General features: G+C 34.3%; 6 protein-coding genes across 9 annotated transcripts in view; 2 read left to right on the forward strand and 4 right to left on the reverse strand.

Annotated features, from left to right (window-relative positions):
• LOC106053610 (electron transfer flavoprotein-ubiquinone oxidoreductase, mitochondrial-like) overlaps window positions 1–8043 on the reverse strand; it is an 11023-nt gene extending 2980 nt beyond the window's left edge. Inside the window, exons 1-13 of one of the 2 annotated variants that reach the window (XM_013209190.2) lie at window positions 7912–8043; window positions 7682–7791; window positions 5409–5510; window positions 4584–4736; window positions 4270–4346; window positions 4077–4158; window positions 3450–3568; window positions 2312–2389; window positions 1968–2180; window positions 1726–1803; window positions 1079–1222; window positions 524–698; window positions 1–180 (exon numbers count right to left, since the gene is read on the reverse strand). The exon at window positions 1–180 is cut by the window's left edge and continues 3 nt beyond it. In XM_013209190.2, coding sequence (XP_013064644.2) covers window positions 1–180; window positions 524–698; window positions 1079–1222; window positions 1726–1803; window positions 1968–2180; window positions 2312–2389; window positions 3450–3568; window positions 4077–4158; window positions 4270–4346; window positions 4584–4736; window positions 5409–5510; window positions 7682–7724 — 1444 coding nt within the window. In that variant the 5' untranslated portion in view covers window positions 7725–7791; window positions 7912–8043. Of the gene's footprint in view, window positions 181–523; window positions 699–1078; window positions 1223–1725; window positions 1804–1967; window positions 2181–2311; window positions 2390–3449; window positions 3569–4076; window positions 4159–4269; window positions 4347–4583; window positions 4737–5408; window positions 5511–7668; window positions 7792–7911 lie in introns of those variants that run through there. The other variant, XM_056038905.1, reaches the window with a different exon arrangement.
• Window positions 8044–24615: 16572 nt separating this feature from the next.
• On the forward strand, window positions 24616–25812 carry LOC129927714 (uncharacterized). Its single transcript, XM_056038072.1, has one exon. The coding sequence runs from the start codon at window positions 24616–24618 to the stop codon at window positions 25810–25812; it is 1197 nt and encodes a 398-aa protein (XP_055894047.1).
• Window positions 25813–31323: 5511 nt separating this feature from the next.
• On the reverse strand, window positions 31324–68504 carry LOC106051757 (sodium- and chloride-dependent taurine transporter-like). The gene is made up of 15 exons (XM_056039582.1): window positions 68250–68504; window positions 67079–67239; window positions 64122–64414; window positions 60043–60174; window positions 57489–57717; window positions 54893–55025; window positions 54070–54204; window positions 51741–51844; window positions 45615–45739; window positions 43048–43160; window positions 42234–42371; window positions 41350–41449; window positions 37603–37715; window positions 35064–35243; window positions 31324–31677 (listed from the first exon to the last, which is right to left on the reverse strand). Exons 2-15 carry the CDS (start codon window positions 67096–67098, stop codon window positions 31429–31431), a joined length of 2064 nt encoding a protein of 687 aa, XP_055895557.1. The 5' UTR covers window positions 67099–67239; window positions 68250–68504; the 3' UTR covers window positions 31324–31428.
• Window positions 68505–69522: 1018 nt separating this feature from the next.
• On the reverse strand, window positions 69523–84532 carry LOC106068482 (cysteine-rich hydrophobic domain-containing protein 2-like). The gene is made up of 6 exons (XM_013227853.2): window positions 84396–84532; window positions 79059–79113; window positions 78194–78349; window positions 77388–77444; window positions 76576–76635; window positions 69523–76235 (listed from the first exon to the last, which is right to left on the reverse strand). Exons 1-6 carry the CDS (start codon window positions 84509–84511, stop codon window positions 76185–76187), a joined length of 495 nt encoding a protein of 164 aa, XP_013083307.1. The 5' UTR covers window positions 84512–84532; the 3' UTR covers window positions 69523–76184.
• A 269-nt stretch (window positions 84533–84801) lies between these two features.
• On the forward strand, window positions 84802–91277 carry LOC106068483 (uncharacterized). The gene is made up of 4 exons (XM_013227854.2): window positions 84802–84823; window positions 86093–86206; window positions 87715–87763; window positions 88579–91277. The coding sequence occupies exons 2-4, from the start codon at window positions 86093–86095 to the stop codon at window positions 89415–89417; spliced, it is 1002 nt and encodes a 333-aa protein (XP_013083308.2). The 5' UTR covers window positions 84802–84823; the 3' UTR covers window positions 89418–91277.
• LOC106068484 (phosphopentomutase-like) lies at window positions 90111–109255 on the reverse strand. Of its 3 annotated transcripts, none has more exons than XR_008779331.1 (21): window positions 109105–109255; window positions 105047–105135; window positions 104820–104919; window positions 103954–104021; window positions 103436–103524; window positions 102489–102573; window positions 102198–102281; window positions 101755–101778; window positions 101400–101572; window positions 100665–100788; window positions 100459–100524; window positions 100253–100350; window positions 99992–100083; window positions 99812–99894; window positions 98129–98222; window positions 97311–97440; window positions 96181–96283; window positions 95677–95763; window positions 95106–95239; window positions 94061–94227; window positions 90111–93972 (listed from the first exon to the last, which is right to left on the reverse strand). XR_008779331.1 is itself a non-coding variant. In XM_013227855.2 (20 exons), exons 2-20 carry the CDS (start codon window positions 105119–105121, stop codon window positions 94119–94121), a joined length of 1818 nt encoding a protein of 605 aa, XP_013083309.2. In that variant the 5' UTR covers window positions 105122–105135; window positions 109105–109255; the 3' UTR covers window positions 90111–94118. The 3 variants fall into 3 exon arrangements, 1 of the variants encoding a protein (XP_013083309.2); XR_008779332.1 differs by having other exon boundaries at window positions 90111–94011; XM_013227855.2 differs by having other exon boundaries at window positions 90111–94227.
• Between the last annotated feature and the right edge of the window lie 14000 nt (window positions 109256–123255).

Here is a 123255-nt window from a genome sequence, read left to right on the forward strand (position 1 = left end):
TAATATGTCCGGTATATGGTTCCTTGCCTCTCAGGATGTAATACACAACACCAGTGTACAGCATTCCTCCATACAAGCCCAAAGATGTGTGGAAAGAAGAACGGACATTGCGGACGGACTTCAGCTCTGACCACGTCCAGCTAGCTTTCATTTTTTCTTCATATGAAATTGGATCAAAGCCTGACAGGAAGTAGATTATAGGAACTAATTAATGACAATACAAATGATAATAACAATAAATGAAGAGCTTAATGCTAAAAATGTAAGATATGTAATTAAGTCAAAATCAAGCTAACTTGTAATTAGCTTTTACTTCATTAAAAAACTCTTTGTAGAATAAAGATTACAACTAGCTATTGAACAAAGTCTCTTAAAAATGAATATTCCAAAATTTTTAGTTATTTTATGACTTCTTTGACTTGATTGCTTAATCTAGAGTATTCTGTGATTTACAAGTTTCAGATAGCAATATCTTAATAGTAGCTTTAAGCCCTGTAATAATATAAATAAAAATGGTTGTCACCTTTTGTTTTTGATTTAGAAGCAGCATTTTCATCAGTCAGTGTCTCATAGACAGCCTCTGCTGCCACCATTCCACTCTTCATTGCATTGTGGATTCCTTTGATCTTTGGAAGATTTAGAAAGCCAGGACTGCAGCCTATCAAACAGCCCCCAGGAAATGTCAACTTTGGTATACTCTGAGAAACAATTAACAAATCCAGTCTTATCAATGCTATAATAAATTTTTAAAAAATAATACAAAATAAAAAATGTTAAAATTCACTGTTTTACAATTGTTTTCAGATTTAGAATCCAACAAGGAAAAAAAATCTCTAAAAGATTATGGTCTAATAAATGGAAATAATGATTACTTAAAAAAACAATAAACAAACTTTACAAACTAATTATGATTAACTAGAGATATACGTATCCAATGGACAGAACTCCATGCTATCAAAAAGGCACTAAAGAAACAGTTGTGATAAACACGATGTCTGACATAACTATGTCAATATTATTAGGCATAATGAAATTCAAAATGCTACCATGTGTTAAAGTTAAAATAGAATGAACTGACCTGAAAGCCTCCTTCATTGAGTGCCCTAGCCCCATAAGCTATTCTTTTCCCGTTCTGAAACAATTTAATGTTTCCTGGATGTGTCTTGAACTTCTGGAGCTCTAAGAATGGACTCAGGTAAGGATTAGTGTAATCTAATCCAACCTAATAGACAAAACCAAACAAATATTACAATATTTTTTTTATCCATACTCCAATCATAGCACTAAAAACTCTTCTATAACAAGAACTCTCATAAAGAAAATTAAATTAATAATAACAGGAGACTATTTTTAGTCAATTTTTTTTTTTTTTTTTTAAATAAGGTTAGTCATGCGACTGACTGATGAATTAACAGGAAAGGGAACTCAAGGACAGTTTGTCTTTAAAGTTGATCCATACATTTTAGGAAATAAAAAATGTATGACTGACAAAATACAATCAAGTTCTCTGACTTTTTCTTAACTAAATATGTATAACTGTGAAATAAATAAAAGTTAACTAACAAAGATATAATTCAATTTTATGCTAATGTTTTGAAAATACAATATTTTGTTAGTGGCAAAGTCTGCAAATCATAAGAAAAAAAATCTTTCAATTATGTAAAAAAAAATATTTAAAATATATATAAATAAATAAAATGAAAAAAAAAAAAAAAGAACACTCACCACAACACCAACAGATACAAGAGGTGCTCCTTCATCATTTAAGTGATATAGAAATGATCCACCATATGTGTTTCTGTCCTGAAAGAACACACACCTTGTTAGGATCAATACATTGTTTCATAAACTTTGTAAGCACTAATATATATTAAACAAGATTAAGTCTTGTTGTGTCCTTATGAGTCTTTTTTTTATTTAGCGTAAAACATAAATAAACTACAATATAAAACCTTGGTTAAACTTACTAAAGGCCATCCTACGGTATGCTCCACCAAGCCAGGCTTATGCAAAGCAGGATCCACTTCCCACAACTCCTTCACACCAATGCCATAGAGCTGAGGGTCACAGTTCTCTCTAAGGTTAAACTTCTTAAACAAAGTTTTGGCCAAGTGACCATGGCAACCCTCTCCAAACAAGGTGACCTTGGCATGCAGTTCCATGCCTCTTTGAAATGAATCCTGTGAATATAAGGCAGCCATAAATCAATTATTAAATGTTGTGTTTTGTTTACAGTCACGTACAACATTCAAATCCATCTTTAGTGTCATATACAACATTCAAGTTGATATTTCAAAATGTAATTTCTTACTTTTGGTGAGCCATCTTTTGCTATCCCTACATCATTAGTAGCCACCCCTTTGACACTGCCATCCTCATGGTAAAGAACCTGCAAAAACAATTCAGGTCAATACATTCCCAACATAAAACAAGAAAAAATAGTTATCAAAGAACAAAGATTGCATTAAGCATAATTGTATCAATCCGTTTGGATCAGTCATGTAATTAAATTTATAATAGATCTATAGTCTCATCCTATTTTTCATGTTGTGTTCACTAAGACTCAGACTGCAGCATATAAAGGGGACTAATTCAGCTTATACCACCACTTCAGTCAAGTAAAAATTCTTTCCCTTGTTTGAGATACCAAACAAAATAATTAATTACCAATAGTTAATAAACTAATTAGTTAATTTTTTTTGTTTCTTGTGCTGTCAAGTAAAAGAAATAATTGTGCAAAATTTCAGTTTGATCTGAGATTGGGTGTGAGAGAAATAACGTGTACAAACTTTTTACCAGAGAGACAGACAGATTGAGTTGATATGCTTTATAAAAAACACAAACAAAACCATTGTTAATATAATTTTTCAAATCAATGTGTTTCTTCTGTCAAGCCCATTCTAGTGATTGTCATAAAGCTTCTCTTAGTTTTTCCTGAAAGGTAACAAAGTTTAGAGAGCCTGATAGAGACTGAAAGAAACATAATTACTGTAATATTATCATGTTCAATAAAACAAGTATTTTAATATGTTGGTATTCCGTCAATTTTGTTGTCATTGATAATAAAAATACAAACTAAAAAGAAGAGAAAACAGGTACTGCTATAAAACAGTAAAGGCTCATAGATAAGTCCCTTTCTTTAAATGTTTATTGGGTATAAAGGACAAAAAGAGTTAAAAAAAAAAAAAAAAGAAACATGGTGGCACATTACAGGTTAGTGATTAAGGAGTTTCTTTTTTCTGGTCTAGTGCTACTGAAAATGTTCTCTAGTCAACACAACACCCAAATTTCCTAAACTAGTGTCATGCTCTATTGCAGATGACAATATTCAGATATCAGTGCCAGCATGATTCAACTATGACATCCTCAGTTTTGCAACCCAGCACTTAACTGTTTAGCCACCAAAAACAAAATTGAAACCATCACAAAGCAGAAAAAAAAAATCATACCTCACTCGCTGCTGTTCCAGGATACAATTCCACTCCTAAACTTTCTGCCTGTTCAGCCAACCACTTGACTAGCTTTCCCAATCGTATGATATAATTACCATGGTTCTGCATAGGCATACCTGTCAAAATAAAAAAAAAAGTACACTCTATCTTATAAATATTACACATTACTGCAGTGCAGCAGTTCAACAAGTAAATATTAAAAGCAACTAAAACATTTGCTTATTCAGGCTATTTATATTTTCAAAAATCTTCATCATAGGACATAAAACATTTTTTACTGCGGAGAATAAGATTATTTCATTCATTTCGAAATGCGTTTTTACATACAGTAGCCATTGGTGAAATTAAAGAGATTCTAAAAAAAATGACTTGATAGATAACAAAAACGTTGATTCAACTAACGAATCCCCATAGCAGCTTGAATCTACATCAAACGTGGGGCAAAATATGAACCCCGGTAATTTGCATAAAGGTTTCACAGCAATGTTAAGTCTAGGAAACGTACATCTAAAAAAAAAAGGATAATCCAATACTCACTGCACACTAATTCATTAATCTCTCTCTTATAACTGACTGAAAACTAAAGTATCTTGGCAGTTATAACTGATCAAAACACAAAAATACCTGGTAGCAATGGAATAGGTATTCTTGATTTCTCTGTCAGGAAATAAAATTTGTCCCCTGTTACTTCTTGTGTAACTGGTGCCTAAATTAAAATATAGATTACATATTTTGGTTGATGAGATGCTTTTTCATGTTTGCTAGGTAATAGACAATTAAAAATGCATACTAAAATCAGTGTAAATGAGATGCTTACACCCAGTTCTTTCCAGTTAGGAAACAGCTCATTTAAGGCCCTTGGTTCAAGGCAAGCTCCTGATAAAGTATGACCACCTATCAAAAACAACAACAACAAAAAAAAAAATGCATTTACTTGTAATCAGCATAAAGAAACTTTGTATTGAATGACATCAAACATTTTATCATGAATCAACATTTTCTTGACTGTTTGTTCCCCTCTAACATATCACATCAACAGTACATAACACCACTTCCCTTTCAGCATAACTCTTAATATTATGACAAAATAATTATAAAAAGATAACTATCACGTCAATGCAAAAAACTTACCCATTTCAGCAGATTTTTCTACAAGGCACACTCTCAAGTCTTTTCCTGCACTGGTGGCTAGCTGTTTCAATTTTATGGCAGCTGAAAGTCCCGAGGGTCCACCACCAACGATGAGAACATCTGCTTCATCCGCAAACCTTTCCATGTTGACATCTAAGTGAGGTAGATGATTTACACACAATTATTTAACATATTGACCATGTAAAACATTACAATACGACTGAGAAGTAGATTTTATTGTGATTAGAGAAAAAAAAAGTGAATTAGTTCAACAGTTTCATTATGAATTTGGCTACCGATGACAGAACCCCTCTTTATATACAAAATATCTAATTAAGAAAACCTTTAAATCATTAAGAAAAGTATTTCATCCATATAAACTGGGTTACGTTATATGTTTAACTTCAGAGAAAAAAGCATGTGAAAAGAGTAATTATTATTTAAGTAAGTTATTTTATGCTTTGCCATACTGGCACATTTAGAATGACAAACACTAAAAAAGAATATCAACCTGTGTTATCAATTATTTCTTAATCATTAGTTTATAGTGTTTTGCAGCTTCTACCCACTGGAATTAACACATATTTTATCATTTCACAAAAATAGGTTTCAAATATATTTTAACAATTTTTTTTAGTAGTTTCTACTAATATGAATGACTTAACATGGTAGTAAAAGAAAGAAAAAGTCGGAAGGCATGTTACAAGTCTGTATAGAGTACCATTAGAAACATCTTGATTCTTTGTTCTTTTAAACACATGCTAAAAATAAAGAAAACACACTCAGATTGCTGTTCAATATAATAAATGTATTAAGATAAAATACCTTTCCACCTGGGATCTTTGTCTCTTGGATGTATTGTGTAATGAGTGGTGATTCGAGGAACATCAGTAGTAAATAATCGTTTACAACGAAGCAAATAGCAACCTTGAAATAAAAAAAATTGCAAGTTTGAAATATATTAGTTATATTATATAAACATTGCCTTTTATAATCAGTATTTTACTATTTGATAAACACAAAAATATATGACAAGGGGGTAAAAAGATTAAAGCAAGCATTACACTACAGATAAGCATTCTGTGTATAAAAGATCATAGCTAGTTTTGACCTTGAATTTGTGTATATGTGTATTAAAAGGTCTTAAAACATTTCAAAGTTATAGTGGCCAGGAGTCGCGGCTATTGCTAGAAAAAAAGTTACCAACAATCAACGTTGTTTTGTTTAATTAGTAGGACTCTAAATACATTGATAGGGCTTGGTAGGTATTTAATGAATTACAGAATACAGAGTTTAGATAGATCTGATAGAAAAGAGAGATCTAGATCTCTGTGGCATTTTATGTCTTGAGAGACAATCTTTTCCCTAGCAACTTCTTGTGTGACTAAAGAGGCAAATCCTTGATACACAGCTCCGGCCACAGGTTGGGCATCTGTGATCACCAGGCATTGTTGCACTTTCACCTTTCGTTCTACTTCAAGTGTATATGACAACTGCAATCTGGGACCCTTCCATTATTCTCACTCTCCATGTGGATCTATCAATTGCCACTTGTCCCCAACTGTTAGTATTGATTTAGAAGAGCTTCATTTCACTTTTGCACACACGTATACAGAATGTCTTGTGGAAGTCAACCTTGTGGCATTCTGTGAGCATGATCAAGTCAGCCAAGGCATCTTCTGCTGATAACAGCGCAGATGTCCTGGCACCATGCTCTTTGCAGCACTTCCTCATTGGTTATTTTATTTAGCCACCTTATTTTAAAATCCGCCTTAGGTATCAGAGGTGGAAGATATTTAGTGTTTTTCCTGCCATGAGAAGATTGGCCATGTTTCACTACCATATAGCAGAGTGCTCATCACACAGGTCTGGTAGACTATGGCTTTGGCATTGTTAGTCAGCAAGATACTCTTTTCTGCAGCCATTTGGTGCCCATCATATTGTTGATGTCTTTATCCAGTCCCAGTAAAAATTCGTTGGAGATGATGAAGTCAAGATAACAAAAATGGTCAATAATATCCAGTGGTTGGCCATTTATGTTTTTTAAGAGAGGTGCAGTATCTGTGTTCTGAACTACTATTTCAGTCTTGCGTTGGCTAATATTTAATTTAACCCAAACTTCTGGCATGCAGCTGATAGTTTGCCAACCAGGGTCTGAAGCTGAGTAGTACATTTAGCAACAACGGCTGCAACATCAGCATAGAGGAATTCCCTGATTAGTACCTTCCTTTGTTTTTGTTTTTTTGTAGTGTAGCACTTTGTAACTTCAAACTATTAAACAGTAAGTTGAGTAAGTCAATCAAAGGCAAAGTCAAAGGGACTCAGAGACTGAAAGTTACTATAGATCTAGATCTAGAAGTAGTAGTAATGTAGTTAGTAGATCATGAGACATGATAGATCTAGAATCTAGAGTAACTAGAGTAGATGAGTAGATCACCAGACTGTAGTAGACTAGAGTCACTAGATCTATGGCCAGTATCATCATAATCATGAGTATGGCCAATGGGGGATGGGTATGAATATGATTATGATAATCTATCAACTGTAACTTGTAACTATCATTTCTATTTTATGTTATAAAAATATTATAGATCTAGATCTTGACTAGATTCTAGATCAACTACTGTAAAACTGTTGTCAGTAATGTCAGCTGACGAGGTTGACAAGTCACAGACCAGTATTGACTGTTGTCCAGTGCACAGTCAGTGTACTGTAACACTAACTGTGACTAATTTAATAGACTAACAGTAAGTTCAAAGTTGGTAACTCACTGACTCAGACTCAGTTACACTGTAAGTAGTGTAAAAAGTGTAACTGTAAGTGTGACTGTAACTGTTCAGTCTGTTAACTCTGTTGTGATGTGTCGAGATCTACTCTAGTCTAGTGACTACTACACTCTAGTGCAGTAGTGGTGACTAGACTCTAGTCAGTCTTTGACTTGAGTCTAGAGTTAGTCAGTAGAGTAGACTAGACGACTCCAACTCTAGATTCTAAACTGGATATGACCCTTATAAAAAAAATAATGATAAGACTAATCTATATGATCTATCCTAGTATATAAATCTAGTAGTAAAACAACTGTCACCTTCTCAACTCACCATGTTTTGCTATCTCGGGCAAACGATTGGAAAAGTTTGCCATTTTCAATAGAGTAAAAGCCCCTTCTTTTGATGAAACTTATGATCAATATAGAAATTGAATGACTCACCTGAAACGAAACAAATCTAATTTTATTTTGCTAGCATAAAACAAGATGAACATTTGGTTTTCTTTTTGTCTCTCTTTTTATTTTAAAAAATTATGATAAATTGTATGTCATTTGTCTGACCTGTTTAATGTATTCAAAATTATATATATAGTTCTAGGAATCTAGATCTAGTGACTTCTAGTTTGGATTCTAGGTCACAAATAAACAAAAAAAAAATAGGTTACAGCTTGAATGAAAACGAACTTTGGACCTTGACTGATCAATTATTTGTGTACTTTAGACTCAGGAGTATAGGGAATCTACAAGGAAATCTAGATCTAAAAATGGACTGTAAAGATTTAACTCCTGCCTACTTTGGTAGACTCGGGGAATATCTGAATGGAGGTCAAGGGCAGAATTTGGGGAGGGCAGACGGAGCAACTACCAGAGCCGAACTTGGATAATTGGAGGCCCTAGGAGAAGTGAATTTGGTGGTGCCCAAGTAGAACAATTTAAAAAAAACAAGGTTACAAAGACAGTTTGTGTGGAAACAAACTCAAAATCAGCCCCCGAAGTGGTCCACACAGGCAAGTAAAAAGGCAGGTTTCAATATTTTCAGAAAGAACATTACAATGAAATTCTATCAAAAACAAATGACAAAGAAGAATGGACCCAGCGGTCCAGCAGACCAAAGGATAGGTGAAAGTGAATGTGAAGTTAGATGTGAACCTGATCTAACTGATGCCTTATAATGAATATATAATTGATCTAATTGTTTTGTAAAGTGTCAATCTCTTATTCAAGTCCTGAAGAAAAAAACATTGCCGTAAAAAAAAAAAAAATGTGTGCAGCACTGCAGTTCATGCGATTATAAGAAAAAATACTTATTAACTGTGTTTTTAAATTATGCCCAACTTATATGCATACTAAATAGATTTTTTGTCTTTTAAAAAAAAATGTGTGTGTGTGTGTAAATGTAGTAGTTAGTATGACAGAGCTTACATAGGCCTAACTTAGCAATACAAATGTAATAAAATATGTTGACAAAAAATCTAAAACCATTTGCATAAATATGTTAAAAATATGGTATATTATAATTTCCCCTTCTAAAGAGCATCCCGTGTTTGTTAATATTAATAGTGAATAGTTGTAAAAGTGGTGTATTTTTTATGAAAAAACTGCTTGCATAAGTGATTTAAAAAAATTAAAGATTTTTCGCTTTCAGAACAGAAAAAAGTAGCCTTTGCATCAGAACTTTGAATGGTCTAAAATATTATGGTGTCAGATTTTCCCTATCTTTTCTAATTTACGAGATCTAAATGGGACAGACGGACAGACATTCCACACAAAACTAATAGCGTCTTTTCTCCTTTCGGGGGGCCGCTTTAAAAAAAAGCGAAAATTAAATGTACGCAATTTATATAAAACCCATAAAGTTACTCCAACCATGGTGTAGTATAGTTCCATGCTCCAACAATAATACTGGGCATTAACCTTCGTACTTAAACATATTCTCGATTTAAAAAAAAATGTTCTTACGAGGTCCCATCAATCGGAGGCCATATGTGGCTGCAAATTGATGAATAGAAATGTGACACTTGGAATATAAGAACGATAATTATTGTGGAGATGGTTTATGGAGATAGAGGGCTGTCTCACTGGGTATTAATGAATTGATGGCACAATTTATTAAGAGGGTGAGTGTTTTGAAATCAACAGCTAGGCTTTTGAGTTAGTGCTAATGCTGTTCTAATATTTGTGAGTAAGTTGTGATATAAAGTTTCTGCACGTAAAGAACTGGCTAAAGAGCATCATGACCCAATAACCCTAGCAGGGTTTTATTTTGAAAACTTGGGATAAAGACGTTCACAAGAGCTTAATATGGACGCAAGCAGAAACGATTTGTAAGCGAGTAGGCCTATAGTTTGTTGATGAGGGACTTTCTTCTCCCTTGAATGTGGAGACATTGACCTGTTGCAAGGGCGTTTCATGTTACTTCCTTTTCCAATTTAGGTTTCTTTTGTTGTACATGTTTTGGTTGTTACTACAAAATAGCCCAAACTAGGGGCGGACTGGCTATATGGGCATTTGGGCAAATGCCCGGTGGGCCGGTATCCTAATGGGCCGGTAGGACCACAGTAAGCATCTTCCTTTTTGAAATCACGTCTGTATTTTATAAGATAAGGGCCGCATGGATGCCACTACTAAATTGTTAAATGTTTTTATAGTATTCCTTTTTCAGTGGAAGGGGTCTTATAGCGAAGGCCTACTAATTTAATCTAACATATTTTCCGAAATAATGTAATAGCCTACATCTGTAGAGCTTCATCCTTTTAGGGCCTATACACTTTGCGATTAAAAAGCAACATAAAGTCTTTATTATTCCTTATAAGAACATAATGTTCATTGTAAGCCAGTGTAAGCATGTGTACATCTAGATACATTATCAAATTTAACAGAATGATTTTGAGGACAGGTAGACCTAGAATTGGATGTCCATCATATAATATACAATTTATGGGCCGGATGGTATAGGAATGCCCGGGCCGATATTGATGCCCAGTCCACCCCTGGCCCAAACATCCCACAGGACGGCTGGAGGAGGAGGGGGGCGGAAGGAAGGCGCGCAAAGTTTAAACCATGGATCACCGAGACGACACTCGCTTGTAGCCATCAGGCAGCCATCAAGTGCTATGGTTTACTTTTTTTTTCTAGTTAGCCTATATCAAAATAATGTAATAAACTAAATAAGATTGTGATTGATTTTCTGCAAATCATAACTGAGAAGACGCCGGACACAGCAATGCCTGCTGGAGGTAGGACATCAAGAAGAAAAAAAATGTCCGACTTTTGTCGGATGTCTGCGGTAATCCAAATTACAGAAAAAAAAAAGCTAATAACCCTAGAGCTGTACTTTATAGTGCAATGCATATTTTTAAAAAATGTTACTATATATGAATATTAAAGAGACATTTTTTTTTCAACTTTCATTACTTGTCAAACTGTTAAAGTTTAATGTTTTCGTTAATTACAGACTTTCCTCTTATAGTTAGGCTTTTCTTGTAAAACAGACTTTTCTGCTATTGATCATGTTGATCGAGTTGTGCAATGGCATTGTATTTCCTCTTATCAACTTTCACAAAACACCAAAATGTATCCTAAACATAAACCCAAGAAAACACATTCCTACATTATTTGCGCTCACTTGCCAAATAAGAAAATAATTCAAACTTTTCATTTCATGTACCTGTCCTCCTTTCCTTCTGCAAGTCGAATCTAACCAGGGGCGTAGCTAGGAATTTCCCATCATTTGGGGGTCCAGACGGCTTAACTTCTTTGGGGACCCCTGTATTTTGCATAATATTTAATTTAAAAAACACTCATTTGCCCCCCACCCTGAAGTGGGGGCCGGGAGGATTTTCAAATTATCCCCCTTCTTCCCCCACCCTAGATACGCCACTGAAACTAACTGTAAACCCATTACACTCATTTCAACAATGCCAGAGAATAACATCCTCTCTGGGGACAATACCTCTTTTTTTTTTCTTAGTTTTTGTTCAACGCCACAAAGACTTCATCAAAATTACCTTTTCATTTTCACTGCGCTAAAAGTTAACGTCTTAATGAGTTCCTAGTTAAACTCTATATAATGATGTCAGCCAGTACGTGAAGTGCAGGTAGAAAGGAAGAATTCAAGGCGATCAGGAAATGTTTATTTAAAAGAACGACATGACCCTCGACGTGGATGAATGCATTCCAAATGTGCACCAATCTAAATTTGCATAACATCCTTTTGTAAAAAAAAAATAATAATGTGCAGAACTTAATTTTTTTTTGTATTGAACGATTCATTCCCAGATGGTTGGGGTTATAGGTGTTCATGTTTGAGACTAGCTAGTATATAGACAAATATAATGAAATTTATAAATATATGAGATTTGGTTCATTCTTTCCTTTTGCCACTTAGGTGCTTACTAAGACGCGGTTTTTGACAGATTCGCAGATTGAACACAGCAATAAAAAAAAATTTAAGCTTTCTATTAAACCGTTGTATTTTATTTTCGATATTTTTGTTATTTTATAAATTACAGACGTAACTTTAAAAGAGAAGATAATTACGTCCTACGCATTGCATGTGTCGATCTAGTCATGTATGTCAGTAATGTCACTAAGTGACTTAAACTCTGCTAAGTACAAAAAACGTAAAAAAAAAAACTCATCTTTAAATCAATGAATACAAAAGTAACCACTTTGACCCAAAGGGCTGCATTCTATATATAAAGCATTAATAGAAATATATATTTTAAAAAATCAATTTTTTTCTAAGCATATTTTTTTCTCATATAAGTAAATTTATCTTTAATTTGTCCCATTGTATTTTCATTTTCCGATTCCATTTAGGCACATTCAAAGTAAGAACAACACATGGCATCAAAAAGATAGACTTTGGAGTCTTTTTCTTTGAGAGAGAGAAAGAGAAGGGGGAATGATACTAATTTTGCGCTGCGGGCAAGGGTCGATCAATTAGAGGATGCTAATAAGAAAGGTTAGGGGTTGTCATTGTAATATTAAAAAAAAAAGGTCGAGAAGTATGAAAGCACGTGTGTTTGAGGAGTGTGGTTCTGGTCGAAAAACAACATAGAGTATATATAAAATATTTCGATATTGAATTGAGAAGCAGACGTAAAATGAAGTGACTGTACGTAAGACGATTTTTTTTTATTGGAGGCGGAGGGGCATGAAGAGGGTTTATGGAGTGTGTGTGTGTGTGCGTTTCTATAGTGACGGTGGGAAGAGGCTAGCGATTGGTTGTGAAAGATGCAACATAGGTGACATTGTCGTCACTAGGTCTTAGTTAGAGGAGACGACTTCAGAACGTGAGACTGACAGGTTGTGTTACTGTAAGGAGTTAGATTTTGTTAAGAGATATTATTACTAATTTATAGTAGGTACATGTATTTTATTTATCAACTTGATTTATGCCTATATCATAAATAAAGTTATTTTTTATTATTGTTCACAAGGAAGTTTCTCAAGTTATTTGAAGTTTTATTATTTAAGATATATTACGCCTACAGCGGTTTAGTTGTCTACTAGCAGTTTGGTGCTACAAGTCAACGACCGGTAACAACATGAGGGGAGGGGAGGGGGGGGAGAAGGGGTTATCTACATGAATGTTACAGTGATCGTTTTTTAAATGCAATTTACAAAAAAAAAAAAAAGTTGTACGACTTCAACTCAAACTCGAGCTCAAACCTGCTCAACCCAATACACTAACCACTGTGCCAGCGAATTAATTATGGAAATTTAAGTTTTTATAGTTATCAAATGTTAATTTTAAACGACGACCTATTTATCTACGCAAAAGCATAAAGGGGACTAATTCAACTTATACCACCACATCTGTCAAGTACAATTTATTTCCCTTTATTTATCTGGTACGATACCAGACAAAATAATGAATTACCAATGGATAATTAAGTAGTTTTATTTATTGATTCTTGTTTAGTCTGGCGTAAGAAATAATTGTGCCAAAACTTGATCCGAGATTGGGTGTGGGAAAAATAAAGTGTAAAACCTTTTAACCAGACAGACAGACAAAGTGAGTTGATATAAGCTTTGTAAAAAAAAAAAAAAGGTAGCAATGGGTGTATTGAGACTAGAAATAATCTAGAATAATACCCACTGTATGCATTGGTCGAAGGCCGAGAAGAAATCTTAATTCTATGTTTTTTGTACTTCCATTTCAGTAGGGGAGATAACGAGTAAAACAGATCGAACAGAATTAAGAAAAGGGAGCTACATCGTGATGTATGTAATGTAGTGAAGTAAGCCTACATACACTTTTAGTCTTACTTATGTGGGCCGCGTAAAGAATGTGAGATGTTTAATACGACATGCATGACTAGAGTTCAGCCCCACTGGTTATTACGCTGTGATATGTCACCTTCACCTAACCCTTAGTCAGTTGAACCGTTTGGGTACCACACATGATCTGTTGACCGTTTTTCTCCATTTCTCCCTGTATTTGGCCTTAGATAGAATTAATTTTCTTATAAGTTGTCTTCACGTTGCTTTCTCTGTCTGCCTCTTTTTTTTCCTGGTACTGTTCCATGAATGAGGGTCTTTGCGAGCCCTACGGACCTTGTGATATGTCCATAGAGTTTGATATTTAGATATTTGGAACTGTATGTTGTTGTTGTTGTTTTTTTTTCTATTTCCTACTTAACGTAGCATATCTCAATATTGTTCAATTATAAGGCCACGGGCTCATTAAAGGGCCATTTAATACGCATTGCAATTTTTAAAAATGTCAATTATTTGATGCTTATTTTAAATTTATCAATTTCAGGCGTTTATAATTGTTATCGTTAAAAATATACGCTATAATCGATACATTGAAGTACTAATAAAAATGATTTTTTCTAGTTTCGTTATAAAGTACAGTAGTGATAAAGTTTCTCTATGTAATTTTTATTTGTCAATAAATCGTGTAAATAAACATCATATAACATAGTGCATATTTTTAAATTTGAAGAAAAAGATTTCTAGCTCTGTAGGCATAAGGGGATCTGAGTGTTACTTTACTGAGAGACCTTTAAAAAAAAACAACTAAATATTGAATCAAAATATTAATAGCATGTCTTTAAGAGTGTAATTTAATTTAAGAATTAAGGAATAAATAAGGTAAAATAATTGATGCTTTGAACTTGTCGATAACATTTCGAAAATAGCCTTCAAATGAGTGAAAGTAGAGAGAGAGAGAGAGAGAGAGAGAGAGAGAGAGAGAGAGATTACGTAAATAGATTTATAGATTTTTTTCAGCAATGTTAATACTGCACTGTAGAGCAAGACTCGGCAGATCAAATCATTTAATCGATTAAATATATAGATGCAATTAGGCCAGTCTTTTTTTTTTTTCATGAAGTGATTGCAGCAGAGGTTCCCAATCTACAAAGTTCAACCCCGATTGTGGCCTTAGAAAGAATACCATCAAGAGGTTCATATCGTATCGAGCCAAGGGAAAAAAAAATACGACAATTACAGAGAAAAGTTTGGAATCACCGTGACAAGTATTTGAAAAAAAAAAATAAGTAGACTTCTTCCTCGTTCTAATTTTTGCGGCCCCCGAAAGGGGAAAAGACGCTATTAGTTTTGTGTGAAATGTCTGTCCGTCTGTCCCGTTTAGATCTCGTAAGCTAGAAAAGATAATGAAAATCCAATATCATAATATATTTTTGTCCGTTGAAAGTTCTGATGCAACGGCTATTTTTTTCATTTCTAAAAGCGAAAAATCTAATTTTTTAAAATCACCTATGCAAGCAGTTTTTTTTTCATAAAAATACACCACTTTTACAACTATTCACTTTTAATAGTAACAAACGCAGGAGACTCTTTAATAATGGAAACTATAGCTTACTACATTCCTAACACATTTATGCAAATGGTTTTGAACTTTTTGTAAAAAAATTTTTTTTTTTCATTTGTATTGCTAATTTATGTAAGTTCTGTCATATTTACTCCTACATTTGCACAAAAATAATGTTTACTTTTTTTTAAAGAGAAAAAAATCTTAGTATGCATATAAGTTGAACATAATTTAAAACAACAGTTAAGTAGGTTTTCATATAATCGCGTGAACTGCAGTTCTACTTAACAAACTTATTTTTTTTAGGATTTGAATAAGAGATTGACCTTTTACAAAACAGTTAGATCAATTAGATATTCATTATAAGACATCAGTTAGGCCAGTTTCGCATTTAACTTCACATTCACTTTCACCTATCCTTTGGTCTGCTGGACCGTTGGTGCACAACACAAGATCTGTCAACCTTCTTTTTCCATTCTTCTCTGTCATTGATCTTCGATAGATTTTAATTTTGATGTTCTTTCTGAAAATATTGATACATGCCTTTTTACCTGCCTGGGTGGACGACTTTGGGGGCCGATGTTGAGTTTGAGTTTCCACACAAACTATATTTGTAACCTTGTTATGTTGGAGTGTTCAGATGACAGACTTATAAACGAAATGAACTGCGCAGTGGTTTCCAAATCAGGCAGCTCTCCAAATAGTTTTCTCTAACTTGTAGGCTGTTTAGACCAATAGCTCGTTGTGACGTCACAGGTCTGTATGACGTGTCAACGAGCTATTGGTTTCCACTGCCCACGGGTTTCGACGTCGCAGATCAGTGTTGAGGCTTTCTATAATGAATGGTCTCGAATGGAGCCAGTGTCTTGTTCGGGCCTCTTGATAAAGACTGCAGTTTGAAGGACATGGTCAGCATTCTCTGGTGACACTCCACAAGGCCAGATTACGCTAGTCCCAATTTTTAGCTTCCGGAACACATGTCTCATTCTGTAGTGTCCGGTTCTGAGGCGAAAGATTAGAAGTTGAGCATGTCGGGACAGCTTATAATAGGCTTCATCTATCCTGTGATTCGCATAAATATTGAGGCTTTTTACAAAGGCCGCGGGATATATAATTGAGACTATAAGAAAATCCACTGTCAATGACAGACGTAGACGGCGACAAGAGAACTAAAATCAACCATCGCCGTTACAATGGTTACATATGCGCTGGATGAGCCCACGTGAAATACTGTACTCCTCATTAATCTTAGTTCTCGAAGAAAAGCCTTATTATTATTATAATTACATTATTACACAGATCTCTCTCTCTCTCTCTCTCTCTCTCTCGATCTCTTTCTCTTGCGCACACTACATTGACTCCCTGTGAGTACAAGCATCGATCAAAAGGTGGCCACACTTTATCATCAGTAAATCTATAATACTGAAATGCCCTCGTACCTTAGTGAACTGATTACTATTACTCCTTATGTCCCTCAGAGTTTCCTGTGCTCCATGGACTCAAGAATTATAAATGTGCCGCTTTTTTCCCCATCAAAACTTACGGTTGCGGGCCTTTTTATTACACTGATCAACGAATAAGGATTGGAACTTGCTCTTTACTGAGCTCATACTTTACCTTAGGCCGAATGCTCTAAATTGGGCCCCGCAATTTACATTAAACATATCAGTCATGGCTCTTAAAGATGTAAGACTTAAAGGGTTAACATTTTTAGTGTATCGTACAATTGACGTAACTTTAATTAACCCACTGGCGCCTATTGCGTTTGAGTTGCTTCCTATGCATGTTGTATAATAATAAATGTTAATATAATAGTTGTTATTGTAAAAAAAAATAGAAGAGGGAGCAAGCATCCATTAAATTGGGCCCCGCAATTCGTAAGGCCGGCCCTGCTCAGACAAATCAAGTTTCACAACAGTCAAGAAGAAAATGTAGACTTTTTTTTTAGATTAGTTTGTCGTTTTAACTCCTGTTTCCTTCAATCTGCTATGTTGTTATGAAGCTTAGATCTTTAACTATGTTTGAAAATAGAGCTATATATGGTCTTCTGAAAACGTTTTTCGAAACAAAGTATGTATATGGAATGCATTATACTTTTAACCACTTTAAAAACAAGATTTAGACGAATATTCGTGATAATTCACTACGATGAGGAGGAAACGAATGCATATAATATCGTTAGCGTAGTTGTGTTTATCGTATCTCCCTGATATAAATTAAAGGAGATGAAATCTAAACAATAAAAACCTTTGCCACCTTACTGATAGGCCAGGGAGGGGAGGCTGGATCAACTGCGTTGTGCGTAACTGAACTTTCCAAAGCAGGTGGGAGAAGCGGCGCATCTAGGGTGGGAGGAGGGGGAGAATTTGAAAATCCCTCACTTGAGGGGGACCCCCAAAATGAGTGTTCGAAATAGTCTTTTTACATTAAATATTACGCAAAATGTAGGGTCCCCAAAGAGTTCGAGCTCCCCCCCCCCACCCCCAAATGATGGCAAACTCCTAGCCACTCCACTGAGTGGGAGAAAAACGTGTTAAAAAATTTGTACCGCTATTTATCGATATAAGCCTTGTAAAAACAGACGTTGATGATTCCCCTGTGTCAGTAACAAGCAAATGGTCTGCTTAGAGTGTTTACGAACGTTTACAAAAAGGAGCTGCACAAATGAATCATACAATTAAAAAAAAGAACATTGAATACATTGAATTATGAAATATTTGGCGCTGTCTTGTAAGCCGCTTCCATCGAGTACCAAGTCTGCAGCTTCAAGGCTTGGCAGTTGATTGCTGAGTTCGATGTTCTTCTGAATGCTGGAGTCTGCTGTTCTTAATTTTATCTTGCACTGTGGGTCTAAAAACGTATTTTATCTTATCTTATAAATTACAGACGACACTTCAAAGGAGAAGATAATTACGTCCTACGCGTTTCATGTCAATTCAGTAATGCATATTAATCAGTGACTTAAACTCTGCTAAGTCTTTAGTTTTCCTGGCTGATTCGGGCAACCTATTTCATGATCTAATGGCACTTGGAAGAAGGAGCACTTGCTCGAATTTGTCCTAGCATATGGAATAAGAAATATGCCTTCAGTGGCATAGCTAGGGATTTGAGGATCAGATGGGCTTGATTTTTTAGGTGCCGCTGCATTTTGACATCCGACATCATAACATGAGATAAATTCTAATTGGTACACTACATAAGTAATATTAATTTAAAAAAAATATTCCTCTAGATTCTTTTATTGAATAATACCGTTGTTTATTGGCGAGATGATGCACAAGTGACAAATCTCAGTTCATATCGCCTCATGTCGTGCTTTCTGTGCAGCAAAGGCATCTATAACATCAACTAGATCAATGCTGTGTAGTATTTGTGACTCCATGTGAATAGCAAGATTACATGACTGCGGCGTAATATTTAATGTAAAATAAAAATTAGGACTTTCAGTTGGGTGCCCCCCCCCCGCTCAAGTGGGGGCCCGAGGGAATTTGGAATTTTGACCCCTGTCTCCCCTCCCCACCTTAGCTACGCCACTGAATGCCTTTATCTTTGTGTCTGAGTATTTTATTTCTTTTTGTTTTTAGTAAATAAAGGTTCGGTGTTTAATGTATTTACGCTACTTTACGCTTACATGACAGTATTAGTACAACGTATATGTAAGGCGTATTTTAAAATGATAATGGAATTTGTCATTGCAGGCTGATAACGATTCCAGATAGAATCGTATGCATAAAAAGTTGTGGTTTAAACTAATATAACAGACAATAGCTCATGCGCTAAGCTCAGCTAGGCCTCATGGGCGCCCGCAGGGGGGTGCACTTGCAACCCCAGGATTCTGGGCAGACACATTTTAGCCATCTTTTACACCATCAGATCAATCAAAATCTAATTAACAACTAAACAAGTAGTGATTCCCCTGGTGACTGAAGTTGTAGTAGACTAGCCTAGGCTTAGGAATTGATGGCTGACCATGTACGTGCACCCCTCTGAATTCTGAGTAACCAAATTTTAGCCAGTTTTTTTACACCTTCAAATCAATAAACTTCTGCTAGGACTTAACTTAACATTTAGTACTTCCACTGAAATAAAGTTAATAAGGATAATGTATTATTGTAAGAAACTAGAATAAGCTAATCTGTAGTTCATGTCCGACCTTGTGCACTTTATTATAGGCTTGCAATTCAATATTCTATAACACGTTAGTCGTGACGATTTGTTTTCACTTGCACACTATTATAGTTACTATTATATTTATTCAAGGCTTAGAATATGATATGTTTTTTGTCTTGGAGGACTAATCCTTGCCAGCTATCTTTCGATTTGATAAATGGGAAAGTTTCTTTGAACAAGATTGAGGAGTGCAGTTATCTTGGTAAATGTATTTACGTCTTGCGGAGTTGCGGCAAATGCTAGCGCTTAATAAAATAGCAGGTTAAACACGTCCACCAGTTTATGATAGAAGAGATATAAGAAAGTTCTTCCCATGCCATCTGAGTCAAAACGTTGATTTGTATAGACGGAGCACTGGCAACAGCATGAATAAACTGCGTTTTCTAGGTATTTCGGTATACAGATATCTCTGGCACTGAATTGATGTGTTAGATTTATTGATGGCGATTGTATTCAAGAAGAATTCATTGGTTTTGTCCCTGCTGTTAAGAGAGGCGCACTGTGTCTAACGTCATTGTCAGTGAATACATTAAATATAGTCTAGACATGGACAAACTACCCGGCCAAGGCTACGATGGCTGTCACGTGATGGGTAGCATTCAAAACTGTGTTCAGGCTAGGATTCGTAAAAAAAATATCCAAAAGCAGACCTTGTCCATCGCGACGAGAAGCAATTCAGTAGTAAAATTATTGACAGTTTTGGCAGCGTTTACATTTTTTGTTTGATCGACCGGTGGGACTGCAACGGCCTCACGGATAAATAGTAAATAGTTTGTTCACGTTAGTTTTTTTTTTTTATTTCATGAAACAAATATTTACAGTGAACTAAATATCACATAGGTATGGGGGGGGGGGGCGAGGGGGCACCAATACTTTTCTTTAATATTCTCTGTAATAAAAAAGTTGAAGCTATGACTTTGAGCTATAGTTGGTAGCTAGCACCCCCCCCCCCCCCGCGAAAAAATCCTGCGTGCGCCCATGCTAGCCCAATATTAATTTTCATATATTCATATGACTTATTCAATGTCTTTATCAATAGTAATCTACACACACATATATCCGTGCCTTGTATTAGATCCTCATAAATTCCTTAACTAAATGATTCAGCAATTGTTTGAAATAATTATTCAAAATAGCTCGTGACCTTGAGCCGAAGGGGAAATAAGAATGAGACCAAGTGCATTTATTGATATTTAATGTCAACACTTCTCTCCCCTGCTATTCACCACCAACACCATAAAAGCAATATTTTATAAAACACTAGTTTTATCGAATATAAATTTGTTTAACTATAGTTATAGTAAGTGTTTTCAACGATTTATTTTGACTGCTATAATTCTTAGTTAAATATTTACTCTCACATGGCAGTCTTAGTGCCAGGAAGATGATAACTGTAGATTTCATATGAGTATCGAAAGCTAACTAGTGGTATGGAACATCTTTAGTACTATAATTCTATGGTAAATATGTATCCTTAAGTGGGGAACAATTAAGTAGCAATTAAAAAACAACACTTTAAGATGCTCACAATAATCGAAATCTTACAAGGGTGTATTCGAAAAATAAATAGTTAATAAAATGAACACATTTGAGATTTATTAGTATTACAGATTTTCATACATAGCGGAAAAACTATAAATAGCTAGCATCTTGGTGTATCCGGTGTAAAAATAAAGGAAGTGTTGTTATGCTATGTTTTTTTTAAAGGTATATCTGCACTGCACAAAGTGTTCTAAGCTCTTCTGTTTATAAAACAAAATAATTTCAGTAAGCAGGTATCAGGAAGCATTAGATTTTCACTTAAAACTTATTTAAAAACAAAAAGGCAACTAATTAGCTGTAATAAAGAAGAATTAATAGGAAGATCAGCTGCTACGCATTGATATAGTGTTAAAGTTAGAGCTCTATTCTTTCTCATTTAGTTGGCAACAGGGACGTTCGATCTATCGTCCTTAAAATTACTTAGTTGAACCTGGACATCTCAAATAGATTACTACGATACCGATGGTGAAACAAAGATGCGGTCCTATGCTTCACTGGGAGTCAAAAAAGATTTAAGTCCACCTAAATCAAATGTGATATGACTTGGTATTGTGAAACGCAATCCCGACAAGTAGGATTGTTTGTGTGTGTGTGTGTGCGAGTAGAGTTGTCAAACTTTTCCCCACTAAAATAAACTTTCGCCTTAGGAAATCATTTACGCAACTTTTTAGACGTCATCTGTGCATCAGATACATTGCACACCTTTAGCACCGGTTAGCTCACCATTGAATACAACCCCTAGGCACAGGAGACACAAGTGAAAATAAAATAAAAAGAGTATGGACATGTTACGTACTTTAAAATATATACATTTACGCTTGCAAGACAGTCTTTAGTACAGCAGATATCACATTCCTAAGCTCCTACTATTTTGTACCCCAAAAGAAATGTTTATTATTTAACTGATAAAAGTGTTCTCTTTGTCTATTAATTTCAATATTTTTACCCCAATCTTCCTCTTCACATTTTCTTTCTTTTTTTCTTTAGGTTTCATTATATCTCCCCCATATTTTCCATAACGCCTGCTCTTCTTTTTTTCCCTTGCATTTTATCGCTTGACGAAGGTAAAATTTTCAAAAACCTATGTAAACAAACAACAGATTACTTTGAAAATCCCAAATATTTGATCAGAAAACTCAAGAAACAAAATAATTATATAACAGTGAATACTAATTTAGAAACTTTTTCTGAAAATTGATCTGAATAAAAATTAAAATTTTTACCCCAAAAATGTATTTGTTTTGGAGACAATTTGGCGCCACTCTGCAAGTGACTTCCGGGGCATAGCAGGCCTCTCCCCCGGCCCCTTGATACGCTACTGTAGGTCTATCTTAAGTAAAGAATGTACTAGCCATCGCCATAAAAAAAAACCTGTAACAGGAATGACTTTAGAAATATAAAGACGTCAAGACAACATTTTCTTCAACCTTCAAGTCCTAAAAGGGGTTTGACCAATGACGTTAAAGATTTACGTCACAAGTTTGACAGCCTACCATTATCTTTTTTTTTTTTTAATTTAACTGGAAAACATCGGGAGAGATGAGGAGATAAAGAGCTATCTGAAAGTGGTGGCACCACACGGTCATCTCTGATCTCGCTCGCACAGTCTCGCTGTTGGACAACGAAGCAGGGACATAATTAATCAGTTATAAATAGAATCTGAGACTTTTTTCAAATCATTGACAGCAAGCACATAGGCCAGTACGATGACCTAAAGCCTTGTGTATTAAAGTAAGTATGCTTATTTACTCTGTCCCAAACTGACCAGGCTGAGAATATTTGTATTTGAATTATTTAAACAATGAATTAGGCTAAAAGATTTAAATAAGTAGATTGGTGATTGAAACATACAGTTAAAATACACTCTAGTGAAGATTTGCATCCATTACGGATAGTTATGAGATTATACCATAGATAGCTATCTATTTTGGTGTTTATGGTGTACACAATTCAGGAAGTGTTGAAATCTATATATTTTGCAAGGTATATGATGATTTGATTTGTGTGCCCTTTTCAGCACTGTACAATCAAATCTCTAAGCGCTTTCTTCTGTAAAGTACAAAGTACATTTTGTCATCTATTGGATAAGTGATCTTTCGGTCTGGCGTCCTTGACATTGTTTTGTTTGCTGATTTATGTAACAAATTTCTCACAATCTTCTTTTTATTTTGTTATTTTATGTTGCTTTATATAGCCACCACATTTCTCCTTATCGCGTTCTCTACTTTTCCTATTTTACTGTATATCTTGGTTAAAAAAATGTTGACCGCGTCTTAATAATCATATGAAACAAAGGGTCAGAGTACCGTATTTAAAATTTATCACGATATTCCTTAGCTGCCTATTTTTTGGCGGCCCCTTTAAGGGTAATAGCCGCTATTAGTTTTGTGTGGTCTGTCTGTCCGTCCGTCACTTTTAGATCGCAAAAAAATAGAAATCATATCTTTTAATGTTCTGGTGCAACTTTTTTCTTTTCTAAAAGAAAATACCCAGACAGATTTTTCATAAAAATACACATTTTTTTACAACGATTGCTATTAGTATTTTTTTTTAAAGGGGAGAGGGTGAGGGTGGTTATTTTTCTGTATATTTTAAAAACATTTATACAATTACTTTTTTTTGTAAAATAGTGTTACAAAAAATAGTTTTCTGTTATAAGCTATTTAAACTGTAAATAAAATGTTTACCTTTGTTTCACAAGAGAAAGAATACATTTAGTACCTATATTAATAGAAGTCGAATATAATTTTAACAACATTTAATAATGGTGATAATTTTATTGCAAATAATAGCAGTTAAGGTAACGTCACAATCTGGGGTAATGTTTACAATGGCAGAGATTTAAGAATGAGCGCAGAGAGTTTCTTTCACATGACGGCGTAAACTCAGTTACGACCTGAATATTTTCAGTAGCTCTTGCTGTCCACAGCCGTCTCAGATTAATCGACATTTGGCTTAAAGGGTGGTTTTGGTCTGCGCCATCCAAATTGCTTTCTCTGTCAGACCCTCCATTTTCCTGGCACTGTTCCCCGATGGAAGGTCTTTGCAAGCCCCGAGGACCTTGTAATATGGCCATAGAAATTTAGTTTGTGTTTTTTGACAGTAGTAAGCAGGTCGTCGTGGGGTCCAATCGTTGTACTAATCTTGTTTCAAAGCTTTTCTTTAGTGATGCGGTATTTGTAGGTGATACCTAGAATCTCTATGTAGCATCTCAATTCCATTGCTAGGATCTTCCTCTGTAGTTCTGCAGTCAGCGTCCGAGATTTGCACGCATATAAGAATGTAGCCATGACCAGGGATATTTATGCTGAAAATAGCGAGTACTTCCTTTTTACCTGTCTGGACCACTTCGTGAGGCGATTGCTTTCATACAAATTATCTTTCTAACTGTTTTTTTTTTAAATATAATTAGTGTATTAGTGCTTTAATTTCTTATCTAGATCTATTCATCTAAGTCAATAATCCTTTCTTTAAAAAAAATATTTCACAGATTTTTGCTACTAAAGAGATATTCAGCAGCCAGAAATCATAAAAAAAAATTCTTTTAAATTTCACTCGCACCTTTTAGGTAAATCTTTTAACGAGAAGGACAGATCAACATCTGAAATGCAACAGCTGTTTGAGATAAAATAAGATAAACCCCAACATAGACTAATTACCGAGCTAGACATTTGTATGCTGTGAAAAAACTATATAAAGTTTTATTGCTATCAAAGAAAAAGTTAGATTTTTTAATGCTATCAAAAGAGTTGGCTGGTTAAGATATGACACTGAAAGAAGGAAACACATACGTCATGAGTACAGGCCTGGCCGAAAGTTTCATCCAGCAAATGTATAACGTTACAGATACTTTCACAGATGTCAACATTTCCAGCACAAATTTCGGTTCACTTGTTTCTGCCGTAACAACGCCTTCCGGGTTAATGAGCACTGACCTTCAGAAACTTATTAATTTCATTGACTTCATCATCATCCAGTCTGTCGTAATTCTGTCGGGAATAGCGGCTAACGGCCTCAGCATCTATAGCTTTGCCAAGATTGGTCTGGGCGACACGGTGACCATCTCTTTCTTTGCGCTGTCCTTGACCGACATGTGCTGCCTTCTGGTGGCCGTGTACAACTGGCTGTGTTATACCCTTTACCGGTCTCCGGTCTCGTGGCCGGTGGACATGTTTACGCTCATGTACCTTGGCGTCTGGTACTTCCAGGCTTTCTACGACGTCTCTATGCTGATCACAACCTACACTGCAGTTCAGAAATGCTGCTGCATCGCGCTGCCTTTTCACTTTAGAAGCGTCTTCACCAAGAGGAGGACGTTCGTCATGATAGTCTGCATCGTTCTCCTTTGCGGGGCCGCATACGCTCCCGTGTTCGCCACTCAGGGGCTTCAGAAAGTGTCGGGCATTTCAAATAATACGTCAACTTCTTACACGGTCTGGTTCTCAAGCAACAGGGAGGAAATTATCGGCATTAATGACATCATCATCCGGGTATTTCTCCAGAATGCCTGCGAGGTCATCGTTTTATCCTGCCTCTTCATCCTCACCAACACCTTGCGGCGACAGTACAACTTCCGGCGCTCAGTGTCCCTGCATAGCTTCAGCGACGTCAGCAACGATGCTTCACAGAATGACATCGTCAACAACAACCAGCAGGGTGCGAGCCACGATAAAGTCAACAAAGTTTCTGCCAAAGAGCTTCAGGTTATCAAATCCGTCACGCTGCTCTCGGCAGTGTTCGTCACCTGTAACATGCCCAGAATCGTACTGTCCCTCGCTCGGGTGATCGTTCCAGAACTGGACACGTACAGGCGGTTCCACAACATCCACCTGACGCTTCAGATGTTTCGACGAGTGGTGGAAGTCTCGGGAACCAGCGCCAACTTTATCATCTTGTACAAGTTTAACTATACATTCCGCGAAGCCATTGTAAACTTATTTCAATGCTGTAAGGCTCATTGAAGTTTGTCTACTAAACATTGTCAGGGACTATATAATAAAGTTGGCTTTTTTACCGCCGTGAGAAATGCTGCCACTTGTGCTGTTTTCATAGACCTTACACTTTACGTGCAGATTTTGTTTTAACGTTTCTTAAGAAATGTGGATAAAGATTGTTATGGACATCATTGTGGAAAGTCAAGTGAGGTCAGGAGAGAATGGCTTATGTTCTATAGGCCTGGGTTTGAGTTCCTAAGTTAGATCTTGACAGATTCCGTGTTAAAAACTTACTTTGATTTAATGTGTGAATAGAACAAGGTTTCATGTTTTATTGTTTAAAGAAAGTGTTGTTCTCTTATTTCGGTGAGATAGAGAGAAAGAGGGAGAAAGAGCGATTGCATATATTTAACACTTGAACTTCTAACTGTAACCATTACCTCTATCTAGCAAATAGATTTACAAGTAGGCCTCTATTCTAAACCAAACATAAAAAATCCTAAATTTGTCAGAGTAAATATAGAAGCCTATTAAAAGTGTGAATGTGTGTGTGTGTGTTTTTTCTGCGGATGTATAATACTGTTTTCTGAAATGAATTATTCTAAATAAAGTGCGTGTCATGATCTATAACTTACAAAAGAGAAAATAAAATGTGTACAGAGAAAAATGTAAAAAAAAAACCGAATACCCATATATTATCGAATTCCCGAGCAAAAAGTCTGGGAGCCGTGCCAATTAGACATAACGTAACAGAAATATACGTTTTCTTAGGGACTGGGGGCGGGGCTAAAACGTTTGGGGGGGGGGCAGAAAAGTGGTGTATAATTCACAGGCCAGAAGTGAGTTATTAAACGTAACATCTACTTGAATACACTGGCTAAAAGGGCGGTTGTTTGAAATGCCGGAAGTTAGGCGGCCTAAAAGTATGCGGTTGGGAATGAGCGCTTTCTAATGGAGGATGACAAATGTGTAATCGATTATATTGTAATGCTGAATGTTCCACTGAATATAAAGTCAAAAAGTATGTTGTCGGTGGGGGGGGGGTAGGCATTTCATTTAAAAATAGTGTGGGTATTGTGTGTGGGGGGGGTTATAATGTAGGCAAAAGAGAAAACTAGAACTGATGGGCCTGAGTAGTGTTTGTTCATATTCTATAGTATGAGGCTTAACCGAACCCAATCGTCGTCTGCTAGTCTAGATCTAAAAGAACGATAACTTGGTGGTAGGTACGACCAAATGCAGAAACAGAGACTGTCATAAGTACCATCGAATTGCAAAGTTTGTCAAATGTTTTCCATGTTTCGGATGTTCCTTCAGAGTTGAAGATAGTTTACTTCTTAGTCCAAACCTCCCGCAGGACGACGGTGGATGGCAGCGGGCAGAGTTTTAACCCGGGACCATCGAGAAGTCCGAACGACAGTCCAGTGCGCAATCAGCACGACCAGGAAGCCAATTAAATTTGATGGGTGCTCATCTAATTTTAATGATGGGGAGTCATTATTATCCTCATCATCAGTCCCTTAACTGCATCGTAGGGGTGCTGTGGCGGCTCACGTGAAAAAAAAGTACTCCACTCTTTCAGATCAGCAGCTGTCCTTAGATCATCAAGAGAGAAACCTGTCCATTCTTTCACGTTAGTTAGCCAGTGTTAGGGGCTTCCGCAGTGCCTAATCCAAATAAACCAAATGGAGGTAACACTCAACGTAATACATAATCCAATAACACCGGCGAAAGGCCGAACAATCAATACAAGTTAGTCGACGCTGATACTGAATGTCAAACAAGTTTAATAGCAATAAAGGGAACCGTCGATTGTCAACTAACTCTAGACGTTCATAAAATGCTGGAAGTAGTCTGTCTACATCGGCTGATATTTCGTTCTGTCTAAAACCTAGTCTTGTTTTTACTAATCACGTCATTGTCAAAACTTCCCTTATTTCCGAAACAAATAATTAATTCCTAATCGTATCATAACACCAGTTTTCTTTGAAAATTAGCCATGTCTAACAGTATGACCGAACCCGCTCAGTTGTCGTCTCTTCACACATTAAAGAGTTCCTCCTAGTTGCCAACTAAAGTAAACAGAGCGGTGAGAGGCGAGGGAAATTATTTCTATTGAAATGTAAAGAACTATTCGAACACAATGCTGCACTTTTAATTAAACGCTATATTTCGTAGTGCGGAATGTTGCCTCTTGTGTTGTTTTTTTTTGTGCTTACATTTTATATACACATGTTATAAGCACATTTAAGTTTCTCAAGAAATGTGGATAAAGGTTGAAATAACGCGAAAAAGATATATTGTCTTCAGTTGAAACAAATTGTCTGGAATAAAAAAAAAACAACCTTTATGACTGCTGTATACGTGAGGTGAGGTTAAAATATATGAGATATATTGGTGAAATAAGTTGTGATATGAGATATTAGGTGAGGTGAGGTGGGAGACGTCAAATGAAAGTAAGGCCTGATTGCACGGTGTGATGTGAGGTATAAGAAAAGGAAGGCAAAGAGAGAAAATCAGACCAAACTAAAAGTTTCAGAATAAAATCTATTCACGTCAACCACATATCTATATCTATATCTCATTTTAGAACGGATCGAAAAAAAGCTGCAATTAGTTTTATCTGTCCGTCTGTCTGTCAAGTTTACATCTCAAAAACTAGAAAAGATATTGTAAATTCTTTCTGGTGCAACGGCTACTTTTTATCTTCTGAAAGCTAATCATTTTGGTTTTAACATAAAAAAGTAAGCTTTTTTTCCCCCATAAAATACACAATTTGTAAAACTATTTTCTTTTAAAAGTAACAAAAATAAAAATAAATGAAGGGGTTATATTAAGAAAAAGGGGACGACCATATTGTATATTTTTATAATTTTTATGTATTCGGTTTTGTTACTTCGCGACATAAAATCTCAATATTTGTAAATATACAGTGCTTTTTATTTTTGTAAAAAAAAAATAGGTGCCGGCACTCAGTGACTAGGTGCCGGTACTCGGTAGTTGATTGCCTAACTTTTGACTACTAAAAATTATTAATATACTTTAAAATACAAGAAAAATAATATTAAAAAAAAAAAAAGTAACGTAACGTCACAAAAAAAGCCCTGTATATATATGTGTATATATATATATATATATATATATATATATATATATATATATATATATATATATATATATATATATATAGGGTCGGTGTAACAAATATTCTTTTTTTTTAGATGTATCATTTATAAGCTATCAAGTGCAAAAAAATGGCTCCTACAGAGGTTGGTCAGCCGTATAAAGTAGAAATTATTGATCGTAAAAAAATAACAAACATATTTCAATATCATAACATCCAATGGCAAACCTTGATACATTTACCAATAAATCTAATAGATAATTCAATTCTGTACTCTGGATTGTGGATAATATATCCCATTCTCATATTCAGTTTGTATTTTGCTATCAGAATTTATCAAAATGATGTCTATCTTTTTTTTTTTAATATCACAAGAATTATTTTTTTCGTATCATACGGCATTCAGAACTGTACAATGAAAAACAACATATTAAAAAGAGACAAAAAAGTACGAATGACATTTACATTGGTCTATGAATTTATTTCGTTGAGAAAAGAGAAATTTTTATATAACCAAGAGTAGCAGACACGACCTAATTCACCCATTTGATAATTGTATATATTTAATACTTTTAAATACTTAATTAAAATAAAAATGGCAGGTGTTCAATTATATGTCAATGTAGCTAAATACTTTTTATCTAGATATATATCTAAATATATTACATTCAACATAAACTCACATGGGGGCTATTTTAATCAGTACCAAGTACTCAGTATCAAGTTCATTAAAAAGGCATATAATAATAGTTTGGCTGTACCATTCAAGTATCCAGCTTTTCAATCATAAAGCGAATAAAAAAAGTTCGTTTTAGGCCATTACCTTGGTCTGCTTGATAATAAGGATCAATATGTTCTTTATAGCGAGGCTGGGCCGTACACATCTGTCTCAAAGCCTTTCACTTCGGACTTGCTTGTTACAACAGTGGACTCGTTTTCAAAATGAAGCCCCCCCCCCCCCCCAAAAAAAAAAAATAATAATTAAGCAGACGATACTGCATGTACAGAAGGTGTTTAAGAAATTAGTGGCTGATTTGAATTGCCCAGTGAAACTTAAAATTGCACACCAAGTTGCGTTTTATCTTTTAATTTACGATGCAGAGCCGTGCATAACTCCAGGTCTGGGTCTGTTGCACAGACGAAAGTAGCTGGCGGAAGAAGGCCTGTGAGACAGCTGACAGTTCTCACAAACGCCGCTGGACACATATAAGAAACCAAAAGAAAAGACCTTGCCGAAGACAGGCGAAGAAGACGGAAAGAAAACTTCAATAGATCGGCGGACATCGGCTTTATCTGTATAGGATGTGACGAAATGTAGAGGTCGCAACTAGGTTTGTTTACGTAGTCACGCGAATCACTGCACTCACCCTTTATCTTCGGAATCGAAGACATTGCTGTTAAGTCAGTTAAGTCCCAAGACCCAAGAATAATAGAAAAACCCAACACGCTGGATGACCGCCAGACAAAACGCGAGATTAAGAGGAAAGTTATGAAGAGGCTGGTGTGATTGGACATAAATAAATAGACAAACTAAGATGTAATTTCTACCTATCATTATTCCATAAATTATTTTTCTTTAGATTAAAAAAATAAGATTTTCTTCTTCAGTTCAGAATCAATCCTTCCTCTTCCCAGTACTATCCAATGAGATACAGAGGTTACTTTAAAAAAAAAGAAGACAATTACGCCTTACGAGTGTCCCTAGGTCAATCTAGTCATGCATGTTAATCAATGACTTATATTCTGCCAAGTCATTGGTTTTCCTGGCTGACTCAGACAACAATTTCCATGCTCTAATAGCGCAAGGGTTAATATTTAAGTCATTTATCAAAAGATGGTTTGATACTTTTAGATCTCAAAAAGTTAAAGTGATTCCCATGATTCTATAAATCGTTGTTTTTGTTTTTTTCCGAGTGTAAAAAAACAATAGTCATTTATTTTAAAAATTGCAAAAGGTTAAGGTTTACAGGCTAGGTCACTTGGTTAAATAGGTCTTTACGTAACAATGATATTAGACTATCAATGAGTCAGATGAAAATATTTTTAAAATAGTAAACATTCATTTTTTTTTAAATTCATAGGAGTTGTTGTTCGATGATATTTAGGACATCAAATGAACAACTGAGGCATTACTTGAGCCAAAGCAAAAAAAATGTATACACGTAATGATTATATAATGATATAAACATAAAAGTTAACTAAACTCTATACCATGTTTATGTGCAGCCAACAATATCATCCGTTTAACCAAGGAAGACATTGTGGTGCCCATGTTAACAGAGAGACCAAACAATTCTGTGCTATTGCAACAAACAAAAAGAATATTATGTAAGTTCTACTTTGCATTATATTTAACAAAACAAAAGAAAAATCACTCAGATATTTACTTTTGATAATCAAACGACTCTCCCCCCCCCCCCCCCGCCTTTAAAAAAGCACATGTCATTAAACGGCAGCTATTATTTTAAACAGCTTCCAGACTCTCACCCACCATCAACGAAGAGACAGAGAACAAGTCATTATTCTAAGGCCGTCTCCACTTCTCTCTTCGAGTTGACCGTGTACCCTATGGTCCAGGCAGACGTTCGCCAGACATCGGGCGCCGGGGACTCATCCTTTTTGGTGCTTTCGTGAAGCATGGCTGCCGCAAGTGACTTGAACTTTCCTTTCCTGACCTCCTCAAGTTTCTTGAGGTTTAACTCAGAGGCGTCCTCGGGTCGCATCTGGTGGGGGTGAAGGTGGTATGGCACCAGGAGCAGCTTGAACACCTTGGAAAGAGAAAAAGAAAAAAAGGGATGAGGAGTCCCTGTGCATAAATCACTGTTAGTGTTTTTTTTTTGTTTCACCTCCACCCCCAACCCTCTTTACTCTATTCCTTTGAAACACTAAGAACCTGTTTTTCAATTTAAAATAAGACACAAGCGAAAACTCCTTGTTTTGTTCATTAAATTAAGCGTCCAGATAAATATCTCCATTGATAATTCTTATGTAATTCATTGGTTCAAGTTAAAATAGTTTAAAGTAGTGTCATTTAGCTTCTGACGCATTAGAAAAAAAGCCTAATGGACTTTCTGATTAGCCTCCATTAAAAGCTCTAAAAATACACTCTATATAAAGTGCCACCTTCACGCATCGTTTCTCCTTTTGTATAAACCAACTAGTCCTTTTATTTTTGGTTTACATTAAGTACCAGCTTCTAGCTCTATAGTGAAACATTCTTTAATAGAAATGTCGTCCTCTCTTAGCGTGGTCATTCATATATTGCAGACAAGATGCTTTCGGACTCTGTAAGATTCACCATTTGAGACTATATCTCAAAATAGGTAGTACGGGAAATGAATAAGAAGTTGGGTGGTTTAAGATGCTCCTGATGATTCACACGAAACACAAATGACATTTAAGTCTTGATCAGATTCATACTTTTACCCTACCAGCTGAAAACAAGCGAAAGAAAGAAATTGTCTCAGAAAGGGCCTCAAGCTTGACGATACGCTAATTCAGGACGAGACGCTAAGTGAGACGCTAAGACGTGCTAGACGAGATGCTAAGTGAGACACGGAGACGTGCTAAACGACACGCTTAACCCTTAAAACGCGCGTGGTAGATTAGCCTCTAAACATCAGAATTGTAATTCCATTTTGTATGCACTCATTGTAAAAACAGCTCAGCGCTTTAAGAGTTAAAGACGTCAAGTGAGACGCTAAGTATTGCCGCAGCACAGAAAGCTAGCCAAAGTATTCATTACTGGGCAAGGCATCGTGAATTGTCAAAGATGGTAAATTACTAAAAGAGAATTCATAATTTCAGATGGAGAATTAACGGTTATTTTTATTTTCCAGTCCCCAAATCCTCTAAACAAGGTCTAGCTTAATTCATTTTGTATATTTAAAAAATGAATTAATAACGACTAATTATTAATTGGTTAATTTTTTTATATTGATAAATGTGTTGTCATCGAGAATCAGCTTATATGCAAAGTTTGATACCATTTGAAGACTAGAAGAGGAACAAAAATTCGATCGCGAACATAGGCCTACAACTATACAAGAATAACACCGAGAAGGCTGATATAAGCGTTGTTCAATAGTGAATACAATGCAAACTACTCATAGTGAAGTTTAGTGAATAAGGTGTTAAAGATGGTACATTTCTAAAGGCGGGAAATTGATAAAAATAAAAGATTTGGTAATGAAGTTAAATTGTTACAGTTGCTACATTGTCTAAGATGGTGAATCATTTGAGATGGTGAATTAATAAACATTGAGAATTGTTAAAGCAAAATGAAACAGGATTGAAGTAGAACGAAGAAACATTTTTAAAATGTGACATAATAATTACATTGCATAATTTATATTGCCCCAAAAAAGAAGAAAAGTATACAGCTTAGGAAAAAAAATGTTTCCATCAATGATCTAAACACACACACACACACACACGCGCGGGCGCGCGCAAACGCTCATAAAAAATATTGCTGAGATTCGATGTGTTTTTCTGGGTTTATGTTTGTCTCGAGGTTTATGTTCTAATCAATAAATTGTCACTTTGGATGCTAGTGATTATCGCCTTGCTGACTGGACGGGACAGGACTCGAGTATCAAATTGTGGACAGGGGGTCCTCAGGTATCAGACAGTGGATGGACAAACTTGTTATATGTTAGCTCTAATTTAAAGTTTGTAAAAGTTAAAGCCCCAAAAAATAGGTGTAATTTTGTGTGTACTGGGGTTGTTTATTATCTTCGAGCCCCAAAGATAAGCCCTTATTGAAGACAGGCGCAGAGGACGAAAAGAAAACTTAAATAGAGCGGACGAACGGCTTTGTCTGCATTAGGTGTGACAAAATATGCAGGCCGCAAACTGGGTTTGTGTAGTCACGTGTATCATTGCGCTCACCCTTTATCTTCGAAATCAAAGACATCGCCATTAATTATCCATGGCCATTTCATGAAGCAATATTAAATGTACATTTTTCGATGTTGCCAAAACATTGTCGTAAAATTTTTATAAATAAGTCGCTCTCTGCTTTTTCTTCTTTTTATCAGATATAGCTTGAATTTCAATTTAAAGAAACAAAAAACACATTTAAAGAAATTAAGCTTTCTATGGTTATGTCACAGACCAATGTCGCAAGCATTTGATGGTTCACCATGCAACATTTTAAGCGCCTCATGTTTTAAATGGGCTTTTTTTTTCACAAAGAAACTTTCAGGGGCGTATCTGGTCTGGAAGTTGGGGCTCCGTTTCACCAGAATGCTCAAGCCAAAGCGTTCCAAAAATGACCTAAAAATCTAACACATCTCTTCGTAATATCAAAACAACGTTGTCATCTGACACTCAAACATAGAACATCATATATGGCACTTAAACATAGAACATCCCATCTGGTACTCAAACATAGAACATCACATCTGGCACTCAAACATAGAACATCACATCTGGCACTCAAACATAGAACATCTCATCTGGCACTCAATAATAGAACATCACATCTGGTTCAAACGTATGGTATAAAAAGAACTGAGCTATAATTATAATAATTATAATTATAATACTAGTGAACGAAATAAAAAAAAGAACAGACTACGTTGGGCAGGTCACCTTGAAAGAATGTCAGATAACAGAGGAGCGAAAATCATGTACAGGCAAAGACCAAAAGGCAGGCGAGCCAAAGTCAGACCCCGAATGCGATTGATTGATGATGAGGAAGCAGATCTGAAGCAGCTTGGGGTTAGGGCGTGGAGACGAAAGGCCCAGGAGAGATCTGAATGGAAGGATGTGTTGAAGCAGGGCAGAGCCCTCCATGGGATGTAGCGCGACTGGGATAGATGGATGGATATAGTTTTGATAGCATCACATGCCGTGGGTATGTATCCAATTTACTGTATTACCACTAGTTAGTTGCTCGTTTGTTTTAAAACAAGTTTTAAGTCATTGAATAAAAGTCTAATGCCCTTCCTCAATATTAAAATTATTCTGTGCTTAGACAATGCTAAAAATGCATACAAATTATCATATGCTTAAAAAAAACGTAGCTTATTAACGCTTCCTATTTTTTTGACACCGAATACACCAAGAAGCTAGCTATTCATAGCTTTTTTTTCCCCGCCATGTTTGAAAATCTTCAGCAGTCGATGAAGTGCCATTGTAAGTGACTTACCTCCCAGGTCGCACCATTTTTGACAAATTTAAAAATGCCCACTATGGGGATCCAAATAACCGTGGACACGGCCATTGTCCAGCCAATCATCACACCCCACTGAGGATAAACATAGATCCTTTTGTTCGATCTCTCATAAGTCAAGTCCGTGTACTCGCGCGTACTTAAAATAAAGAGAACCTGAAGAGAGAGTGGAAAACATATTACTTTTTTAAAAAATCAAACATCTAAGACTTTTAGTTCAGAATAGCGTTGTCTTATTGTAAATGTAGGCCTACCCCTGACAGATAATGACTTCAAGACAATTAATGACTTCAAGACAATTATACCATTTTTTTTCTTTGCTTTACATTTGACTTTCTGCTTTTGATTTATCTATTGATCAAAGAATCGCATTAACCTTTTTTTAAGTACAAAATAAAAAATTATTGATCTCATCGTTATTTCATTATTGGTACAGAAACGGTTTTTTTTTAATGAGGTTTTCTTGCTATTGCAAAATCAGATAAAGGATTTGCGTTGGACTAGATTGTCAGTGACCAATCAGATTGGTCACTGCTATTGAGTCGGAAAGTCCAGCGTGTCTGTTTATGATTTTTATAAAGCAATTATCAACTCACTCTGTCTGTCTTGGATTCTTTTACATTTTTTTTTTCTCCCACTTCTAATTCTTGGATCAAGTTGAAATTTAGCACAATTATTAATAGTCGAAGATAATATAAGAATCATATTAAAAAATAGCCAATTAGTTAATCAATTTATGGTAATTAATTTTTATTTTTATAAATAAAAAGGGAGATAAAAATAACAGTATTGAGATATACGTCAGTGGTTGTGCGGTGCTTTCCCTTATAGAAGCTTTATTTTTGTAAAGTATTTTTAAAAATTTCGTGTTCGTGTGGCTTCTTTAAGATAACAATGTTATTATAATTATTCTTTTTTTTTAATACTAACGTAGCTAATAGCCTTAAAAAATAACCCTAGCACATTAAAGTAAATTTCTTCGCTATATGTCCACACTACGAACAGACGAACAATGTGCAGTTGTATGTTATAACTGACTCGTTTTCGTGCGCCTCCCCGGTTCAAAGAGTGAAGTAACCGTAGTATGCGTACCCCTTGCAGAGGAAAAATGCAAAGGCATCTTAGTTGAAGATTGCTGCTTGCTCATCAAACACAGCCAGTAAACTGGGCGACAAGCTGCCTCCATACAACTCAGTCTCAAATAATGTTTACAGACCTCCGGCCCACTGCTTAGAGATCCTCAATGAAATTGCCCGCCACCGCGACGACGTCATTGTTCGCGTTTTCCTCGTTTCGGTGTCTTGAAACCCTCGGAAATTGAGCAATCAAACAAGTGATGTCTAATTAAAGGTCATAGGGTCATATATATATCTGCCCCCCTCGATTTAAAAGTAAAAAAAGCCCTTTCAGACCCTGCAATCTATGGGCAAGATGATGCAAAAGTTCATCGGTTTCTGTGGCCCACGGTTCACGAGGGTGTCATGTGGCCAGCACAACGATCAAACGCCTTTACTTTTTGCCCTTGAGAGTTGGGTGGACTCAGAGGCGCCCGAAAAAATCCCGAAATTCAAAATCCAAGTCTTCACCGGAATATGAGCCCGAAACCCATTAGTTCGATAGCCAAGCGCTTTACCACTCAGGCCACCATGCCCTCTCGATGCTTCATCCCAAACTGCATAAAGAATTGAAAAGGATTGGTTCCATTGGATTCCAGTTTATGCACTGTGTAACACTTTCGGAAATGTCTATAGTCTCCGGGTGAAACAAGCAAAAATATAGAAATCCTTTAAAAAAAAAAAAGAGGCTTACCTAAGGGGAAGAACTTCACATTTACATATATATTTGTCAACAATAAAGAATTTATTTCCCTTTTTCCATATCAAAATAAAATAATTAATTACTAATAATTAATCGACTAAATGGTTAATTTTTTTAATTGACCTAGGTACAATAAATAATTGATTATAGTTTCAACTTGATCCAAGAATGTGTTTGGGAGATATAACGTACACAATTATTGAAGGGGATAAACCTCCACATATTTAGCCATGTCTATGAATACTGAAGGATTCATTTCCCTTGCTGATATCAAACAAACTAATTAATTTCCAGTAATTTATTAACTAATTGTTTAATTTATTTTTTGATTGATTCATGCTGATACGAGATTGGATGTAGGAAAAATAACTTAATTTAAACCTTTTACCAGACAGACAGATTGAGTTGATATAAACTTTGTAATAAGGTTGGACTACAGGTTTAAAGTATGGATAATTTACATATGAGACGTGGAACGCAAGTTTAAGTTTTAAAAATAGTACAATAATTACACTGGGAGTTCATGCTCAAGAAACATAATCATAGGCTTTACAAAAATTACAGTAGATGTCCGCGGCCTTTATACACATAACGGTCTGTGAGTCTGTGTGTGAGTCTGTGTGAGTCTGTGAGTCTTCATAAAGAACTGCTGCTCTATGCTAAAAAAAAAAGATTAGGCTAATGACGCTCAACTTACGAGACAAAATATAGGGGAGATAACTGACCAGCAGATGAGCATGTAGGGGAGAGTATATCTAAGCCAGGAGTGGCCAACCATCATCATGACGTTTTCATAGAAGCGACGAATACCTTAATGAAATAAAACAAAATTAATAGATTATTTAACATCCCCCCCCCCCAATTGGAAGCGAATGAGAAAGTTAATTAATTATTTTACCCCCCAAAAATTTAAGATATAAAACAAAATTGATAGTTTCACCCCGCCCCCCCCCCCAAAAAAAAAAAGAAAATATTAAAGAAATCAAATAAAATTAATAGATTACTGTAAAACACAATTATAGAGAAAATAAAAGAAAATTAGCAGATTATAAACCCACAAACATTAAGGATAATCATCAAAATTAATAGATTATTTCAATCCCCCACCCCAAAAAAAAAAAATAAAATTAATAGTTTATTTACCCCCCCCCCTCCAAACGTGCCAACAATAACAAGAGTAGCAGGCCTATGCATAGTTTATTCGGTAATCATTGACCAGTTTACTTTGTCTATAATAGAATCATTGAGCGGTTTACCTTTATGTACTGAGACTCACTCCCCGAGAGGATGACTATGTTATGATATCGATAGTGTAATATTGGGTTGTATTTGTTGTATAATTATTGCCTCTTTTATTAAGCCTATGTCATTACTATCTAGTGTCACTAGTCCATGCACTTTGATGCGAGTCCAGTTAACATCTAAAACTTTGAATAATTTGTACACAATTTTAAAACAGAGGTTTCTTTTTTTTCTGCATAAAAAAATGTGTTTGGCTTTTATGTCAAACTAGACATATGTTACCCGCGACCCGCGGGTCTTTATTTGCGCATTACTTTCGATATAGTCACTGAGAGTGTTTTGTAAGCAATTAAACGAAATAATAATGTAATAAGTAAAGCGAATGTGTCAATGTAAAAATAGTGTGAATAATGCTATCAAATCAAAATAGCTAATAGGCTTAAATGCATTTTTTTTAAATTAAAACATTTCTTTTGAATAATCTAGTGGATTGGATTTAGATGTATGTTAAACGTAGCTAATGATCCTTTCACGTTATTTCAGTTTCGCTACGAAAATAAAATTAGTTTTGCGAAAATGGGTTTACCCGAAGTCGATACATTCTTATCTATTAAAAACGAAAAGAGCGATAGCTTTGTTAAATAAATGGGATTATAAAGTGAACAATTAAACGAAATAATTTTTAGTACGCAATTCATGAATGAATATAGATCTAGGCCTATCTCAACTCGGCTTCGCAGCTTTCGTAAACGAATGTAGCTTTAGAAAACCAAATTTGAATGTTTATTTGATCAAAATATGAAATGAATGGACTTTAATTAATATGTTTATGTGTTAAAGTATAAAACTATCTGTGCGAAGAGAAGTTTTATCATCTTAGAGTTGAATTAGAGTTTTAGATCTGGGGATGGGATTATAAAGTAAACAATTAAACGAATTAATTTTTAGTACGCGATTCATTACAGTATTGTCTAATGAAAGAATGTTCGTCAGGAAATCTGTAATCACAGATATAAGGAACTAATTAATGTAAAAAATGCTTTTGAAACACAAAATTGAAGATTAATTTTATTATATAATGAAATCAATGGATCTTCTTTTGTATTTTCATGTGTCAAAGTAAAAAACTATCTGCGCAAAGTGTATTTCTTAAAATTAGATCTAGGTCTAAATCCTTTCTATCTTTTCTCATGTCAACATTGTAGACATGGCCTAGATCCATAAAATACTATAGCTTTAATAGAGTCGGACAACTTTATTTTTTTTGAGGGTCTTAAGTTTGTTTTAGGGCTACAATACATACACTACGGTCTAAGTTGGTACCCAAGGAACATTCCTGCCTAGTTTTATCAAGATTGGTCAAGCGGTTTTGATGTCTATAAGTAACATACATACATACATACCCCTCACATTCTACTTTATAATATAGATAAACGAAAACTTTGGATATTCATACACACATACACACTTGTACAGACACCCACCCACACACACACATCCCACACACACACTCTATTGTGAACCAATCGTGTGATGTGTTTGGCGCTTTGAAAGCATCTCTTCAAAAGGTTATTTCCAGGCTCACATTAATCCAAGGGTACTCAACCTTTTTAGCTCCGCGACCCCTTATTACAATAGTCCACTATGCGGCGACCCCCAATCGAAAAATCATCTTTTTGCTAATGTAATAAAATCGTAACCATAATGCAAATATCTGATAGAATTACCAAAACTGTATGTTTGATCACCAAACTATAAATAGTCTTGTTTATAACTAATGACAAATAACTGACATTGTAAATTTATGACTTGCATTTATTTACTTTTATATCGTGATCAACGTATTCATTTTTTTTATACTTTTGTGGTGATTTGAAACGAAGTGTTTCGTCACACCATTTGATGGGTAGTTACAAAGAAATACTTATGCTGCGACAAATACAAAGTTCGCAATGACTAAGATTCAGCTGTTCGCATCGTCTATTCTGGAATGACAATTATAAAAAAAAATAGTAGCTACTCAAGAAAAAATGTGTACAATGTCGAGTTTTTTTTTAGACAAAATATATTTTTCCGATGGTCTTACGCGACCCCTGGAAAATTGTGATTCGACCCCAAAGGGGTCGCGACCCACAGGTTGAGAAAGCCTGCGCGGCCTTAATCACTAATCAAGCAATGATCAGTCCGTTTACTTTTATCTTTTTTTTTGACAGTGCGACACTGGTTGGCAGGCTATTCAATTATATTATAACCTTGTACTTTGATTAAATAGAAGTTATTGACATTTTTATCGAAATCCTGAAACATTGGACAATATATAGAACTAAATATTGAACTAAAAACTGCTAACGATTGGTTGTGAATGATGCAACAGAGGTGACATTGTCATCACTTGGTCTTAGTTAGGACAGACGACTCCAGAAAAAAAACCCAGAAAGGTTGTTTCATTGTCGTGAGTTAGATTTGCAAAGAAATATTACTAAAGGCTATTACATCTATTTAATTTATCACAAGTTGATTTTGTCTATATTTGAATAAAGTTCTATTTAGTTTTGTTCAAAAAAGGAAGTTATTCAAGTTATTTGAAATTTTATTAGTTAAGATAAATTACGCCTACGCCTACAACTATTTAGTTGTCTACCAGCAGTTTGGTGCTACAAGTCAACGACCGGAAACAACATTTCGTTAATCGTTGGAAATAGAAAAAGATAAGCGTTTGTTTAAATGTGAACATGGTATAAAACTATCGATATTAAAAGCGCAATGCGTTAGAGCATTAGAGAAAGCCAAATATCCCAAAGGACTGTCCTTCTCTAGTGAGGTGCTCGAGAACCAAACTCGAGCGACTCAGGTGGAGTTAAGATAGAGCTGTTATATTTTATACACATTTTTGAGCACTTTTGTACATCTATCTCAAGTGTACATGATCGCAGGCTTTCAACAAGAGCTACACTTATCCTTGGAATCGAGGGTTCTCAAAATAACATTTCTTTTATACGAAAGCAATCTTCGGAGGAAACAGTTGTTGTTTTTTTGTGTGTGTGTAATTTGAAGAAACATGACTGCGGAGGTCAAAAAAAAAGTAACGTACCTTGTCGGGAAAAAAAAAAGTCTGAAAATCACTGTAATGATATTTTTTAAAAATGCTAAGCATAGTATAAGACCATTCAGCCAAGTTGTGTGTCACCGTCTCTACACTTACCATAGACATACGAGATAGCTACAAGCTCTAAGAGTCCTACCAGGACTATGGTCCTGCTCCCTGAGTAGTAGTCAAATAGCTGAAACACGTACATGCCGCCCTAAGTGGAAAAAAGATGAAGGAAGATTACGTATTGGAGGTTTTCACGATAAACTAAACAATGTCAAGGACACGAAATTGAACCTCAAAACTGCCAACTAAATACAAGTTACAAACCGAGGAGCTTAACTCTTTCTCTCCTTAATTATTTTAATTTAATGAGGTCAAATCAGGGTTGGTATCGTATATTAGGAGAGAAAGAGTTAACAACTTGGATTGTGTAGTGCTAAATGTGCAGAAGCACTGTCATGTAACTCTGGAGAAAACAAAGCCTATCGACACTTCCTTAACACCGGATACAACGAAAGACTTGCTATTTATAGGCTTACCGCCTCGTATGAAAATCTCAAATAGTTTACCGTTGTTAGACTCCATATGTAGTTAATAAATACTCCAAGATTATTAAGTGATAAATGATTCTTGGCTTTATTATTTTCAGTAAAGTTTAAAAAAAAACAACTTTGTGCAGTTTTGTTTCGATAGATTTGTTTTGTTAATCCAATTATCAATGTGCAATGATAGCTGGAGAGAGACGGGTCAGTAGCTTGGGTCGAGATGAGAGAGAGAGAGAGAGAGAAAGAGAGAGGGAGAGAAAGAACGAGAGAGATGGAGGGAGGGAAGGAGGGATTGGGTGTGTGAGAAATAACGTGTCCAAACTTTTGACCAGACAGATTAAGTTGATTTAAGCTTTGTACAAACATGACTAATGTCGGTCTACCTAATAAAAGACAAAGCAACACACATTAATACCACGGCCAACGAACAGCTAAACAGGAAGACATTACCTCAAACACCATGGACAAGCCAATCAGATACATGGTTACACACGAGGCAGCAATGAAGATGACCTTTCTGTGACCTTTCCTTACCAGATTTGGATACTGATCTACAAATGTCGTAATAACGCCCTCTACACCAACAAACTGTGTGGAAGAGTGAGTGTATGTGGGTCAGGATGTGAGGGGTGAGGAAATAGAGAAGGAAAGGTGAGGAATTCATATATAATCAACATTTCATAAAGTTCAGGCAAACATGACATTTAGGACTGTGTGCAGGGCCGGATTTAAGGACGAAGAGGCTCTGAGTAGATTTTATTAGACCCCTACATTCTTATGAAGACATTCAATGAAATTCATTGTATTACTCTACATTGCAGTAAATCAGAAAATATCTTAGCCCACACTATAGATCTTCAAGTCTGGACAAAAAGATTTGTATTTTTTAAAATGCTATTAAACTAAAGTAAAGTTCCCCTTGCGATCTATAGGGCTGATGATGTTAAGGCCATCTATTTCTTTGGGCAATGACTAAACGCCTTTACTTTCCCCAACTTAAGTCAGGTACCCAATTTAGTTAGGTGGACTAGGGGTTGTCCTAAAAATCCCGAAATTCAATATCCCAGTCTTCACTAAGATTTGAACCCAGGACTCCAAGTTCGGAAGCTAAGCGCTTAACCACATAGCCTCTGCCCCCTCCCCCCCCCCCCCCGGCTGTCTAAAAACTTGAAAATGCCAATGAACAAGTAAATTAAATTTTTATGATTTTTTTTTTTTTTAGCTTTACAAGATACTCTATAAATACGTAAAGAGTGTGACTTGCCTGACTGTCAAGTCCTAGAAGAATGAGCGTTAGGAAGAAACAGGCGGACCAAAAGGGCGCATAAGGCAGCTGCACTACAGCGTTGGGGTAGGCAATGAAGGCTAAGCCTGGACCTGTAGATAAAGTCAAGAGGTTAGAGGCGACGTGAACAAAAAGATACCGAAAAAAAAAACATTTAAGTTGATTAAATATCATGGAGCTATTGTCTCAGATGAAGGAACTAAATCTGAACTACTGGCCAGAATTGCAAATTCCACTGCAGAACTTGCAAAACTCAAAACAATATGGAAAGGCAAAGCCTTTGACAAAGAATCAGACTGATGCGCTCCCTGGTCATGGCCACATTCTTATATGCTTGCAAATCTTGGACGCTGACTGCAGAACTAGAAAGGAGGATCCTAGCAATGGAATTGAGATGCTATAGAAAGATCCTGGCTATAATATACAAAGACCGCATTACAGACAAAGAGATTAGAGGCAGTATGAGTACAGAAATTGGACCCCACGATGACATGTTTACTACTGTCAAAAAACACAAACTAAAATTGGTATGCCCATATTACAAAGTCCTCAGGCCTCGCAAAGACTTCCTTCGGGGAACAGTGTCAGGAAAAAGAAGATAGATAGAGAAACATAAAGGAATTGACGGGCCTGCCATTGAAAGAGATTCTGTCCAAGACGAAAGACAGGACCTGTAGAAGGACGGTCGACAGATCTTGTGTGGTGACCGTCAACGGTCCAACAGACCAAGGGACAGAGTGAAGGTGAAGAGTATTTCTTTAAAAGACTACATTTGTTCTAACACGCAGAAAAAGAAAGCAATCTGTCGAGAAATAAAATAGTAGCGCTTCTAACGACCAATCAGTAGGGACATTGTTTTTTCACAGCCTATTTACGCAGCATTCTTCTATTAACCCTGTATTACCAAATCATTTCCTCTTACTCCTCTGTTGAACACTCATTTATGTTGAATTACCGATCGATATTTAGCCATATTTGTTGCATAGTTAAGTAATCAAGCAGCCAGTTTGAGGAACCACCATCATTACCATTATCATTTAACCGTGATTGAGTGCTGGTTTGGTGAGCTCAATTCTTCCCTATTAAAAGCCTTGGATTAAAAAAAAACACCAAGAGCTGGAGTTTAAACTCTGTATATTTCCGTACTTCTCATGAGCTAGTTATGTCGTTATTCGTTATGTCTGGGCTAGGAAGAAAAGAGTTCCAATCTGGTAAGACCATTACTGATGGTATCAAAAGTCTCCCCACCTACTCCACTTTAAAATTTCGATGAACCAGAAAAGAAAAAAAAATGCAGTGAGAGAGATAAAATACCGCGAGAAACCGATGAGTAAAACTAATCAGGGCCGGATTTAAGAAAAGGCAGGTGAGGCTACAGCCCGGGTGTCTCTATAAGAAAGGGGAATCCACAAATGAGAAAAATGTATCGAAATTTCGATGGGTCAGAGTATTTTGTTTTCTCTCTTTTCAAGCTAACACTTTAAATTTTACGTCGGAATGTCGTGATTAAGAAGTGTCCACTTGTAGTTGCAGCATGCTCGGAATATGTAAATACCTGTACAGCTCCGGATTTATGGCAGTGGGTCTACCAAGGGCCTTACCCTCCACAAACTCAAACATTCTTTAAAACTAAAACATGCATATTAAATATTTAAAAAAAAAAAGGAAAGAGAGAGTAAATTTACAAGAATTCTATTTCTTTCTTCTAAATTAAAGCATACTTTTGATATAAGTATTTTTATTCATAGGTGGATCTTTGTTCAAGCTTTCGAAAGAGTGTAGGGGAATCCACATACTTAAATCCGGCCCTGAAACTAGTTATTATATTGCACGGATAAATTGTACACACTGTAATCTCCATTTTGTTTATTTATTTATTTTTTATTTTTTAAAGATTCTTTAAGCAATTATTACAGAAAAATAGTAAAAGAAGAGAAAGGCGATATGGGAAAATGTGGGAGAGATATAAGGCAACCTAAAGAAAAGCATAAGAAAGGGAAGATCGGGAGTGATTAAAAAAAAGAAAGCTATTTATAGTAATGCGCCATTAGTGAGAATTCCAATACCTAACAAAGCTGCTAGCATGTTTCATCTAGTATCTAGTTAAATACTGTACTGGTCAATGACAGTTGGATTACAATTTACGAGCATACTTAATTATCATAGGCACTATTACAGAAATCAAGACATATTAGTACAGAAAAAAATGTCCACATAAAAACAGAGGCCTAGCTAAGAATTTTCCATCATTTGGGGGCCGGGGGCTAAACCTCTTTGGGGGCTCTGCATTTTGCGTAATATTTAATAAGTTATGGGAAAAAACACTCATTTGGGGGGATTTTCAAATTCTCCGCCCTCCTCCATCCACCCTAGCTACACCTCTGCATAAAAACCAAATTCATTAAGCGAGTGTCATACTTGTAACATTCATTAATTTACCGTGATCCATTTTATCTTCAAGCATTGCGTACTTTTATAAACCTCAAACCTGGCCGCCCGTGACGCACACAGACCCACACACACAATAGCGTCATCAAGTCACTCACCCGATTCCGCGACTTCTTTGATGTCTTTGCCCTGTTGCTTGGCAACAAAGCCAAGGATGGAGAAGACAATAAAACCGGACAAGATAGAAGTTCCTGAATTGACACAAGTAAATATCAATGAGTCCCTGCGAATGAGAGAAAGATTCACGTCTGCAACTTAAGCAAACAGACGACAAAGGGAAATAAGCAAATAAGGGAAATAAGCAGAGAAAGTACTTTCTGCTCATAAGTAAACAACGATTGAAGTTAATATATTATTTATTTTTTTCTAATATAGATCTAGATAAAGTACGATGTGTCAAACAGTAGCAAAAATATATAACATTGCTGGATGAATCTATTTAAATGCTGCCGGGAGATAGCAACTGTATATAAACTTATTCACTTCTTGTGAAAAAAAAAGTGTCTCTACCACCGCAGCATAAACAGCAAAAGTACTATTAAAAAACAACAACAACATAATATCTAATCATCGGACTTCTTAGCTGATTCAGGCAACCCGTTCCGTGCTGTAATATCAATAGGGAAGAAGGGGCACCTGTACGAATTTGTTCTATCACATTGGAATAAGAAATGTGTATTTATGTTTGTGTAGGAGTGTGGTTTTTGAAATGTTAAGATATGATTCGTAGTTACTAATCTTCTCTCATGAAGTATCTCTCTATTTAATGATTTTACTAATGATGTTACTCTAGTGAGTCTCGTCAAATAGGAATATTCCTTTGTTCTAAATCTCACGGCTCTATTTTGCGACTGTTCTAGCTTCTTGAGTCCTCAAATAGAGGAGACATATTCTAATAATGGCCTAACCAAGGTTAAATAACATTTTAGTTTTATGTTCTTATTTCATTAGTAAACTTCGCTAATGTTTTGTCTGATTTTGTTATCATTTTCTCAAGTGGTTAAGCGCTTGGCTTCCGAGCCTGGGGTCCTGGGTTCGAATCTTGGTGAAGACTGGATTTTGTTTTTCGGGATTTTTAGTGCGCCCCGAGTACACACAACTCTAATGAGTACCTGAATTTAGTTGGGTAAAGTAAAGGCGGTTTGTCGTTGTGCTGGCCACATAACACCCTGCTCGTTAACCGTTTGCTAAAGAAACAGATGACCTTAACATCATCTGCCCTATGGCAAGGTCTGAAGAGAAACATTACTTTTTGTCTATATGTGGATGCCATGAAAATTTTTCATTTATAATTAATTTCATTCATTAACAACGTTGATTGTTGACTATACCTATAGTGCACACAAAAAACACACTAAATTTTCCCTTTCAGATTTTTCCGCATATAGTTTTGCAGATAATGTAAAAATCAAGGTTTCTGTGGCCCACGGTTAACGAGGGGTATCAAGGGGCCAACACAACGACCAACCTTCTTTACTTATCCACTAATGTCAGGTACCTATTAGAGCTGGGTGAAGCACCCTTTAAGTCTCGAAATTAAAAATCCCAGTCTTCAACGAGATTCGAAAACGTGGCTGCGAGTGCATAACCACTCAGCTACCGCGCTCCCTGCTAATGTACATACTTTGGTGTTACACTTTATTGGTTGATGGATCTTGAATACAGTGTTCATTAATGGACTTAAAAAGATTCATTTTTTTGGACTGATGGTTTAAAATATTTTTAACAACATTACAGTTATGTATACTTTTATCTGGTACCGTAGATTTCACCCTGGATCACTAATTATTTTATAGTTCATGAATCGACACAAGTGAATATCAATGAGTCCCTGCGAATGAGAGAAAAATCCTCTAGATCTAGATCAGTGTTGCCCAATCATTTCCGGTCTAGGGCTCAAATTATTTTTCCGCACGCATGTCACGTCTGCTTCAGTCCAAAACATAAATCCGGTACAACCTACGACTTCATTATGCATAGTGAGAAGAAGTTTCGAAGGAGCCGGATGACACCAAGTGACTGTCAAGATTTGGCCCGCAGGTCATGGTTTGGGCATCACTGCTCAAGATAAGCCTAGAGTTTATACTTAATGAGCGTTAGCTGGAAAATCAATAAATCCAATATTGCACTGAAACTGAATCAGATTTCAGACCAAATTAATAATGAATTAGAGCATATATTTGTGTTATCTTTTTTAAACCCACTTCAAAATTCTGTTTAAAAAAAAAAAGTAAATGTTGCCGATTATTACTCATCATAATGCACACAAGAAGCATGTTGAGCGAAGTATTTGACATGGTCACACTGACCCAACTTGAACTACATTAATTGTCAATGCATATATATATATATATGATCACAAACACATACACAAAACTCAGTTATTGCAATATTTACGGCCCCGATGGCCTAAAGACCAACGCAAACCACAATGGATCTATCCACTGTAATAAAGTAATACACTACTGAATATATCAACAACGTTAGGTGAAAATAAATTAATCATGTCATAACACATTCAATATGCAATGTTTCATAAGAAACTTATTTCACACTATTGGGTGAATTTAAATGTCTATATCCAGTTGTTTAAATACAATGTATAAGTGTTCCTGTAGGCGGAAGAGTATCTCTGTTAACTGAGTGTACGTGCGTGTTTCTGGTGTAACTATGAGGAAAGGTGAGCGGATGTGTTTGGTTGTGTAGGATGAAGAGTTTCTGATGAAACTACGAGCTGGTCTGTCGTAATTTAATATATATTATAATATAATAGTATAATGTGATTTATTATATACTGGCGTGAAAGTTGAAAGGGGGAGGAGACGTGAGACAGAAGAGACGTGCATTAGATTTTATATAAGTTTATCATTTCATTTGTGGTTTAGCCTACGTCTATTTACTTTCAAGTTGAATCTGTGTAAATTTATTAATAAAAGTTAGATTCAGTTTTGTTTAAAAAGAAGCTTATGTTTATTTTGATTTCTACACAAAGAATTTTTAAATCCTACATTGGTTTAGTTGTAGCAGCTACTAGTATAACTATAACTTTTTTTTTTTTTTGGTGACGGTACGCACTGGTACTGCGTACCGGCACCTTTTTCAATGTGGGGAAAAAATATTACTTTTCTTGTATTTACGTTTAATATTTATGTATTAGTAGTTAAAAGTTAGGCAATCCATCACTGAGTACCGGCACCTATTTCTTTACAAAAAAAAAAAAATCAGACGGGTGGCAAGTTGAACCTCTCTTCCCTGAATTTAAATCTATTGTAAGGAAATTTTATTTTAACATGTACCTTCAATAATCCGGCAGCACCAACATTAATATATTTATACTTAGTGTTTTAAAGAAATGGAGACTCAGACTCTGACTCCATCAGAACCATTTACTGCTTTCAGATATCTTAGAAAAAAAAGCCTACATTTTGTAACACCCGTTTTAATTGAAAGTGCGTCAATCAGACTTTTCACAAAGTTTATATCACCTCACTCTGTCTGGTAAATGGTTTGTACACGTTATTTCTCCCACACCCAATTTCGGATCAAGCTGAAATTTTTCTTTTTTTTTTTACCTGATAAAACAAGAATAATAAAAATAAAAATTAACCAAATAGTTAATAAACTATTGGTAATTAACTATTTTGTTTGGTACCTCCAACAACGGAAAGAAATAGTACTTGATAGATAAGGTGGTGTAAGTTGAATTAGTCCCCTTTATACTTTGCAGACAGAAACTTTGAAATTAACAATAAATAACTATAAAACCTTCTATTTTTAAAAGCACTTCCCTGGTAAAGTGGTTAGTATATATGCTTGAAGTGGCTGAGGAGGCTTTAGCCCTGGAGTTCAAATTCAGGTCGTTCACTTTTTTTTTAAAGCGCATTTAAAAAGCGATTCCCCAGGGACCCCATTCTTTCTCTACACTTAGTATAAGCTTTTTTCAAAAGTTTTCTTTAAAAATGTTTTTCTTTTTTTTCCCCTATTTTCCAGTCAGCTAATGAATCTCAAATTCTCAACATATCATGGCAGACATGAAGTTATTTTTAGAAAAAAAAAAGGGGGGGGGGTGATTAATCAAATGTTGAAAATATTCATTTACGTGATAAAAAAGTTCTAATGAAGCAATTGATTCGGGCCCTAATATTTATCTGAAATCTTCCTGTTAGCCTAATCAAGCTTAACCTTTGTAAACGTAAGGCGTGAATTCTGGGAGAGCTCGGCTGACCTCCTTCCTAACAGTTTTTTTTTTAGTGTGACCTACTTTCATTAATTAGTTTAGAAAGGCGCTTTAAGAGGAATCTGTTTGTAAGAGCAACAGTAGCTTCTATAAATACACTTGTTAAAAACTCCAAAACACTAGATCTATGTTTATTCAGGTCCCGGTAACTTTCCCTTTTCACCCTGACACACACACAAAGACAGAGAGAGAGAGAGAGAGAGAGAGAGAGAGAGAACATTAAAACCGCTGCGCATGACTTCTTCCTAATGAGATAAAAGCCAAGGTCGTGAGCCTCATTCCAGCCTTCACCGACACATTGTCTTCGATTGTAAGTGTAAACTTTGTCAGTGGCCCGAACTTCAAACGTAATGACATCTTTTTGATCTTCACTCTGAGTAATATCTTTACCTGTTGTTTTATATCTTCCTCCATTAGATCTGTCTTTCCTTTCTATTGCTCTGTCCATTACGTGCGCCTTTTAACCTTTCTCTTTAGTGAGTCTCTTTCTTTCTTCTTTAGATTTCTATCTATGAGTTTCACTCATTTTTGTTGGCTCCTTACCTTGCATCTTGTATCTCTAGAAGTTTGTGTGTGTGTGTGTGAAAATATCCTCTATCCCTAATACTGCATTTCTCTCTTGTTATCTATTGTCTCCGTTTTACTCCGTGTAATATTTACCCTTCCAATCCCAGAATGCCTTTCTCTTTTAACATTTTAACATCACTATTTCTCTATTTCCAAGGTTTCTATTTCGCCTTTTCATATCACTATTAGATATTTTTTTGTTTCTTTCACGCTGACGTTCCTTCACATTTGAAGATCATTACATCCTGGCCGAAACCTCTCCCGCAGGACGAGGCATGATGGCAGAGGAAAGAGTTCGAACCCGGGACCATGGAGACGACAGTCCAGTGCGCAGACTACACGACCAGGAAGCGAAATGCTCGTTTCCTTAATTAATGCCTTTCTGCAGCTCAGAATGGACGAAGTTACTTGGCTGGAGAGCTCATCGAAACCAGTCGTTATAAAAGGCCTTAACTCTGACCTGCGACGTCGCAACCTGTGGGCAGTTTAGACCAACAGCTCGTTGCCACGTCACAGTTCGCGGGGTATTCACAAAGCTCCAAGCTGCAATGACGAAATTCTTATAAAATGGACCTCCATCGCTAATACGCACTGGGTCTTAACATCCCAAAGTCTGGGACTGCTTACATAGGTTATAAATAACTGTCCGTCTCTCCATTTCAGTTTTTATTTCAGTTTTTTTTTCTCCTACTTGGGGTATTATAATGACTCTTTATTTCTTTTTCTCTGTTATCATAACAGATCTTATTTCTAATAATGTCAATTCTCTCTCTCACTCTCTCTCTCTCTCTCTTTATGTCTTTTTACAGATCTTATATCAGCTCACTCTGTCTGTCTGCTGGTCAAAAGTTTGCACACGTTATTTCTCCCACACCTAATCTAGGATCAACTTGAAGTTTTGCACAATTATTTCTTGCATCTGACAAAACAAGGATCAATAAACAAAATTACAATTAGTTAATTAACAATTGGTAGCTAATTATTTTGTTTGGTACCGAAAAGGGGAAAGAAATTGAACTAGACAGATGTGGTGGTTTAAGTTGAATTAGTCCCATTGAGGAGGTTTGAGCCCTGAGTGAACACGTTTTTTATGCATTTAAAAAGCGATCACGGTAACATTAAAGCAGATACTCCCCTTCTTCCCCCCTCCCAAACTGATCCAGACAGTGATAAGATCAAAGCTAAGAGCATGAAATAGCGCTAGACAACAATTGGTCAAAATATTTTTAAATCGCACAAACTTATTATTGTTGTAGATCTGTTTCAAATTTAATCACCTGACTGATCCAAATTAATTGATACAATTACACTTAATATTAGCTTGTTGTTTTTAAGCATTTTTAAATATATTTTTTAAATTTTGTATATTGAACTATATTTTATATACTATATTTAAAAAAAAGCCACTTGTTGACAGTACCTGTAGGAGTTATGGTTAAACTTGTTGTAACTGCCCAGAGCGGTCAGTGTCCCAAGAGCGATAGACGACGAGAAGAAAATCTGTGTCCCAGCATCAACCCAGACCTAAGACAAAAGCGAGGAACATGGTTCTCTTGAGAGCTAGCAAACTTGAAGAAGAATAAACCTAGCTCTAGCCAGCTCTTCAGTCAAAGACAGTGTTTCAAAATGCACTCAAATTCTCATCTGCTCACCACCGGCTTGCCGTTGTTTACTGCCAAACTTTAAGGTGAGCTATTTTATGTTATGGCACAATCATGAATAAGTTATTTGTTTCATAAAATGGGGAAGGTTTTGACAATGACGCCACTAGTAAAAACTAGACGAGGATTTTAGTAAGAATAGCGAAATGTAAACAGACTCCTCTTCACGGCCTTAGAGAGAGGCAGGTTTTTATTTACCTTGACGACATTCGACGGTTCCCTTCGTTATTATTAAACTTCTAGTTCGACATTCGCCATCAGCGTCGACTAACTTATATTTTGGGCCATTCCCTGTTTTATTTGATTTCGTTATTTGAGTGACCTCCGTTTAATTTATCTGCCTAAGACACATTATATAACATTATTATAACCGCAACTTTCTAAAACTTCTGTATTAATTGAGCTCCTTAGTTCTAGGTCCAGATTTACCTCTAGGCAACTCAAGCTGTAGCTTAGGGCCCCCAAGAAATATTTAGCACTGACCTATAATATCTGGACATACAGCCCCAAAAGAGACCCATATCTCAAATAGCGTAGAGCCTTTTCTTGTCTAAATACGGCACTGACGCCAAACATGTGCGACAACGTACTCCACTGTGGCTGCTGATTCCCTTTGCCGTCCTACTAAGATATATTATATCAGAATTTATAAAGGGTCCCATATCCCAAATAGCTGAGGCCCGTTTCAAGTCTACACCTGCTTAGTTCCCGGCTGTTTAAATTACATGCGGAACTCGAATTTCCAAAAGTATTGTTTTGCCGCGTGTGTGTTTTAGGTCTGATTTGCACACCTTCATTTGCATTTCTTTTTAGTTCAATGTATGCAGCGTTGTATGAATACTTTTATAGACGTGACGTCACCAGCCACCAATAGTGGATGATGTCAGAGAGCGTGATAACTCTGTTAACGAATCGATATTAGTGAGTATCGTAGTTTATTATATTAAAAAAATAAAGGAAATATTTTTCCAAATATTTTACAACGTTTTTTTAAACGAAACAAATTCTTTACTTTTTATGCTTAGGTACAGTGGTTCTCAATCCTTTAGGCTCGGCGACCCCTTTTTATAATCCCCAACTCTGCCGAGACCCACACCGACTCACACACAAAGAAGAATAGACAAAAACAATCCATATCCATGACAAATCGTCAATCGACCCCCCAAGGGGGTCGCGACCAACAGATTGAGAACCCCTGTCTTGTATCTGTTCAATATAATTGGACTTTCTATCTTATCCTTTTCAACAATCACTCTGTGTCCCAATTTATAGGTCAGTGCTAAAAAAAAATTGTTATAGACACGAAGCTTGAAGATTTCCTAAATAAAAGTTAACAAAAATACAAATATTGAGAATCTTCTGACTCTCCTAAAAAAAAATATTATCATCTGAAAAACAAGCAATAGAAAAATAGGATGCCTCTTGCAACCAAGGGAAATAAAAACGATAGTTACTGACGTTTATCTGAAAAAAAAACAGGTTTAGCTCCCTTTCTGCTATATAAAGCAAGATTAATTAATTAGTACTAAATGATTAACTAATTGGTAAATTTTTTGATCGACTATGAATAATTATCCAAATTTTCAACTTGTCTGGTACAGTTTTTGTTAACGTTATTTCTCCCACACCTATTCTCGATCAAGTTGAAACTTTACAAAATTATTTGTTGTACTTCACAAAACATAATTGATACGCAATAATTATCAAAATTGTTAAGTAATTATTTGAAATGAATTATTTTATTTGGCATTGAAAAAAGGAAATAATGGTACTTATTGAGAGATTTGGAGTTATTCCTTTTTTCATGTTTTGTATGCGTTTTTTCTCCCACTTCCCATTCTCAGATCAAGTTAAAAATTTACATAAATATTCATAGTCAACGACATACATGAATCAATAAAAATTTAAACAATTAGTTAATTAATTACTTAATTGATTTTGTTTTATAGAAAAAGGGAGCTTATGCGTGCAGTATTAAGATATATGGTAGTGATTTTGCGTTTCTTTCCCTTAAATAAGATTTTAATTATTTTTTATTTTATTTTTTTTTTGCTTGTTTTCTAGTACTTCACTTCACTGACTTCCTACCTGGGTGTTGCGTATCAGGGTGAAATTGGGCGTCACGTAATAGGCGATGCCTTCCTTGGCGCCATCCAGGGTGGTATTTTTAATCAACAGCGCAAACAATAAAACATATGGTGACGTGGCTGTGACATACATGACCTGATAATGGATAAATACCATTTGATCAAATCAAATCATTACGATTTTACAGAGAACATTAATCAAACTTCAAAGCACTTTAGGCTACTAGATGATGAATAATACTTGAGCAACCTTCTTACACATCTAAGCCATACATTATAGTACATGTATGTAAGCTCTGTGGAGGCTTGAGGGCTGAACGGTAAAGCATTTGGCCTCCGAACCGGAGGGTCCCGGGTTCAAATTCCGGTGAAGACTAGGATTTTTATTTTTGAGAACCTATGAGCCCACCCAGATGTAATGGGTACCTGATATTTAGTTGGGAAAAAGCAAAGGCGGTTGGTCGTTGTGCTGGCCACATGACAACCTCGTTAACCGTGGGCCACAGAGGCAGATGATCTTTACGTCAACTGCCCAATAGATAGCAAGGTCTGAAAGTGAAACTTTACTTTTATGTAAGCATGTGTCGATGCTCTTCAATAGTAATATCTCAGAGATTGGGGGAGGAGGGAGGGAAAAAATAAGGAAGTAGCCCGAGCCACATGATGAATTGGGGGGGGGTGGAGAAAAAGGGAGGGGGGGGACCAGCCGCAACTATTTTGATACAGGCAGATATTTTAATAACTCGGAGCTAAGCCTTGACGAAGTGTTTGCAAGTAGCTGCCGTAGTGCTAACAACACCAATGCGATCATAATCATTGTGTACCTTGCCTGAACTTTTGATGCCTTTACAGATACACAGGAAGACCAGTAGCCAAACAAACGCCAAACACAAGGCGAGATCCCACTTCAACTTTCCCATCTCGTGGAGGCCCGAAGACAGACCAAGCACTTTGTTTCTAAGAGAATTGTTTATGTTAAAAGTTGTAAATGAAAAAAATATATATTTTTCAACATGTTTGAAAAATTACGAAAATCTAAAAGATAAATAAGTAAAAAAAAATTGATTAATATGCCAAGAGCAAATAAACGAAACGGAAAAAGTACGGTTGAGAATAGTTTCGTATCGGGTGATGAGGAGATATGAATTAATTGTTTTTTATTCCAAAGCTCAAATCAACTCACTCTGTCTGACTGTCTTGTAAAAAGTATGTACACGTTATTTCTCCCACACCCAATCTCGGATCAAGTTGAAATTTTGCACAATTATTTCTTTTACATGACAACACAAGAATCAATAAAAATAAATAACCAATAAATTAATTAACTTCTGGTAATTTGTCAAGATTATTTTGTTTGGTACTTGACTGAACAACCTTGCGGAACGCCGGAAGTGGTAATGGTCTTAAGCCCATCATTACCTTTAAAATGCTTCCAATGGCATGCGTCTTAAATGGTGACCGGTCACTTCATCCCCGGTCACTTCATCCCCGGTCATTTCATCCCCGGTCACTTCATCCCCGGTTACTTCATCCCCGGTCATTTCATCCCCTGGTCATTTCATCCCCTGGTCACTTCATCCCCCGGTCACTTCATCCCCCGGTCATTTCATCCCCTGGTCACTTCATCCCCCGGTCATTCATCCCCTGATATTTTCATCATCTGATAATTTTATCTAACAAATTGTAATTTTAAAAAGCATTAAATGAGCAATATTTAATGTATTCCTTTTTTATTTAAATGACAGAGAGAGAGAAAGAGATAGAGAGAGAGAGAGAATCACACCCTAAATATACATGCAAGATTATTTCCAATAAGCACTCAAACAATTAATTTTAAGGCTATAGGAAACTCATCATGACGGGTATGTTCACATAACTAGAGGCCCCCCACCAGTTTCGCTATCTAAAGTGAATTTCAATAAACAAAATACATACTTACATATACATGTAGAAATGAAATATCGATAGAAATAAAGTCTTATAACACAATTTGTAACTTTAATGTTTATAAGGAAGACCGCCTTTATTAGAAAAAAATAAAACCTTACTACAAGGCTAAAAATGACTCGCCCATTTTCAAGAAAGAGCGATTGAAAAATCAAATAAAGTGAAACATGGTCGTACTTTCACCACACATTGGCCTTTGATGATAAGTTATCAGCGGCACGGTCATAATTATTGTAATCGCACTTCTATCTATCAAAAGATCCCCACTACTTGCACCACACATTGGCCTTTGATGATAAGTTATCAGCGGCACGGTCATAATTATTCTAATCGCACTTCTATCTATCAAAAGATTCCCACTACTTGCACCACACATTGGCCTTTAATCATTACGCTATAGATAAGTACACATCCAGATTTACCATATAATATTAGATTTCTCATTAAGAATACAAAGTGGAAGAGGAAACACTATAAACGTATTAGTAATATGTCATAAAATGTAAAAAAGAAAGCATTCTACATAATCATATTTATATATAAAATATTTAATTGGGGATGAAATGACCGGGGGATGAAGTGACCGGGGGATGAAGTGACCAGGGGATGAAATGACCAGGGGATGAAATGACCGGGGATGAAGTGACCGGGGATGAAATGACCGGGGATGAAGTGACCGGGGATGAAGTGACCGGGGATGAAGTGACCGGGAACCCGTCTTAAATAGCCTCTGAAAACCAGTCCAACTCCTGACCTTCACGTGTGGTTCAGATACTGAGCCTGGCGGAACCGTTACCACAGATAGGAAAAGGGGCAAAGGCGAGCAACTGGTGCATAAACCAGTAGGGAGGGGCTCGGTAGCCTTGGTTGGCTACCCATCTAGGAGAAGAAATACTCTGAATCCAAACCTCCGCTGCCTTGCGGCTATAGGCTACCCAAACGCGGGAAAGGCACACTTGTGCGAGATAAACCATAGTCGTTCTACGACTGAAGGAGGCCAACAACTTGACTGAAGTGGTAGTATGAGCTAAATTAGTCCCCTTTATAGATCGCAGTCTGAGTCTTAGTGAACACAACATGCGGTCGCAGTTGGCCCCGCACTTTCATAGGCCCCTCGCTAATTCCCAGGTGTAAATTATAAAATTAAACCATAATAACTTTTATATAATAACAGGGTTTCCGAGTCCTCCTGATTTTCCAGGGGCCTGCTGGAAAACTCCGTAATATATATAATATATATTATATATATATATAAATATACCCAAAATAAAGTACTGGAAATCTCCTAAAATTATTGAAATCTCCTGAAAACTCATAAAAATCTCTTGTGCCAATCTTAAGCGCGATAAAAAAAAGGATTTCCAGCTTTCATTTAATAAAAATTAAATTTAGTGCAAATCATGGCGAAAACATTTTTTAAAATTTAATTTTTGGTGAAACAAAACTAGTATTCTGATAACGAAACGAACCTACTCCCAATACTCAGTAACAGGGTCCAATAGGTGGCGCTTTTCTGTCCTGTTGTAACGGAGTGAATGCGTGAAGTTTACGGAGCAGTTCTTAGTGTTCCACTCGTTGTTACAGTTCTGCCAAGGAAGCTCAGAGGTGAAGGACGCAAAGAAATAGTAGAATATCCAGGTCAAGATGACATTGTAGTAACAGTCCAGATAGAATACTATAATGGCTGACGCTAATCCAATTCCTAGAATAAGTAAGAATAAAACATTTTAATAAACAAAAATTTAAAAAATTACTTTTTAAATAATATAACATATTTAGAGGGAATAAATCCACACTAATAACCATTATTTCTTAGTACTGTAGAATATGTTTCACCTAATTAATTAACAAAAAATATTTGAGTTTTTGAAAGCGAAAAATCTAATTTTTAAAATCTAATTTTTAAAATCAGTTATGGAAGCAGTTTTTTAAAGAGAAAAAGCTAATTAGTATACATTATAAGTTAGATCTAATTTAAAACGAATAGTAATCTTATAAACTTCATTTTCTTAAACATTTTTTTATGTATTTGCTTTTGAGAATTCGAATAAAAGACTACGTCTTTTCAATACAATTACATTATGTAAAGACCAGGAGAGGCTCGGTAAAGCGCTTAGCTTCCGAACCGAGGGTCCCGGGTTCGAATCCTGGTGAAGACTGGGATTTTCAACTTCAGAATCATTGGGCGCCTCTGAGTCTACCCAGCTCTAATGGGTACCTGACATTAGTTGGGGAAAAGTAAAGGCGGTTGGTCGTTGTGCTGCCTACATGACACCCTCGTTAACCGTAGGCCACAAAAACAGATGAACTTCACATCATCTGCCCTATAGACCACAAGGTCTGAAAGGGGAACTAATTAGGCCAGGTTCACATCTAACTTTGCATTCACTTGCACCTATCCTTTGATCTGCAGCACCATTGGGGCACTACACAAGATCTGTCAACCTTCTTTCTCCATTCTTATCTCTCATTTGTCTTTGATATAATTTCATTTGGATGTTCTTTCTGAAAATATTGAAGCCTGCCTGGGTGGACCACTTCGGGGGCCGATTTTAAGTTTGTGTTTCCACACAAACTGTCTTTGTAACCTTGTTTTTTTTTGGTTGATGTTTTATGTTAGGTAATGCCAATAATTGTGTAAAGTTTAAACTTGGTCCGAGAATGGGTGTTGGAGAAATAACGTATTACAAGAATTGTTGATATAAGCTTCTTTTTTCTCTGGCTACCTTTTTCTCTGGCTACCTTTTTCTCTGGCTACCTTTTTCTCTCGATACCTTTTTTCTCTCGATACCTTTTTTTCTGCTGAAAAACTTTGAACATACAGATTGAGATAACGCTAACTGAGTGATGTTGTTATACTGTATGGAGGCACTGAGTAGTAAGGCGCTTGGTTTCCGAACCGAGGGTTCCGGGTTCCAATCCTAGGGAAGACTGGGATTTTGAATTTCGGGATTTTAGGAGTCCATCCAGCTCCAATGGGTACGTGACATTAGTTGGGTAAAAGTAAATTCTGTTGGTTTTTTGTGCTGGCCACATGACACTCTCTCTAACCGTGGGCCATTAAAACAGATGACGTTCACATCATCTGCCCCATAGATCGCAAGGTCTGAATGGGAACTTGACTTTTATTCATATATAGTGTATACTTGGGCGGTGAGTTGGACCAAACTGCATTCTTTCTAATCATATACAAGTTGAAATAGCTGGGCCTAGTTTTGCGCTCACTTGCAATATCAAAAATCGGTCTAAGCATTTCTATGCCATCCGGTCAATAAATTGTATATTATATGGTAAACATCCAATGCAAGATCTACCTGTCCTCAAAATCATTAAGTTTGATAATGTATTTATAACTGTAGGCCTACACATACATACAGTGAATATAAACACGTCACTCAGAGGGCCCCTTTTGTAAGAGAATAACAGAAATTTAATACGTGTTTTAGTGACATCCATGCGGCCCTTATCTTATAAAATACGGACGTGGTTTAAAAAAAGAAGATGATTACTATGGTCATACTGGCCCATTGGGTACCGGCCCACCGGGCATTTGCCTGAATGCCAATATAGCCAGTCCGCCACGGGTAAGTTTACCTTGAAAGATGGATCCGAATTTAGCTTTAAACATAAATATGCATGCCTGAAGTTTCTCTTTTGGTTGACCAAATTTAGAATGTCTTAACCAACTATAGAGGCGTGGTGTCTGAGCGGTAAGGCGCTTGACTTCCAAACAGAGGTCCCGGTTTCGAATCCTGGTGAAGTCTGAGATTTTTAATTCCGGGATCTGAGTCCGCCTCTGAGTCCACCCAATTTAATGGGTGCTGAACATTGGTTGGGAAAAGTAAAGGCGGTTGGTCGTTGTGCTTCTCACACGACACCCTCGTTAACCGTGGGCCACAGAAACGGATGACCTTTACATTATCTGCCCTATAGATCGTAAATCCTAAAAGAGGAACTTTACTTTTAGTAACCAACTATATTTGAGCATACTGGAAACAATATATAAGTTTGTACGAGTCATGTCTACCTTGAAATAGTGGTACTAAATTCCACGCTTGGAGACCGCCTTTACTCATGTACTGTCCCACGGCTACCTCCAAGTAAAACAGCGGGATACCGCCAAACAAAACGGAGAAAATGTAAGGAATTAAGAAAGCACCTGTTCAACATAGAAGATAGATATTTATTTCTGAGATTTATCACATGGAATTTAAGGGGAGGTATCCCTAGAGAAAATTGAGTTTTAGGTCTAGGATATCGATTTTTAACTAATAACATAATTAAGTAGATCAATCATTTTTCTTTACATTACAATCATTTTTATTGCTTAAATCTGTGTCTAAAACATGTTTTTTTAATGTTTTTGTAAGGTCTATGCACTTGCGGATCCGGGGGGGGGCGGTAGGGGCGATCGCCCCCCCCCCCACTCGGCCGACCCCCCACCCCCGGAAGGGAGGGGGGCCGACGAATTTTAGTATAGAATTCACACAATTTGTATACGAATTAATACTTATGTTAATAATATATACTAATTATTTATATTTCAACCTATTTTTAGATTATTTCGCCCCCCCCCCCTTCTAGTAATTTGGCCGATTTGGTAGGGTCAGGAGGTGGCGATGGCATCAATCCGCCCCCCCCCCACCATAAACTTTCGAGTGGGGGGGGGGGCGGTCCTATTTATTTCTAGAAATCACAGCTTGCTAACAGAATCAATTAAATATCTATATGATTAAAACTTTTTATTGGTATTTTAACAGGTCTTTATATTATGTCGTTCATCTTTGGCCGATTGGAAGGGGAGGAGCGAATACCTCTACTGCCCTTCCCATCTAAACCCTTTGAGTGGGGGGGAGGCGGTCCTACTTTTATGGAGAAATCATAGTATGTGAACAAAATTAGTCGAATATCTATATAATACAAACAGGTGGAAGTGCGATACATTCAATCACCTTCACCCCCATCGGACAAACCAATACTTTTTCGTTTTTGTATTATAGTAAGAAATTACAAAATAAAAAAAAAAATCTGTCACTAATATAATTTATATATGCTATAAAGTAAATTCTTATATCGAGTCACCCAACCCCTATTCTTTAATGCAAAATGCAATCATTAGCAGAAATTATAAAAAGGAGCGAGGATTAATCGTTTTCATTTTACCGCCCTTCCCCTTTCCAGACAGAGTTTGTGTAATTTCACATGAGTTTATCATAACTATTTTAAGAAAGACTTTGCTTTGGAAAAGTTATAATTCAAACGAAATTTTTCAATATATCAGTCACGGTTGAGATGAGTTCAAAAGCCAGATAATCTTTTCCTAGTCGACTTTTCCAACCTTTACTCTATCTCATATTTTTCTAGTTAAATAAATTTAGGACTATAACTCACAATTTATGCTTACATTTTATTGAATATTATTAATCGAATTTTTTTTTGTTTCGGCGGCGATCCTCAAAGCCTTAATCTAAATATGTTGGGTATCTTATCTTTTCAAAGAACAAATCGGTTGTATTTGCAATGTATTAAGGGACTATAAATTCATATTAGAATATTTGAATATTTTTCCATATTATTCAAAAGGCCCTTTGTAATAGAATGAATAATGAGCTGTAGTTCAGGAGAATGCGTTACTGCAGTGAAGAATGCCAAAAAAAACGCTTTTAGCGTTGAGGTTTCGCCCCGAACCTCACTGATGAATAATAAGCTGTAGATGTCAGGAAAATGCGTTTCTGCAGTGAAGAATGCAAGAAAACGCTTTTGGAGTCGGGGCTTCGCCCCGAACCCCACTGATAAATAATGAGCTGTAGATGTCAGGAAAATGCGTTTCAGCCGTGAAAAATGCAAGGAAACGATTTGGGCGTCGGGGCTTCGCCCCGAACCCCACTGATAAACAATGAGCTGTAGATGTCAGGAGAATGCGTTTCTGCAGTGAAAAATGCAAGAAAACCCTTTTTTGCGTCGGGGCTTCGCCCCGAACCCCACTGATAAATAATGAGCTGTAGATGTCAGGAGAAAGCGTTTCTGCAGTGAAAAATGCAAGAAAGCACTTTTGATTGTCGGGGCTTCGCCCCGAACCCCACTGAGGAAACTTACAGCTCTTTCCCAGACCCCCAAGCGTGCAAGAGAAAGGCCTCAACATGACTGTTTTTTTTTCCTTTTTTTTTTGTTCGCCGAAGATTGAGAAACAGTCTTATTTTATTCTCATATATCGAATATATATATATATATATATGTGCTGTACGCACGTTTATGCATAGGGTTAGGGTTTACTGGGCGTTAGGGTTAGGGTTTGGAAAAAAATCGCCCCCCCCCACTCCAAAGTTCTGGATCCGCCAGTGGGTCTATGAGACAAAATCTTAATAAAATTTATACTTTAAACTCATTTTTCTCAAAATGTTAGTTTTTGCACATGTCATTGTGCTTTACTAGGAATTTCTCCTAAACTACTTGATAGATTTTGATGAAATTTGAAACACTTCTTAAGGACATCATTAACTTTACTCGTACAATGATTTTTTTTCAATATTTTATTTACTTTTTTTTTAAAAGAATTTTTAATTAATATTTATCCTGTTTTTTTAGGTCTAAAAAATACTAAAAATTCAAAAATTTGTAAAAAATTTAACATACTTAAATCTTTAATTTTGACCTTATATCAATTTAGAGGATCGTTTTTTCTTATCTTTTAATTCGATTTCATGTATTTCTGATCAATAGTTTTTACAAAATTCAGACTTTTAATTTGTATACAATAAACAATATGGCCGCCATTACCATGGCAACCATCATTCAAAAAACTTTTTTTTAGCATTATTTATTTTAGAATATCATTATATGTTACCATAACAAATTTCAAAGGCCTAGCTTCAGAAATAACAAAAATAAGATTTTCAGGGATACCTCCCCTTAATTGTGATTGAAAAGAAAGTGTGTAGCGAGAGAGAAAGAGAGTGAATGAATAGAAGAGATAAAGTGGGGGAGACTGAAAGAAAGCGTGGAGAGACAGTGAAAAGAGGAGTTAGACTGAGGAAGTCTGTGAGGGGAAAGAGATTGTGGAAGGGGAAAGAGTAGGAATAGTGAGAGTGGTAGAAACTGAAAGAGAGAGAGAGAGAGAGGAAAGAAAGAATGGAAGGCGTTAGATAGAGAGAATTGGAGAAACGGAAAGAAAGCGAAAGAGCAAACAACGAGAAAGAGAAAGAGGGGAGCACTGGAAGAGAGAGAGAACGTAACAGAAGTATAATAAAGAGAGTGGGAGAGAGAAAGGTTTGGGGGAGGGTGGATGGAGGGTGGAGACCGGGAGAGAAAAGGGGAAAAAGAGTTGGGAGAGAGAGAGAGCGATATAAATAAAGAGAGTGAAGGTGACTGGACACGAAATGGTAAGAAGAAATGAGTAGAGTTGGATAGATAGATAGATAGATAGATAGATAGATAGATAGATAGATAGATAGATAGATAGATAGATAGTCAGATATATAGTCAGATAGATAGATAGATAGATAGATAGATAGATAGATAGATAGATAGATAGATAGATAGATAGATAGATAGATAGATAGATAGATAGTCAGATAGATAGATAGATAGATAGATAGATAGATAGATAGATAGATAGATAGTCAGATAGATAGATAGATAGATAGATAGATAGATAGATAGATAGATAGATAGATAGATAGATAGATAGATAGATAGTCAGATAGATAGATAGATAGATAGATAGATAGATAGATAGATAGATAGATAGATAGATAGATAGATAGATAGATAGTCAGATAGATAGATAGATAGATAGATAGATAGATAGATAGATAGATAGATAGATAGATAGATAGATAGATAGATAGATAGATAGATAGATAGATAGTCAGATAGATAGATAGATAGATAGATAGATAGATAGATAGATAGATAGATAGATAGATAGATAGATAGATAGATAGATAGATAGATAGATAGATAGATAGATAGATAGATAGATAGAACTTAAAGCAACTAATATTGGAATACATTGAGTGGAAGAAGACATATTTGAATAGTGCATCAAATGTTATAACAAATATAAATAAAAAACTGGATGGGGTGAGAAAAAAAAAAGGTTCGAACCTCCGCCGTTCTTGTAACATAGATAAGGGAATCTCCAGACATTACCCAGTCCTACAGAGAAACCTATACAAGCCACCAAGAAGTCCACAGCCCGCGTCCAAGTTTCCCGGATACTTCGACGCTCGCTCCCCGTGGATTCTATAGATTTACGGGTCACGTTTGGGGGGACGTCAATTTGGTCCTCCGCATGATCGCTTGGTACATTGGGCTGTTGGTCGGGCGAATTCATTCGTGAGCTTAGCTCCTCTCGTTGTAGGCTATGTGAACTTGTGACGTATATATATGACGATTCTCTGCAGTGAAATAATGAATGAATGAAAGCATAAATGCAGAGCACCTCCTATGGACTTGCATCTAGCCTATATACTCATTTATAATTTTAAAGGACACGGTCGTAAAAAGAAGAAAGCAAGCACCGATAAGGCAAAGTTTTTTGTCACGTGATCAACGCGTCAAGAGAAGTGTAAACAGAAAGTTTATTTATTTATTGGCTTCTCGACGATTCAAGTTTTTACACAGAATAGTAAACATGTAAAAGAAAGTTAATTAGAAATAATATTTTTTAAATGTTATTTCGTTACGAAAACTTTTGGTTCTAAAGGATTAAAAAAGGGAGGAGACGAGCTTGTTTCAGGGTCCAAAAATCAGTCTGTTAATTTCATTAGTTTCAAGCTTCGTGATATGTCTACTTTTCATAATTACAAAGCTTGTATAAACTCACTCTGTCTTTCTGGTAAAAGGTGTGTACACGTTATTTCTCTCACACCCATTCTCAGATCAATTTGAAATTTCGCACAATCATTCATTGACATAGACAAGACATAAATCAATTAAAAAAAAAGCAACCAAAAAATTCAATTAATTACTGGTACTGGTATTTCGTTTGATTCCAACTAGGGAAACTATTCCTTATAGCTAAATTTGTTGGGTTTAGTCTCTTTAAATAGTTATTAACGCTATTTCTCCCTCACGCATTCTCCAATCAATTATTTATTGTACCTAACAAAACGTGAATCAATGTAAAAAATACCCATATAGTCAATTAATTATTAGTAATTAATTATTTTGTTTGATATCGAATAAGGGAAATAACTTGTACATTATCGATAGATATATTTAAGGGCGAGTTCTTTCCCTTTTGGTAAGCTTTGCTTTTTTAAAAGATTCTTTTGTTGTTTTATTTAATTATAAAGTGTATTATCGCTTAATATATATGTGTGTTCAATCTGTTAACGATTTCTACTTTAGGATTAACTTAACCCGAATACGCTATTCTGCCTCAACGTGGCACTCGGCTGGAAACGATCACTAGAGGAAGTGATTAGGCTAAATGAATAGCAAAACAAAAGTCCTGTGGGAGTGTCCAAGGGAATGCGAGAGCTTTCCGATTGCACGGTGAGGAGTTAAAAGATATCTTCCACGCCCCTGTCGATAATCCATGCGCCGTTCCTCAAGGGACCGTTACACTAATGGCAAGTCCTTCACGGTTAGCTTGGTAAAACATAGGAAATGGTGGGGGTTCCCTATGTGCTCGGCCTTCGTCCATGGATTCTAGTTCATGCGCCTGCAGTTCCGGATATATCGGAAATAGCAATGTTTTACATACACATTGACTTGGGCCTCTTCCAGACAGAACGGTTTGTTCAAGCAGGCTTACACGCCTAGAGTTCGAAGAGCCTTCGGCTCAACTCTTTTGGCAATCACACGGATTAACTTAAAGATGGATTCTGTTAGTTCAAGAGATCCCCGGCATTCAGTGGATATTTGCTTATCAGATGTAACTTCCTCAAAATACGGCGACGTATTCAGCACTCGAATCCATTGAAACAATGCTAGTAGCTAGTTAGGACGTGTGGATGGCCTTGTGGTAAACGATTTGGACTGACATCATGATGATCCAGAGTTCAAATCCTGCCCCCTGTCATCCTCTGCCATCATTCAGAAGGTTAGGACTAGGACATCATCATCATCAAACTAATTGGATTAGGAAATCATCAACATCATCATCATCAAACTAATTAAGCTAGGACATAGTAGGCTAGTCTTCATTTCTGAAATGTTAAGTCAGTACTAGCAGATGGATTCTTCCTTGTATTAACAGTGATTTTCGCTCTTTGTGAACTAGAAAAAACAACATATTAAATTCCTGGGTGATTTTATTTAACTCAAACTCATCCCATTTGCAGGGCCGGCCTTAGGCGTAGGCAAACTAGGCAGCCGCATAGGGCCTCCACTTGGTGGGGGCCTCGCACAGGACTAAAGGACTAAAAAAACAACAACAATGTTTTAAAGACAGTTTGTATGGAAACACAAACTCAAAATCGTCCCCCGGAGTGGCCCGCTCAGGCAGGTACAAAGGCAGGTTTCAATATTTTCAGATAGAATATCAGAATCTATGAACTACGAACTGTCAATAGATACAACCCTATCACTAAAACCGTATCTTCATTGATACAGAAAGAGACGTGCTCGTGTCGAAAGTGTTACCGATGCTGTTGTAATTTGAATAGTTAGTTGGACTAACGATTTTAGCCTATATATATAATTTCAGTTATTTGTCATTTTTTGATATAGAAAGGCAGGTTTTTAATGAATTGCCTAATTTTATTTTAAAACTGTTTTTTTATGAGGCCTAATTCATTTTGGGGCCACCAATTTCGCTTCGCCTAGGGCCTACAAATATCCAAGGCCGACCTTGTCCTTTGGAAGTATTATTACAAACATTTTAACCTTTTATGTTGTCCTGTTTGTAGGCCCTACTGTGCTGTATCTTTCTCTAATTGAATACAATGAATACGCATGTCTACATAAGGAAATCAAAGTGATAGGTCTTCATTTATTATTGTTGTTTTTTTTTACGAATGTTTTTTCTTGCCTTATTTCTCTAGGCCTAATTAAGAAACAAATGTGAATAGGTAATACACGAAGCACTGCAGTTAACTAACACTTTGTCTCACCTGAATTCTGTTTGAATCATGATGATAACAAAATTATAGATTCTATTTTGGCATGGGCTGTTGAACTAAAAGAAACATAACCCTGTCATCAGTGAAGCATTTTTTAGACTTGGTATCGACTAGCTGGACACCTTCTCCAGTAATGGCAAGTTTCATAAAACCTAACAAAAGTTTTAGAAGAAAAAACATTTTGTTTTCATACAGGTGCATGAGAAGTTTGTCTTAGTATGATTCAATGCTGGTTATGCTAAACGGAAGTCGCGTCTGACTGTCGACGTCTAGAGATCATAAACCTTAACCCTAGCCTTGCGCTTTCTTACCTTATGAGATCGCCCCTTCCCTCCCCCTGGATCCGCCAGTGATATAGGCTAGGCTAAAAAGAAACCATCTTTATATAACATTTGTAAATACATTTTCTGAGAGTCTTATAAATGAAGTCTTTTGTGTCTCCAGAGTGTGCAAATAACGGACGTATTGTTAGCTATGTATTTTTAAAAAGTAGGGACGGCCCTGTGGCGTAGATAGGGTGGGGGAGGGTCAAATTTGAAAATCCCCCCGGGCCCCCACTTGAGGGTGGGTCCCAAATGAGTGTCCAAAATTTGTTTTTACTTTTAAATATTACGCCATTATCTCATGTCATGATGTCGAATGTCAAAATGCAAGGGCCCCTAAAGAGGTCAAGCCCCCACGCGCCCCCAAATCCCTAGCTACACCACTGCCTTAAAGGGCCCACATACACATTGTATTGAATTTACATTATAAAATCTACTTTCTTAGCTATTAGCCTACGCTTGGAGGAATTGTTATTATGTAGGCTTGGTTCGCGATCTGTCAATAAAACTTTCCTGGCATTGTCTATTTTAACAATTTATTTTAAAATATCTCCCTTTTTTTTTTTCATTTTCTTTAGGTTCCATAATGATTATATCACCCGCTCTTTCCCCTCCACCATTTCTCCTTAGGATATTCGTGTCATATTTTATTGCTCAAAGTCAAAGAACCTAAACCCGATCTTTGAATCACATTTAAATGAATTATGTAGGCTACACAGATTGTATAGGGTGAACAAAATCATGAAAATGCAGTTTCATGAGTCTGTCTAAAATCTAAATATTTAATAGAATCACATTATCTTTTGTTAAGTACCGGTATAGATCTAACTCTACATTACCATACATAGATTATATCCTCTTTCTATAAACAAATAGAACGAGACTAACACCTAGATCTCGAAATTAAAATTACGATTTGATTTCAGTTTTTATAAAAAATAAAGTAGGCCTTCTTTTGAAAAGGCGGATAATATTTGCAGCTTCCGGTTATCACTTTGTTGAACGAGTCGCACAGTTCTTATGAAATGTTCTGTAGTTTTCTTGAAAATTCACACCAAGATATAAATAGAACTACAGTGGCTATTAAATGTATTGCATTACTTACTTAGACACTTCCGCGCAGCCGCATATGGCGGCAAGTCTGTGCATAGATCGATCCCCCAACGCTGTTTAGAGCCAGTTCCCAGCTGGTGTCCACGTTGTGTAGATCTACATCTTCCATAAAGACATAGCGTAGAATTTGTCATTGTTCCAGGGACTTAAATACTTCTAGTGGTGCCACATTTCTCCCTCAAAAGTTACGGTTTGCGGGCTTTTTTCAGTGCATGGACCAAAGGTTTCGAAATCGCCCCCCCCCCCCCCTTTCCACCAAACTGTTCTGAGACAAACAAGCTTCACTACATTCAAGAAGACAAGGAATAACATTAAGACCTATCTGTTCAGAACTTTTTTAGATTAATTAGTACTTTTAACTCTTGTGTTTATGTCTAACTCGCTGCTGAGGACAGACGTAGACCACCGGTGAACAATAGTTATGCTTGCTCTGGATGTGGCAAAATATGTAGGTCACAGCTGGGGCTGCGTATTCATAGGACATACTTCATTCCTCATTAATCTTCAGACTCGAAGACAATCCTTATTATGTCTGTTAGGTTATTGTAGCGCCTTGAGCCTACATTATGTCTGCTAACAGCGCTTAATAAAATTATTATTACTGACAAGCAACGATCAGACAAAATATGTAGGTCACAGCTGGGACTGCGTTAACACGGGAAATACTGCATTCCTCATTAATGTTCAGACTCGAAGACAAGCCTTATTATGTCTATTATGTTAATATAGCGCCTTGAGCCTACATTATGTTTGTTAACAGCGCCTAACAAATACAATTATTATTACTAGCAAGCAATGATCAGACAAAATGTGTAGGTCACAGCTGGGACTGCGTATCCACGGGAAATACTGCATTCCTCATTAATCTTCAGACTCGAAGACAATCCTTATTATGTTTGTTAGGTTAGTGTAGCGCCTTGAGCCTACATAATGTCTGCTAACAGCGCTTAATAAAATTATTAATACTGGCAAGCAACGCTCTGACAAGGAAGAGAACACTTGCAACATCCTGAATGTTTAATGACTTTGAATATACACGACAGACACGATGCTGTGAACTATCATTACACACTTCTCTGTGGGACACAAATAACAGATTTGTCCTCACAAACAGAATAGAACATAGAAAGCATGGGATAGTCTTCTGCATGTACAGTAGTCAAATATAGAGAGAGAGCATTTATAAATCCAGTTATCTACCCGTATGTCTAGTAGTAAATAGTTTAGAATTTTTTTTCTTTCAAAAGTGATACATTTGTTGACTTAAACAAATACAAGTAAATAGAACAATCTATGAATTAAAAAATAGGAAAAAAAACACAAAGAAAAAAATTAAGCAAAAGGAAACAAAACCTAAAAGAATCAACTGAAAAAAACAAAAAAAAACTTAAGTGCCAGAATTATTTTCATCTATATAACAATCTTGTATTATTAGCCAAGCAACTTTAAAAGATTCAGAAAATAGAGGGGGGAAAATCATTAAAATAAGTGATTCGTATTATTATCAGTAAGAAGAATCATAAATGCCTGACATATAAGAACAAAAAAAAAACATCAATTTATTTCTGATAAGGAAAAAAAATGATTTTAGAGGATTAAATATGTGTCTAAAAAGATTTGGCAATTTACCATCATGTTCCATATTTTCTCCATGAAATGATCTATTTGATCTAAATAACAGGTATATTTGCATTGCAACAGACCAATGTTACAACAAAACAAGAAGGCCAAGTCCAAATCCAGAAGATTTTTTTAGCTCAGAATTGTAAGTCCCTGTGTCAAAGAAGCTCAAAAACAAATCCCATTTTCTTCAGAAGGAGATGCAGTGGTTAAGCGGTACAGCACTTAGCTTCTGAACCGGGGGTCCCGGGTTTGAATCCTGGGATTTCTAATTTCGGGATCTTTGAGCGCCTCTGAGTCCACCCAGCTCTAATTGGTACCTGACATTAGTTGGGGAAAAGTAAAGGCGGTTGGTCGTTGTGCTGACCACATACCCTCATTAACCATAGGACACTAGAATCCAAAGATACTTCACTTCATAATATGACCACAATTTCTTACTGCAATCTTAAACATTAAGTCAGTTTGCTTATATGAAGAACGAAAATGTATTTTAAAAAAAGCTCATATAAGCATCAATTGCAAAAGAAACTTAAATTCAAGGGTCTGTTCTTTTCTCACAAAACAACTGGAACATCTTAACACAAGAATAAAGCCAAAAAAAGAGTCATTCCCCTAAAAGCTCAGTTCAAGATGAAATCATAAAAAATGTATTTTAAATCTAAAGAAAGTCCACACAAAAAAAAATGCACTCAACAATCACTAATAGGTTGGCTGAAATTGTACAAAGCTGGAATACAGATGGCTTAATAATTAAAAAATAATTCAAAATTCCTAATTAGCATAAATTTATTTTACTAATGTAGAGAAATAGGAAAAAAAACTTCTGTTGATACAAAAACTAAAACAAGTCATTTAATTAAATATTCATCAACAACATTTAGTGTTGTTTTTGCAAACCATATTTTGTTATACAGAGCACAAAGAAAAACAAATCTAGAACCAAAAAAAAAAAAAAACATGTATGAGATTATTAAAACCATTCAGTGGATGCTATTGAGTATATGTGAGCAAAGTTTTTCATCTTTCATGTCACAGTAAGAAAAAAAAATGAAACTACTTTACTGTAGATAATAAAATAATAATTATTTTAAAAAGGTTGATTTTTTATCAAAGGACAAGGAGTTCAGGTCGATTTTGTTAAATTGTTTGTCAGTGTTCCGTTAACCTGGGCAAGCACTAAAATGAAATGGGCATTTTTACTATACAGACAGGTAGTGAACATTATCTGCATGGAAATGATCTAGAACAAATGTATTGGAAGTGGATCTGATTAAGTCATTGTATGTAATTACTATTAAGGAGTGCCATTCTACAATATAATGTCTGTGTGGTCTAAGAAAGAACTAAATGCATCAATTCACAATGACAAGATTACTTTGTGTAGCTCTGGATAATGAATATTGGAACAAAAAAAAGGTTCACTAGGACACAGCAGCCTCTAAACGCAAATATGAAACGTTAAGCATACTAAAGTGGCAACACAAGAAAAAAGTGAGGCAGCAAAGATTAAAAAAAAAAAGACAGTGGCAAGGATGTAACCTAAAACTGAAAATACAGACACCTTTTTTTTTCTTATAAAATTGTTTACATTTGTCAAGGAAATAAATAAAAGTAAATGAAATAAATGGATGTTTATAAAAAAAAAAAAAAAAAAAAATAACAACAGTAATGAAAAATGTTAGTAACATACAACTCTACAGATACAAAATCACCTGTTCCTTTTATGAGACTCTGAGAAGGCATACAATATCTGCAAGAACAAGTTTGTGTTTTATCCTATACATCAGTTCCTAAGTATTTACAAAACATTCTGTCTCTATTTCTCTCATTCAAAACTAGCTTTGCTATTTATTAGTATGATAGATAATGTTCCCCCTTTATTGGTTAACAATGAGTGGGTGTGAGCAAAAAACAAACAAATTGCCTACCCATGTTCTCACCCTAATCCTGCCTAATACCACTAACGCTAATTATATTAATAACATGCTTAGCGAGTATACAAGGGAAAATAAAGTGAAAGAACAGATAATTCAGGCAAGACAATGTAAGAAAAGCTTCTCTTTGAATAAATACTTAACTTCTGACACATTAAAGTGTTTACAATTACAACCGAATCCGGTTGAAATATATAAGAGTAGAATTGTTTTGGTGCTAATGACAGGCTGATCCGATTAACCAGACTCATTTGTATAGTAAAATTGATTTCGATACTTAAGAATTCAGTTTGAATAAGCGGCAAGTCCAATTAACTGTTGGTCTGATTAACTGGATTTGACAGTAGTTCATCCAGTAACTCAAGTAAATGCTATGCCCTCTACACACAAACAATGAAACATACCATTTTAAATTTTCTCATGTATAATGTAAAAACATTGGAATCACTACAGTGTGACCCAAACTAGAATCCAGAGCATTCTGTAACACAGACCTTATTGCTACATGGCATACAAACAGTTTTTGATACATTGTAACTCTAGTGTTTTCATGTATAATGTTCAAACATTGGAATCCCTACAGTGTGACCCCAAACAAGAATCCAGAGCATTCTGTAGCACACACCATATTGCTACATGGCTTAAGACAGTCATAATAAAACTTAAAATCATTCTCCCCGCCATTCCCTGCATTCATTTAAAGAGGTTTAGGCTAAAAAATCATTTATACATTATTTATACGCACACCACGGGTACAATCCAAAGCTGAAATGAATTTACCAACATTAGCATAACTAAATTTGTGCATTACTACTGTAACCTGATAGAAAGTGTTTTGTTATTCTTTTAAAATACATGATGCAATTCTTTTGATGTACCTCTCCTTCCTAAAAAACAAAAACAACAATGCTTCAAATCTATAAAATATGCATCAGCATTTTGTATTGCATCATAAAGAAGTTTGAACAAATGAGTTTATACAAAATAAAAGTCCAGGTATTTTTAAAGTTTCTTTCTTTCTTTTTTTTTTTTCAAATTTTATATAAAATAAATAAAGTGATAAAAAAAAATTAAAGAAACAACAAAGCTTTTTGTGTACTTCAAGACAAGGATCTAAGTCTAAGTACTTGAAGACAGGATCTAAGTCTAAGTACTTCAAGACAAGGATCTAAGTCTAAGTACTTGAAGACAGGATCTAAGTCTAAGTACTTAAACAGGATCTAAGTCTAAGTAATTCAAGACAAAGATACAATTAATGTGTGATACATGTCTTTATCCTCATTCTCATTGAATACAAAGAACTGACACATAATTTACCTGCAATAGTTTCAATATGTTCATTAACAAGAGAATAATATAACAACATTACAATGAATACAATTCGACTGGTGAGACAAAGGTGACAGTGAAAAGGCATTTTTTTTTTTACAAATCTTTTGAGTACTGGTATAAGATATGCACAGTGCTTGATAATACAGGACAGATTGCTCATGTTTTTCTTGTTTAATTGGCATGAAGCATCGTGCAATGTTTAAGATCAATTAGTGATAATGATCTGTGATAATGTGTTGTATAATGTACATGATCTGTAATATATGTGTGTGTAAAATTGCTGATGATACATTGTTTACTGTGTATATCATTAATAATATAAAGTTTTTGTGTACAAGGTCAGTGATGTTAACATTTTAGAGTGTACATCAATGATTCTCAACATGTGGTCCATGGACAGACCCCCCCCCCCCCAAAAAAAAAACAAACAATTAAACTCAACGCTCATTCTCATTTGGTTGAACACCTGCCTAGACACAAACAGGGCAGGTCTTAGGCCAATTGTTCCAAGCACCTGGCAAGGGCCCCACAATTTACATTAAGCATATCACAATCAGTCAGGCTTTGAAAGATGTAGGATTTAAAAGGTTAACATATTCAGTGTATCGTGATATTGGCATAACATTAATTAATCAACTGGAACCTATTGCTTTTGAATTGCTTCCTATGCATTTTGTATAACAAATGTTCATAAAATGATCTAATTAATAGTAATAGTTGTTATTGTTTAAAAAAAAAATTAAAAGAAAGTCCTCGCGAGCAACCATTAGATTGGGCCCCGCAACTTGTCAGGCCAGCTCTGGACACACAGTGTCTAAATGTTCCTGTAGCCTTCAGAGATAGTTGAGGTTGAGGTTTATTGTTTGCGCATGAACCAAAAACAATGCATTGACAATGTGTTCTTTCATCTTCCATTTAATTCTCCTTTAAATCTGTCTGTATGTACACAAGAGAAACAATTTCAACACAGGATGAAAGGATAACTGTTTCCTGTTTACCATAACAACACAAAAACAACACAGCCAGATTTGTATAGTAGTACTAGCAGTACAGAAATGTGTAAGCATAAATAGACGTAATATAATACAACTTCAAATATTGCATTGATTTCAAGTAGTTGGTACATGTACAAGATGTACAAGACTTATATAACACAGAAAAACTAACATAAAAGATGAAAAATTAAAAAAAAAAAGATCTTGCACCAAGAATTGCAGTGCATGTTCTACAATTATTTTAAGACTAACATCACATAGTCCATACAAAATGAATAAGTCCCTGTGATCATAGATTCTATAATATAGAATGTATATATTGTCCAGACACACATACTAACTACCTTTGATTACATCTGTTAGGATATTTAGCATGCCACTATACACTGTGAAAAAACTTGTCCATTAATCTATTTTTAATCATCCCACTGTGATGCCCTGCTGTCCTCCAGGAGGTTTGGGCTAGGATGTAAATATCTTCTTTCTGAAGAAATGTCTAAACCAGTGGTTCCCAAACTTTTTTGGCTCGTAGACCCCTTAAGTGTTCATAGACCCCAGGGGGTCTATATAGACCATTTTGGGAATCATGGTCTAAACCTACCAATTTAAGTCAAATGTCAATGAATGGGCATGAACAAGTCTCATATTTTAAAAGTTAGGAATACAATTATTTAACCCATCCATTACTTTGGTCTCAAAAGAGAGTTCATTTTTGGTAAATTTTCTACCTTTCTCCTATGCCTATGATGCAGAGATTAAGCCAGCATTCTTTAGCTACTTATCAAACCTCCAATAGAGAGGGACAGAAAGTTTGTATTGTGTCTGACTAGTGTCTCTTACCCAAGCATACAAAATCACACTTGAATAGTAATAGCAGAATAAGTTTTAATTGATGAGTTTAAAAAAAACAATTAGCAGATAATATAGTAGAGACAATAGTAAAGAGCTCTATAACAGATACTGAGAAACATATTTATGTAAAAATAAATGGGGGAAAAAACAGCAACTAAAATAAAAAAATTTTTTGTGAAATAAAGGAACAACAAAACTTTTGAAATGTTGCAAATTCCATGGCATTACAACTCAAATGTATGTCAATTATACATCCTCAACAATACAGATTTAAAATTAAAAAAATTTTTTTTTAACATACTTTGAATAGTAACTTTTTAAACAAACAGAATGCATGAGTCGTATAAGATTACAATTATATTATTGTAACAAATGCATGTGTGTATCATTACAAGGTCAAATATTACAGTGAAGTTGTCTTTGTTACATACCCACACATGTCATGAGGTGCAATCAAACCTCGTTAGATTGATACTGCTTATATTCACCCAGCATCCTGGTTGAGCATCGGAAGTTGGGTGGGCCCAGTCATCTAAATGACATTTTTGGGTTTTATGTTGTGGCAAGAGTGGAACTCTTTACCATATAGCCTGGCTTTCTGGAAACATTTGCAATGGTAGACGGATATTACTTTGCTCAAGGCCTCTGTGCACAGTACATCTTGCATTACACAATCAGGGAGTTCTAGTTTTATCAACCTAGCTTAAACCTAACTTCATGCATTAAGTTTGACATAACGAGGTTTGAAAGCACTGTGTTCAGAGAAACAAATGTGATACATCAAAATGAGATCAACGTTGCTGTGCTCCATGTAGGACAATGAATAATTGAGAAGAACAAAAAGAAAAAGGTCTGGCTTGATTGGAATGCTAATGAAACAGATATCTTAGTAGTTTAGTTCAAGAATCCACAGATCTACCTGGTTTTAATCTGGTCGAAATATTGGCACTTTTGGAATGAACTCTAAGACTAATACCTAGAGAAAAAAAAAAAAAGCTAATTCAATTTTACTTCAAATTAATTCTTGATAGCTATTTGATGTAGCAAATGAACATGTGTATCAAACAAACAATGAACACACTTTGAAAACAATTATATTAAAAATAAAACAAAATTTAGTTGACTTTTTGTTTGAAAACATCAAAGCGTAAAATTTGACATGGAATATCAAATATGACATATATATAAATATTCTATCTCTATATATATATAAATATAGCACTTGTATTTTTACTTTACTTATGCGACCAAGTTTTGAACCAACCATCATTTAGTTTATTATAAACCTTGATAAGAAAAAAAAAAGTGCTACTTACATATTCCATCATGCTGCTTGAATCGCAACGTTGTTTATTTAGTCGCCACGACAATCCAAGCTAAAACAAAGCATAAAATTTTAGAAAATCGAATTTGTTAATTAATAAGATAACAAAAATAGTATAAGAAGTTTAGCAAAGTGAATACAACATCAGAAATGGCATTGAGTGGGAAAAAATTAAGGGAAAAACAAAATGAAACTAGATTCATGACAACATTTCTTGCTCTATGTCTATTGAAAATTTATTTATAATTAGAGCTTGAAAAAACTGACTATCTGAATTTCAAGATATAATATAGTCTGTCTTAAGATGTATGTATTTAGCTCCATTTTAATTAGAGTTGAACAGATCAATTTCAAATAATTGATTTAACTACCACATTCAAATATAAACGTAAGCTCATCAATGGTTAACTATTGAGTTACAAGAGTATGTACCAACATTTTTTTTTGAGCCTCCAAAAACTTATTGAAAATACGACAATAAATGAGACAACTTCTACTTAAGTGCTATTTGTGAGGTTAACACATAATATTTCTAATATATATTAGTGAGGTTAACACATAATAATTATAATATATGTTAGTGAGGTTAACACATTATAATTCTAATATATCTCTTAATGATGCCAAAATGATTTTATTATCTAACTTTTGGGATGATTTGTTGAAAAAAGGGGGTAACTAAAAATGCTATAGCACAGTTACTTGACTGTAATGCTCTTAGCTTTTTTTTTCTTTCTAAAAATACTAAAATTACAATGCTGTGTTTTATATAAATGGCCAATATCAGTATCTCAAATCATTTACCTTCTGATATAAATGACTGTTTTCCCAGTCTAAAACTTTTTCCAAAGAGTGTCGTGTCTGAAACAAAAATAAGTGTTACTAATTTCTAGTTAAGATAAGTATTTTACACTTGACCATGGCACTCTCCCACTAAGAGTTTTCTAACTACAATTTTTTAATAATTCATGAACGCTAAAACTTTAAAAGGGTACACAAGCAGTTATCACTCTAATCAAGTATAGAAGAGAAACAAAAAAGAAAAATTGATTGGAATGGTTTTAGCTGGATATCCAATTTAGGCATTCATGAGACTAAGGAAAAAAAAAAATTTTCTCCACCTATGTTTAGCTAAACATATTCTCATAAAAATCCCAAGCTTGATACTTTAAGTGACAGTAGACTAATTACTTTTAAAGACAGCCCTTGACCATAATTGAATTCTTTAAAGCATTCTTTTGTTCTAGGCCCAACATATTTTTTTTTAAAGAAATAGTGTTAGCAAAGAATACATTATATTTTAGTCTTTAAAGTCCCATCCAAGAATTTATTTTGTTTATTAATAAATGAACTGACATAAACCAATGATAGTTATGGGGTTTTTTAATGGTAGATTAATCAGTTTGCATACCATATACTGTGATAAAGTCCAGGTCTAGATCTAGATGCAGTGAGAGACCCTTTTTGTAATTAATTAAACTTTTCTCAAGTCAAAAAATGCAGAACAGAAACAATAAATAATATTGATTATTTGCATTAAAAACCACAAAATTGTAGTTCACTCAAGCCTCCTATGATTTAGAAAAAGCTTCCTAATGTTTGAGACATACCCGTTTACTGAGACATACTACTGGCCAAAGTGAGCAGCCGAGAGTACAGCAACAACATATGCAGCCACAAAATAGCCACTTCACATTTACAGGCAGCGCTTTACGCAGGACATTGTTGATTCTCGTAATAGTCGCTTTGAACTCTTCTGGTGCAACCTAGAGAACATTTTTAGTATGGTTTAAACAATGTTATACTAGATAATTCAGGAACCCATGCACCTTATTTTAAACAGTATAAGTATTAAACTAGATAATTAAGGAACTCATGCACCTTATTTTAAACAGCATTAAGCTAGATATGAGAGATTCTTGTTTGTTTTTAGAAATTAAAAGGGACTAATTTTTTTTTCTTCTTATTTTGGGAAAAGCTTCTCTTTCACAACTATCAGTTTTTGCAACATTGCAGATGGTGCACTGGTGTACATCATAAACACTGGTGCAGGGGCAGAGTTCAACAATATAAAGAAAGAATATGTGTGTTTCAAACCTCACATATCAGTATGGCATGTGTTTAGTTTAGAACAAACCTATTTACACTTTATCTGGTCCTTTATAACCAATTAAATCATACTATGTTGTTCCTTATGGGGAAAAGTTTCAGTGTTGGAAGAAAATTCAAAAACCAATGATGGCTGAGAATCCAGATACCATTTTTTTTTGCTATTATGAGATTTCAAATTTATGACAACTATTCCATCTCAAGTAAATAAACTGCAAAAACTCTTTTTGTAGTCCACAAAATTATTCTAATGCAATCAATACCTTTTTTTAAAAAAAAAAACAACATTTCTATGCACATTTCCAAACATGAGGAGAAAATAAATAAATATCTATATTAGAAGAATCAATACAAATTATAACAAACCTTTGCAGCAAGACGTGGTGGGAAATCTGTTTCAAACTTATTGCTTAATCCAAATCTAAAAAAACAAAGTAAAAAAAAATAGAACTGGAGCCATAAGATACATGTACTTCTTGGCAAAATAAAAAATTTAAACCAATTATAAAGCCAGCGTTTCTCAAACTGTGGTGTATGCCCACCCATAGAGTCGCAATATAAAACAAGGTGGGTGCGAAGGCACACAATTTATCTTAAAGTTATAATCCATGTTTGAATTTTTATGATACAACTCCTTTTGGCTTATTCATTTCTGAATGGTTGATTTTCTTCTGAATGTAGTACATTGTTCTATTGATAATTTTCTTCATGACAAAGGACCACAACAAGAAATATTACTTGAAGATGATCTTACAACATATACGCCCATTACAGACAGCGCTGCCTTCTTTTTTTACTTGACTAAAATTGACATTTGTTGTTTTTTTTTTACTACAATGAAAAGTTCCTCCAAGATGCCAGGAGAATGCATTCTGAAGCTCAGAATGAAAGAAAATGGCTTTGTTCTTGTTGCCATCATCCAGGACTCCAAGAATAAGGATATTGACACACAAATCAATAAGCTAAATATAGCAGTAATAGACAGGGTTAGTAGCACTTTTTCAGGACAAGATTTTAGGAGATTTTTTTAAAAAGAAAATATGACACACACATAAACGTGCATGCATGTGCACACATCTGATTGATATTTTTTTTTAGAAAAGGTTGCAGACCCTTTTTGATTCAGATGAAGCTTTCAATTTTGTCAATTAGTAGCCCATACAGCCATTGAGGTGCTCAAAAAATTGGTCTTGATTGCCTTCTTGGGAAGAGAGTAATTAAAGATTGTGTAAATTTAGAATTTGTGGGGTTACTGGCATAGCTGTGGGTGTAGGTCAAGTGACAGTCACTGTGGCATCCTTTTTGTCATTTACAAATATGGGTGCAATAATCAGGCAGCCATCTGATTAACCAGACTCTCGCTTGTATTTATCGAATTTCAGATGCGATTGAAGTGCTGCTCACCAATGTTTGAAATGTCAATTCATTTATTTTTTTTACAATGACGACAAAAAGCTTTAGTGTCACTGATTTTAGGAGATTTGTAGATCTAGATATATATATCTTTTTCAATCCACAGTGCATTAAACAATATCTCGTATTTAGGTATTTTGATAAAAATGTAGATCTAGTAAATCTAGTATTCTTGAACAGTCAACTGATCGAACAATCAAGTAGATTAGATCTATGATTTTCATATTTAATAAGACTAGATTCTAGATCTAGCTGAGAATGCTTAGTAAAGATCAAACACATTGACACATAAGAAATGTAGATTAGATCAAGACTTACAATCTAGATATAGGTCACTAGATTTAGATCTATTTATTTAATTAACAATTCACAGAAGTAACATGATAATGTAGTCCGATGAAAATAAAAGGGCACAAAATGAAACAGGAAAAATTAAATCTAAAAATTATAAGATCTGAAGATGCGTAACGTAAATCCAATTTGGATGAAAATCAATGTATTTACTGAAAAAACTATCCGATCATAATTGTCAAGAAGCAGTAAACACATTCTGAACAGTCAAAATGCTAATTTCAAATTCCCCCCCCCCCTTTCTTGGCGATAGCCCATACTCTGATTTAATGGAACTGAACTATTTTTTAATGCTGTTTCTTTTTCTGATCGGCAAAATTCCAGGACATTCAAGGAAATATTTTTAAATTCCAAGAGATTTTGTGGACGTTTTGAGTCTTTTGAAACTCTAGGATTTCCAGGACATCCTGGTCATGGAATAGACCTCAAATCACCAAAACGAACGGTTACGTGTACGTGAGTAACCATTGATAAATCAAGGAAAAAAAAACTTCATAGCATTATTGATTTGAATTATGTCATAAGTTGTATAGAAGAGATAGGGAAGCATGTGGCTCAATGTTGTTTGTTTACATTGCTGAATGAACAAAAAAAAAAACTGCCACTTAATAACCATTGTTGATTCAAATTAGGTCGTAATTTGTAATAATTGTATATAGAACTTCAAATAGAAGAGATAGGGAAGCATGTGGCTCAATGTTGTATTGTTGTTTGTTTAAGATTAAAGAATGAAATCCATTTCAAGAAGAGGCAGAAACCCTAAAAAACTTACTTTTTTTTAGTTTGAAAAGGTCTCTAGAGACTCGACTAAAGTCTCTAGGACTATATTTTTTTTTAGTTTGAAAAGGTCTAGTCTCGACAAAAGTCTCTAGGACTATATTATATAACTATCTCTAGACTAGACAAGATTGAATTCTAAATATAAGACTAAGTCAGACTAACGACTTTTAATAATATAAGTTGACTCTACTACTAGACTCTACTCTCTAGTACTAGTCTAGTACTAAAAGCTAGCTAGAATAGAATAGCTAATACTAGTAATACTTACTAATACTAAGTAATAGCTATCTAATTAAAGTTAGAATAAAAGTAGATCTAGAAGCTAGAATGAAGAATCTAGATCTACAGTAACTTACGTTTATCAAACAAGTTAAGCTCATTCGCCGACATATTTTATGTTTGAATTTGTGTATCTCCGTAAAAATTAGACCTAGAAAAAAACTGATTATATCTATGAACTCCTCATCCATTTTTCTTAAAAAGTAGACATGTTTTATTCTATTACTACTCAAAGTTAAACTTATATTTGATGTTAAAGTGAGTCAGGTCGATGATTTCAAAAGCTTAAATTATCGAACACTTTTTTACCTTTATCTTATCTTATCGAACATATTAAGAACTTATCGAACACATGAGAAGTATGGTGTTTTAAAAGTGTTATAATCTTAAAGTTTTGTGAAAAGTATGGTGTTTCAAAAGTGTTATAATCTATATTTTTTTTTATTTATATCATTTTCTTTTTACGCCATGTCAAGACAGACAGATTTTAGTCATTTTCACATGGTCCACATCGAAGGAATCTATAATCTATCACTGATCAGCTCTGCTTAGAAACTGACGATGCTAAGCCCAGTAACGCATTACCGTAGTACTTATTTAGGTCTAAGCTATTTTGAGACATAAGGCCATTAATAAATTAAATCCAGATATTATCTATTTGAGGGAGAGCCTAATAAGCTTTGGTAGCCAATAGATAATCCTCTCCAAGTCATTGCAGGACACAACAGTTTACTTGGTTCACCTAAAAACAAAACATACGGTACGCGGCCCTACGTAACTAGCCACCGATCTGGCACGCTCAGTGTATGTAACAGCCCAAAAGTCAGTGCTAGATATTTTTCGATCTGGGCCGGGAAGGGGGGGGGGGGGGGTGCTGAAAAGCTATGGTAGCTTGCGAGCTGTGTTACCTATAGATGTAGATAGATCCGCCCTCCCTAAACCACCTGGTTGACAAAAAAAACAAAAAAAACACTGTATTTTAGAGCACGCTTAATATTTGTCACACACACACAAACAACATATCTATATATCTATCACGCCTAGTGTTTGTGATCTAATTAGCGGCTTGACCTTAGGTACTCGAATGATGGCTCCTCCCCCTTTCCCCTCAACATTGTTCTTACTACAACTTGAACAATGTTTTGGGGCTGCGTTGGTGGCCTGGTGTACACCTGTGTGTTGGGCTGTCACTGACCATTTTTTTGTTGTTGTGTGTTAGTCTGGTGGCTGCGTTTGGATTGAGTCTTGAAATTTACGTTGTTACTTTGCACTGAAAAAGTGTGAATGTTGGAGAGTGGAATTGTGTAAGAAGAAAGCGCGGGTAAGGGGGTGTAGGCAGAATAAGAGAGTGGTTAAATGTGTTATTGTTATTATTTTGAGTATTTGTGATGTTTCAAAGGAGTGTCTCTGTAGCGCATTATGAGCTTTATCATACTTTATGGTATAAGGTACTTTATATATAATTTTTTTAGACCCTGCGCCACATGTCTAGATCGAGAAGCACAACTGACTATGTATTTGAGGCTGACGTCACATTTTAATGGTCGATCAATTATTGATGATCTCTTGATACAGTGTCTGGACTGTTTCTCTCCCCCCCCCCTTTTTTTTTACCTACCAAAGACATTTTTATTTCAAAATACCAAATCTACATTCTAAACCTCCCCCTTAGCCCTTTCGTTTTATTAATTTCTCTTCACATCAAGCACATGCGCTAGGTATTGGTTTATAAAACATAAGAAGTTAATAGAATGGGGCATCTGAAAAGAAAAACACAACTGGATATATTCTAAATTCATTGTTCCTGTGTTAAATTCTATATTCCTTCCACCTATGGTAGCACAACGATGATAATAGCATCAAACTATATGTGTCATAAAATCAAGCTTTTAAAATGGGTACAATTAGTGCATATCGATGTAAATCTATTTACTTAGAAAAATATAGCACATTTACGGTAAACCACAAATAGCTGATACAAATTGTAACACATGGGTAATTTATATATGTACTTTGCATTACATTATTTTTAAAAATAACAATTAAAAATATATAATTTAAATATTTTGTGTTCTTTGGGTTATATCCCTTTGATGTTTATTTTTAACATTAAAATGGCGTTCGATATCTTACGAAGCTGAGATTGCTTATATAAAAACTGCTATTATCGAACACCCCCTTTTTAAACCTCAATTTTCATGTTTAGGTAGCAAAGGACACTTTAAAGAAAATTGTTGAAAATATTTCTCAGCCTAATTAGAAGCGTATTATATAGGTTTTGTTGAGCTGAACATCATTGGCATTAAAAAATACCCTTAACCCGAGACTCACTTCACTCTTCCCAAGAGGTCAAAAAAAGTGAAATTTTTATACCAATATTACCAATGCACTTTGAATATAAGTAAAAAAATCATCCTCGGGTGAAAATGAATCTAAATATAACTAAACTATAAAGAAATGGACGATGCACAATAGGAATGGACTAGTTTCGTCATAATCATCGAAATAAAGGAGAATTTTGAAAAATTCGATAAGTACCTTAAAACGAAGGTGTTCGATAGATGTAAGTTACTCTAGATCTAGATTCTATTTCTAGATCTACAACAACTGAGATTTAGTAGAAAGTATTCTTTTTTTTTTTTTTCATTTACTTTCATTATTATCAATTTTATGATTATCTCTCTAGCTTCAGTATTTTCATCTTGTAAATTCTTGTGTTAACTTCTCTAGATAGTGAGATAGTCTAGATTCTATTTTTTACTTTTGAATTCAATGAATTCTCTGACTTCTCTTGTAAATCTGGTTTTCTTAATGAATAATACCAAAGAATGAAAGATCTACAATAAATTAATTACAATTCATATTTTAGTAGAAACATACATTGTTACATTTCCAGCTCCTCTGATAATTATTGGATCTGGAACATAAATACTGTAACTATCAATACTGTTGGCTTCGTCTTCTCTTTCTTCATATATGGTGTCGAAGTCAGCCATTGTTTACAATACGTTCACATTGTCCAGGTGGTACTTGTTATGGTATTACTTTAAACTTTAAATATACAATTCAATGTCAGCTAATTCTCTATTTATAGATCAAGATGTACTTTGAATAAACACGGGTATTAGTTAAAGTGAGAGGATAAATCAATTAGTTGCGAAATTTTTGCAAACGAATAGGTTTATTATAATTTCAAACATAACTTATTTTATAATGTATTTTTTTTTTTTGTTGCAATATCTTGACTGGGCAATCGTGAACTAACAATTTGGCATAACAGTGGAAAAAATCTGATTCTGCTGTTACAAGTAAAAATAAAAACATGGCGCTTATTGGATAAACTAAAAATAAAAAACGTATCTTATCTAGACTATATTAATATGGCTATATAGCCTAATAGAAAAAAAATGCGCTTAGCAATTCAAAGTTTTAGATTTTATCACTTTATACCTAGATCTACATCTTGTTATTTGAAGATATAAAATCTGTCTATAGATTTAGATTAGATTCTATCCAAGTCTAAGCGTCGAAGCGATCCTTCCAAGAAAAAAGTTCCATCGCCTTCACTTGCATTTCAACCATTTCATGATTTGCAAACTCAAACTGCAGCAAAGTCATAGAAAATCTAGACTAGATTTTTAATTTTAGATCTATTTAACTATTTATTATTTTATTTTATTAGTAATAATTAATGATCAATCTTCGACTGGTGTTGATAATAATAATAATAATCTTTATTATCCGTAAGGAAATTTGTCTTACAATTTGTGCATTACACCAAACAAAAAACATTATAACTATAAGAAACCAAAGTGTACATTCACACCAGACTCACTCATAATTTACATGTGACAAAGTTTATACCAGATTGTTCTTATTTAATGATTTGATTGCCAGGGGAACAAAAGAGTGTTTGTGTCTGTTTGTCTTTGCTATCGGTGTCTTGTATCTCTTTTGTGATGGTAAAATCACAAAATCCTGACACAAAGGGTGATTCTTTATTTCGAGGATCTTGTTAGCTTTTTTATAGATGTTTGTCTCAAACAACTGCCCAAATGGGTTTTGTTTTTTGCCATTGATTTTGCCAGCAGCATTTAGGATTCTATTAAGTTTATTTTTATTTTTAATGCTCAGATTGCCATACCAGGCAGTGATATTGAAACTTAAAATATTGCAGATGTGAGCGTGATAAAACATAGCCAAGGCCTTTTGGCTAACATTAAACGAGGACAGTTTTCATAGTAGTCGTAATCTTTGCTGCCCTTTTTTGCTGATATAATCAGTATTTGCAGTATCACATCTGCCACATCATGATAATGATGATTAACTATTGATTTTGATTAATTTATGATGATTGATTAGAATCTTATCTTCAGTCACAATGAGTGAATCATAATGACAGTCTTTTCAATCAATTTAATTTAGACTCTGACTAATTTCCAAGTTGACATCCAAATCTTCAAATATTTGAAGAAAGGATTAATGGAAAAAGCATTAGATTTGATTAGATCTAGATCTAGAATCTGTGTAAATCTAGATTATAAATATTATTCAAAATTCATAAATTATTTTTAAAGATGGAAATCATGGAGAAAATGGAAGCAGCATTAGATAAAGGAGTTAACAAAAAGGATCTCTTGCAACTAGTTGAATTGGAATTAAATAAAGCTGGCTTAAAGACAGCTTCTCAGGTAGAACTAAAGACACTTGAATAGACAATTTATGTTGTTGTTTTTTCTGTGTATTATTGTATTCAGAGTGTGTTTAATTAAGGAGCCTTACCTTAAAACAGTGATGCCTACCTAGCCTACTAATTTTTGACAGTATGTTTTGGGCAGCGCCACTGCATAAAAATTGTCCGGTCCAGTACAACCAAACCTTTTGGTTTTATGATGCAGGGTGGGCTAATGTTTTTAAGTATCGGGTAGCACAGCATCTTGGGCTATGTATGGCCAGTGGGCTGTAAGTTGGGCATCACTACAATTACCCATAATTGGTCACTGTTTGTTTTTAGGTCTTTTGAGTTCGTTTTTTGTTTTTTTGCAAGAGCTATTCTTATTTTGGGATTTTTAGAAGATTCCTGAGTACATCCAGCTCTAATCAGTACCTGAAATTAGTTTGGCAAAGTAAAGGGAGTTGGTCATCAGCTGGCCACATGAATCCTCATTAATCGTCAGCCACAAAAACATGACTTCTACATCATTTGCCCTAGATAGATCGCAATGTCTGAAACTTGAGTGAAAGGAGTACTTAACTGTCTGGATCTCTAGACCCAAATAGCCTTAAAAATTTAGAAATCTACACCTAACTGCTATTTATATGTTGCAGCATACTTAGGGTTACAAGACACCAGCTCGCTCAAAGGATGAGAAAAAAAAAGAGGACAAATCGTTACAAAGAAGGCCAAAAATAATACAAAGTAATTTTGTAGGCTAGGCCTAGGCCTACAATTCAATGATGAAATATATCAATAAATTTTAGGTTGTAAAAGTACTATAATATAATATTTCTCAGACAAACAACTTGTGAAACTCCATGCATATTTTCTTTAGATTGTAATTTGTAATAAGAAAATCTTACACTGAAACAATTGTTAAATGAATAATAAAAATTATTTTTTAAAAGAAAAATTTACAAATTTTGAAGAGCTCCCAGTATCAGGTTTATGTGAACAGTTTTAGAGTCTCAACAATAAGAACTTGCAAAACAAATATATAAAAAAAAGATGAAGTCTAACTGTTAAATTAAAAGCAGTAAGCTTTATACTAATTGAACTAATTCAATTTCAACATAATTGAATGTCCCTTACCACAGTTGTGGTAAATGGATGATTGCCTGGTCATGTTATGCAATTAGGACAGTCGACAAATGGTCTGAGTTTTAACCCTGCCCACGTCTTTCCCCAGCTGTCTTGTAAGAGTTTTGTAGAAGGACAATCTTTACTTCTGGAGGGATATCTGAAAATTAGAAAACAAACAATTGATGAGTTTGATCTTGTAATTATAACCATGGCTGACCTCATGTTAGCCTTTCCTAGTTGTCTTCACATTCTTACCCTTTTTTCATTGTATGCAGTGGATCTAAAGATTGAAAAGAAGCATTTAAAATGTATGGGATTTTACTATTTTATTTATTATTAAAACATGCTCACTCACATTTTTGTAAATAATTGGGGGAAAAAAAATTCATTTGTTTTCAGACTCTCAGTACAACCGGGGAGTCTACTACAAGTTTTACTACAGAAACTGGTGAGTGGGGACAGTGCTAGGACTTCTTGGTACTTAGTTGCAGCATTATTATTATTATATATATTATATTAGTAGTATATAGGCCTAGATGTTGTGAAGGTTTGGTTCTGCTGAACTTGACCATTTTTTTGAGGTAATGCAGCCTATGACACATGAGTCTGAAAATGTTCAGGTACCAGTGAGACATTCCCATTTTTTAAAATCTCTCATGCGACTGTGTGTCCAAGTGTATACCGGTATATGTATATACCAGGAGCAGAAGTTTCTATGGAAGTGATATGTCTCAAGTCAGAAATTGCCTTCAACCCATAGTTTTGGCATCACAAATACACTGGTAACTTGTTTAGTGACTTACAAAAAACACTGGAACTTAACTTCACCTATTTATCATGTTTGTCTTAGGCCTATAACAAAACTTGTAGTTCAATTGACTATGCTATTAAACATAAGTTACTATGATGTCTTTAGGGTAAGGGATAACTTGCTAATGGTACAGAGGTCATAAATTTGAGCCTTATTTCATGCAACTTACATTTTTTGTATGGATGATCTATATTCTTTAAACTAGTCAGAATTGAATTAAAAATAAAAAACAGAACAAAAATCAATTCTGTTTATTTTGTAAATAACTTTAAAAAAAAAAGATTAAAAAATAAACTTCATTAAAATAAAAATTTAGAGCACTGAACTAGAAATAGAAAAAGACTTATGTTTTAAATGGAAAGTATTTTTAACATTACAAAGAGCCTTTTGTATTAGTTAATTTTGCATTATATTATATCTTTATTTATTATTAATTTCTTCCACTATTTTAGTGAGCTTCGATGCCTCAGGTATGCTGCATGATATATTCAATCAGTTGACTGAATATGGTGTGGAAATGGATGCTTATGTCCAAGCAATGAAAGAACATCAAGTAGCCCTTAGGGCAGAGCTACAACTTCTAGTAGAGTCACAGAAGAAGAGTTTGGAGCAAAAGTTGGAAGAGTACAGTACAAAAAGCCAAAAGCAAATGCATGACTTGCTAGAAGACCTCATTCTCCGCCAAAGCAAGGTTAGTCTGCAGGATTCCTCAAGGCAAGAGATTCTCCTGGCTCTTGGCAAGATACAAGATGATGTTGAGTCCCATAAGTTCCTCACCACTGATGCTTTCCGTAAAGAAACCAATGTTCTAAAGAAAAAAATGAATGAACTGACCGAGGCAATGGAAACAGGTTTCTCCATGGTCAAAACAAATATCAATGGTTTGAAAGATTCAGCGAGACTGATGGAAAGAAATATTCAGAAGTTAAAACTAGACATGCAGCAACAGAAAAACTCAGCTGGAGACTCTGTTCAGATGGTCATTGCAGGGCCCGAAGATGAAAAGAAGGGGGAAGATCTTGGGGAAGTCTCTGGATATGCAAACATTCCATTTCCTCTAAACCAGATGGACAACATGTTTGAACGTTCATACAGCTTACCTTTTCAAGTTTTTAGTTGTCCAAATTTAAATCTGCCCACCTCTTTTAGATCAGATGAAGTGTCTTGGCTGCCCCACCCTTTGTGCTTGCTAACCTCAGGTTTTGTAGTTATTTCCTATCTTTTTATGTATTGGAATTCTAGCCCATACTCTGAAGGTGGTCAAAGTTTGTGGCATAAATGGTTCAAATAGCCTAAATAACTTTTATAGCTGAATAATGTATGTTTAAAATTTTGATTTTTATTCTACATTTATTTATATTTATATTATAGATTGATAAACAGTATATACATATTTATAATTATTCTGTTTTCATTTAATAGAAATTAAGTTAAAAAAAATATAGTTGTGAAGATATAATTGAAGATGTAATGAGATCTATTATGCTTTTAGTACCTTAACATTTATTAAAATATATTTTACCTACTTTATTTATCTAGGGTCTGCTTTTTGTAGTGTTGACTTTACTTTATTGGATTTACTTGTATTGAGTGTCCTGTATATACTGAGAACATCCTTATAGGGGGAATCAGTAAATCTAATTTTCATTTGAAAAAGTACTACACTCTATCTGTTTGGCCTATCAGCATAGGAATATAGGCTGGAGTCAGATGATCATCACATGCAGGAAAATCTATTTTTGAGATCAAGATGGAAGGTTTAAATTGTTTTAAGTTTACAACTTTATGCCTGCAGCTCGTGAAAACTTTAAAATATAACTGGAATAGCCTTTTATAGTAACAAGTATGCTAGAACACTGCATCTAATTATTGCAAGTGTTTATGTACCACACAAGAAGTGAATTGTGAATAATATTATGTATATACTATGCTACAGATCAAATATTATTAAAGAGGAAAAAAAATTAAATAGAAAAACATACAATTTTAATACATTTATATTTATTTTGTAATATTAAGCTTTGATTTAGAGATAAAGAAATTATGATGAATATTGTAAGTTCAAAGTTGGTTAAATGTTTAGATACAAATCAAGAATATTATTGTTGGAAAAAGATAGTTAAATAGTTTGTTTTATCTATAGAAACAATAATAAATGTGAGAATATGGTGCTGTAAAAAAAAATGTGTTTGTTTTCCTGAGCATTGAAATAACGAGGAGACTTAAATAAATATTTGAATATATGGGAGCAGGTGAATTAAATTTAAGATTGATATTCTTGACTTTCTTTAATCAGACAAGCTTTCATGGAAACTGGAATAAATATCTTGAATATATCATCCATCCATCCCAGTAGTGCTACATGGGCTCTGGCCTGAGCATCCTTCTATTTACTACTCCTGAGCTTTTTGTCTCTATGTTAAACTCTAAGTAGATGTAGATCTGCCTCTACATCATTAATCCATCTATTTGTGGTCTGCATTTCTTTTTTTTTACAGGTATACTATTGTTGCTACTATGTTCTCAACATTCTTTCAAGGGGACCTTCCCAACTAAGTCTATTTTTTTTTTATTTCTGTCAGTATAAGGGAATATTTAATGAAATAATAATCTTTAAAGTCCATATTGTCTGTTATTGATAGCAGATGAAGATTGATTTTCTCCACCATATTTAATCAAACTGTCTTGTTCACATTGAAATCTATAATTTAGAACAGTTGAATTAGGAATTTTGTTCATTCATAATCATTCCCCTAGGAAATGTGTGCTCACTGGCCAACAAGGCCAATTACACATAATCTGTCAGGTGCTGTTATCAGAAATTTCTAAAGAAAAAAACATTTGCAATAGCAAAAATATTAATTATTCTAGTTACTCTAATAAATAATAGCCTTAATTAAAGAAGATAAGAATTTGTCAACTGGACCTTAAGCTTACACCATGGATTTCATCTGTATCATTATCATTTCACATCATAGGCTTGGGGTGATTAGATATAAAATTGGACAATATTGTTGCAAACGGCTAACTTTTTAAAACCAGGACATTGTAAGTAAAAAAAAATTCACTCCTAGCTATTCAATGGAAGGGTATTGATGTCAGAGCAATTTTTGGCAGAAATGACAACAAAAAAAAAAAAAAAACTCAAAAATCTATTCAGTTAGTCAGGTCTTAATACCCAAAAGCAGAATGGAATAAAACCACGGACAGAATGGTATGATATTACTATAATTAAAAAATATATCTTTGCATATCACTTGTAACTATGGTATTTACTATTGAAAATAATACCAAAGCTTTAATCTGGCCAAAGAATATTTTTAAAAAATCATCACTGTATTATATATAATATAGTAAAATATGATTTGAGCTGGCAAATACCAAATAATTATTTAAATAAATGTTACTAACAAAAAAATATATGTATTTGAAAAAAAACAACAACTTGATAAACAATGCCTGTAGAGTAATCTTGTTAAAGATTTTAAACAAGCCTTTACAAAATATGTGCACATAGTCATACACAAGTATTAAACCTAGTTTAAAGCCAAGTTTTGATTAAAATGAGTTTCAGATAAATCAAATAAGTATTTTCTAAAGCTAGACGTACAAGGGATCAATTAAATCTGGATTAAAGCCGCATTTTGATTGATATGAGTTTCCGATTAAATATTTCTAAGCCTAGACATATACAAAGGATCAGCCTAAGATCGGTAAAACATTGGAGAAAAACAACAAGATCTATCCTTGAGTAGTTTGTGTCATTTGTTTTTTTTTTAATTATGGCTAAACCAAAAAGAGTAATTTAAGGTGCAACTACCTTAAAATAACTTGATTGCACAAGAGTAGTTTAAGAATGTAGTATTAGAAGCCACTCAATAAATTCAAGAAAATGGAGGCCTAATAAAATTGTTAGCCACATTTATTTGACAAACTGATTGTCCAAGTTGTACTTATCCCTGGCATATAGTAAATCTTTAGCTCCACTAAATATTACAAGAAAATAAATATTCTTAGTGAAACAAGACAATTCAAGAAATAAATGCCAGACAAAAAACCACGTACCATACATTAACACATCTAAATATCATATAAATAAATATAAATTTAACTGTATAAACTTGCAGTTACAAAAAAAAAGAAATATATGGATAGTTCTATACCGAATGGAAAGACAACAAAAAAAAAAACAAGAATGCAATTTTAAAAAATCATAAAATTCGTTGAACAAAAGATATAAATGATATGGCAATGCATCACCCAAATCAAAACAATTTTTAATAAAATTATAACAAGTATCTAAATTTGCATCATTTACAATGTTACAGGGAAAAAAAACCCACCTAAATTTCAAAACTTATTGGACTATTTAGTGAAGTGAGAAACCTGTATTAAATGTCAAAGATTGTTGAAACATATATTGTTAAAGGGGAAACTCCGAAGGTTTTTCAAATTTGAGTTATTGGCATATTTAAATTCTGCGTGAAAATTTGTAATAGTTAACATTTTACCATTTTGTATTTAAATACTTAGAAACATTTATGTTTAATAAATTAGTCGGTAAATTCTTGACATCTCAAACAAAACAGGATTCTTTGAGATTTTGTTTTAAGCTATTTCAAATGTCACTTCCCTCAACAATACTGAAAGAGAAACTACATTTAACCAATCGTATCGCTTCATTCTTACAGTAGCTGTTAGGCTTAGTGACGGCCTAGTCCAGCTCTATAATACAGTTATGTATATATATATATATATATATATATATATATATATATTATATATATATACTTGTATAAATAGATCTAAAAACATTGGATAACCAACTCGAGAAAAAAAGTAACATTGTCATGTAAGCCTTTCCCTGTCCCAAGAAGTAAATAGATTGTGTGTCTGACTGATTCAAACAAACTGGTCAGTGTAAGGCTAGTCGAGACTACATGTAGTCGGTCATGACAAGACAACCAAGCGGTTAGTGTTTGTTGTGTGTTGAGTGGTCTGCCGTGGTTAGTCAAGCATGTAAATCTACTTTTAATACGCATGTTTTTCTTTGCATACAAGATCCTAGATCTAACTGCATAGACGAAGATATATTTCTTTTACGAGAATGTAAACTTTGCTGTATGGTCTCTCGTTGCACAGAAGTCAATAGATTAAATTAAACATATTTGTGACGTCACATAGAAACCCGGTGAAAGTCTGACAGTTTTGGATGCGCAGGAAAATTGCGTTGGAAAAAAATCAATTACTAAGTTATTATTGCAAATAAAAAAAAAAAAGAATAATATATTATAATATATTACATTATCTGTAAATCAAAACATATTATCAAAAATTGTCAAAACCATCAGAGTTTAACCTTTAAATCAAACAGGAAAAAATCAAATAAGTAAAATCAAAGTTTAACTTTCAACTACCCACTTCTTTCCCTATAAATACAGAAACACTTACAAGACTAGCACAAGAGAATAAACCTTTTGTGAGTTTAATAAAGAAAAAAATATCACTCGGACAACAAAAAAACATTTGGAAATGTAGTTGAAATCAAAGGAGGATGTCTCCCTATTTTAAACAGATTTTCAATTAGTATCATTAATATTACAATGAGATGAATATTTAACTACTGGGGGTAAGAACACAAAACTTTGAACAATAATATTTTGCCGAAAATCATGACGCACTATTATTGTAAGAAAATAAAAAAAAAACTAGTTTGTTATTGAACAACAAAGCTGTCAAGAGAAATTATTTGACGTCATTTCTAATATCAAAATTATCTGGATCAATAAGGAGAAACAAAAATTGAAATGAACATTTCAAAGGGATTCTGGGAAACAAAAATTGAGGTGAACATTTCAAAGGGATTCTGGGAAACAAAAATTGAGGTGAACATTTCAAAGGGAATGGGTTTATTCAGGGGAAACAAAAATTGAGGTGAACATTTCAAAGGGATTGGGTTTATTCAGGGGAAACAAATATTGAGGTGAACATTTTAAAGCTCTCTGGGTTTAATCTGGGGAAACAGCTTGATGTTGTAAAAATTCTCCTCAATGTTTCTGACAATGTCAGAAAGTTGTTCTTTTACTTGATCAAATCCCAGCCTGAAATGACAAAATTGTTGTCCATTAACATTTCTTTTTCTTTTCATTTAAATAAAAAAAGGAACCAATGTTCATTTCATAAAAGCACATATTATGATACTTTTCATTCAACTTAGCTAAGAATCATTGACTTGTATAAGATACCCCAACCATAAGGTTAAGAAAATAATGGCAGCTTATTAGTCTTTTTCATTACGAGACTGGTTCTATTAGTAATAATAATATTAATATTAATGCTTTTCTTCAAATCCAAAGATTAATGAAGAGTACAGTCTTTCATGTGGTATGCAATCCCAACAGCAACCTACATATTTTGCCACATCCAGAGGAGCCATCACCATTGGCCGGAAGGTGGTTGATTTAGGTTCTCTTTTCATCATCTCAGTCTGTCATAGGCACTGAATTTCCTTTTGGTCTCAAAAGGGAATCCAGCCTTTTAAGAAGCCTCAGACTGTCTCGTTTGGACAATCACAAAATGAGAATGAAAAGAGATGGATTGGAAGTGATTTCCAAATGAATTAAAATGTAGAAATTTTTTAAAAATCTAATACATGTACAAAATTAATTTTCAAAATTACATCTTTCTACAGATATATTATATAAAAGCCTTGTACAAATATTTTTGTCAAATGCAATTTTATACTGCCTTATGCAATATTGCAAAAAAATTAACCTATCTTCTCACTTTCATGTAAGTTTCCCTGATCTGAAAGTAAATACCATTGATTTGAAACAAATTTGTTGATGATTTAGCTCCTATTATTCTGTAGGTTGTACCATAAAACTGAAAATATGCAAGCTCAAAGGACCAATAACATTTTAGAAATCTTAAAACTTCTCTCAATGCAAAATGAAGTAAAGCAATTCAAAACATTTACCCAGAGTCTGGATTTGGTCTGTGTTCAGCGTAATACTTTATCTTTGGCTCAGTGCCACTGGTTCTCAAAGTGGCCACACAGCCATTGGAGAATGTGAATGTGATCATGTGACTTGATTTGCTAGTTGGAAGAATCTGGCAAACAAACAAAAATCTTGTAACAACCATTTACTTGACAAACAAGAAAAAATTTAAAAAAAAACACATCATCTTACATTGAACATATTTTCCATTTACTGGAATATTCACAACAATAAAAAAAAAAGGCTAGCCCTGATAGACAAAGATTTAGTGAGACTGCAGATCTAAACACCATAAATGCATGTGCTATGTAATTCAACGCAAACAAAAAAATATATTCAATGGTACCGTAGTTATGGTTCTAAAGTTGTTAAACAGTCTTTAAAAACATTGAAACAAAACAGGTTTTAATTTTATTATTTTGCTTTGTAATCTTTCTTTCACCTAAAATTTAATATCTTTATTTGTGTAACAGACTATCATTAGTATACACATAGCCTTTTCTTTAATCCAATTAATATTCAGTATTATGTAGATGATTGAAAACTTACAGGTTTGTTATCAGGAGTAGAACTGTCATAGCCAACAGTCAAGTCACGGACATGGCTGATCTCATAAGGCCCACATGTTTTAGGGTACTAGAAAAAATAATAGAGAACAGAATAAATTGGAAGTGTTTTAAAAAGGCATTGATGCAGTCACATTCTTGACAAGTTAATTCTATATTCAACACCTGTCCATAGAAAATATTTTTGTTTATAATATATAATATAAGAAGAAGAACTGGAGGAAAGGAAAAGAAATGTGAAGCCAAAAAGAAAACTAAAATGAATGGAGGTAATGGGTCAAAAGGTCACTTGAACTATCTGTCAAACACATTACAGTGCTGGCGAAAGTGATAACCCTCTATCAATAAGTAGAAATAGCACAAAAATATTTATATCTTTTTCACTTGCCAGGACAAACACATATATTCATTTCTGGAATAATTTAAGTGATGCAGTTAGTTGGATAATGAAGTAAACCATGAACCTAACATCACATTCAATACTTACTTGATTGGCGCCACCATAGTTTCTTAATCTTTCAAACATATCATTGATGGTTTTAGCATCATGGCAGATAAAATAAGAATTCTGACTCAGATGATAGCCATAGCTGTGGAGGTAACAAAAAATAACACAACTTCCGATGAACTTTAGTAATGTACAAACTTAGACATTGGTATTTTCTGATTCTTGTATCAATTACCTGTATAAATATATTTACATATACACATAAACCTAATATCCATAGCAGATATTTATACCATGACAATAAAATATATTGTTCTGTAGAATGTGTGCAATTTCATAAAATATCATTTGAGTAGTTTTAAAGACTTTTAATTGTAATTTCATTTTGGTGATCCCTTTCTTACAAATGCATTATGTTTAGAAAGGAAGCTATACAGCTTGAAATTCCTTAAAAACTTTTAAAATATAAATAACATACAATACAATAAAAAAAAATAATGTAACAAAAATAACAGGATGTCAGAACATTTATACACTGTTTAAATATTTTCTTTCAAATGCTTTTGAAGAGCACATCCTTCATGCTGTAATACGCTCCATGCGCTACGGTATAATCTCTTTTGTGGAAATGTGGGAGAAGGGGGTACCAGAAAGTTTCCATGTTGCCTTTAGAGACTCAGCAAACTTCACTCAGCTCAAATCAGGATTCAAACTCAAGCCTCCTAGATAGGTGGTCAAGCAATTTATGCCAATCAGCCATTCCTCATGGTCTAAAAATTTGATTGGTCAATATGCGTAAAAAAAAATGTCAATTATGCCCTGCCCAGAACTGCTCATAAAATAAAATTAGATAATTAAAAAGTAAAAAAATATTCAGTGAAATAAGAAGGGGATGCTTATGGTAGATGTCTTAACCCCTTCTTTCATGTTGCATAATGATAGGCTTATAAAGGCAATGTCTTCAGTTTGGAAGATTAAGGATGAGTGCATTGTTTCACATGACTATGCAAAACCCAGTTGTGACATGCATACTTTTCCACATCCAGTGCAGACAAAGCTGTTCTTTACGTTTTCTTTCTGCCTTCTGCACCTGTGTTCAATAAGGGCTTATAAGCCATTTGGAAAAACAGGAAATGTGTCTAAGAATTTAAAAGATTTCAAAAAATTACGTCTTGTAAATTATGTCCAGCTGCTCTGAGAGACTTGAGTTGTTAGAGTACACATGGTTGATCAGTTCAGCCACCACAGCTGCTGCAGTCACTCCATCTTTGTCTATCACAAAAGACCCACACATGTAGCCTACAAAAATAATTTTTAAAAATCTATCATTAGTGTGTTGACAAATTAATTGATATGAATAAACACACAAAAAAAAGGCAAGATACCCCTTTCAGACCTCACGATCTATGAAGGAAGTTATATCAAGTTCATTTTGTTTCTACAGTGATGGATAAAAGTAAATAATTAGTCATAATGTGTTAAACAGCTTTTTTCTAATTAGCATAATGTTACTAGTTCAATAAAAATAGAAATTAATAGAACTTTTTTCTAAAGTGGAAGGGGGGGGGGGGGGGGGGGACTGGAGTTAAAACAAAATTTTAGACAAATCCCTGGCCTACATGTGTATAGGTGTGGCTAACATCTTTGTTGGAGGAAACAACAAGAAAAAGTGTCTATAACAAACATTAATTTTATCAAAAGTTCTCTTTTTGGTACAATCTACAACCAAAATCTTAAGCTTGAAACCAAAATCTTAAGCTTGAAATGATTTAAAATACAGTGTTTTACAAATTTCAGACTTTCAAGAAAGAAGATTATTACATACTAGTTTCAACCTCCTGCGGGAAATCAGTGGAGATTTGAAATTTGGTATCATCATGACAAAGTCCTTCTCAGCCTTCAATCATACCATCTGTTGTTAACCACAAAAGTTTTATCCTAAACAAAAAAAAAACAACAAGCAACAGAAATAGTAATGTAGATTTACCAATGGCTTCTTCAAAAGCAAACAGGACATGTTTTCCTTGCTTCAGTAGTTTGTCTGTTTCATTACCCATCCACTTGAAGCCAGTTAAAGTTTCCTGCAAACAATATTTTTTTAACTTTTTAAATATTAAACATGCAGGACATTTCTGTAAAAAGTAAGTGTCAATGTCTATGTATTATTAAGTTTAAGATCAACAAATAAGGCCACAAAATTGAAATTTTTCAGAAAGATCTACAACAAACTAAAAATGAAATGTTGGAGATCATGTGCTAATATGTAAACTTATTATTGCCCCTTGACATGTTGGGTCTCCTATAGAATTTCAAAATGCAATGAAATTAAGTACCTGAGGGAGAAAGTCAGAGAACTATAAAAGAATGAAAAGACAGATGAAATCAAAGATAGCACTAGACAATCCATATGGTTGCAGTTCAGATGTAGAAGACATAATATTTGAGGAAGTGTGCAGCTTGTCTGGTAAGTACATGGGAAAAGATGTTATGTATTTACATATGTAGCCTTGAAGAGTCAAGTTTACTTCATAACAAGGAAAAGAAAAACATTTTAGACTTTACCTCCATTATTAAACTTAAAATATGAAATAATTGCTAAAAAAATAATTAAAATAATTTTGGGTTCATATCAGGTATCGAACCTGTGACAGTGTTTCTGATTTTGCCAGCTCGCAATGCATACTTGTGCGACCATTTATTGGTACATTCATTAACGGACATCTAGATCTAACACTAGATCTAGACTTCTGATTTAAAACTCTTAAGAATCTAGATGTAATCTATATTAGATTTACGTATAAAATATAAGTAAAGCTTAGATAATCTTTCAATAAACTTGAAGCAACTTTAAATTTACTCAGTTATCATATAACACGGTATACTACAGCTGGCTATGCCATGTTTTTGTATTTATTATTGAATAATTCCTATGATGGGCCTATAAATCTAGACTTAGAAGATGAAAAAATAATAATGATCAGACTAGAGTTTTCCCCATGTGGCCAACGAGCTAGTAATTCTTTTCTCAGCGATATACATCAACCGTTAAATTTCTAGGAAATCATTAGTGACATTTTTGAGATCAGCATCCAGGCTGGTTCCAGGTTCCATGAAGTTGAATAGAGGTATTGTAAAAAGATCAAGGTTGTGATGAATTGAGCTCAAGACTCTAGTTTGATATTTGTAGTTTTATATCATGATAAGAAGCCCAACACCAAAGAGCCTTGCCTGAACTGGAGGCATCATAACAGCTATTTAATGTAAAATGAGATGCCGTGAGTTAAAACTAAATCATATTAAATGCCCCAAGTTCACCAAGTTTATGTATCCTGACATCTGTTAATAACAAATTCAACTGATCATGGTGCTGGACACATAACATCCTAGTCAAAAATAGCCTACACAAACAGTAAATTTTACATCTTCTGCTTTATTCAATACTAGGTTTAAAAGGGAATTCCATTTTTTTTTTTTAAATTACTTTTGTACAGCTCATCTTTCATGCTATAGGGGGCTTAGTGTGCTATCCTTTATGGACCTGTGGGTAGAATGGGGTATCTGGGAGGTTTCAGAATTCAAACTCAATCCACCTTGAATGGTAGCCAAGTAATTTATGCCATTCAGCCACATGTTTACTTTAATATACCAATGGAGGGGTGAAGACACTTACAATAAAGTTAAATCCTTCTTTCTTGGCAATGGATTCCAAGATTTTTGAAGAGACAGTACTTGAGAGCATGTAAACATCAGACACTGAATAAAAAAAATTTAGAAATATAAAAATAAAATACAGTAACATATATAATTATCATGTCTTCAAAATTATTATAGACAATATTCAAATACTGACCATTAACGCTGGGATTGTTTTGGCGCCATGAGTTCCAGCACCACCAACCAAGGAATGTACCAATCTCATTGCCAGTAAACACCCGCCAACCACTAAAAAAAGATACAATACACTACTTAGAAACACTTGCGTTAACCAACAATTTATTAATAGATGGCTATAATTGCATGCAATAAAATTTACGACATTACATCTCCCTTAAAATGTGTAGATTTACAAAATGAATAGTTAACTGAATAATAAGAGTTAGTAATGTAGCACCTCTCTGTTCTTTCAGCTACTGCTAATCTGTCAGCATCTGGATCATTAGCAAGAATAACTTTGCTCTTATTTTTGTCGGCAGTCGCCATGGCTAGTTTCTGAAAAAAAACAAAAAAACTACATTAAGTGAAATAATGTGTTCGACTATTAAAAAAAAGTAATATTTTATTTATTTGTACATATCGAGAAATGTTATTGAATTTTACCAAGGCTCCTTCCCCTTCCTCAGGATTAGGATATTTAACTGTTGGGAAATCTGGATCTGGTTTTATCTGGAAAATGTTTCAAACAGAATAATAATCAATAAAAATATTTGTAAAAATTTTAAACAAAATATAATAGATCTAGAGATTAAATAAAGTGAATAAAATTTCTGAAACATTTTCTATATAAATAAAGAATGACTGCATACTTGTTCTGGCACAGGAACTGGGTCTTTAAAACCAAATGCTTTAAAAATGTGCAAGACGTATTCATAGCCAACACCGTGCATGGCAGTGTACGTAATAGGGACTGGACATTCTTGATTTTTTTCTCTGGGGAAAATTGTTAACAACTTATTAATAGCACAGCCAATAAATTTTTTTTCAGATCATGCTGTATGGCAAGTCATTATGCTGTCTCATCATGGCACTTCATTATGCTGTAAGACATGGCACGTCAGCACTAAAATGGTAAAACCAAAACAAAACTAAGAAGAATAAAAACACATCTAAAATTAGTAGGCAGACAGATGAAAAGAGAAAAAAGTATTTTAGCTTTAGAGAAAAAAAAAAAGGGGGGGGGGGGGACAGTCAACATCATGTCCCAGACACTTGATTAGTAAATAAAAACAAAACATTATAGGAAAGAAACTATTTAGAGCTTAAAAAAAACTGAAAAAAAAGCTAGAAATTAAAAGGTTATAAGATCACTCATACTATGTTGGTGAAAAATCTCATCACAAAATTAATTTACACTTTTTTCTGCCAATACCCAATTGATTATTTAACTATCAAAACAAAAATGTTTTTCAGTCCATTAGTGGGAATACATGTTTTGTATACCTGTGATGTGTTTGTCGAACAATTTGCTTCATTCTGAATACAAGGTATGCTTAAACTATTTAAAGTATTACTATTATTTATAAAGGTAAAACGGCTCCTACCTTAAGTAGCAAAGACTCAGTGCAGCACTGTTGTAACGTCTTATGGTTTCTTCTAAAGGGTCAAAAATTAATTCTTTCTGTGATTCTAATGACTTGATATCCCATGATGCTTCTTCAGGTTCCAAACTGTTCATAATGCCTTGACTAATACCCTTGTCATGAGGGGAGATAATCTGTATGTATGCAAGGTGGGGAGAGTTAAAAATGAAATATTTTAAACAGAGTATAAGTCACAGTGTACTTTAAAGAAGTGAAGCGAAAGATCACTTTTAAAGTATCATTAGGCATAACTACTTTTGTGCAAATTATTAGGTACTTAATTACATATAAACACGAGAACACTGTTTTTCACTACCTGTGCTCCATTATCCCAGTACACCTGCAAAAGAATATAGAATAAATTAAATACAATTAAAAAGTTATTATTATCTGACACAAATAGATCTATACAAGACAATAGTGTTCCCCAACACGTGCATGAATTTAAAAAAAAAATAGTCTTTAAGACAGTATAACAATAGCACAATCAAGTATCATCAGATAAGGCTTTGCACTTAGTAGTAAAGGAATGTTGGGATTATTTTTAAAAATATTTTTTTTTACCTGAGTTAAAAATATGACAAAATCTAAGAAAGATTTCTTAAATTTTAAGCCAATGAAAAATAATTTGTTATATTTTTACTTCTCTTTCTTTATTCTGGTATTCTTGATATGTCAAAATATAAGAAATATTGCTCAGTTTTTATCAAAATCTTAAACTGAAATAGAACCATATGGGGATGTGAAATTCATTATTACCTTATAACCATTATCTTCCTTCGGATTATGACTGGCTGTTATCATAATGCCACAAGCAGCTTTGAATGCACGAACTCCAAATGCCTTGAAAAAAAAATAACATAGAAGAAACCCATCAACTTCTTTATCAATTTTTTTTTTTTTACATTTTATAATCACAAAATAAAGACAAATCTGAGAAGAATTATAATGAAATAAAACTATGTTAAGTAAAAATATTAGGTCATTATTATTGTTTTTTTTGATAATCTGATGTATAATAATAAAAATGAAAAAAAATTGTTACAATACCACATAGGGAGTAGGGCACATCTTTGAGAATAGGTAAACTTTAATTTTAGCATTGACTAAGATAGTCGCCACAATTTTAGACCAGCTATTAGACAAGAGTAGAAAAGAAACTCATATTATAACCATATTGAAAAGAAATAAATTAACATTTAAAAATATATAAACATATCATAGCTTTAGTCAAACTGAGCTTCACAGAGTAAAGATTTTTATACCATGAGCTTCAAATAACTTTATTTTCTCATACCTCAGATAAAACTGAAAAACTTATTTAAAAAAAAAAAAGCCAGAATTTAGATAAGACAGATTAACAGGGCCTAATTTAGCAATAATTCTGTTCCATAATTTTGTTTCTCAGATGTAAAGCTCTAGCCTGATATGACCTGTAACTGTTTGCATCTATTTAAACATGTCTTGCTCTACCTTTTGTTGATTTTTTTTTTTACCTGGTAATCAGAATTTTTAAAATTACGTGTGTTTTATTTTATAGTTTACAAAATCTTTCAAAACATTTTTTTTCAACAATCTATCTTAGAGGAACACAGCACAACAAACATATGGGAATCCTTTCTGTTTATTAAGAATTTCATTTTGTTTTAATGGGGAATTTTTTATCTGTGAATTGTTTTTAGTTTTAAAATAAATAATTTTGTATCAGCATGTTTTTTTTTACTTTTAAAAGAAAAGTACTGAGAGTGTCCATAGGTCTAAAAAATGAATGCATGTATTTGTATGGGCCCATATATTACATTTGAAAAATAGATAGATATTTTATCTGATGTTTAGTGAGTCTCACCAAAGGTATGCTTGTTTTTTTTCTTAAACAGCTTCTGTTTGAAAATACTTACTTCTAGAGAATTATTTAACTCTAATGAAATGAAGTGGATCCTTTTTTTTTTCTTTATACCATTACAACTGTTCCAGACAAACATTCAAGCCCAACTCACAGATAGCTATTGTGGCGTCCATCGAAGCCAACCACCACACCCATGTTGTCCACATCAGGTTGCACCGACTTCAGATACTTGGCCAAGCCCTAATTGCAAGTGAAATTTTCAAGTATGTAAATCAAATTTCAGACTTAAGATTTTGGTATGGTATGGTTGCTGATTGAAAGATTTTCTTAAAAACAAAATTTTGAAATAGTAGATTAACTGGTATGAAAATAACGCTTAAATCTTCTGGATTCTTGCTTTTTTTTTCTTGTTCAAATTAAAAGTTTTTTAAAATTAATTAGCAGACATAAATTAGAATTCACACATTAAAATTTTTTAGTGAACATAAAAAAAGAAAAGGCTTTCCTTTTTCTTCTTTTACTGATATTTTATGTCGTGCCATTGCTGTAATATTTTGTAGTGATCTTGGCCATGAAATATACATACACGAATAAAGCTTTAATTAGTTATATATTCTGATAGCAGGGTATACTTATAATGAAACTAATTAACTGATATAAATGTGTAACCTGTGTTGTCTGAATAATAGTCAAATCATTCATTTGAGAGTTGCCAGGTCCCATTCTTGCACGCAAACCTAAAAAGAAATGTATTTATTTTAATACTTTGATAAAATAATAGTTTGTTTGTTTTACATGTTTCGGATGTTCCTTCAAAGTTGAAGATAGTTTACTTCCTAGTCCAAACCTCCCGCAGGACGACGGGGGATGGGAGCGGGCAGGGTTTAAACCCCGACCATCGATAAATCCAAACGATAGTCCAGCGCGCAAACTGCACGACCAGGCAGCCAGTAGGCCTTTACAATTAAAATAATTTTAGTTTGATAACAATGTGTAGGGGTTTTTTTTTGTTTGTTTTTTTGTCAGTATTATTATTATAATCAACACATGAAAACAATATTCAAAAACATTGTGCTTTAGTCTAAACTAAAAAAAAACAATAATACATAAAAATTCTGGAAGAGAATGGTCTTACAAGATTTGAACCAACAGAGTTCTAGCCATCAGAAGGCAGTTGCCTCTGTCTGATCTTATTTAAATGTGGTGTATGGTGGTTGTGCCTGAGTGATACAATATGCTCTACTAATTAATAAGTTTCAAAAAGACGTTAAGACGTTAATTGTTTGTCTGAGTGTTGATACACAGCATATATATATGTTATATACATTTTTCTTCTTGATTCTTGTTTTGTTTTTATCATACTCTACACTAATTGGTAAGATGAGTTAAAAAGCCAAAAAACAAAATAATTAAAAGAAAGTACCTAAAACATTTACATAATTATAGAAAAAAGACACAAAATTGAAATGACATTTTTTTTTTAATTTCTATTTAGCTCAAACAGGAATCAAGACAAACTAGCAGAGGACTGATACCTGCTGTTCCAAACTCCATTCTGCTCAAAAGCAATTTCCTGAGTGCTTCAAAGTCATCTTTCTCCACAAGCTCTTTAATAGCTAAGCGACTTTTTTCATTCTGAGGACATTAAGTGTAATTTTTATCTCATTTAATTCTTATATAAATTCTTTTGAGTTTTTCTGTCATTTAGACTCAGTAGTAGATATCTTAATGTTGAAAAAAAAAAATAAATAAATAAACTTACTTTATCACGCTTTAGCCATAAAACAATCTCCTCATCTAAAACAGCATCACCACTAGTTTTAATGTCTGTGGCCATTTTATTTTTAGGGGCTTATAAATATAACAATCAAAAAAGAATATATATATATATTTATTATATTATAATATATACGCTAATATGTTTATATTACATCATTATTTGTTGTGCATGTTTTCATTTGTTTTGTGAAAAGTACTTGAAAGAATGTGACATAATAAAGAGACGCATCTAACTCTAAGCCTAACTCTAAAACTAAAAGTCTAAGTCAGACTAAAGTAACTAACTTTTAACTAACTAGAATTTTTACTAGATCTAGATCTCTAACTAAACTACTAAACTAGACTCTAGTCAAGTCTAGTCTCTATCTAGATCTAGAATATTATAAATTAAAATTAAGATAATGATTCTAAATTCTAAATCAAGTAAATCTAGATGAGTAGATCTAGAGAATCTAGAGCGCTAGCCTAGTATAGATCTAGTTACTAGATCTAGTCTAGTCTAGTCTAGAGTCTGGACAGAAAGATTAAAATGATTAAATTCTAAATAAGACTAATAAGAGTAAGAATAAGTTTTAATTTAACTGTTAAAAGTAAAATTAAAAATAAAAGTTTAACCTAAATTGAAATAATAGTGAATATGAATAGTAATTTAAACTAGACTGTCACAGTGTCACACTGTAGTGTATCAGTGTATGTATCACTGTAAGTAGTGTACTATAACTTGGTGTTGTAAGTCTGTAGATATAAATATAGAGAGTATTAGAGTTAAAAGAGTAAGTTCGGTAAGTCAAGTAAGTCTGGTAACTATTTTTTTTTTATGAAGTTAGATTTCTATCATCTATGTCTATAGACAGTCTATAGAGACCAATAGAGTGACTAAAGAGTCTATTCATTGTTAGACTTTTAATTTTAGGTTACTTAGTTTTAGACTCAGACTCACAGTGACTGAGTGAGTCGAGTGACAGTCCTGAGTCCACTCACAGTGAGTGACACTGACAATTTTGAACTTAGTTTAAGTCTTGAAGACTTAAGTTAAAGTAAGTTTTACTTCTAATCTAAGTCTTACGACATACTAAAACTAGATCTAGAGTAACTTACATCTATCGAACACCTTCGTTTTAAGGTACTTATCGAACACCCCATTGTATTTTTTAAAATTCTCCTTTATTTCGATGATTATAAAGAAACTAGTCCATTCTTATTGTGCATCGTCCATTTCTTGATAGTTAAGTTATAATTAGTTTCATTTTCACCCGAGGATCATTTTTTTACTTATATTCAAAGTGCATTGGTAATATTGGTATAAAAATTTCACATTTTTTGAACTCTTGGGAAGAGTGGAGTGAGTCTCGGGTTAAGGGTATTTTTTAATGCTAATGACGCTTCAGCTCAAAAAAACTATATAATACGCTTCTAATTAGGCTGAGAAATATTTACAACTATTTATTTGAAAGTGTCCTTTGTTACCTAAACATGAAAATTGAGGTTTAAAAAGGGGGTGTTCGATAATAGCAGTTTTTATATAAGCAATCTCAGCTTCGTAAGATATCGAACGCCATTTTAATGTTAAAAATAAACATCAAAGGGATATAACCCAAAGAAGACAAAATATTTAAATTATATATTTTTTTATTGTTATTTTTTAAAATAATGTAATGCAAAGTACAGATATAAATTAATCATATGTTACAATTTGTATCAGCTATTTGTGGTTTACCGTAAATGTGCTATATTTTTTTTAAGTAAATAGATTTACATCGATATGCACTAATTGTACCCATTTTAAAAGCTTGATTTTATGACACATATATTATATATTATAGCTTGATGCTAATGGCATCTATGGCAAACCACAAGGAGAAACAGAGTGGAATGTATTCAGTTGTGGAATGTATTCAGTTGTTGTTTCCTTTTCAGATGCCCCATTCTATTAACTTCTGAATTTGCCCCATTCTATTAACTTCTGAATTATGTGTTATAAATACCAATACCTAGCGCATGTGCTTGATGTGAAGAGATGTTAATAAAACGAAAGGGCAAAGGGGGAGGTATAGAATGCAGATATGGTATTTTGAAATAAAAATGTCTTGGGCAGGTAAAAAAAAAAAAAGGTCGGGGGGGTGGGGGAGAGAAACAGTCAAGACACTGTATCCAGAGATCATCAATAATTGATCGACCATTAGAATGTGACGTCAGCCTCAAATACATAGAGTCAGTTGTGCTTCTCGATCTAGACGTGTGGCGCCGAGTCTATAAAATTATATATATATATATATATATTTGCCATAAAGTATGATAAAGCTCATAATGCGCTACAAAGACACTCCTTTGAAACATCACAAATACACAAAATAATAACAATAACGCATTTAACCACTCTCCTATTCTGCCTACACCCCCTTACCCGCGCTTCCACTCTCCAACATTCACACTTTTTCAGTGCAAAGTAACAACGTAAATTTCAAGACTCAATCCAAACGCAGCCACCAGACTAATACACAACAAAAAAAAAAAATGGTCAGTGATAGCGTAACACACAGGTGTAAACTGGCCATCAACACAGCCCCAAAACATTGTTCAAGTTGTAGTAAGAACAATGTTGAGGGGAAAGGGGGAGGAGCCATCAGTCGAGTACCTATGGTCAAGCCGCTAATTAGGTCACAAACACTAGGCATGATAGATACGTAGTATATATAGATATGTTGTTTGTGTGTGTGTGTGACAAATACTAAGCGTGCTCTAAAATACGTTTTTTTTTTGGTTAACCAGGTGGTTTAGGGAGGGCGGATTTATCTACATCTATAGGTAACACAGCTTGCAAGCTACCATAGCTTTTCAGCACCCACCCCTCCCCGCCCAGATCGAAAAATATCTAGCACTGACTTTTGGGCTGTTACATACACTGAGCGTGCTAGATCGGCGGCTAGTTACGTAGGGCAGCGTACCGTATGTTTCGTTTTTAGGTCAACCAATTAAACTGTTGTGTCCTGCAATGACTTGGGGAGGGCGGGATTATCTATTGGCTACCAAAGCTTATTAGGCTCTCCCTCAAATAAATAATATCTGGATTTAATTTATTAATGGCCTTATGTCTCAAAATAGCTTAGACCTAAATAAGTACTACGGTAATGCGTTACTGGGCTTAGCACCGTCAGTTTCTAAGCAGAGCTGATCAGTGATAGATTCCTTCGATGTGGACCATTTGAAAATGACAAAAAATCTGTCTTTCTTGACATGGCGTAAAAAGAAAATGATATAAATAAAAAAAATATAGATTATAACACTTTTGAAACACCATACTTTTCACAAAATTTTAAGATTATAACACTTTTAAAACACCATACTTCTCGTGTGTTCGATAAGTTCTTAATATGTTCGATAAGATAAGATAAAGCTAAAAAAGTGTTCGATAATTTAAGCTTTTGAAATCATCAACCTGACCCATTTTAACATCAAATATAAGTTTAACTATGAGTAGTAATAGAATAAAACATGTCTACTTTTTAAGAAAAATGGATGAGGAGTTCACAGATACAATCAGTTTTTTTCTAGGTCTAATTTTTACGGAGATACACAAATTCAAACATAAAAAATGTCGGCGAATGATCTTAACTTGTTCGATAACGTAAGTTACTGTAGTATCTAGATCTATATCTAGTTACAGTAGACTGAGTAGTCTTGACTCTTTACACTACAGAGTTTTTTTCTAGGTCTAATACACTGTACAGTCTACACTACTTCAGTACTTGACTACTAGTCTACAGTCACTCAACTCTAACGACTAAGAGTCACTAAGTCTAAGTGTGACTACATCTAATCTAAGTCTATAGACTCTAGGCTACTAGACTCTAGTAGTAGTAGTAGTATAGTAAGCTGAAACAGAATCAACATTAGGGTTATCAAGATCTAATCTTAGACTATAGATTCTAGATCTAATCTAGATTAGATTAGTTAGTAGATAGATCGAGATAGACTCTAGACATATACTTATAGATAGATCTAGATTATTAGACTTTAGACAAAAAGTTTATAATCACTCACTGACGAGTAGATTAATGTTGACATCAGTGTTACCACTTTAACTCCAATTTTTTGGTTTCAACGCAGATTTTTTCATTAAAAAAAACTTAGATCTATTTCCAGGGGCGTGTAGAAATATTTTGTTCTTTAATTTGGGGGGATTGGCCATTGGGGAGGGGATAAATTGATAATTACAATTACAAATGTAATGAAAAACAATACGTTATATAGAACAATAGCACTTTTTTTTCTATGCATATTTAAATAAAAACTATAGCTTTAACAATGAGGCTATGCCTGTCGATTTATTACAAATAATCTACCATGGCCGGCATGGCATCCATGCAGGCATTGCTAAAACTATCCCACTTGTAATTTAGAAAACTAAAAGGGGAGATTACATTCCGTTATACACATACACAATAGGCCCTATAGATCTAGGGGCTACTCGAAATTAATGCCCTCTGAAACTTCAGAGGTTGTCACGGCTGAGTGGTGTCAATGGGGATATTATAAGCACCCATCGTCTATAAATTTAAAATACTCCCGATACAAAATGCATGTATCTCAAATTGCCCCTGACAACTAAACCCAGCATCTGCGGTCTGCTCATGTGGCTTAGTACAAGACCGGCGAAACTGCTGAATGATAATAGTGAAGACACATATCCTATATAGGTGACGCTGCATCTCAAAACTTGAAGCTTCGAGGCAGTTCCTCTATGAGACACTCGAATTCAACCCCCCCCCCCCCCGCTAAGTCTTCAGGAGATAACCTCGAGGAAAAATTGTAAGTGAAGCCCATTAATAAGGCTTTAGGAGTATCAGCCATATGAAATCACCCCCCCCCCCCGGGTAATGAGAATCGTTCCTTTGGTTCACGTCAGAAAGGTTGAGAGAAGGACCATGACGCACGGGCCACCCCTGACCTTATCTAAAGCCAAGGAATGCGGCTGGCTACATGGAATATCCGGACAATGTATCCCGATCTTGCAGATTACCTTCGGCAACTTCGTGACTGGCTACATATATATGGAATTTCAGCACAACCTAAAATTCTCTCGAAGATGACCTTCGGCAAATTGATGATGCAAAGAAAATGCAATGAAAACGCTGCTATAAACAATAAGCTGAAAAGACTAAACATCGAAACTGAGGCAGATTATACACTTACTTTTGGAAAGGAAATAAAAAAAAAAAAAAAAAAAAGAAGAAAAAAAATTAGACGCAACTACATTGCGTGGGCTTTCTATCAAGAAAATCTACTTCCTTTATGGTCTCTAATGTTGATGGCTCGTGACGTCTTCTTTATAAGCACTGACTTAATGGCAACATCAGGAAAGTCACTCTAATCAGTGCCTATATATAGCATATGCTCCAACACTATGCTCGGTTCAGGAGGACATAGACAAGTTTTACAAAGGCCTCAAGGAATAATTGCAAATATTTCTTAAAAAGAGCACCGGATCTTTCAAGGAGACTTCAACGCCTGGCCTTGTGCTTTTTGGAATCGAGACGAAGAATAAAATAGCCATTGCTTGAATTCTGCATGTGTTATAAGCTCTGCAACACCTATTCCAGGACAAATCCACAGCACTCAGTCTCAAGGTCTGGGCACTGTTACCAACTGGACATGATAATGATACCTCATGCGCATCGAATTCCGCCCAAAATTGGAGGATGATTTTAAAAACTTCTCAGCAATGTACTAAACAGCATCACTGGTCTTTGGGAACAAAAATGAAGCAAGTCTGCCAAAATAGAAACTGCCTCAAGGAACATGTGAATAGTCATGATAAACTAAAAGAAGGAGCTAGCCCACCCCATGCAACCTACAAGCGCTTAAGTCTACATGGAACAAGCCTAAAGAATTTCGAGGACAATGCACTAAAAAAATATTGACAGGATCTGTGTCAAAAGATTCAATCTTGTGCCCACTGTGGCAAAATCAAAGGGCTATATGATCAAATCAAAAGATGGCATAATCATAGTGCGATTCAAATGGAAGATGGAGAGCATTAAGAAGAACTCTACGAGATCGAAAATGCAAGCTCGACAACAGCTTTGTCTAACTTACCAACAATGTTAGTTTTGGATGATAAGGAATTAAGCGCAGCCATTGACTTGCTTGCTCACAGGAAAGCAGCTAGAAGAGATGGAATTCCTGCAGAAGCCACCTAGGCTGGGAAATACGCCTTACTGAAGCCACCACAAACTTCTAAGCCTGTATTGGAAACTTGGAGTTCGCCACCAGGATTTAAAAGATGCAAACATTGTTACAATGTATAAAAACAAAGGCCACTATGATTGTTACAGTTACAGAGGTATATCTTTGCTATGAATTGTTGGAAAGACTTATGCAAGCTTAGAGTACTACTAAATTAAACGGCTGCAGATTTTGTTAGAAGGAGTTTATCCTGAGTTTTTGTGTGGCTCTTAGGGCAATTAGATCTACAACAGATTTGATTTTTTTAATTAACGGATCCCGGCGACTTTTAAGAGTTGGCGGGGGAAGGGGGGGGGGCTACACCAATGAAATTAGAAAATGTGTGAATTGGCTTTAGTTTTTCTTAGGCTGTTGTTTGAATTCTCGTAAAGTTACTTAAATTAGTAAACAAGCAAGCACATTGGCTGGTAGGAGCAGACAATGTGCCAAGTATTATATTCTGGGGGATGTGGTGTGTGAACCCCCCTGGCTAAGCCCATGAATTGCGGTGTATGCAAAGCATAAAGGTCACTAATTTTTAAGTAGATGTTTTTCACAAGAAATAAAGAGGCTGGAAAGAGAGAGAGAGAGAGAGAGAGAGAAAGAGAGAGAGAGAGAGAGAAAGAAGAGATAATATCTTGGGCCTATAGGATTTTCGGATTGTGCTTTTTTTTTTTTTTTAATTTAGAGATATGCAGTGACTACATGTAGGCCTAATAAGTAAACGGGTTGGTGTAGAATTGCGCCCCCTCTACTAATCTAAGCTTTGACGTGCAGTACTGTTTACTTAGCCTACATTATTTTACATGAATTTTTTTTTTGTCTGTCTTACTTTCTTTCGCGTTTTCAACATAAGTGATAGAGTTAGAAGGCTAGAACTGTCAGTCTGTCCATAAAGGCAAAGGCGGCCTTATGGGGTGGCCTTGGGGAGGGGGGGCGCGACGCGAAATAGAGAATCTTTATTCACCGCCGAACAGTCCAAAGTATAAGGGCCTATTAGTGGGCCCGATATGATATTCGCCCAAGCCCGCACAATTAAAAAAAAAAAGGCCGCCTATGATTAAGGCGTTCAAGTCCCAATTTGTTTGAAAAACTACCGAGCATACAAAATTGACATTTACTACGCTAACCCATTATTATAGGGCCTATATAGGCTAGCACTTTCCTCATTAGAATAATGTTATCTAGCCTACTCCTTAGCGTAATGCCATGATAACCGTTTTTTTTCCCTATCTAGACTAGAATATTTTGATTTTTTTCCTAATCCTTCTACGGTCGCTAATTCAAACATATAATTGAAAAAAAAAAAGGGTGGTGGTGGGATTTTCTTTTTAATTATTTTCTTATCTTATAAATTAAACAAAGCTTTATTATATTACCTGATAAATACTGTCTTATTTTCTGTTGAATTTAGACTCTACTCGACAGTATAATTAAAGATTAGATTTTTTTCAAGTCCTAATTAAACTATTGTACCCACTGACTTCAGGCATTGTACCACAGTAATTTAAGCATGCACTTGTCAGGCCCTTATTAAAGAAATCCAGTCTTGACCCGGAGTGTCTAAAAAAACTACCGCCTGGTAGGCCTATCAAATCTTCCCTTCCTGTCAAAGCTTCTGGGGTGCATCGTGTTAGCGCAAATTCTTTCTCATCTTGAACAGTACTATCTCTTGGAAGAATTTCAATCTGCATATAGGAAGTGCCGTAGCACAGAGACAGCAGTGGTCAGGGTACTAAACGACTTACTTCACAATTCCGACATAGGCCACATATCAATTCTCTCCATGCTGGACTTGTCCGCAGCCTTTGATGCGCTAGCCCGCTAGACCATAAATAATGATGGCCAGATTCTCTGCCACTTTTGGTTTAGCAGGAGTAGTCCTAAACTGGCTTGGATCCTACCTGACTGAACGCACCCAAAGTGTCGTTGTTAACGGGACAGAATCAACAAGCTTACTCTTGAAGTACGGAGTACCCCAAGGATCAGTTCTAGGCCCAGTACTGTTCACTATGTATACATATCCACTTAGCGGTGTCATACGGTCAACCGGCATCTTATACCATTTCTTTGCCGATGACTCACAGTTATACGATTCCTCAGTACCTCAGTGGTGTCGCATCTGGCAGAGAAAATCAGTGGTACCGTTGCAAGGGTGAGCGATTGGATGGTTGAGAATAAACTCAAGATGAACGAAGACAAGACAGAAATAATTCAGATTGGCACTCGGAACAACGTCTCAAAAGTCAAGAGCACAGATTCTCTTTTTATCACGAACTGCCAGGTTCCTTATGTTCATGTAGTGCGTAAACTTGGAGTTTTCTTGGACTCAACACTATCTTTCGACCCACACATAAGTCAGCTCTGCATGGGTCTTTATCTGCAGCTGCGCAGATTAGGCCAGATTCGACCATATTTAACAACGGAGTCAACAAAACGCTAGCTGTGGCATTCATACTCTCCCGCCTTGACTACTGCAACGCCGTGCTAGCAGGTATACCCGATGACAAAATAGCCACGATGCAACGTATTCAGAACAATGGCGCATGAATAGCCCTAAGAAAAACAAGACGAGATTCTGCTACTACGATCTTGCGCCCGGCGCCTTCAACATACGTTCCCGTGAAAGCGAGAATCGATTACAAGGTTGCCACACTTTGTCATCAGTGCATGGAACTGATCAGTGTATATATAACAATGGGATCGGCACACGTAGGTCACGGTGAGATGCCCTTGTACCTTAGCCAACTGATTACTCCATATGTCCCTCAGAGAGCCCTGCGCTCAATGGACTCAACTCTTTTAGTGGTGCCACGTTTCTCCCTCAAAAGCTACGGTCTGCGGGCTTTTTCAGTGCACGGACCAAAGGTTTGGAACTCACTCCCCATTGATCTCAGACAGACAACACTCTACACCACTTTTAAGAAGAACATTAAGACCTATCTGTTTAAAACGTTTTTAGATTAATTGTCATTTTAGCTGTCGTGTTTGTGTTTGTAATGTTATTACAGCGCCTTGAGGCTACATTTTGTTTGCTAACAGCGCTTTATAAATAAAATTATTATTTATTATTACGAAAGCGGAGCTCTAGAACTGCGGTGGAATATAAATTGCAACGACGAAATACGTATTTATAGATAAACAAAAGAAAGGTAACTCTAAAAGACTCTTTTAACACATTTTGACCTAGAGATCTACAGTGGTAACAGTGTCTATAGTCACACCTAGACTCTAGATTCTAGATCTAAGTCTAAGCACCTTTTAAAAAAGACCTAAAATTATTTTTTTTTAACATATCAGTGTTAATAATATAATAATAAAGACTAGATCTAGAATATTCAAAATCGAAAAAAGATCTATCTAGAATATTCAAAGACAAAGTCGTCAAAGTTATTCAAGTTATTGGTAATTCAGATTAAATTCAATAATAAATCAATACATTTGTCTGATTTGTAACAATAGATTAGTGTATCATTAGTCTTACTAACTCGGACTCTTAGATATTTTTATTTATGATTATTAATATTATTATTAATTATTATATAATAATATAATTTATAATAAATATATCATATGGATCTAGATCTAATAATTATAATAATTGATAATTTAATTAAAATAATAGTTTTTTAATTTTTAAATTAGATAGATCTAGAATAAAGAATAGAAATCTAATAGTAATAGACTAAATTGGTCACTAAATAGTGTTAAATAAAATAGTATAGTTCAAGACCTTAAAAAGCCTTAACTTAAGTTAACTATTAGTGAGTCTTAGACAGTCTTAGTCTTATATCTATTTTATTTTTTTTTCTGAAAAAATAAATCAAGAATCTAGACAATCTAGAGAGAGACTACTGACTAGAGGTCTAGTCAGTCTAGACTTAGACTTAGATTTTAGATCTAGGCCTAGGTCTAAGTCTAAGACTAGTAAGACTATGACTAGTCTAGAGGGAGGTGAAATAAAAAATTTGTCTTTGAAAAAACAATTTTTCGTTAGTAGATCTACATCATTAAAATACTTTAACAGAACTTTCCAATGCTGTATGAATTATGATCATGTTTAACAGTTAGAAAGTCATGATTTTTTTTGTGATGTTTTGACCTAATATTGAGCGCAATGTGGAACAAGTGAGAGGAGAGCTTGTTGCTGGCTAAGCTGGGCGAGATACCCCCCCAGCCTGCCCCAGGTCAATAGTTCAAAGTTGAAGTTGAGTTTGGTAGACGATAGATCTACTTATTAAATTTAATAAGAAATTAATATAGTAGATCTAGAATCTAGTATTAGTAGTAAATTTCTAGCCAACAAAGCTGATTTATTTTTTTATATTTATGAACTTTACTTGTCTAGAATGTAAATATTGAAGGAAATAAACAAATTATCGGGTCTTGAACTACAAGAAATGTCTGAGAGGTGTGGACAAAATGGCAGCGTAGTGAAAATAACAAAATATTTAAAAATTGGGATCAAAATCATCTGAAACAATTTTTTTTTTAAATGCGCTTTTAAATTCGTGCGCATAATTTTAGTACACAAAAACTATTTGAATAAATGCAGGATATTAGGCCTTACATGGCCTGAAGTGGTTTTATGTCTTTTAAGAAATTTCTTTATCAAAAACTGTAAATCCCATAACTAACAATGCTAACCGTATTTTCAACTTTACGATATGAGGCGTATAAGAAAGCGCGATAAAACTTGGTAGAATTATAGACATGATGATTGTTTATTTTCCTGGACCCTGTATTGGTAAAAACAAAAAGGGGTATTTTTGATAATAAATTTAAAAAACTTAATTTAAAACTTAAAAAAAAAATCCTAAGTAAGCATTAAATAGGCCATTTTCTAATGTAATCGATAACACTACTTTAAAACCTCTCACATTTCATTCAAAAGTGTAATAAATTTCCAAGTGCAGCCTGTGTGAAAAAACATCAAAAATGCGATCTCTTTAAATTATCTGTCGTTTTTTTACTTCCACACTTCTGTTTTTTTTCACCTAGCTACTATTTATTCAATTCTATTTTACATTTTAGTATATTAAGTATTTATAATTTATTATTTTGCTGATGATCCTGATCAGTGATTATTTATTATATATATATATAATACTAATTTAGATCTATAATATCAGTAATTATTACAATAATATTTACCATCATCATTACTAGACTAGTGACTTGTCTTATTAGCAAATTAATTATTATTAGCCAACTACCCAACAAGTCAAGGACAAGGGGGCCAAGGAAGGGGCAACAAAATTATGACAATATCATGAATATGTAAGATGAATAAAACAATAGCATCCCAGAATCTCCCTGTAATCATTTTACCATCATATATTCATCATGATTATGACCCACTTGACTTATGATTAGTCTTTTTATCTTAATCTTATCTTAAAAGCAAATTATGTAAAGAGAAACTCAGATGGTTTTGACAATTTTTTTATATGTTTTAAATTACAAATAAGGAATATATTATTCTTTTGATTTTATTTTCAATAATAACTTAGTAAATGATGTTTGTAACTTTTGGATTTATTTGCAGATAGAGAATGTCTTCATTTGATTCAGTCAAGGATGAAGTAGATCCAGAAGTAGCTAGTTTCATTCAGATGGAATCCCAAAGAGCAGAACTCCAAGCTCAGGTTTGTTTCTTTAGTTTAAAAAATTAATAGTATTTAATTTATTATCTATAAAGGGTGTTAACAAACATAATGTAGGCTTATGACACTTTAACCGACAAAAAAGACAAGACAAAAGAGTTTAAAAGGCAAACACATCTTAATAAGTTTTGAACAGGTAAATTTGAGTGTTCTTCTTGTATGCAGTGCAGCTTTGGGTTTATCTGAGCTCAATGGCGAGTTCTGAAATGGCTAGAAAACCATACATTTCAAAAGGAAAAAACACTGCACAACTAGAAGCATTGAATCCATTAAGGAATGATCAGTTTACTAAGTTTCAAGGATATTTCAGCATTATATGAACTGCTGATAAGTTGTGGCTACCTCATTGTTGACAGTTATAAGCATTCATGTTTATGAATTTCTGGTTCAGAACTCATGACTGAACTAAGTAGTTCAAGTTTTGTCTTCGTTTTTCTATCTAGATGCAATATATGAGCACTTACTGCAGACCATATTGTCATGTATTACAACATGTCAAGGTTATAGAAACATCCACACATTGTTTATCTTCAGATTAAGTCAAGTACTTCACAGCTTAAAATAGACCAATGGAAAATAATAAAACTACCCAATAACTGTAACTGAAAAAATTTGTGAGGGAATAGCTATTTTATCACTATATAAAAAAGCAATAATTGTAAAGTTAGGGTCCATAAGTTTTATTATCGTTCATCTCATCTCTGCCTGTGGTCCCGTCTGGGGCATAGGCCACCAACCAGCTTCCTCCATGCATCTCAGTTTTGATTGAGTCTCTCCATCCCCATGTCTTGCCTATCTGCTTGGCATCTGCTTCCAAATCCCATACCTTCTTCCACTTTCCTTGGGGGGTTCCAGGTTAGAGCTTGCCTTTTTATATTGGATGCAGGCTTGTGAAAGATGTGACCTCTCCAGTGTCTCTGAAGGATATCTACTTCAATTGGCTGCTGCTTGGTTCTTTGCCACAATCCTCATTCAAGATCTTGTCTGGCTGGTGGATCATAAGTTTTAGGCTTGATATCAAATCTTTTTCTATTGGTTCTTGAACATTTCAAGTATCCCCAGCCACACTTGGTAATTGGGTTATCAGACTTTATGGCTGAAAGTGTAATATTGTACTAACCATTTAATTATTTACATATATATTATTGTGTTACATTTGAATCATTGATTTGATAAATACACTTTTGTTTTTAAACATCACAGGTGCATAAATTAGCAGATGTTTGTTGGGAGCAGTGCATTGACAGGCCAAGAGATAAACTTGACAGTCGGACTGAGACATGTGTGTCTAATTGTGTAGAGAGATTTATTGATACCTCTTTGACCATTGCAACTCGCTTTCAAAAACTTTTACAAGGTGCTGCCAATATGTAGTATTGTATATAGAATGCTTCATTTTTTTTTATATCTAATTTGACAGTTGTCGCCTTGCATGTGGGTACAGATTTTTTCAATTTTAATGTTGAGTACAAAATTGCCAGATATTCATGTATTGTGTGCGTATGAATGACAATAGATATTTTATTGTGTATGAATGCATGCATGTAATAGTATAACATGTCAGTGTTATTTTTAAATGATAAAAAATTAAAATCTCTTGTTCAGGTTTATTACACTTACTTATTTTTATCATTATATTTCAATTATTTGATTTTAAAGTAGTTCCCCTTTCAGACCTGGTGATCTAAATGGCAGATGATTTAAAGATTTTCAGTTCCTGTGGCACATTGTTAACAAGGATGTCATGTGCCCAGTCTTCACCTATTGTTCAGAAACCAAGAGCTTTATCACTCATCCACTGCACCTCTATATTTGATTTTACCAACAATGAATTTATTAGAACCTCATTAACGAGGTCATGGTTTAACACAACTTCAAAAGATGTATCTGTCTTTATTTCTATAACATTTTAAAAACTCAATTTTGTAGAGTTTGATTCATTATGAGTGAGAATATAAGATTATTACATTCTACCCCAAACCTCCTGCAGCATGGCAGAGGAGGCGGCATACTACACAACAAGGCAGCTGTTGTGTGGTCTACATAGAAGCAACAGATGTATGCACTGGCAGTTCTATTGAATCTTTTCTTTTTTAGCCAAATATTTGCAAGCGTACACAAATAAAAGCAAATTATTTCTGCTAAAACACTCTTAATTAAGTCTTGAAAGATGGTAAGGGAATTGAACTAGCTGAATGTTGGACTAAATCTTTGTTACTGCTGTCAAACCTTGTATTGAAGTTAATTAAAAACTCATATATCAGTCATAGATTTTTTTCCCTTTCATTTTAGTTCAAGCTCATTTGTTAGTTTAAAAATCTTCAACATTTATGACTGATCATGGTAATGACATGTAATTTTTTATAGAATACCAAGACACAGATATAAAAAATTGAGCTAGCCTCATTTCTCATCAAAAATGTATTTATGAATCTAGGCATCATAAGCAGTCTCATAAATACAAGATAAAGTACCAGTAGGTTTAAACCAGGATGCATGCATTTAGTCACTCAGGATTAGACAGGGAAATGCTATGATATTCAAAGCTCACCCTTTGAACATTAATATTAGAACAAAATAGCATAAAAGAATTACTTGCACAGTACAAATTAATATATTCCAACTACTTTTTTGCTGTTGTACTTCAGCTGCTGCTGACCTACGATTACCCATTCTTGCCAACTCTGGTGATGAGGTCCTCAATGGTAACTTCACCATTACCAGAGGTGAATGCTCCTTTAATAAGAATATTTAAAAAAATCAGACTGGACTTGCTGGCAGATTTAGCTGTAAATCACTGGCATTTCTCCAAATGCACATAGGGCCAGTCTGCCTCTGGTTGCAGCACAAGCATTTCAAGTAATGGTAAAATCATAAGCACTTGTAGTTTTTGTTAACATCTAAACAGGAAAGACAGTACAAAATAATAGCTGCTTCTCCCTACCTTCACCTATCTGGACCGTCTTTCTCCATTCCTCTCTGTCTTTTTGTCTTGGATAGAGCCTCTTTCAAAGTACCTGTAACTAAATGAGCTTCTGATAATGTCCAGGTGGATCTTAAGTGATACTATCATTATGCTATAAGTATTTGAAACTTATGAATTATGTAGGTCTCTACTAGCCCACTTTTTTAGGGTAATAATCCACAATGAGATTTAAATAGACTGCACTAAAGACAAATAAAATTTAAAAAAAACAACAAATTGTTACTTTTTAAAAATATTTTTATTTGAAAATTTGAGCTGTGAATACATGAATGGTGAGACACATTGTGTGAGACGCTCTTTTTGTTTAAATGTCATAACTTCGAACCAGAAAAAAAAAATATATTAAAAAAAAAAAAAAACAAGCTCACCTACATGGACAGGAAAAAAAAAAAAGAATCCCACATTTGAAATAAAAAAAGAAAAAGTATAAAAGATCTGTTTTTAATATAACATTAAACCATAATAATTATTAACTTTTCTAGAATAATAAATGTATACAATTGTTAGTATTTCAATCTGTTATGCAAAGAAAATTAAATTTTACTACAAAAAAACAACCCAACAAAACATTAACAGTACACTTCCTTTCATGGTACCTGTATCTCTAGTTTTATTCACAGAGATGCCAAACTGATTATATAGTTATAGTTTGGCACTCAGTTGGGATTTAAAGGATATCTTTAAAAAACAAACAACAGCCTTGTTTGCTCTAGTTAACTAAATTAAGGTTACACTGTAGCTTAACGTCAACCCAAAAAAAAAAAAAACCCTACATATTTAAAATATAAATTTGTATTCACAAGTGTAGTACTGCCCTTTGAATGGTACGTTAAAATTTTTTTAAAAGAGTGAAAGTTGTGGTTTCTTCAAGTCCATGGAGCAGGTCAAAGCAAGTGAGAGTGCTGAGCAAAGTGGAACAACATTAGACACGCAGGCCACTCACACAACATGGAAAACCTTGACAAAGAACAACATGGTCACAAAGTGTAAATAGAACATCATTAGTATAAGTACACTTTCTCAATGGCCATAAAGATAAAAACACAAGGCAGCAGGCTTTGATGAGTGTACACAAATAGTTTTAGACATTTCTTTAAAAAAAAAACTTGTTCTCAATGTACTTGAACTATTGGATCTAAAAAATTGATTTTTTTTAATTAGTATGTCAGTCTAAGTTTGACAGAGTTATAAAATATATTTCATATCTGCACTGAGTTCTCACAATGTTATTACTGTTATTGGATACTTGGATGAAAATATTTAGTCACAACAGAGGCATAAAAAGAAAAAGACCTACAATAATAAGCACATAATGAAAAGAAAAGTAACAGCTGAACACAATTCAACAAACTATCATTGAGAGAGTGGTACAAACTCTGGCACTGGGTCATCCTGCTGCCTTTTAACAATACCTTTCAAGATACATATAGCCATAGTTCTACAAATCTCTATAGTAGATAAAGGAAGCGTGATGGACAGATCTTTTTTCAAACTGTATTATTTGCATATTAAAAGTCTTAAGATCAGAATATTGTTAATTTATTAGTAGAAAAAAAAAAAAGTTGCTGGTCTCAAATATTTTAATACTGAGAGCTAGCACATTTTTGAAAAAAAAAAAAGAATTTATTGTTAAGCCACTTCTACATTGTTTTTTTTAAAGATTACTTTCTGTTAATTTAAACATTAAAAAAAACAACAACAACTTTACATTATACATTTTTTTTTCTTTCCAAAGTCAACAACAACAAAAAGAAAATAAAAAAAATGACACATTTGTATTCTTGGTAGATTACATAGAGTTGAGCACTTGAAATAAAATATACACATTGAAACAATAACAAAATAAATATTTCTGAATTTGAAAGTCATCAATACTCCAACCAAATATTAGATCTAGAATTTCTACTTAGTGCTAAGTGACACAACTAATTTATACTTTTACAAGTAAATTCTGATATATATATATATATATATAATACATATATGTATGTATATATAATACATATATGTATATAAAGATTATATATATATATATATATATATATATATATATATATATATATATAAAGATTATATATATATATATATATATATAAAGATTATATATATATATATATATATATATATATATATATATAAAGATTATATATATATATATATATATATAAAGATTATATATATATATATATATATATATATATATATATATATATATATATATATATATATATATATAAAGATTATATATATATATATATATATATATATATATATATAAAGATTATATATATATATATATATATATATATATATATATATATATATATATATATATATATATATATATATATATATATATATATATATAAAGATTATACTTGTGGAAATAAAAACTGGTTGCATCACTAGTCACATGATTAGACAGCTAAAACAAAAAAAAAAAAAATGTTGACATAACTAACAAAGAATTGTTACAGTAATTAAACGTTCCGTTAAACAGAATTTGACAAAAAAATGAACGTTATTATGTACTTTAACTGTAAGAATCAATATACTTTTGTTTAACTTTAAGTCCCAACAATCTCGTAATACAAGCAAATACACATCTCAAACATGAAGAAATCACACTCAGCAACAACATAGACTAAATAATTATTTATATATAAGTATATTTAGTATAAGATCAACAATAAAGAGGCACAGATTGGCACAAAATAGATTTCTTGTGTTTTATTTTCTCTTTTCTGAAAGATTTACAAAAAGAAAAAATATTTAAAATCTCATTTGACTACCACTCACACAGACAAACAACTGTATTATATAAGTATATATATATATATATATTGACAGGAAAAGATATAGCTAAAAAGAGGAGAAGGAAAAAAAAGCCAAGACATTCACAGATCGGTGGTTAAGGCAAAAAAAAATGTTTGTTAGTTAAGTGGATTTCTTACAGAAAAACAATATACATATAATGAATATGAATGGGGATTTTCTTGAGCCTGACAGTGTTTAGTCAACGCAAACAGTAAATATCATTGCGCACACATATGCTCATAGATATTGGCATCAAGGCCCAACAGATATATATATATACTTTAACACCTTGACTACTCACAATTTCAAGGAAATGTTTGGCAGCTAGAGAGTTAATACATGTAGTAAACTGAAGAAGGTAAACATAAAGATGATATCTCATCAAATTCTGAATGACCACACACCACAAAAAAAAAAATCATGATTCAGTATAAAAAGTGAAAAGGATGGATATCTGGCATAAAAGGAGAAGAAATTGTCCATTTGATGCAAATCAAA

Source organism: Biomphalaria glabrata, chromosome 8 (assembly GCF_947242115.1).
Source record: "Biomphalaria glabrata chromosome 8, xgBioGlab47.1, whole genome shotgun sequence".
Lineage (NCBI taxonomy): Eukaryota > Metazoa > Mollusca > Gastropoda > Planorbidae > Biomphalaria > Biomphalaria glabrata.

Bases quoted from the DNA above. Each gene is read 5' to 3' on its own strand.
- LOC129927714 (XM_056038072.1), top strand. From the start codon at position 24,616: ATGACACTGAAAGAAGGAAACACATACGTCATGAGTACAGGCCTGGCC.
- LOC106051757 (XM_056039582.1), bottom strand. From the start codon at position 67,098: ATGATTCAAACAGAATTCAG. The intron at 45,740-51,740 runs GTACTGTCAACA...TCTCATTCGCAG, and splicing joins TTTAACCATAACTCCTACAG to GGACTCATTGATATTTACTT. The intron at 37,716-41,349 runs GTAAGTGTAGAG...TATTTCATTAAG, and splicing joins AGCTATCTCGTATGTCTATG to GTATTCGTCGCTTCTATGAA.
- LOC106068482 (XM_013227853.2), bottom strand. From the start codon at position 84,511: ATGGCTGACTTCGACACCATATATGAAGAAAGAGAAGACGAAGCCAAC. The intron at 78,350-79,058 runs GTTTGTTATAAT...AATGTTCTCTAG, and splicing joins CACCACGTCTTGCTGCAAAG to GTTGCACCAGAAGAGTTCAA. The intron at 76,236-76,575 runs GTAAGTAGCACT...TTTTTTCTCTAG, and splicing joins CAAGCAGCATGATGGAATAT to GTATTAGTCTTAGAGTTCAT.
- LOC106068483 (XM_013227854.2), top strand. From the start codon at position 86,093: ATGGAAATCATGGAGAAAATGGAAGCAGCATTAGATAAAGGAGTTAAC. The intron at 86,207-87,714 runs GTAGAACTAAAG...ATTTGTTTTCAG, and splicing joins GCTTAAAGACAGCTTCTCAG to ACTCTCAGTACAACCGGGGA. The intron at 87,764-88,578 runs GTGAGTGGGGAC...CCACTATTTTAG, and splicing joins AAGTTTTACTACAGAAACTG to TGAGCTTCGATGCCTCAGGT.
- LOC106068484 (XM_013227855.2), bottom strand. From the start codon at position 105,121: ATGGCCACAGACATTAAAACTAGTGGTGATGCTGTTTTAGATGAGGAG. The intron at 99,895-99,991 runs GTCAGTATTTGA...TTTTTTATTCAG, and splicing joins AAACAATCCCAGCGTTAATG to TGTCTGATGTTTACATGCTC. The intron at 95,764-96,180 runs GTAAGTATTGAA...TATTTTTTCTAG, and splicing joins ACTATGGTGGCGCCAATCAA to TACCCTAAAACATGTGGGCC.